Genomic DNA, 143,330 nt, shown 5'->3' with positions numbered 1-143,330 from the left:
CTCCATTTACGCTCAGATCCGAAAATGCTAATAAGCATCAAAGTAGACATCAAGAAAAACTACAAATCCCTGCATGTCATTTCTAGCTGACACCCTTTCTAAAAGGTATTGTGTCAATTTAAAACATGCACAAGGCAGTATTGTCAATTTAAAAGAAATGTAGCCAATTTACTCATTACTAAATTTAGCTAACATTAGATGGTTAATCCAGAGATTCTTAACTTTTGCTTCGATGCAGCAGTCTCGTCCAGATCATTATAGAATTTGTAGTTCTTTATGATCGCCACATTAGCAGCTAATTATTATTTTATTTTGGGGGGGTAAATAGAGGTGAATATATTGATAAAAGGCCCGTTGTCCTAGATAGATTTACACAGTTATCAAAACGTCGCGCCGGGGTAAACCTACGCGAAACACAGCCCTTATTTTAAGTGTTTCTAAAAATCCAGTATGGGAAAAATGAATGGTGGAAAAACTATTGGAACCATTTCCTTGTTTGACAGCTAGGTTTTATGGGCATTATGACTCATGTGGATCCCAGGAAGAGTAGCTAATGGGGATCCTAATAAATACCATACCACACTGTCGTACTCTATACCCTGTTCAAAGGCACTTAAATCTGTTGTCTTGCCCAAACACCCTCTGAATGGCACACATACACAATCCATGTCTCAATTCAACCAACCTGTCTCCTTCCCTTCATCAACACCGATTGGATTTAACAAGTGACATCAATAAGGGATCATAGTTTCCACCTGAAATCACCTGGTCAGTCTATCTCATGGAAAGAGCAGGTGTCCTTTATGTTTTGTACACTCTGTGTATAATGACATTGTTATTATTAGGACCATCTAGGCCGAAGACAAAACAAACATCTCTACATTAAAGCCTATCACATCAAATTGCAGAGATGGAACACCACAAGATGGCATGCAGTCAAACTGCTATTTCTAACCAAAAGAATAAGTAAGACGTTCTTGCTGGAGTAAGATCCAAGTCCAACAAACTTAACCCATAAATATGCCTTTAGCCTTCTGGCGTGTGTAACTACCTACAACTGGTCAACATCACATGAAATCAAACATTATTGCACTCTATGCATCCCACATCAAGGATTTTTTATTAACTGTTCAAACTGACTTGCCTCCAGGCTCCTAGGCCTAACTGAGACCCATAGCTAGTCTATTTTGTCAACAGACAAGGGTCATGAGTACCAATAATGCAGTGGATTTGGAGACCTTGTGGAGGGTGGAGAGCTGAGGACATACAAAGGGACCTCCTCTTTTAAAGTATGATTACACATTGATCATTCATCAACTACATTTGAAGTCGGAAGTTTACATACACCTTCGTCAAATACATTTAAATTCAGTTTAACAATTCTTGACATTTAATCCTAGTAAAAATGCCATGTCTTAGGTCAGTTAGGATCACCACTTTATTTTAAGAATGTGAAATGTCAGAATAATAGTAGAGAATTATCTATTTCAGCTTTTATTTCTTTCACCACATTCTCAGTGGGTCAGAAGTTTACATACAATAAATTAGTATTTGGTAGCATTGCCTTTAAATTGTTTAAACTTGGGTCAAACGTTTTGGGTAGCCTTCCACAAGCTTCCCACAATAAGTTGGGTGAATTTTGTCCCATTCCTCCTGACAGAGCTGGTGTAACTGAGTCAGGTTTGTAGGCCTCCTGGCTCACACATGCTTTTTCAGTTCTGCCGACACATTTTCTATGGGATTGAGGTCAGGGCTTTGTGATGGCCACTCCAATACCTTGACTTTGTTGTCCTTAAGCCATTTTGCCACAACTTTGGAAGTATGATTGGGGTCATTGTACATTTGGAAGACCCATTTGCGACCAAGCTTTAACTTCCTGACTGATGTCTTGAGATGTTGCTTCAATATATCCACATAATTTTCCTCCCTCATGATGCCATCTATTTTGTGTCTGGCTCTTTTATGGCGGTTTTGGAGCAGTGGCGTCTTCCTTGCTGAGCGGCCTTTCAGGTTACGTCAATATAGGACTCGTTTTACTGTGGATATAGATACTTTTGTACCTGTTTCCTCCAGCATCTTCACATGGTATTTTGCTGTTGTTCTGGGATCAATTTGCACTTTTTGCACAAAGTACGTTCATCTCTAGGAGACAGAACGTGTCTCCTTCCTGAGCGGAATGACGGCTGCGTGGTCCCATGGTGTTTATACTTGCATACTATTGTTTGTACAGATGAACATGGTACCTTCAGGCGTCTGGAAATTGCTCCCAAGGATGAACCAGACTTGTGGAGGTCTACAATTTTTTTCTGAGATCCTGGCTGATTTATTTTTATTTCCCCATGATGTCAAGCAAAGAGGCACTGAGTTTGAAGGTAGGCCTTGAAATACATCCACAGGTACACCTCCAATTGACTCAAATTATGTCAATTAGCCTATCAGAAGCTTCTAAAGCAATGACATCATTTTCTGGAATTTTCCAAGCTGGTTAAAGGCACAGTCAACTTAGTGTATGTAAACTTCTGACCCAATGGATTTGTTTTACAGTGAATTATAAGTGAAATAATCTGTCTGTGAACAATTGTTGGAAAAATTACTTGTGTCATGCACAAAGTAGATGTCCTAACTGACTTGCCAAAACTATAGTTTGTTAACAAGAAATGTGTGGAGTGGTTGAAAAACGAGTTTTAATGACTCCAACCTTAGTGTATGTAAACTTCCCACTTCAACCTATATCTCCAGGCTCAGAATTCAATAGAACATAGTTGGTATAGAATACATTGTTGATCATTTATTCAATCACACCATCTATATAACTTCCTCCAAAAAGAACATGATAGTTTATGAGGGATGATTACATTATTAATTTTTAAACCAACTGTCTTCTTACAGTGCAAAAGCATTCTCCTCTGATCTAGTCTTCCATTTTATTTACATGGCCTTGCTTGAGTATGACTGCAGGCCCTAAACCAGGACAGACTCATCTTTCTCTACCACAGAAAAAATACTTTTTAAAAAACAAAGTTATGTCTCTAGCCTATATCAGGCTTTCCTCAATTCACTTCAAGCAATTAAGTCAACTGAGCATCCTGCTTACTACCCCTACCCCCACACACATCATTATCACCATCGTCCCCTCGTGTTGCCTTGAGGTGTTAGTTTCATCACACATTCAACTAAACTATTCACACTTCAGTATTTCTTCATTTGAAATAAACCCACCATCTTTGATAGAGTGTCTAGATTTGGGTGGCGAGTTTCCCTACAGCAAAACGAGTGCGTTTGATCCCGCTGTCGTCGTAGGCCTACTCGACTACAGTGTAGAATTTCGTAATGGAATGCGAACTGCTCATCCGGATCAGCACTCTCCTCCCTGTCTTCTTCCAAGTGGTCAGAGAGCTCGAGAGAAGAGGAACATCGACCACCGAAAGCTCCAAAACCGTGTTGCTTCTATTTTCAACCACCAACAAAAAAGTATGCAATGCAAATATCAACAGGTAATTTCTCTATCACCAGATAACTTTTTGCAAACAGAGAAACACAGTAGAGACAAAGTTACTTTTACCCATTGCGGTTATATGCGCACAGTAGTCGACGAGAGCAAGGGACGAATGAAAAAAAATGCCTAGCAACCATTATCTAACCAGCCCTCGCTACGTTGCAGTTCCACAAGAGACAAAAACGCATCAGTTCATCACTTCACTTTAGTAACTTTTGAGCGTCTAAAAGAGTAACAAATTAAAACGAACCATAAATGATCACCAAGAAACACTTTACACGTCAACCTCGTAGATGGTGCACAATTAATTAGCATATATCACTGAATGATAATAATTGTAGAATGTGAAGACACAATGACGTTCTTAATTCTAGTGATGTAATAATTAGGACAAATATAGACTAGGATAACAAGCGGCGTGATGAGTACGGAAAACTATTATGTTTACTTCCCGAACAATGAAGAAATAATGATATTGAATAAATCGAATTAACACACAGGCTACTCTTGAAAAACAAATAAGTTTCGAAAACGTCTTGACAAGGTCAAAATGTAACTAGCTATACCGACACATGGCCACTAAGCTGAAGCTAGGCTTCGATCAAAGTGCACTGAAGATATGGATGCTCGAGCGGAGCAACAGGCGGTTAGTTAGCAAGCTAGCAGACTTTGAACCTCCACCTCGAGCCCCCATAATTAAAACAAACGTTACCGATGGTGGAAGTTAGAACTCCAACAATTGCTGTTAATTTTAAGTGGCGATAAGTAACCAAACCTCGTCAGTTACGAATAATCATATAAGGAAGAGAAATTCCATCGCTCAGGCGTTTTAATCATGGATGAGCATCAGGTCCTCAGCGAAACTAGGAAGCGACTGGGAGTCGAGAAAACTATCCTATCCACGTCGCTTTTCGAAGTTTTACAACTTTGTCACAACAACTGTAAACTTCGCCAAACACGCAATTAACATCACATATCGACTAAACCAGACAAATAAGGCAGAATTTAGAGAATAAGCCGAGAAGCTAGCTAGGTACTTACGTTTGACTTTGTTGGGGTTGGGCTGCTTACGCCGAGACATACTGATGATGGTGAATGGTGATGATGGACTAAGAAAAAAAAAAAGAAGCTGCAAAGTTGTTCCGGAGAGGAATCAAAATGGCGTTTCTGAGGATGTGCAAAGTTCGACAACTTTGTTCCCCCCTCTTTCTTCCAAATTCCTAAAAAGGAAGATAGAAGAAAGAGTTCAGAGACGAGAGGAAAACACTTATTTCGCTATCCTCTCTGACCGTCCCCAAAGCGCAGCTCTCTCCTCTCCCCTAACCTGATAAGTAAGACGCATCACGTGTTGCTCCTGCTAGTCTCCAAGGGGACGTGTTACTGAGGCTGCTTCCACAAGACTTAAGCCAGTAAGCATCTCTACAGGAGGGGTCTCAAAAGAGCAACAAGTTTTATCGAGCGGCGTGGTACCCTCAACAGGAAAACTTGTTGAGAGAGGAAGTGCACGCCGAGGAAACTCGAGCCCTTTAAAGTTCTAGAACTTTGTTGTTGATCAACATTTCTTTATGGGGCATCTTTGAACGACGAACAGATGCGTTTTATAAAATAAAAGCCGACCAAGAATGCACACCTATCATTTTTTAAGTAAGTGTAATGATTAAATATTGTTTAAGTAGGTACAGGACCCAGTGATGGATGCATAAGCAAACTATATTTAACTAGTTTCAATTGTTAAATTTAGTTTCAACTGGTGCTGGCATACTCCCACATTCCTCCAAGCCCTCCTCTCTGGATACAGACCCCTCCCTGTGCCTTTACTCATCAACCACTGGCCGACAAACATTCCCTCCCCTCTATGCAGCTGAACTGGTAGGAGCCTGCACAGCCCTCACACTGTCTGGGCCCCATTGAGATGAAGTCAGATACATTAGGCTACTAATTATTATAAATCTAGACAAACAACTTTCATGTAGGCCTAATGAACTGAATAGTAAATGTGAGAGGATAGGCCTAGCCTACAGAGAGTTTGGTCATTGTGGCTTCTGTTGATTATATCTAACCTAAACCTCCATAGCCATTGCCAAGCAAATAGGCCTAGTGATGCTTCAGTGATGATAGATAATAAGGATGCTAATTTGGGATGTTTTTGGTGCTAGATTTCAAAAAACTAAATATGATGAATGGGATGTAATTTTGTTTGCATCACCTCGTTCTTATGACACTTATGGAGACACGTATTGCAAATTGATCTGACCATTGATCACTAAACATTCTAAGAAAGTTCAACTCTAGGCTCTATCCAGCTGTATGCTCAATCAACCCCAACTGAATGGAAAAGATATGCACCAAATAAAATAAAGAAATTAGATGGTGCTTAGCTTTCCTATTAATATGGGGTTGAGGCATGGGACATGGACTCATCTTGATAGACCACTTCAGAAGGTTTTAAAACATCTGGCAAACATATGATCTTGGGAGTGAGATCTTAGATCTTATTTGTATAGCTAATCTAAAATCAAAGAAGATACCTAACATACAGTGCCTTTAGAAAGTATTAATACCCCTTGATTTATTCCACATTTTGTTGTTACAGCCTGAATTCAAAATTGAATTAAAAAAAATCTCACCCATATACACACAATACCCCATAATGACAAAGTGAAAACATGTTTTTAGATTTTTTTACAAATTTATTGAAAATTAAATACAGAAATATCTCTTTTAAATGAGGATTCACACCCCTAAGAGCTTAAAATTCTTCGAGCTCTGTCAACCATTTTCAGGTCTTGTCATAGATTTTCAAGCAGATTTAAGTCAAAACTTTAACTCGGACACTCAGGAATATTCCTTTTCTTCTTGGTAAGCAACTCCAGTGTAGACTTGGCCTTGTGTTTTAGGTTATTGTCCTGCTGAAAGGTTAAGTAATCTCCCAGTGTCTGGTGGAAAGCAGACGGAGCCAGGTTTTCCTCTAGGCTTTTTCCTGTGATTAGCTCCATTCTGTTTCTTTTTTATCCTGAAAAACTCCCAATCCTTAACAATTACAAGCATACCTATAACATGTTGCAGTCACCACTATGCTTCAAAATCTGGAGAGTGGTACTCAGTAATGTGTTGTATTGGATTTTCTGCAAACATAACACATTTTATTCAGGATAGAAAGTTAAGTGCTTTACCACATATTTTGCAGTATTACTTTAGTGCCTTGTTGTAAACAGGATGCATGCTTTGGAATATTCTTATTCGATACAGGCTTCATTCTTTTCACTCTGTCAATTAGGTTAGTATTATGAAGTAACTACAATGTTGTTGATCCATCCTCAGTTTTCTCCTAACACAGCCATTAAACTCTATAAGTGTTTTAAAGTCACCATTGGCCTCATGGTGAAATCCCAGAGCGGTTTCCTTCCTCTCCAGCAACTGAGTTAGGAAGGATGTCTGTATCTTTGTAGTGACTGGGTGTATTGATACACCATCCAAAGTGTAATTAATAAGTTCACCATGCTCAAAGGGATATTCAATGTCTGCTTTTTTTAACCCATCTAGCAATAGGTGCCCTTCTTTGTGCGCCATTGGAAAACCTCCCTGGTCTTGATGGTTGAATCTGTGTTTCGAATCCACTGCTCAACTGAGGAACCTTATAGATAATTGTATGTGAGGGATACAGAGACTAGGCAGTCATTCAAAAATCATGTTAAACACTATTATTGCACACAGAGTCCATGCAACTTATTATGAGTTGTTAAGCACATTTTTACTCCTGAACATATTAGGCTTCCGTAACAAAGGGGTTGAATACTATTTACTCAAGATATTTGAGCTTCTCATCTTTAATTCATTTGTAAAAACTTTGAAAAACATAATTTCATTCTGACATTATGGGGTATCGTGTGTAGGCTAGTGACAAAAAATCTCTATTTAATCTAATTTAATTTCAGGCTGTAACACAACAAAATGTGCAAAAGGTCAAGGGGTGTGAATATTTTTTGAAGGCACTATATTTCCCAATGCAGAATTAAAGAAAGATGGTCATTGGTGAGCTATTCAATTAAAGGCAAATATGGACCTTCTTACACATTCATAATGTCCATCAATTTAGTTTTAAAAACGGTGCTTGACTTGGGCAGGAGCTCACCAGAGCTGAGTACCGACATCTCAAATGCTCTACTGCATGAGCTCCTGTTACTCTCATAGAATATTACCTCAAAACTATTGTGGAGCTCCTGCACCTAAATATAAACAGTACCAGCACCCAAAATGAGTACCAGAACCTATTTCAGTCCAAGTCAAGTAGTTTATAAATATACTTTTTTCTAACTTGAATGTTTAACATAAACACACACACATTCTGCAGTGCCTAGCCTATATAAAGGAAATACTCACAGTATCAGCCTCATGAGCCTGCATTACATTACATCACTAATCTAATAGTTTACTTTCAAATTCCAATGATAAATATTGACAAACAATTAGCCATAGCAATATAATGATTTATATTTTTGTGCAATTAGCACATTTAGTTCCAATCTGCTGTGAATGCTTGCCTTGAACTGATTCATCAACTTGTTGCCTTTCCCCTAATGGTATCAGTCTTTGTCTTCAAGGGCTTGCATGCTAAAAAAACATTTTAATTTTAGGTTGCTCAAACTTGATGATCTTCCATCAAAACTCTCAAATAGGCATTTTAAACAGCTGTATGTGATTTTATGATAATAAAAGACAATTTCATCAATTTGACTTGAGTTTTAAGTAAGACCTGTAGCATGCCTATACATGATGGTGGTCAATAGTTGAGATTGCGTGTGCGCGCACGTGCGTATTTTAGTTGCCAGAAATGGCAGTGTGCCTTTCTTCAGTCACAAAACCCACAAAAATGAGAGTGATGTAATTTATTGAACGTAATCATGGCTTCAACCCCGTTGCTGGGAACAACTATCCCAATTCGACAGCAACAAAAGGGTGGATTCATCCATCGTGGGCGAGGCGACCACAGCATCTCACATTCTGTAAAACAAGTTCCAGACTGGTCTGAACCGCGCGCGAGCTCATTTTTCTAAGAGTCGAAAAAGTGATAGCACTCGACGCATATGGGTCACTATGTTTTACCTTTAAAAACTATTTGACGCTGTCTTCCTGTACAAACAGTAATTACACTGTATTTGACTCTACCCTCGCACCATCGACAGTCACATGAGATAAACACCTGTTGGTTGTGTGGGGGATGACAAGCACATGCTGCACTTACTCAACTGGCTGTGGACTGACTGTCTAGTTTTCTCTCCTATGGAGTCTATTTAACCGCTTAGAATTGCTATTGCATTTTTTACACATATATGTGTTGCAGAAATTGACTTTGTGCTTAAAGAAAGTAGTTATGTGAAGTACAATAAACAGGTTGTTAAAGATGTTGCCCTGGCTGGCTCCAGCATGTGCTTGTAAGTAAATGCAAAGAGGACAGGGGGAGTGGTGAAAAACCGGTTTCCATTGGTGACGGATGATTTGTAGGTAACAGTTGTTTGCCTTGCAGTCTGCACTGCACTATAGCTGCACAGAGACTCTTCGTGCACGAGGGCAACTTGTAAATTCTCGCTTTATAAATTGCTGATTCATTCTTTATTACGGGACGCAATATGCACAAACAAATGGTGTGCACCCACTTCTTAGTCGCAGTTTGCCCTTAATTAAGTCCATTTTAAAGTGTATGGTATCTTTGGCTAAAAAAATAACTTAGAAAATGAGGATGGGTGAAGTTGTGATCTCTCAAATGTTTTGCAAACAACCTCATCCATCTGTCATACAATTATGTTTTAATTTGTATTACATTAATTACAAATAAATCATAATTTGGTTATTATGTCTATAACACCCTTGACCCCAAGAGAAGGGTTACTGATTGAAGTGCATTTAAGCTACCTTTGTGCCAATTCATAAAATAGTTTGGATGGAATACATGGAAATGAAGAGGTGAAGAGAATAGCAACAATTACATTGAGAAACTACAGTATATATTAGCCACAAGCGCAAGAATGTCCTCTCTCCCTTTAGTAACGTCTCTTTCTTTTGGGCACAAACTGGTTAAATCAACGTTGTTTCAAATTAATTTGTAAATAATGTATTGTGATGTGGAGTCTACGTGGGAAATACATTGGATTTGCAAAAAGTCATCACCCTCAACTAAAATTTCAACCACAGAATTATGTCATCATGGTAACCAATATTCAACCTTTGAAACATCATCAGATCTTCAACGTAATATCTACAATAAGAAAAAAACAATAAGCTGGACAGCACCTCCTAGTGATGAGTTGATCTATCTACAGGTATCCTTTTGGTTTTAATCAAGCCCTGCTTAGCTTTGAAATTTGTCACTGACTACTACCAATGTGCTATCGTGAGAGGGATTGTTGAGAAATCTCCACTAAATAGATTCACTGTTGCTATCGAAGTCATTCCAAAGGGTATGTTTAACAGAGCAAGTGAAATGTAACCATCAATCATATCATCAATGTTGCTATTTAGGCCTATATAGCATTTGCGAAGTCATCAACAGCTATTGTTTAAATTCAGCCCAGGATTCAAGAATAGAAAATACGTATAAGCCTAGGGTTTCAAGCTTTGATTGATTACCAATGGAATCTACAAGTTAATAATAAATATGTTGGATTCATGTCTCCATCTCAACCAAAAATCTAAGTTAAAGAATAGTACTAAATGATATCAAACTGTATTTAAAGTGCATTTAATGTTTGATTTGATTTAGTCCTGTTCTTTAACTTTAATTGTTGGTTGAAATGGAGACGTGAATCAATCCAACATATCAATTATTAATTTGTAGACAAACTGGAATTAATGCCAGACTTAGTGGCACAGATAAAATTATCCAAGCAGAAATACAGTAAATAGCCTAAAGTTAAAGCTATCTTACAAACTAATGTAACCATATTTATTCAACTTTAAAATGAGTAACACAACCATGTCTGCATTTTGAGGTTACTGTAACAACAAATGTCTTCTAATGTAATCATAGAAAACGTGCATGTTCAAGATAGCATGCAATGGTCACATGTCTGTGGAGAGCTTTACAATTGCTATAATAATCTGTGCAGAATCTCAAATGGCATTGATCACTTGCACCATGTACTTTAATGTAATCTCAACTGCAATACTGGTCATTTTGGTTGTGCGATTAGATAAAGCACAGTGATAACACATTAAATTGTATAAATTAACAAAATATCTGACATTGTATTCCTATTTGAACTTTGTTGTGCTTTTAAATGGTTGAAAGCAAGTGATAACACATTTAGGTGACAACTAAATCAAAAATCAGAAATGTATTTGCCATTGGAATTTAGTTGTGCTTTTGCATGGTTGAAAGCATAGTGATAACACATTGGGAATTCAACAAACTTTTATCTGTCTTTTTGAGTGGGTGAAAATAGGTTTTAATTTCACTGATCAACATTGAAATGACGTGGTGTGCCCAGTGGGTTATTAGGATTTTGGAGAGATGACAGGTCAGTGCAATAGAGCCTGACTCATTCCTCCATTGAAGTCTCTTAGGCAACAGGCGTTTTTTCCACAACATTTCTCAAAGACAGTCTAGCAACATTTCAAGAACTCTAATTTAATTCCATCCCTGAATAGGAATATTCAAATAACGTTAGAAGGTTATTATCTAACCAACCAGGAACTAGGTGTAAATGTTCTTTATGTTCTAGGAAGGTTTCTTGTCAGCTTGGTTCCTACTGGTTAGAGAGGTTTCCCCAACCCCAAATTACCACTACTGTATACCCTTTTGAAGGACCTATCACATGGGCTTTGTTCATTGGGCACCGAACGGAAGAAAACAGACTGAAACAGGGAGGGACCACCTGGACTTGTCCAATAAGATGTGAAACCTTTATTGCCTATGCTGACACTATCCTGATATTAGGGGGGGAAAAAGGTGACAAACGAGATGTTTGCGCGTTTGAAACAGTTAGTAGGATAGAAGAGTGAGGGGAAGGGGAGAGAGAGAGAGTGAGGGAGGAGGACGAGAGGAGGGGAGAGAGCGAGAGAGAGTGTGTGTGGGAGGGGAGGGACGAGAGAGAGTAGGCAGTAACATGAAGCCTCCTTCAACCCTGTCAAGGGATCCAAATAGTTTGGAGTGCTCGAGTGCTTTGAGATCTGACCTGCTCTGCAGCGTGGCTGTCTGTCCTACTAAAGGCTATGCCCAGAGGCCATCACACAATCTGTGATGAAACAACCTTGGGATTTGTCACAGCAGTAGCAGTACATGAACATCATGTAAACAACTTTTTTGGAATAGTGCCCTTCTCTTACCATGCTTCATGTGGAAAGTGATAGTGGTGTGTGTGAGGTGCATGTGTTCCTGGCTTGAGGAGTTAATCATTGACCTGTGTGTGTGTGTGTGTGTGTGGGGGGGGGGGGGGGGCTCGGTCATGACATGAGTCACCAAAATGGCGGTAACTTCGGCTGGGGTGAGACAGTTCAACCTTGTGCAGAACTGTAGGGACGATTGCTATGGCTCCACACCTGTTATTGAGGATGCTTTCCAGTTGCCACCTTTCAGACAAACATGAGAGCAAAGGCCAACACAAAGTGCATCAGACACAGCCAATCCAAACATAAGACCAACTTGAGTTTTGAAAGCCAGCCTCAATGCATTTATTTTTTTATCATTTTCAAACTGATCTACTGGTCTACTGAAGACCTTACATTTTGGCGTGAACCTCTTGAATCTATGGCAACAGGAAATACTTTTAGCAGTATCAATATCAGTGACAGACTCAATCCTTCTGCAAAAGTGACCCTTAAGCCAAAAATAAGCATATTCTGCTTAGAATGTCCACACATTGAAGTGTTTGACAGACAAAAATGGTCTGTAAAGACAATAAAAAGTGTCAGAAATGTGGAAACAATTTATTTATTTTACTAGGCAAGTCAGTTTAAAGAACAAATTCTTATTTTCAATGACGGCCTAGGGTTAACTGCCTTGTTCAGGGGTAGAACGACAGATTTTTACCTTGTCAGCTCAGGAATTTGATCTAGCAACCTTTCGGTTACTAGTCCAACGCTCTAACCACTAGGCTACCTGCCGCCCCAAATAATATATAGCCTATAACAATGTATCCAAATTCACATATGCAATCAACATCCAGCTAAAATAGTATCAGTGTTCAATTCGACCACAGGGCAGCTTTACTGATGACTAACAAAACAGTGACATGGATTTAAACAGGATACAGTAACGGGTTCACACATGGTTGAGAAACACTCTTTTCACACCACTTTGTACAGCTATGACGGGAAGTTACTTTATCATGGCAGGTTAGGAGGATTAACGTAGCAAGTTAGGATAATTAATTTAGCAGGTTAGGAGAATTAGGTTTTATTTTATTTTTCTTTAACCTTTATTTAACTAGGCAAGTCAGTTAAGAACAACTTCTTATTTACAATGATGGCCTACCCCGGTTAAGGTTAGGAAAAGGGTTAAGGAAAATCACTTCTGGTCATAGATGTATCGAAGTGGCGTGAAAATAGTGTCCCAACATTATTATGTCAACAATAAAACCAAGGAACTTCTCACATTTGGCATGGAACGTTGTGTATTTCTCTACTCTCACATTGAAAAGAGTAGGACCTCTAGTGGGCGAAATGGGAAACTGCTGATTTATGCTTACTTCTGTAGGGGATTGCATAATCAGAGAGTAAATTTCGGACAGAGGTCATTTTTGCCTTTGAAGCTTTTATTTTAAGAAAGAGTTGTCATTTTGAAATCATCAGTAGTCATAACTTTTAGAAACGTAACTTGTTCTACTGTATGTTGAAATCTGTATCAATGAACAGAACCAGAGAACCTGAAATTCAGAGCAAATGGCAAATAACTAATTTAATACAGGATTTATACATTAACAAATTGTAATTGGACAGACATTATGCACATTCACAAATCATGGATCTCTAATGCATGCTATTTTAATTATGGTGCAGGTCTATTTGAATCAAGAGTTTCATCTTGTGTTCACTATGGGCCAGTTTGCCGGACACAGATTAAGCCTAGTCCTAGACTAAGAAGAAGCATTTTTATGGGCGATTCTTAATTCAAAGGGGTTGTAAATCCAGGACTAGGCTTAAAACTGCAATATGTAATTTTTGAGGTGACCGACCAAATTCACATAGAAATGTTAGTTACAGATCTGTCATTCTCATTGAAAGCAAGTCTATATGCATTATTTCTATGCTTTCTGTTCTTAAGTTTCCTTTGCATTTTTTCCTTTCGGTTTTGTACACCAGCTTCAAACAGCTGAAAATACAATATTTTTGTAAATTGAAATGATATTTCAGTGGTTTAGATGGTACAATGATTCTCTACATTGCTTGTTTTGTCACAAACTGAAATGATAAAATATATACAATTATGAAATTACTAATCTTTAGTGTTGCAAACAGCTAATATCTAAGTACATCATGAGTTACAGTATGTCAGTAACATTTACACACACTATCCAAAAACTGTACATAATGGTGTGGTCACAGTGTATTTATTCCTCTCCTCCCTACGTAATCTAATTCACATTAAACCTTCTCCTTGGCCTATTTTTGTTATTAAAGTGAGATTGAAGCAGGCAATGTGGTAGCCATTTTGGTTCACCACAACAGCATGCACATCAAGTAGTCTCTGGAGAGGGGAGCAGAGGAAGAATGAGATTATAACATGCACTTCACAGGAATGTGTCCAAATAGGTTCTTCACAATATAATAGCAACATTTTCACAGATGCACACAAGCTCACCCATGGTAGGTAGTCCAGATTCAACTTAAATGGTTTTTCATAAACAATCAGTTCTGCAAATAAATACACCCTATTTTAAAGTTTAAGAAACACATCCAAGTGAACCAAACCTTTGTATTAATCATGAATCTATAAAATGTATAATTCCCTTCTGCACACCATTGTGCTACAGTGCATCCTGCTAATGCGTCCTGTCTATCTATCCTATCAATGCATTTAACAGCATAGCAAACACTTTCCCACCCTGTAACGTGAAGTGCATTTAATGCAAGAGAAATACTTAATATGTACTTTTCAAGGGTGCTTTTCTTCTTGACATGGGGCTCAATTCAAACAAACCAGCATTTCTGAATTTACACCATTGTTTTTTTTGGTAGCTACTGGGTTTGACTGAATCCCAGCCCTGATCTGCTGTCTTTCTTTCGGGAGCAGAAGGTGAAGCAGGGGATATCGGGCAGGCCCAGGGGCTCATCATAGTGAAACATGGCACCCCTCTCCAGGAACACATTAGCAGACAGGTATAGCTCCTCAATGGACTGCCCTGTGGGAGAGGGATATACACTGAGTATACATTACGAACACCTTCCTAATATTGAGTCCCTCCCCTGTCCTTTGGATGGTGGACCATTGTTGATACACACAGGAAACTGTTGAGCGTGAAAAACGCAGCAGTGTTGCAGTTCTTGACATATACCAGCATGCCTGGCGCCTACTACCATAAGACTGACTCCAATGTCAGGGTCCAGAAAGACCAAACAGCAACTTCAGACAATGTTTACTTTTTCTGATATGAGAAGAAAATATTTATCGATAGCAACAATTAGTGAAAACATAAACTGTAACCGACATGACAGTGCTATCCCATGGGCACAGACGTCATTTCAACATCTAGTTTCGAAGTACATTTGGTTGAGCTGTCAACTAACTTGAATTCCATGACATTGGATTTAGGTTCAAAGTTGGGTGTAAAAAAAAATGGAAATTCCCTTACGCACATCTCAGGACCAGGCTGGCTGACTGCTCTCCGTACAGCAAGAGGAAGTGACCAGAGCGGAACAGACTTGCCCCATTTCAGTGTGTGTGTGAGTGCAGGGATATATGATGTGGACTTTTCCAGGCATCTTCAATGAATATGTGTATTCTATTTCCACTGCACACATGAAGGTAAACAATGTGGGTCGCTGTTTCACCAGGCCTAAATGAAGGAACACTAGATTAGAAGCTGTCTGAGTTGTTGGACTACAACTGTGGGGCCAAAAAAGCAACATTTTGATGGCATGACATTAATGCTGCAGTCCTCAGACATTTCTATCTGCTAAGGTCTTGTTGAAAGTAGGTCAACCATATACGCAATTGTCTCCACTAAAATTTGCAGGTCCAAGTTTAAAAAATATGTATACAATTTAGTATAGGAGTACATCACATATACTGTATATTTGTGAACCTGATTTTGAGAAATTGAGGAAATTAAACGTTTTTGGACCTGCAGAAAAGCCATGTTGTGCAGTACATGTGTACAACGTCTGGGGGCGCAAATGATTAGCACTGGCAGCACGAGAGAGCCAGCCAAACAAACAGTGACACAGAGTGCGCACTTCCTGGTAGCTGGTCGTTCATCGGCTCTGTTGTTGTGAGCTTGGTAAATGGAGGGACTACGATGAAACTGCAATTTTTATGGGAATACTAATAGCAATCGTTGCTGACAATATTGGCGTGGTGGTAAACACACCGGGAACGGTGTCTTGACGTCTCCAAACACTGCATGAGGCTGTTGGTGGAATGTCGCTGAGCTCAGGCGGGTGGACTACTCACACCCCACCGCCGGACCCGTCCTCATCTATCCCTGGCTATGGGGCCTCACAAACTGGCTGCCATACCGTCTTGATGTCGGTACGGGTATCAGTTTGCCATTCTGGTATTCGGCCGCTGTGTCTTCCTGGGGCAGGTGATGAGTCACTCCGTCTACAGCTCAGTATGGACCCCGGGAAGTCCGGGGAATTCCGTCTCACGCTACGGGACACCAGCGGAACAACGGGTCGGAGTGTGGTAAGAGAGAGAAAGGTTAAAGGCGGATTTCAATTCATGTCATTTGTCAGCCATGTTGACAAATAATGTTTATTGCTTTTGACTAATTACAAAATGGTGTTTATTAAAAATAGTTTTTGAAATTGTCAGCTAAACTCGATGGAGTAAAGTTACATGTCACGTGATGTTTTATTATTACCAGCGTTACCAAGGCAGGCAGGCAGGCATGTGTGTACAGAGGGTTTTAAAACAACACTGGTATTACCGCTGGTCTCATGCTTACCTTTGGCTGCCATGCATTGAACTGTCACATAGTTATTTGAAACAATATAGTTCAACAAAATACACGGAACAAAAATATAAACGCAAGAGATTTCACTGAGTTACAGTTCATATAAGGAATTTAGTCATTTGAAAGAAATGAAGCCCTAATCTACCGATTTCGCATGACTGAGAATACAGTTATGCATCTGTTGGTCACATCTTTTTTTTTTTTTTTTAAGCTAGGGGCTTGGATCAGAAAACCAGACAGTATCTTGTGACCACCATTTGCCTTATGCAGCGTGACACATCTCCTTAGCATAGAGTTAATCAGGCTGTTGATTGTGGCCTGTGGAATGTTGTCCCACTCCTCTTCAATGGCTGTGCAAAGTTGCTGGATATTGGCGGGAAATGGAACACGCTGTTGTACACGTTCATCCAGAGCATCCCAAACATGCTCAATGGGTGACATGTCTGGTGAGTATGCAGGCCATTTTCAGCTTCCAGGAATTGTGTACAGATCCTTGCAACAGGATTGTGCATTATCATGCTGAAACATGAGGTGATGGCGGAGAATGAAGGGCACAATAATGGGCCTCAGGATCTCATCACGGTATCTCATTCAAATTACCATCGATAAAATGCTATTGTTTACGTTGTTCTTAACTTATGCCTGCCCATATCATAACCCCACTATGGGGCACTCTGTTCAATGTTGACATCAGCAAACCGCTCGCCCACACAATGCCATACACGCTGTCTGCCATCTGCCCAGGTACAGTTGAAACCTGGAATCATCTGTGAAGAGCACACATCTCCAGCGTGCCAGTACCCATCAAAGGTGAGCATTTGCCCACTGAAGTCCGTTACGACACCGAACTGCAGTCAGGTCAAGACTGGTGAGGATAACGAGCATACAGATGAACTTCCCTGAGACGGTCTCAGACAGTTGTGCAGAAATTCTTCAGTTGTGCAAACCCAAAGTTTCATCAGCTGTCCAGGTGGCTCAGACGATCCCGCTGGTGAAGAAGCCAGATGTGGAGGTCCTGGGCTGCCGTGGTTACACGTGGTCTGCGGTTGTAATGCCGGTTGGACGTACTGCCAAATTCTCTAAAATTATGTTGGAGGCGGCTTATGGTAGGGAAATTAACATTCAATTATCTGGTAACAGCTCTGGTGGACATGCCTACAGTCAGCATGTCGAATGCACGCGCCCTCAAATCTTGAGACATCTGTGGCATTGTATTGGGTGACAAAACTGCACATTTTAGAGTGGCCTTTTATTGTCCCCAGCACAAGGTGCATCTGTGTAACAATCATGCTGTTTAATCAGCTTATTGATATGCCACAGCTGTCAGGTGGATGGATTATCTTGGCAAAGGACAAAATGCTCACTAACAGGGATGTAAACAAATTTGTGCACAAAATTTGAGAGGAATAAGCTTTTGTGCATATAGAACATTTCTGGGATCTTTTATTTCAGCTCATGAAACATGGGACCAACACTTAGTATTTTTGTCCAGTATAAACTACCGGTCAAAAGTTTTAGAACACCTACTCATTCAAGGGTTTTTCTTTATTTTTACTATTGTCTACATTGTAGAATAATAGTAAAGACATCAAAACTATGAAATAACACATGGAATCATGTAGTAACCAAAAAAGTGTTAAACGAATCACAATATATTTGAGATTCTTCAAATAGCCACCCTTTGCCTTGATGACAGCTTTGCATACTTTTGGCATTATCTCAACCAGCTTCATGAGGTAGTCACCTCAATTAACAGGTGTGCCTTGTTTAAAGTTCATTTCTGGAATTTCTTTCCTTAATGCATTTGAGCCAATCAGTTATGTTGTGACAAGGTAGGGGTGGTATACAGAAGATGGCCCTATTTGTTAAAAGACTAAGTCCATATTATTGCAAGAACAGCTCAAATAAGCAAAGAGAAACAACAGTCCATCATTACTTTAAGAGATGAAGGTCGGTCAATACAGAACATTTCAAGAACTTTGAACGTTTCTTCAAGTGCAGTCGCAAAAACCATCAAGCGCTATGATGAAACTGGCTCTCATGAGGACTGCCACAGGAAAGCAAGAACCAGTGCTGCTGCAGAGGATGAACCCATAGGAGTTACCAGCCTCAGAAATTACAGCCAAAATAAATGCTTCACAGAGTTCAAGTAACAGACACAACTCAACATTAACTGTTCAGAGGAGGTTGTGTGAATCAGGCCTTCATAGTCAAATTGCTGCAGAGAAACCACTACTAAAGAACACCAATAATAAGAAGAGACTTGCTTGGGCCAAGAAACACTAGCAAAGGACATTAGACGGGTGGAAATTTGTCCAAATTGGAGATTTTTGTTTCCAACCGCTGTCTTTGTGAGACGTGGTGTGGGTGAACGGATGCTCTCCGCATGTGTATTTCCCACCATAAAGCATGGAGGATGAGGTGTTATGGTGTGGGTTTCTTTGCTGGTGACACTGTCTGTAATTTTTTTTTGAATTCAAGGCACACTTAACCAGCATGGCTACCACAGCATTCTGCAGCGATACACCATCCCATCTGATTTGCGCTTATTGGGACAATAATTTGTTTTTCCAACAGGACAATGACCCAAAACACACGCCCAAGCTGTATAATGGCTATTTTACAAAGGAGGAGAGTGATGGAGTGCTGCATCAGATGACCTAGCCAACACAATCCCCCGACCTCAACCAAATTTAGATGGTTTGGGATGAGTCGGACCACAGAGTGAAGGAAAAGTGCTCAGCATATGTGGGAACTCCTTCAAGACTGTTGGAAAAGCATTCCAGGTGAAGCTGGTTGAGAGAATGCCAAGAGTGTGCAAAGCTGTCAAGGGCAAAGGGTGGCTATTTTGAAGAATCTCAAATAAAATATTTTTATTTGTTTAACACTTTTTTTTGGTTACTACATGATTCCATATGTGTTATTTCATAGTTTTGATGTTTTCACAATTATTCTACAATGTAGAAAATAGTAAAAATAAAGACCCTTGAATGAGTAGGTTCTTCTAAAACTTGACCGGTAGTGTAGTTATGCAGTGCATTCGGAAAGTATTCAGACCCCTTGTCTTTTTGTTTGGTTACAGCCTTATTTTAAAATGGATTAAATAGTTTTTTTCCCTCATCAATCTACACACACCGCCCCATAATGACAAAGCACAAACAGGTTTTTAGAAAATTTTGCTAATTTATATATTTTTAAAACAACAACTGATCACATTTACATAAGTATTTCCGACCCTTTACTCAGTACTTTGTTGAAACACTTTTGGCAGTGATTACAGCCTTGAGTATTCTTGTATGATGCTACAACCTTGGCACACCTGTATTAGGGGAGTTTCTCTCAAGCTCTGTCAGGTTGGATGGGGAGTGTTGCTGCACAGCTATTTTCAGGGATGTTCGATCGGGTTCAAGTCCGGGCTCTGGCTGGGCCACTCAAGGACATTCAGTGACTTGTCCCGAAGCCACTCCTGCGTTGTCTTGGCTGTGTGCTTGTCCTGTTGGAAGGTGAACCGTCACCCCAGTCTGAGGTCCTGAGCGCTCTGGAGCAGGTTTTCATCAAGGATATCTCTCTGTACTTTGCACTGTTCATCTTTGCCTCGTTCCTGACTAGTCTTCCAGTCCCTGCTGCTGAAAAACATCCCCACAGCATGATGCTGCCGCCACCATGCTTTACCGTAGGGATGGTGCCAGGTTTCCTCCAGACGTGACTCTTGGCATTCAGGCCAAAGAGTTCAATCTTGGTTTCATCAGACCTTTTGGCAAACTCCAAGCGGGCTGTCATGTGCCTTTTACTGAGGAGTGGCTTCCGTCTGGCCACTCTACCATGAAGGCCTGATTGGTGGAGTGCTGCAGAGATGGTTGTCTTTTTGGAAGGTTCTCCCATCTCCATAGAGCAACTCTAGAGCTCTGTCAGTGACCATTGGGTTCTTGGTCACATCCCTGACCAAGGCCCTTCTCCTCCGATTGCTCAGTTTGGACGGGCAGCCAGCTCTATGAAGAGTCTTGGTGGTTCCAAACTTCTTCCATTTAAGATTGATGGAGGCCACTGTGTTTTTGGGGACCTTCAATGCTGCAGAAATGTTTTGGTACCCTTCCCCAGATCTGTGCCTTGACACAGTCCTGTCTCGGAGCGCAACGGACAATTCCTTTGACCTCATGGCTTGGTTATTGCTCTGACATGCACTGTCAGCTGTGGGACCTTATATAGAGAGGTGTGTGTCTTTCCAAATCATGTCCAGTCAATTGAATTTGTCACAGGGGGACTCCAATCAAGTTGTAGAAACATCTTATGGATGATCAATGGAAACAGGATGCACCTGAGCTCAATTTCATGTCTTATAGCAAAGGGTCTGAATAATTTAATAAATAAGGTATTTCTGTTTTTTAAAAACCTGTTTACACTCTGTCATTATTGGATATTGTGTGTAGATCGATGAAGATTTGTATTTATTTAATCCATTTTAGAAATGTGGAAAAAGTAAAGGGGTGTGAATGCTTTCCAAAGGCATTCCCACTGACTTGGTCTATAGGCTGCAGTGCTCTCCAATCATTCTCTCCCAAAAACAGAGCTCAAAGGTCATTCCAACATGACATCAGTGCAATACCTCAACATACTACCATGGAACAAACAGTGGTCGGCAGCCAATTTCAATGTGATAAAATGAGCATCACTCTTCTCTCTCCCCCTCCATGTCTTCCAGTCCATTGCAGAGTTTGACCTGAGGTCGGTGCACTATGAGGTGAAATCGCCAAAATGCCACGAGCTGAGTTTGTTCATGCCCCCTCACGACCGCATCAGCTTCAACTTCCGCTGCGAGCAAGAGGCTCAGGAGTGGGCCACCGTGGTGATATCATCACTCAGAGAGGCACACAGGGGTTAGTCTACTTTCTTCCTGCCTCTGTTCTCTTTGATCAGATGTTCCACTGTCTTCTGCTCCAATCTTTGCTGTGCTCTAATAACCTGAGTCCCCTGTCTTCTATTCTCCTGACCCCTCAGTGTCCGACAGCCCTCCCACCGATGACCGACAACTTCCTCTGGAGGCCTTAGAGACACCCAGCTCCGCTTCCTTACCACGCACAGGTAGCCCTCAGTGGGTGTGTGTGTGTACAGTAGTGTATTGGCCACGTTTCTACTCTTTTTCAATTGCTCACTGTCCCGGACTCTGTTTCAACCTTGTGTCCATTCATCTGTAGAGGAGATGTGTGCTGAGCTGACCAGGGCCATCGAGGCTGGTGACATCCAGGCGGCCTCTATCTACGCTGCCACCCTGGCTCGTCAGCAGGCAGAGCTGAAGATCCAGCCCTCTGAGAGGAGCTACGGAGACACGGAGCTTAGGTGAGAGAGTTAAGAGCAAACGAGCTACTGGGTAATAGAACAGGAAGTTATTGAAGAAGTCAGAATATTGTGTGAACTGGTGCGATGACAGGAAATGCATATTTTAGTAGTTCATGACGATTGTATCTTTCTGTGAAAGCTTGGCTGTAGTGGTCGAAGATTCTTCGTCTTCCTGTTGTGTCACAGTGAAAGTCCCCCCCCACGCGACCATCGCAATACTCAAGCAGCAGGTCAGTCTGAACAGCTTAAATAAGAATTAAATTTTTTTTCAAGTTTGAATTCAGATCTTTAACAGTATCTAGCTCTACAATAGTTTCAACATAATGTAAACCTACTTTCTGCCTGTGTTTTTAGTTTTTGTACCTTTTCTGTCTGTACCTCTGTCACCTAGGTATTCCTGGAGTATGGCTTCCATCCGCGGGTGCAGCGCTGGGTGATTGGCCAATGTCTGTGTGCTGACCAGCGCTCTCTCGCGTCCTACGGGGTGCGTAGGGATGGAGACACGGCCTTCCTGTACCTCCTCTCTGCCCGCCACGCCCGTCTCACACGGCAGCTGCTCCAGCAGGACCAGGAAAGAGCCCTCCTCACCCCCGCTACCCCTCCTCTTGAGACCCCAAGCAACGGCCCCACATCCCAGGACAGGAGGGGTTACAGCACCCTGCCCCCCAGACTGAGCCACAGCAGCATGGGTGACACTGTTAAACACTCACACCAATGCACGCACATACACACCATTGACAGAAGGACCCATTGTGTTGGCTTCCTCCTGACCGAGCTTTGTTCCGATAGGTTCAAATGGAGCGGGGCCAAATGGAGCCGGGGCAGAGAGGCTGAACATCAGTGAAATCAAAGACCTCATCAACCTGGAGATGCCGCAACTCAACGAAGCACTTATCCCTAAGAAATCAGGGCCTCAGGTACACACAAGCTCTGTACAGTACCCCTTGGTATTAATTGACTAACTATTTCACTCTGTTACATGGATTTCATCTAGGTATGCATGCATACCTAGATGCAGTAAGTTGACATACAGTAGGTTTCCAGCAACACACCTGTAAAGACAGTCTCGCTGTGTGTCTCAGGGTTGGGCCTGCCCCTCTTGCACGTACATAAACAAGCCCACACGGCCTGGCTGTGAGATCTGCAGTACAGACCGTCCAGAGAGCTATACTGTTCCCGGGAGCTACAAACCAGACCCTCTGGAGCTTCACCGCATACAGCAGGAGAAAGAAGCTGTCCGACAGTACCAGCAGGTAGGATGTCTTATGCTCATGAACACATACGCAAACTCACGCACTCGTGCACGTAAATGCATTCAAATGGTGCATACAGCAGGAAATGCAAGCTGTCAGACAGTGTCAACAGGACAGGTAGAAACCTAGACACACACATACAGTCTTGCACATGGACACAGTTTACAGTTAATTACAGTGCATAGTTTATTAGGGAAAAGGTTTATTAGGGGAAAGGTAGGCTCCGTAGGGGTAGCAGGAGTTGAGACGACCAGGGATGGTAGGATGGGCTCTAAGGCTGACTCTCTTCTCTTCTGTCTCTTTGTTTTTTGAAGGAGAAAGGGAGAAGAGAGGCGCTGAGGGGCGCGGGTGCTCAAAATGACTCACTACTGGAAAACTTGGCCCAGGACTACAGGCACACACACACTCCGTAACATCGCAGAAAGACACTGACTGACTGACGCGCACACACACTTTCTATATTTTGCCACTGTAAACATTCTCTTCAACCCATACACTCACGCTACTGAGCAATACTCATTCATGTTGTGACAGAATCTCAGTGACTGTACATTACATAGCATTGTGGCTACCTACCCTCTGACATTGTTTGATACACATACACTATATATAAAAAAGTATATGGACACCCCTTCAAATTAATGGATTCGGCTATTTCGGCCACACCCGTTGCTGACAGGTGTATAAAATCAAGCACACAGCCATGCAATCTCCATTGACAAAAATATTGACAAATATTGGCATTAGAATGGCCTTACTGAAGAGCGCAGTGACTTTCAACGTGGCACCGTCATAGGATGCAACCTTTCCAACAAGTCAGGTTGTAAAATTTCTGCCCTGCTTGAGCTGCCCCGGTCAACTGTATGTGCTGTTATTGTGAAGTGGAAATGTCTAGGAGCGACAACGGCTCAGGCTCGAAGTGGTGGGCCACACAAGCTCACAGAACGGGACTGCCTAGTGGGGAAGTGCTTAGCGCGTCTATCCTTGGTTGCAACACTCACTAGCATTACCAAGTTCCAAACTGCCTCTGGAACGTCAGCACAAAAAATGTTTAGTCGGGAGCTTCATGAAATGGGTTTCCATGGCCGAGCACAAGCCTAAGATCACCATGCGCAAAGCCAAGCGTCGGCTGGAGGGGTGTAAAACTGGCATAGTGCCAACTAAAGTTTGTTGGAAGAGTAATAATAGTCTAGGGCTGTTTTTCATGGTTTGGTCTAGGCCCCATAGTTCCAGTGAAGGGAAATCTTAACGCTACAGCATACAATTACATTCTCGACGATTCTGTGCTCCCAACTTTGTGGCAACAGTTAGGGGAAGGCCCTTTCCTGTTTCAGCATAACAATGCCCCTGTGCACTAAGCGAGGTCCATACAGAGATGGTTTGTAGAGATCGGTGTGGAAGAACTTGACTGGCCTGCACAAATCCCTGACCTTAACCCCATTGAACACCATTGGGATGAATTGGAACGCCGACAGCCAGCCAGGCCTAATCGCTTAACATCAGTGCCGACCTCACAAATGCTCTTGTGGCTGAATGGAAGCAAGTCCCCGCAGCAATGTTCCAACATCTAGTGGAAAGCCTTCCCAGAAGAGAGGAGGCTGCTATAGCAGCAAAGGGGGGGACCAACTCCATATTAATGCCCATGATTTTGGAATGAGATGTTTGACGAGCAGGTGTCCACATATTTTTGTTCATGTAGTGTATGTTTATCTGCACAGAAGTGTGTTTGTATGACTTTTAAGCAAATGAAAGAATCATGGCTCTTGTATGTCGAAGACTTTGTATATAGGACAGCAGGTAGCCTAGCGTTTAAGAGCATTGGGCCAGTAACCGAAAGGTCACTGGTTCAAATCCCGAGCCGACTAGGTGAAAAAAATCTGCCAATGTGCCCCTGAGCAAGGCACTTAATTATAATTGCTACTGTAAATTGCTCTGGATAAGAGCGTCTGCTAAATTACTAAAATGTAAATGTAACTTTGCATGTTTGTAATGAATTATGTAATTATACTGCAAATCCATGTAGGCCTAGTTTGCTTAGTGTGTGCCAACCAGTTGAAACCTACTATTTCAGAGAAGACAAAGAACTGCTGTGTTGCCCACTCTGTGCCTGTTTGTTACAGTCAGGGTCATCAAGTGGACAACTTCAATGGCTGTTTGTTTTTAATGTGTTAACTTTCAAAATGCACAATTTAATAAATAATGAAGGCCTTTTGACTGAATGTAGAACAAAAAAACATCCATGTTGTTGCAATTTAAAATGTGTATTTAACTTTAATAAAGCAAGAAAATATAATGCTGTTTTGAACAAAATTCATTTCTGTCTGTGTGTTTGAACGATGTGTGTGTTCAACGTGTGTGTTGTTGTATATTGTGGATCCCCACCACCCCAGGCGAGGGAAGCAGAGCGGAGGGAAAACTTTGCCCGGCTGGTGATGTTGGATGGAAAGGACCTGGTGCCCAACCCAGATGCTGTGGACTGTAGGATCTGTTACCTGGACCTGCAGCCTGGGGAGGGAGTCCTGCTCAGAGAGTGTCTCCACTGTTTCTGCAGGTACCACTCAGAGACATGGGAGACCGTATCCCAGTCCGCAATTCCCTTGACTCGTGACCCTCCCCCTACACACTAGCTGATCTGAAAGCATTGGAGCGGTGTTAGCAATGTGGTGGAAACTCCACTTAGCCTGCCAGAGAGCTGCTAAGTGCAGTTATAACATCATATTGCTTACACCCCTCGGATTCTTTCTTACTACAAGAATTGGGGGGGGATTTTGTACTGTGCAAGAAAGGCATGGGTGAGATGAGATGCTTATGCAGAGATGGAGCCAGTGTGTTGTGTTCACAGAGATTGCCTGCGCTCAGTAGTCCTGATGTGTGAGGACCCGGAGGTGGCCTGTCCGTACCGTGATGACACGTACGCCTGTGACTGCACCCTGCAGGGGAGAGAGATCAGAGCCGTGAGTGGTGACATCACTGACTTCTTTCTAATGTATTTAATAGTAGCTGCACGATGGCCCATTGGATATTAGAGACATACTGTATAACACACTACCTAATGTATCGTGGGTTTGCATTAGCCAGACATCAGTCATCTAATCATCTCTCTCCCCTCTGCTCTTTCATTCCTTCCTGCCTACCAGTTGGTGTCGGAAGAGGAGTACGAGCGCTGGCTGCAGAGAGGCTTGTCTGTGGCAGAGTCTCGTTGTGAGGGCAGTTACCACTGTGCCAGCCCAGACTGTGCCGGGTGGTGTGTGTACGAGGACACCGTCAACGTGTTCCACTGCCCCGTCTGCAACAAGCACAACTGCCTGCTCTGCAAGGTACGCACACATCACCTTTACATTCACCAATGATTGCATACACCATGGATTTGAACAGACCTCTTTCTCTTATCTGTCTGTCTCTCAGGCGATTCATGAAGGGATGGACTGTAAGCAGTACCAGGATGACCTTACGACCCGTGCTGAGAACGACTCAGCAGCCCGCAGAACCAGAGATCTGCTCAAGGTGACGCACAGACACTTTTACACACACAATTTATACCTATAGATCGATTTCAGCAAAGCATTGAGGACAATGAGATTTTAGGAGAAGGATTGTTAGTTTTCAGGTTAGTAAGACTTTGCTGATATATTAACAGATAATAACTGTTATATTAACATGTAATACCCGTGTCTCTCTCTCTCAGACCCTGGTCCTCTCCGGGGAGGCCATGCACTGCCCACAGTGCGGCATCATCGTGCAGAAAAAGGAGGGCTGTGATTGGCTGCGTTGCACTGTCTGTCACAGTGAGATCTGCTGGGTCACCAGAGGGCCTCGCTGGGGGCCAGGGGTAAGAGCCCGCCCCTCCTGTCTCTCTGTCAAATTCAGTTTAGCTCTGCATGGTTGCATGGTCACCTGTAATGCAGACATTTCACATCTTTCTGCTACCTGTCCAACGTAGCATGTAGCCTAGCAGTTAGAGGGTTGGACCAGTAACTGAAAGGTTGCTCGTTCGAATACCCACAAGGTGAAAAATCTGTCGATGTGCCCTTGAGCAAGGCACTTAACCCAAATTTGCTCCATGAGCGGCGTTCTACTATGGCTGACCCTGTAAAACAACACATTTCACTGCACCTACCGGTGTGACAATAAAATATCTAATGTGCTTCTGTTTCCTCCCAGGGTCCGGGAGACACCAGCGGAGGCTGCCGCTGTAACATCAACAACCAAAAATGTCACCCAAAGTGTCAGAACTGCCACTGAGAAAGACAATGAGGGATGTGTGCATTGAGAGTGAGATAGGACAAATGAAGTGTGTGTCACTCAAAGGTTTGATGATTGCACTGCACATTTAGCTATGCACGTTTTCTGTTGGTTTCTGTTCTCCCTTTAGGCTGTGTTTAGACAGTCAGCCCAATTCTGATATTTTTTTCACTCATTTGTCTATTGACCAATCAGATCAGCTCTGAAAAATACCTGATGTGATTGGCCAAAATACCAATTAGTGGAAAAAATATCAGAATTGGGTTGCTTGTCTCAATGCAGCCAGAGTCATGCAATACTGTTCAGGGACACATTAAACTAAGTGTACTTAACTTTTTCAGCCCTCAAAGCCAAAGTCTAATGCTAATGACCGCATTCTGGGGTTGTAACAGAGAGCGTACTGTGTTCTAACTGGATATAATGCCATTTTTTCTGCATAGAAACAGAACAAACAATCTCTGTTTCAAACTGCATTGCGTTGTGTGCCAATTAATAGCCATTTTGAGAGTTCATGTGAAATTAATACTTCTGCATGTTTTTCTATGTTTTAGCACCTCTGAATGAATGCCAGGCTCTGTCACGTAGATCTGTTTCCAAGACTAAGTGTTCTATTTTGTTCTATTTATTACTCACAGGCTCTGGTTACAGACAGACAAATGTATGAACGCCAAGAAAACACTTTCTATCTGCCAGTTTTCATGGAATAATCAGATTTGCTCAGTAAATGCTGTGTGCCATAGTGCGTTTTTAAAACAGTGTGTCAATAAAGCCACTCTAAACACAAGATTTAGTCTCTCTAATTAAATCTAATATGATAAAGAATTAGATGAGGGTGGTTTAACACAAACAACCGCCACGGTTTGAATGCCTCCTGTTTTGCCCAAGCTCATGAGGATGGCGCACTCAGTCTGTATTTCTTTAGCCTATTCAAGTTGCTTAAGGTAATTACAATGTATGACCCAGTCTGGCAAATACACTATTTTCATGGTTTACATTATTAGCCTCTACAGGATCGGTGTCACCCCCGCGGGATGGTTGAGCTAACGTAGGCTAATGTGATTAGCATGAGGTTGTAAGTAACAAAACAAATTCCCAGGACCTAGACATATCTGATATGGGCAGAAAGCTTCAATTATTGTTAATCTAACTGCACTGTCCAATTTACAGTAGCTATTACAGTGAAATAATGCTATTGTTTGAGGAGAGTGCACAGTTATGAACTTGAAAATGTATTAATAAACCAATTAGGCACATTTGGGCAGTCTTGATACAACATTTTGAACAGAAATGCAGTGGTTCATTGGATCAGTCTTAAACTTTGCACATACACTGCTGCCATCTAGTGGCCAAAATCTGAATTGTGCCTGGCCTGGAATAATACCTTATGGCCTTTCTCTTGCATTTCAAAGATGGTACAATTTTTTTTTGCTTTTTTTCCCTTTGTATTATCGTTTACCAGATCGGCTCCTTTAATGTAACAAATATCAGTATGTGTTATTATTATGTAACCTACGGAGGAATAGAATGCCAGAATTCGTGCAGCTTTTCATTATAGGCAGATTTGTCAGTCAGTGGCAATGTAGGCCTGAATGCAAAACTGATGCATTGCATTGCTAAATGTTTGGAATAAACTCATGATCACACTTCTATGGCAAATCCTAAACCTTGTCATATGATGGTCATCTGTTGCAGTAGTCTGACAACTCACGCCAAATTCTTACTATGCTCTGTCGTTCGCTACATAGTTTATTAACTTTTCCCCCTTATTCCCTTTTTTCATTGCGGAGAAGAAACTAACGTCCGTGGGCATGGCAGGAGCAAGGAGTCTGGGTAGCCAGGCAACTGTTGCAGCTAGCTGGTACTAAAAAGCTGTAAATCTGGTTTCTGAAAAGTGACAACACAGGTAGAGAGACGAGGCTTGCTTCAAGCACGTCAATGAAGATTGAGATACACTGCACAATAGGGGAGCTAGGTTTAGGATTTGCCATAGGCTATGCTAGTGAGTGATCATGAGTTTATTGCAAATATTTCGCAATGCATTAGTTTTGCATTCAGGCCTACATTGCCAATTTAGCCACAGAATTTGTTAACTAGGCCTTTAGTACTCCTGTATGAGCAGAGAAGAATACCCCCTTTTGCCCTAAGAACAGCCTCAATTTGTCAGGGCATGGACTCTACATGGTGTTTCGATTGCGTTCCACAGGTATGCTGGCCCATGTCGACTCCAATGCTTCCCAGAGTTGTGTCAAGTTGGCTGGATGTCCTTTGGGTGGTGGACCATTCTTGATACATTTACATTTAAGTCATTTAGCAGACGCTCTTATCCAGAGCGACTTACAAATTGGTGCATTCACCTTATGATATCCAGTGGAACAACCACTTTACAATAGTGCATCTAACTCTTTTAAGGGGGGGGGGGGGGGTTTAGAAGGATTACTTTATCCTATCCTAGGTATTCCTTAAAGAGGTGGGGTTTCAGGTGTCTCCGGAAGGTGGTGATTGACTCCGCTGACCTGGCGTCGTGAGGGAGTTTGTTCCACCATTGGGGTGCCAGAGCAGCGAACAGTTTTGACTGGGCTGAGCGGGAACTGTACTTCCTCAGAGGTAGGGAGGCGAGCAGGCCAGAGGTGGATGAACGCAGTGCCCTTGTTTGGGTGTAGGGCCTGATCAGAGCCTGAAGGTACGGAGGTGCCGTTCCCCTCACAGCTCCGTAGGCAAGCACCATGGTCTTGTAGCGGATGCGAGCTTCAACTGGAAGCCAGTGGAGAGAGCGGAGGAGCGGGGTGACGTGAGAGAACTTGGGAAAGTTGAACACCAGACGGGCTGCGGCGTTCTGGATGAGTTGTAGGGGTTTAATGGCACAGGCAGGGAGCCCAGCCAACAGCGAGTTGCAGTAATCCAGACGGGAGATGACAAGTGCCTGGATTAGGACCTGCGCCGCTTCCTGCGTGAGGCAGGGTCGTACTCTGCGAATGTTGTAGAGCATGAACCTACAGGAACGGGTCACCGCCTTGATGTTAGTTGAATGATACACATGGGAAACTGTTGAGCATGAAAATTCCAGCAGCGTTGCAGTTCTTTACACAAACCGGTGCGTCTGGCACTTACTACCATACCTGTTCAAAGGTACTTACATTTTTTGTCTTGCCCATTCACCCTCTGAATGGCACACATACACAATCCATGTCTCAATTGTCTCAAGGCTTCAAAATCCTTCTTTAACCTGTCTCCTCCCCTTCATCTACACTAATTGAAGTGGACTTAACAAGTGACATCAATAAGGATTTATAGCTTTCACCTGGATTCACCTGGTCAGTCTGTCATGGAATGAGCAGGTGTTCTTAATGTTTTGTATACTCAGTGTACATCTTAAGGATGTAGTAGCCTAACGACTCGATCACACCTACAGCGTCATTGCACAAAATGCTATGCAGCATCATCTAGATATGTTTGCAACAAAAGTTCACCTTCTGCTACCATTTCTGTCAAGCCATTACACATGCAGAAAGCACTGCAACTGCTACTGCAAGACAATGCTGTAAGGCAAACGCAGCGTTCCATTAGAAATGAATGGACTTCTGCTGTACCAAAACGTAATGGTGCTGTCGGTGTAATCGAGGCGTTAGGCCAATGTAATAGGCCTATTGTCAACCAATCATATTTCTCAAATCCTTTCGGAAGAGAACAGTTAGGCCTAATGTGCTTTTGGTGAAGACCTACAAAAGTAAGTAAATTGCTGTATTAGACTGAAATATATAAGGTAATTTCATCAAACTTGTGAGGCTCTCCTTGCTTATTCAATATATTTTCTGTTACTTCACTCAATCACATTTTAAAAGTCTCCCTTAAATGTTTTACATTCCCTGAGACCAACCAGAAATGTTTCCTTGGTCAAATATTCCCAGATTTTTATAAAACAGGCACATATGTGGTCTCTCGTTTCTGCATCACTAAGGCAATAGAGGTGGCAAGGGACGCTTCAATTGCATGTTCAGTTCAGTGGACTGCAGGGGTGTAGCAAGATTATGGATATATTGACAACACTATACAGTGAACTTCAAAATTACTGGCACCCCTGACTGGAAATGCACAAATAATACTTTCAAAAATATAGATGATATAATTAGAGAGAAAAACTCAAAATACTAACATGTGAGAAATACCGTACTTTATTAATGTTTCAATGGAACCCACCAAAATAATTTGATTTAATAAAAAATCAATGTCCACCAAATCAAGGTTTCACAGTTAATGGCACCCTTAAAGATTATTGTAAATAACATCTACCAAATTAAGCCAGGAATTAAATTCCACTTATTTAAGTTTATCTAAATCTTAAGGAACTATCGTGAGCCATTACATCACTTCCTGTTTCACTATGGTATAAAAATGAGGTAACACGCATGCAATATCCCTTGTCATCCAACACCATGAAGAAAACAAAAGAACTGGCAGTTCAAAAGAGACAGATGGTTGTAGACCTTCATAAATCTGGTAATGGCTACAAGAAGATCCACAAACGATTAAATATACCACTGAGCACTGTCAGGGCAATTATAAAAAAATTCAAAAGATATGGAACAGTTGAAAACCTCACGGGTAGAGGACACATGCATTTTGCCCCCCAGGATAGGGAGGAGGATGGTGAGAGAAGCAACAAAATACCCAAGAATCACTGTGAAAGAATTGCAGGCCTTGGTGGCGTCTTGGGGTCACCAGGTTTCAAAAGGCACCATCAGATGACACCTCCACAACCACAGGCTCTTTGGAAGGGTTGCCAGAAGAAAGCCCTTTCTTACCCCAAGACACAGACGCAAGCGCTTGGAGTTTGCCAAACATCATTTAAATTATGACTGAAAGAAGGTGCTCTGGTCAGCTGAGACCAAAATTGAACTTTTTGGTCAGATACAGCATCGGCATGTTTGGCGTCAGAGATACATACAAGGAGAGGCACCTCATACCCACAGTGAAATATGGTGGTGGGTCAGTGATGTTTTGGGGCTGTTTTAATTCCAGAGGTCCAGGGGCACTGGTTAAGATTGATGGCATAATGAATTCCAACAAGTATCAGGCAATTTTGGCTGACAATCTGATTGCCTCTGCCAGAAGGCTGGGACTTGGCCGTAGGTGGACTTTCCAACAAGACAATGACCCAAAACATACCTCAAGATCCACACAGAAATCCACACAGAAAATGTTCTGCCATGGCCATCTCAGTCGCTGGACCTCAATCCAATCGAAAACCTGTGGGCTGAGTTGGAGGGCAGTTGATAAGCGCAAACTCAAGGATCTTGAAAGGATCTGCATAGAGGAATGGTCCAAAATCCCTCCAAATGTGTTCCTTAACCTTGTCAAACAAGGACCTTGTCAAAAGACTCCATGCTGTTATCCTTGCCAGAGGTGGTTGCACTAAGTACTAAATGAGGAGTGCCAATAATTATGAAACCTTGATTTTGGTCAAATGTATTTTGTATTAAATAATTGTATGATTTTGGTTGGTTCCATTGAAACATTAAATAAGTACAGTATTTCTCACATGTTGGTATTTTGAGTTTCTCTCTATAATTATATTGTTTATATTTTTTAAAGTATTGTTTGTGCATTGCTAGTTAGGGGTGTCAGTAATTTTGGAGCCCACTGTATATACAAAAGTATGTGGACACCCCTTCAAATTAGTGTATTCGGCTATTTCAGCCACACCCATTGGTGACATTTGTATAAAATCAAGCACACCGCCATGCAATCTCCATAGTCAAACATTGGCAGTAGAATGGCCTTACTAAAGAGATCAGTGACTTTCAACGTGGCACCATCATAGGAGGCCACCTTTCGAACAAGTTAGTTCTTCAAATTTCCACCCTTCTAGAGCTTCCCCGGTCAACTGTTAGTCCTGTTATTGTAAAGTGGAAACATCTAGGAGCAACAACGGCTCAGCCGAGTGGTGGTAGGCTACACAAGCTCACAGAACGGGACAGCTGAGTGCTTTAGCAAGTAAAAATAGTCTGTCCTCAGTTGCAACACTCACTACCGAGTTCCAAACTGCCTATCAACATCAGCACAAGAACTGTTTGTCGGAAGCTTCAAATGGGTTTCCATGGCCGAGCAGCCGCACACAAGCCTAAGATCACCATGCGCAATGCCAAGTGTTGGCTGGAGTGGTGTAAAGCTCGCTACCATTGGACTCTGGAGCAGTGAAAACGTCTTCTCTGGAGCGATGAATCACGCTTCATCATCTGGCAGTCCGACAGACGAATCTCGTTTTGGCGGCTGCCAGGATGAGGCTACCTGCCCCAATGCATAGTGCCAACTGTAAAGTTCTGTGGAAGAGGAATAATGGTCTGGGGCTGCTTTTCATGGTTCAGGCTAGGCCCCTTAGTTCCAGTGAAGGGAAATCTTAACGCTACAGCATACAATGACATTCCGACGATTCTGTGCTGTCCAAATTAGTGACAACAGTTTGGGGAAGGCACTTTCCTGCATGACAATGCCCCCGTGCACAAAGCGAGGTCCATACAGAAATGGTTTGTCGAGATCGGTGTGAAAGAACTTGACTGGCTGGCACAAAGCCTTGACCTCAACCCCATCGAACACCATTGTGATGAATTGGAACGCTGACTGCTAGCCAGGCCTAATCGCCCAACATCAGTGCCCGACCTCTTTAATGCTCTTGTGGCTGAATGGAAGCAGGTCCCTGCAGCAATGTTTTATTTAGTAGAAAGCCTTCCCAGAAGAGTGGAGGCTGTAACAGCAGCAAAGGGGGGACCAACTCCATATTAATGCCCATACTTTTGGAATGAGATGTTCAACGAGCAGGTGCCCATATACTTTTGGTAATATAGTGTACCTCTCCAGGGTTGCCAGATATAGCAAAAATTTACAGAATAACGACTACTCAAAACCTGACCACAAGGCCTGATACCATGAAACATTTTTGCAGCAAGAGGGGAATTGCTACATTTAGCCAATAAACCCTTTTTTCCATAACGGTTCGAGTGTAAGTCATCTCGATTTAACTTCTAACGACCTAAGAAGCAAAATTCGGTTTTCCATCAAAATAATAATTATTGCTTGCTAATGTGATTAATAAAGGAATTTGAATATGTCGCAAGAGAAAATATATTAAACTTTAAAAAACGAATGTTAAGCTATTTTCTGGCAACTGTGTCATTATTATGTACCAGATGTTAAGACTACAAACCGTTATAAATTTCCTATCTGTAAGATTGAGTTGTAATTTCAATAAGAATAGGCTAGGCTTTCAGAACACCTGGGGCTCAACCCTGAAGACCTGGGGCTGACTCTGGGAGGGGGGTGATTTCATCCCTGCGCGACCGAAATGAAGCGCCCCGTACTCTCGGGCCTCGCACGCATGTTCTGTGCTATCCTGACGCCAAATAATCAACACTTCTTAATATTAATTCAATGGATTGTGGTCAGTAAACCCATTGAATATGGTGTTAGTTAATTGCGTAGCGACTGTTAATATTTATAAGAATCTATTAGCACGTACAAATAACAAGTGCATAACTATATCGTGATTGGCAACAACAAAAAAGCCTCATGTTGATGTTGGTCACATTACTGCCATGTGGTCGGAGGCGCCGTATGTATGGTGTGACGCAAATTGCGGAGCCTCTAGAGGCACGAAGAGGTCAATTTGAGCTTAGTACCGCATCGCTGTGAGACTCAAAGTTTTTAACAATGCGGAGGCCTCCGTAAAGCACCCCATTGACATGATTGGTTGACGGTAGGTGAGGGCGGGAGGTCTTGTATAAACACAAACGCACTTCCTTGACAACTTCCTTCAAAATGCTGCACGGCCAATGCAAGATGCCTGATTGACAATGTAGCGCCTATAACTAATGTGAGTTTGTGCTGCGCGCACTGTGCAGTTCCAACATAATCCAAAGGGTGTCAGCCTAGACCACAAATTAATGTTTTGCATGAAATATTGTTGTAGTTGCAGTATAGCAGGATTGGAAATTTAGACTGCCATCCTTTGGATTATGTTGGAACTGTGTAAAGCTATTTTCCTGTTGAGGGTAGCATCAAGCTATATCGCCTATTTGTCAGCTGTGCAAACCTGCCTATGACTTCACTCTTTCCCAAGCGTGTTAGTATATCTTTAGCAATTGTCATGATGCATTTTATCTTGGGTCATTAGGCTCCTAAACCAGGTACTGTATATAGATGTCTTAATGCATTGAAAAATCTCTCACAGCTGCAGTTGCTAACTGGGATGGAAGGTCAGCGCGACCTGTATGACGGCCTTCAGTGATGGGAGGTGTGTGAGCGCCCCCGTCTGGCCACCCGTCCCTCTATCACGCCAGTACTCCCCAGTACTCCAGCACTCCCCAGTACTCCAGCACTCCCCAGTACTCCAGTACTCCTCAGTACTCCAGTACTCTCCACGCCAGGACCCACGTCAGATAACGAAACAGAGGTTTGACCCCCCAGTGGTTTAAATACTCTCTACAATTGGAATGCTCCGTGAGACAATCATTCCAGCGTATCTTTTCTGTTTTAATCTTTCACTCCCCCCCTCCCATGCTGTCTCTCTCGCTCTTTAGTGGATGTGTCAGTTCTGCACCTATGTGAACGCTCAGCCTGTAGTGGTTTGTGAGATGTGCAACTTGCCGTGTAAAGATCCTGCGGTCACCAGCCTCAAGTCCCTCCCCCTACAGTCTCCAATCAAAGACTTAGCCTCACCTTCTTCTACGCCCCAACTCCSTCCCCAGATCCCTCCCAGGGTGAACATCCACATCAAGAGACAGAACCTGATGAGGGATGAAGGGCTGAAACTTGTCCATCAATTACGAGTAGGTGGAGTACAAATGGACACAATGTGAATTAAAACCAGATTAACMGCTACTATGTTTTCTAACTTTTAACCTAATGTTCTTCCTCAGGAGGGAGAGAAAAATGGAGTGGGCCCAGAGGAGGTCTACGCAGCCCTTTGCGTTTCCGGGGGAAGCAACGTCAACCCCTGTGATTGGCTGAAATCAGAGCTGCCCCACCTCCTGGATGAGATCTGTGCCATGGCGGCTTCAGCTGCTTTGCAGAACTARAAAGCAGAGGTTTCTGGGCCGCAGGATACCACCGAGCGGGATGGAGGTTCGACAGAGCAGCAGAGTCCCAGTGTGCTGCTGGGTGAGGGGGTGCGGCTGTCCAGGGTTGAGGCCAAGCAGGCATGGCTGGCAGCAGGAGGCGACACAGAGAGCAGTCCGTCAGCTGCTCAGAGACAGACAGGTCAAGGTGAGAACCAGACATGTCACCTGACCCAAATAGTCACTCTAGACAGATATGACTAAATACTTTTGATATCAACTCAAGTAACCAAGATCTTAGAGTTGACTGAGTTAGTCTGTTTAAGCCTATATGCAAAGTACATCCACTGCGGTATCCAGTCCGACTGCGTCTGTCTCTGGTGTGTGTAGATGCGCGAGCTGCGTTCTCTGGGTTTCCGGGAGGCGTCCCAGTGTGAGGAGGCTCTGCGTCTGAGTGGAGGAGAGGTGCAGGGGGCTCTGTCCGTGCTGCAGCGGCCCCTCCTGGAGCCCTTCCACCAGCGCATCTGGAGCGACCAGCCAGAGGCCCCTATCGATGCCAAGAGCCCCGACAAACAGGTGTGTGTGTACACGAGAGCCAGCAGAACTCAATGAACTACATTTTTCAAGACCACACACACAAAACAAATAACCTGATTGTTAATCACCATGAACCTACATTGTGTTACCTCAGCGGATGTGCAGGCGCCTGCTGGCGTTGTACGAGCTGCCCAGCTGGGGGCGCTGTGAGCTGGCCCTGTCTCTACTCCAGGAGCCTGATGCCCAGTACTCCCTGGAGGACGTCATCCAGGCCGTCAGAGAGTCCCAGGACAGGGAGTTCCTCCGCCGCCTCCTCAACAACGAGTGCCCCTGCTGCCTCAGCATCTTCCCCCACAGCAAGGTGGGCTGCTAGGTCTCTGTCTGTCTTTGCCTTGGGGTGGATGATGAGCTCTTATTACCTCCTCCCTGTATCTGTATTGCCTTGTCAGTCAATAGTCCTATGGACTTTAAATTGTTCCTTTTTATCCTGTATGAATTCTCRGTACCTCTCACAGATGCAGTCCCTGACCTCGTGTCAGTGCTCGGTGTGCCACGYGTGTTTCACGCAGCACTTCACCATCGCTGTAAGAGACAAACACATCAGAGACATGGTGTGTCCTGTGTGTGCAGGACCAGACATCAACGACCCCGAGCACCTGGACAGCTACTTCTCTACCCTGGACATCCAGGTACATARTAGAGAAAGAAAGATTTAGAGATATAAGGGACGAAGGTTATTTTCTACATTTGACATTTAGCAGACAGTCTAATTACAGTAGTGCATTCATCTTAAGATAGCTAGGTGGGACAACCACATCACAGGCATAGTAAGCACATTTTCCCTCAAAGTAGCTATCAGCAAAGTCAGAGCTAGTAGGGGGGAAAAGTTAAGTGTGAGTGTGAGTTGTTTTGTTTTTTGTTGGGGGAGAGTGGTGCTGTGGGATTATTTAAGATAACCTACCTCTCAAAGAGTTTCAGATGTTTTATGAAGATGGGCAAGTACTCTGCTGTCCTAGATTCATGGGGAAGCTGGTTCTACCATTGGGGTGCCAGGAGAGAGAAGAGCTTGGACTGGGCTGAGCGGAGTACTCGGGTTGGGGTGTAGGGTTTGAGCAGAGCCTGAAGGTAGGGAGGGACAGTTCCTCTTGCTGTTCCATAGGTAAGCACCATAGTATTGTAGTGGACTCAAGCTTTGACTGGAAGCCAGTGGCGTGTGCGGAGGAGCGGGGTGAACACAAAGCGGGCTGCATCATTCTGGATAAATTGCAGGGGCCTGATGGCASCAACGGGGAGCCCWGCCACTGAGTTGCAGTAGTCCAGACGAGAGATGAAAGTGCCTGGATTAGGACCTGCACTGCTTCCTGTGTGATGTAGGGTCGTACTCTACAGATGTTGTAGAGCATGAACCTGCAGGAGCGAGTCACTGCTTTGATGTTTGCAGAGAACGACYGGGTGTTGTCCAGGGTCAAGCCAAGGTTTTTTGCACTCCGGAAGGGGGACACTGTGGAGTTGTCAACCGRGATGGAGAGGCCTTGGAGCAGGCAGGCCTTCCCCGGGAGGAAGAGCAGCTCCATTTTGTCGAGGTTGAGATTGAGGTAGTGGGCCGACATCCAAGCTGAGATATTTGCTAGGCATGCAGAGAGGAGGACTGCCTTGAGAGGGAAGACTCCCGTGAGATTAGTCGGCAAACAGCCTCTAGTAAAGGTGAGGTCAAGCGTATTGCCTGCCTCATGAGGGGTTGGGGATTGGGAAAGGGTGAGGTCAAAAGAGGTAAGAAAGGGAAAGAAATTAATTGAGCCATCTTCAGGAAATTAGTTTATCAAGGTGTCAAGCTCATTGAGGACTCTAAGGGCACTGGCACCAGGAATTCCACATGGGTTGTGCGCGCAGGGTACACTAAATTAGAATGGTTGCAGCCAAGGGTGGGAGAGTCTGTAAAGCCTACAGGGAGAGGGGCAAACTGGGTAGAAAACACATAGTTGCAAAACTACAAACCGCTGACTGATTACCAAAACAACAGTCCCAAATTGCCCTGCCCCTTCATCCTGGTTGATGTGTCAACAATCATCTGCAAGTTATGAGCAGTGAGCAGTTCACACACCAAGTAGGCTATTGGAAGACAGGCAGCACCTAAAGTAGGTGGCCCTAGCTAGCAAAAAACAGTACTAGAGAGCAACATATTAAAGGGATACTTGATGCCCTTTATCTACTTCCACATAGTCAGATGAATTTGTGGATACCATTTGTATGTCTCTGTGTCCAGTATGAACGAAGTTGGAGGTAGTTTCGCGAGACAATGCTAACTAGTGTTAGCACTGTGACTGGAAGTCTATGGGAATCTGCAAGCATGCTAATACAGTTGAATTCTGAAGTTTACATACACCTTAGCCAAATACATTTAAACTCAGTTTTTCACAATTCCTGACATTTAATCCTAGTAATAATTCCCTGTCTTAGGTCAGTTAGGGTCACCACTTTATTTTAAGAATGTGAATGTCAGAATAATAGTAGAGAATTATTTATTTCAGCTTTTATTTCTTTCATCACATTCCCAGTGGGTCAGAAGTTTACATACACTCAATTAGTATTTGGTAGCATTGCTTTCAATTGTTTAACTTGGGTCAAACGTTTCTGGTAGTCTTCCACAAGCTTCCCACAATAAGTTGGGTGAATTTTGGCACATTCCCTCTGACAGAGCTGGTGTAACTGAGTCAGGTTTGTAGCCTTCCTTGCTCGCACACACTTTTTCAGTTCTGCCCAAAAATTCTTTGTAGGATTGAGGTCAGGGCTTTGTGTGGCCACTCCAATACCTTGACTTTGTTGTCCTTAAGCCATTTTGCCACAACTTTGGAAGTATGCTTGGGGTCATTGTCCTTTGGAAGACCCATTTGCAACCAAGCTTTAACTTCCTGACTGATGTCTTGAGAAGTTGCTTCAATATATCCACATCATTTCCCTCACTTCATGATGCCATCTATTTTGTGAAGTGCCACAGTCCCTCCTGCAGCAAAAGCAACCCCACAACATGATGCTGACACCCCGTGCTTCACGGTTGGGATGGTGTTCTTCAGCTTGCAAGCATCCCCCTTTTTCCTCAAACATAACGATGGTCATTATGGCCAAACAGTTCTATTTTTGTTTCATCAGACCAGAGGACATTTCTCCAAAAAGTTCAATCTTTGTCCCCATGTGCATTGCAACCGTAGTCTGGCTTTTTTATGGTGGTTTTGGAGCAGTGTCGTCTTCCTTGCTGAGCGGCCTTTCAGGTTCTGTCAATGTAGGACTCGTTTTACTGTGGATATAGACACTTTTGTACTGTTTCCTCCAGCATCTTCACAAGGTCCTTTGCTGTTGTTCTGGGTGTCACGCAGTCTAAGTCGTCCTCCTCCTCAGACGAGGAGAGGCGAGAAGGATCTGAGGACCAATGTGCAGCGTGGTAATTTTCCATTATTTAATTAACACAACACTATACAAAATGACAAAAACAAACTAACCGTCACAGTCCTATCTGGTGCAGACAAAACACAGAGACAGGAAACAACCACCCACAATCCCCAACACAAAACAAGCCACCTATATATGATCTCAATCAGGGACAACGATTGACAGCTGCCTCTGATTGAGAACCATATTAGGCTGGAACACAGAAACAGCACGAACTAGACCACAACATAGAATTCCCACCCAGTTCACGTCCTGACCAACACTAAACAAGCAAAAACCATAAGAACTCTGGTCAGGACGTTACACTGGGATTGATTTGCACTTTTCGCACCAAAGTACGTTCATCTCTAGGAGACAGAATGCGTCTCCTTCCTGAGCGGTATGACAGTGCGTGGTCCCATGGTGTTTATACTTGCGTACTATTGTTTGTACAGATGAACGTGGTACCTTCAGGCGTCTGGAAATTGCTCCCAGGATGAACCAGACTTGTGAAGGTCTACAAAAAAAAAAAATCTGAGGTCTTGGCTGATTTTTTGATTTTCCCATGATGTCAAGCAAAAGAGGCACTGAGTTTGAAGGTAGGCCTTGAAATACATCCACAGGTACACCTCCAATTGACTCAAATTATGTCAATTAGCCTATCAGAAGTTTCTAAAGCCATGGCATCATTTTGGAATTTTACAAGCTGTTTAAAGGCCAGTCAACTTAGTGTATGTAAACTTCTGACCCACTGGAATTGTGATACAGTGAATTATAAGTGAAATAATCTGTAAACAATTGTTGGAAAAATGATGAATCCAACCTAAGTGTATGTAAACTTCCGACTTCAACTGTAGCTGTGAGAGCACAGCCCTGACCACATAGACCCTGGGAAAGTAGTTCCCTCATCCAACACACACACACTTCAAGCAAAATGTCTGACCCATATATGTTTGCTGTTATTGCACTGCCACCTTGTGTTCAGAGCACCACATGGTTTTTTTTCAACCCTCTCCTCTGCAACCCATATGTTTCACATTTTAGTTAACCCAACACTGGCACGCCTGATTCAATTAGTCAAAGGCTTGATGATTCATTGAATCTTGTTTGCCAGTTTAGGGGTAAAACAAAAAGCTGAAATGTTTGGGGGGGGGACCCTGCACCAACGACACCCAAATGTTACACAACATAACCTGAGTCATTAAGGGGCCATGAGCTTGGGAATGATTACAATGATTTTCCTCCCAGGCCTCAGTTACAACACCAACCACTGCATGGTGTCTAGGTTTACAGTATCCGTCATTCTAACTCAATTCAAACTTCTAAAATAATAAATCCAAACCAGCCTCCAATATGAATTCCAGGGAGTTGCAGGGTGTTCTGGGAGTGACAAGGAGACCCAGCAGAAGGATTGGCATGTGGAGCTGAGAGGCAGAGGGTTGAGGCGTGAGGCTGAGAGACAGGAGGGTTGGGGCGTGGGGCTTAGAGGCAGGAGGGTTGGGGCGTGGGGCTGAGAGGCAGGAGGTTGGGAGTGCGGTGGAGCTGAGCGGCAGGAGGGTTTGGTCGTGGGGCTGAGAGGCAGGAGGGTTGAGGCGTGGGGCTGAGAGGCAGGAGGGTTGGTAGTGTGGTGGAGCTGAGCGGTAGGAGGGTTTGGTCGTGGGGCTGAGAGGCAGGAGGGTCGGGAGTGTGGTGGGGCTGAGAGGCAAGAGGGTTTGGGAGTGTGGTGGGGCTGAGTGGCAGGAGGATTTGGGTGTAGGGTTGGAGTGTGGTGGAGCTCAGCGGCAGGAGGGTTTGGTCATGGGGCTGAGAGGCAGGAGGGTTGGGAGTGTGGTGGGGCTGAGAGGCAGGAGGGTTTGGTCATGGGCTGAGAGGCAGGAGGGTTGGGAGTGTGGTGGGGCTGAGAGGCAGGAGGGTTGGGAGTGTGGTGGAGCTGAGCGGCAGGAGTGTTTGGTCGTGGGGCTAAGAGGCAGGAGGGTTGGAGTGGGGGTGTGGGTGGAGAGGCGGAGGTGTTGGAGTAGTCGGTAGGGAGTTGGAGTGTGGTGGGTCTCGAGGCAGGAGGGGTGGAGTGTGGTGGTGCTGAGAGGCAGGAGGGGTGGAGTGTGGTGGGGCTGAGAGGCAGGAGGGTTGGAGTGTGGTGGGGCTGAGAGGCAGGAGGGTTGGAGTGTGGTGGGTCTGCGAGGCAGGAGGATTGAGAGGGCCTCATCCCCACAGGGGGAGGAGAGTTTTCAGTGTCTATGATGATAGGGGAAGGGGAGAGGAGGGGGTGCAGGCCCAGGGCAGGCATGCATGGAGAATAGATTGGGAGATAGTGAGCATTGATGTTCCAGCAGCAGGACGTTGGTAGAGTGATGTGAAGGAGTGGCGTGGGACCTTACAGCTAGTGCTGTGGACCACGGATCCAAGACAAGAAAATAAAAAATTAATGGATCACAATTCCTGTGGTAAAAATGTTAGTCACACCCAAAGAGATATCCTAAAACTCTGCCCCCTCCCAGTGAGCGGATATCTGCCTACGTATCAGGAAAAGACGACTTGGAGACTCTCTACAAGTATTTCTTCAGTAATAGCCAGTATTGTACACTAATACAGGGATAACATCGATAAACATTTAGGGGTGAAACTACATGACACCAATATTTAGCGGTACCGGAACACCAAGTCTGGGACCAAAAGGCTCCTTAACAGCTTCTAACCCCAAGCCATAAGACTCCTGAACAACTAATCAAATGGCCACCTGGACTATTTACATTGACTGTTTTTACACTGCTGCTACTCGCTGTTTATTATCTATGCATAGTCACTTTACAAATGACCTCGACTAACTTGTACATTGACTCGGTACCGGAAACCCCTGTATAGCCTCGTTATTGTTATGTACATTTCTTGTGTTACTTTTTGATTGATTTGTTTATTTAGTAAATATTTTKTTAACTCTATTTCTTGAACTGCATTGTGGGTTAAGGGCTTGTAAGTAAGCATTTCACAGTAAGGTCTACACCTGTTCGGATCATGTGACAAATAAAATTTGATTTAGACTAGAATAACAGCTACCGTTAACAGTAACCCTTATGCAAATAAGCCTTTTAGAGCTGGCTGGGGGGATTCAAGCTTTTTGTCAGGCAGACAGTAAGATCAAATTGTCTTGTGTTGTAACACTGGGACATCTCTATAGGACAAAGAATACAAGGCATTCGACACTGAACTTTAACTCTGAACCAATTATGCACAGCTTATCTCAAGTCAGGGACAAACACTCAATTTTGGTTCAACCATCTGAACAAACACACCTAACCTCACTGGAGTAAGAGGCAGTGATCCACTGGGCACAGATGAGACAAGACGACCAACACAGCACACACACAAAGAGCTCTCTCTTCACTTAGGTGAGGCTTAGAAAACCTCACTTCTGTTTTCCTAAGGCTCTTGGCACTGGACTAGCACATGTGTAATATTGAAAAGCGCCATGTCTTTTCCTATATGAATACTATCAAAGACAACAGTTGAGTGAAAGAAAACATTTTATTTCATACCCTGTGAAGAAAAAGCTGACTTTTCAATACTGGCTTCATGTGCAGTTTTACATCTTAAAATACTGTACAAGCTTTTCAAAAGACAACCATAAAAACAAAAGGGAAGAAAATACTTTTCCTCTGGAAAAAATTCCACTGAAAAAACACATTCAATAGTCGAGGTAGGCAACAGTTTAGAGAGATTTCTTAAAAGGAAAAATTTATCACATTGACAATACAATCGTGCAAACTCGGGCAGTGCAACATCCCTGTATTAACTGATTTCATAAGAATGAGGTAGATATTAGTGGTTGTATATTTGAGGTAGATATTAGTGGTTGTATATTTGAGGTAGATATTAGTGGTTGTATATTTGAGGTAGATATTAGTGGTTGTATATTTGAGGTAGATATTAGTGGTTGTATATTTGAGGTAGATATAGTGGTTGTATATTTGAGGTAGATATTAGTGGTTGTATATTTTAGGGAGATATTAGTGGTTGTATATTTTAGGGAGATATTAGTGGTTGTACATTTGAATTTACAATTTGGTCTTCTGTAAACATTGAATAAATGTGGACACGGAGTTAAGTTTGTACGAATAGGTCATTCTTATCCCTGCATTGCACTGCAATATGTTTGGTACTGGTTTGATTTGAGTCATAGTCAATAATGGGGATACCGTCTGAGAGGGGGTCCACTCTGCAGGGCATACTGACCAGCAGGCTGGTGAGACGACTGATTGGGTGGACCCAGCACATCAAACACACTCTTATTGGGCGGTACTGACTGGAGCATAGTGTCCAGGTCCATTATGAGGGGAGGGCGCCCGTTGGCTAAGAGGGGCCAGTAGGCATGACCTACAAAATGGCTGGATGTGACAGGAGACCCTCCGTAACCATACAGAGGCATCCCCAGAGGCATCAGAGGGCCTCCGTTAAAACGCATGCTGGGCGGGGCCACAGCATTGGGCGGTGTGTACTTGGCATATGAGGTGGGAAGCTCCCAGGGAGGGGGGCAGCCTCGGCGGGCAGTCTTGTGTGGAGGGGGCCTGCAGTCCTCGTACCCATCTGATCCTGCCTCGCCCTCGGGCACCTGCTTCCCGCCTTGCGACACGCCCCTCCAGTCCTCATCGGATGACGAGGCGGGGCTGACGGAGCTCGCTGAGGCGCTGCGGGCGGAGGAGGAGTAGCGAGCGCATGGAGGAGGGGAGGGGCGAGTGTGGGGCTCGACCCCCCAGCAGTCCCTGCCCCTGTCGGGTTCTCCTGCTTCGCTGGCCGGCCTCAGGCTGTGGAGGAGGGAGTCAATGGCAAAGGACGAGTCCAGCTTGGGCCGGTACAGCTCCTCCTGAGAGAGGGAGAGTTGTCTGGTGGGTATGGAGGATAGAGCAGTGAAAGAGGGGCCGGGAGGGGGGGTTGTGATGGGTCCTCGGGGTAGAACAATGATTGGTGGTGGGGGGGCCAGGGGCTCCGCATCTAGCTTATGTTGGTGCCCATGCAGGATGTAAGGAGCAAGATCCTGGGCGAAGATGGTCTCATCCTGGCGTGACACAGCAGTGTTCTGCCTCTTGAGGAGCTCCAGAGGCACCCGGCTCACTTCCACGGCCCAGAAGTTCCCCTTCCCCTGGGGCTTCCCAGGATCCTTCAGTACCTACAGGGACCAGGAGTGACAGACAGCGGTGAGATCAAAAGTATAGTACAACCTGAAAACCAGTCAGACAGGATCTCCCCAGTTTCACATCTCATAATTTGCTCAAATGATTTGCTTCAACTAATGTTTTATAAAGCACTGCGGTTGCTTTCGATAGGCTACACAGGTAGTCTAGTGGTTAAGCGCGTTGGGCCAGTAACCGAAAGGTCGCTGGTTCGAATGCCCGAGCCAACTAGGTGAAAAATCTGCCAATATGCCATTGAGCAAGGCACTCAACCCTATTTGTTCCTGTAAGTCGCTCTGGATAAGAGTGTCTGCTAAATGACTAACATGTAAATGTAATAGGTATACTTGCTTGTAGGTTGTTTGGATTCTAGAATCAAAAGTATAATTGAGCCCACTGATTGACATAACAATAAAGAAGACACTTAATAAGACACACCTTAACAAAGCAGTCATAGGAAGAGAGGTTGTGTCGCACTGAGTCCCGCCAGCCTTTGTAGTTCCCTTTGAAAAAAGGGAAAAGTGTACTGATCTCCTTTAGAATCTGGGGAGAGACAATAAGAAAGGAGTCAACTTGCATCAAGGGGTTTCTGCATTAAACAGTCAAATTAACAGACTATATTAAAGAGATACTGTATATGATTGAAAACATGATTGCAGCCTTTTCATAGGCCTATAATACAAAACGTAAGATGACCTGTAGGACTGATAGCCTACACAGAGAGCTATCATCGACTATGTTTCTTATCAACTCAACCAACTCCAGCTAATACATCTCAGTGTCTGGTTTCACTGTATGCTGCTATCCTTAACAAAACAAACCCAGAAAAGCATGGCGGTCACTGAAGTGGGGCAAGAGGTTACTAGCTTACTCTGTTTAGCGTCAAATGATTGTACTGTTCTGTCTGTTTAATGCAATCGAACTTCGTATACCTACCCCTACAAAGACCGTTTTTTAAAACTTGCGATCAAACAGAATCCCCGATTAGAACTTTTTGAATAATAAAGTATATCAACTTTCTTTGCTGAAACTTAAATAATATATGAAAATAACAATGATTAACAGCCCAAATGTACACAAATAACCATGCGTAATTTGGCCAAAATGTACAATTTATTCTAAACTCGCATGTCCGCACACCAACTCACTTTACCTCAGACAACGTAAGCTTCTTCTCTGGAGAATTTTGGATGACCATGGCAATCATTGCGAGGTAGGAGTAGGGTGGTTTGGGGTAGCGCTGATAGTTTTTTTTCTTTCCACCGTTGGCATTTTTCTTCTGGTCCCAAGATTCCTCCTTGATCGGCCCATCTTTGTTGAGCTCGGGCGACGGCTGGTAGGATGATCCGGGCGGTCCGTGGTGGTTTGGCAGCATCGCTTTATCCATGGGCGCTGTGGCCCACCTGAACTGGGCAGGGGCAAGCTTTTCCAGCCGTGGAGGCTGTTGGACTGGCACCTGGGTCGAGTAGGAAGGCCCGTGTTGGGCTGCAGAGCTCCGCGCTGTGGCAATCAGAGGATGGATCTCTAAGTCAAGTTGATGGTCGTGGTGGCCTCCCAGGCTAGGAGAGCGCAGGTAGGAGAGCGGGTGGTGCCAGCAGGCTCAGACCCCCCCAGTGCTTTGTCATGCTGATCATCCAGGGGGCTGCACTGTCGGGCAGGAGGGGGAGGGAGGGAGTCGGTTCGTAACCTCTGGCAGACTGTTGGCTCCAGGCCACCTCTATTTAAAGAGAAAACAATTAACAGCTTCATGTAAATCCCGCTGCGTAATCGAGGAGAGAATGAAGCGCTATCTGCGGGCAGAACGYGGGGGGGGGGGGGGTCTGTGTGCGAGAGAGAAAGACAGTAAATCTGTAAATAACCCCACAGACAAATCAACAGGCAATTTACCACAGCGTTCCTTTTGGCAATGGTGCCCCAAAACTTTTATGCAGCAGGTGCGCACGGGAGTGAGCTTCTTATACCCGCACAGATTATCCAAATGGTGTTGTGTTGTATATCAGTCCACTTGAATGTTGCTTTTGAATCACCCTTACACAAGGCATTGGGGGTCATAATGAGAAAGGTGTCCACCACAAACCCCCATCTTATTTTCTTAATTGTTGAGACTTGCTTACAGTAAGCACAGATTGTGTAGTGATGTTCCAATGTCACTAGTATATCAGTCGCCAACGTGACCGTTATAAAAGAGGTAGGAGACTCCAGAGATTTGAGAATGAAAGTACAACGTTGGAGTGGGGGGAGGGAACGAGAGTGGCCCACAAGCAGAGAGGGAAAAACAAACCGAGGAATTTTGGGTGAGGCTTTCATTCAATCAACAATTTATGGCAAGCAATATACATAGCACAGCTAATATACAAACATTGAGGGATTAACACCCACGGCCCACCAAACAGATACACTGAATGAAGATAGAGATAATGTAAATTCAAAATATTAGGCGTACTTCTCATTAATTGTGTTGCTGATTTGTTGTGCCATTGTGACAAATTGTCAACTAGTGGCCCAAAAAGTAATAGATCACATTAGGCTATAGTAACTGCACGGAAAAAATAGGCAGTCCTGTACACCATATTTATTACAAAACAATATATTGTTGTAGCCTATTATAAAATATATATTTATTATCTAAATATATGGCTCTGCGTGTAATTCTTAAAATATGGCCGATTGCATAGTCTGAAAATATATAAAACAGTAGGCAGACTAGCCGAATGGGCACTGGCAGTAGCCTGCATGTGTCAGTATAATTAAAATAGATGTTCTTATTCAAAAGCATATTAAAACTTCTGAGAGTACTCAAACGCAGGGACTGTGCAGGAGCGTACCAGTTGGGGTGTAGGCTATTTGCGCACAGTAGGAAGTCCCTTGAGAATATGCAGTGCGAGTCCAACGTGAAAGAATAGTTTCGGGAATCCATGTCTCTTTTGTGAAAGTTAATGTAGTGCTAATGCCCAAGCCTTTACTTCTCAGCAAGACCGTGAAAACAAGTTGGATTAGACAGATTTTCATTGGCAGACAGACTGACCGTCTCGTTTCAGGGATGGCCTACTATTTAGGGTGCGAGGACATACAATCGACGATTCAACACCATCCATGATCGCCAAGTGGTGGGGATATCATCTCGTTCCGATTTATGCACAGGTTTAATTTAAATATAGGCAATGCAGAAGCTGTTAAAGGCCACATTATGATGAAGGCTATCTAACCAAGTAAAAGTTTCAATTAATTAACTGGGTCCATTGAGACAATTTAGCAGACCAATATGGGGAGAAAATTGCACTTTCTAATAAATACATTTCGAATAAATAAATACATGTATAATATATGAAAGTGTGAAAGGAGTTTTAGCCTATTGTGTGTCTTATGTGGCCTAGGCCTGAAGTGTTTTGTTTTTTATGTCAACCATCATGTCTTCGATCTTACCGTGTAGAAATCGAAAGTCAAATGTTTCAAATTAGAGTGAAGATGATATGGAAAGGTACAGGAGACCGTTGTGCATTCATGCTGTCCTCACCTGGCTTGGCACATGTTCTAATTGCTCCAATGTGATATCTCGTTTCCAATTGGTTGTAATCTATTATGAATAATGTTTTTGACACGTTTTCCATGACAAACACAAATTTGAAAGTATTATGAAACTAAAATGTCCTTGGTTCATTTGGTATTTATAGAATAATAATGTGATATAGTTACTAAAGAAGAACTAACATTTTATTCTCTGCTGTTCAGAAACTCGTTAGGACATTTGAGTAGAGACAATGTTCAGGCCAAAATAGATACTTTGGTATTGTGCCCTGATTACTGTTAAAATGAGAAAATGAAGGATAATAGGCGTGTCCAAAATATTACTGCTCTCTGTAGTAGGCCTAAAAGTCAATAAATGTGCAGTGTTTTTGCAGTTACACTGCGGTGCAATGAGGTTCTCTACAAAATGACAGAAATTATACAGATATATAGTTTGTCCGAAATACTACCGAAATAAGTTCACGCCATTGTATATTTTAAGAGTTCATATCTGCAGTTTTTGTGAGGTTTGCTAACAAACATAGAATCTTAAACTTTGACAAATATATTCAAGTTGCACACTATTCTTTATTCCAAAGTTGTGCAGAACAGGTAGATTTGAATACATGCTGCAATCACTTCCAGGATGTTGAAGAGACAAAGGGTGTTTTGGTTGGATAGTGAAAACGGTGTGCCAATGAATAGAGTAGCCTACAGGATTGGAACGGGGTGTACAGATGTCAGGACTAAAGAGAGTACGTTTAGTCCTGCTGGGAGAGAGGAGTCTCTGTCTTTGTCCCCCTGAAGCTTTCAAATAAGGGACAAATTCCATGTCTGAATCAACTGCAGACATTTTAAAGGCATTCTCAGTCAGGATGCACAATCCTCTGGTTTGGATAAGACAAAGACAAAGTTTTGGTGTGAGAAACAGAAATTGAGGGCATTGCACAGCATGGATGATCCACATGAACAAAAACCATGCAATCCCAATATCCTATTTAAGTGATCTTGAATCAGTACACTTAATGAAATAATTGTCATCTTTCTTTTCCCGAGCTTCCTATTACTGATCATATCTAAACAATGGTGCCTCAACAAGTACAATAAAATATAATTTCCCCACCGATCACAGAACAATTTAGAAAACACAGGGATTGCATGATTATATAATTCCCAACGCATCAGTCATTGAGTGAAACACTACAAGAGAAGCTTCATATCTCCTGTGTCCAGTCCTCTGCAGAAAGTTACTCCAGTGTTGACCGGGGAGGTCAGTAGTTCAGCAGATTGTCCCCGCCTGGGACTTTTCCCAGGATTCTCTATCAGTCTAACCTACCTCGAGCAGTCAGTGGACCCTTCACATAAGCAGAATAGGCCTACTACATTTTGATTAAGGGCCTACTATATATCAAATACATTTTGGCTCAGGACCTACTACATTTAAAAATAAAAAAAAGTTTTGATTCAGGTCAAATTTACTAGACCATGTTAACTAAATCTCATCAGATGAACATCAGACAATGTTTTGATTCTTATGCAACTATCTGACCAGCGACCACCAAATCACTCCCTTCTCAGTTTTATTATCATGCCATTGCTATGTTCATTCTCTGATAGATACAACACCCTCCTTTTTTACAACTGTAAAAGATAACATACTGTACCTACCCCCACATTACCTGCTCACAGACTCTGTCTTACGTCAAGAACATATCTTATCACTGATAAGGTAGGAGACTCTTTATATCACTGTATGGTTTCAGGTTCTTTCCATATGATTTCAATCACGTTCAGGTGATATAGGAGCTCAAAATTGAGCCTTTTTGCATACCCCACCCTACCATGAGACATCCATGTCTTCATCACTTTAAAAAAATAAACGGTTTTTAAAATATTTGATTTCTAACCTTTAACATCTTATCTAAAAACTAGTACACTCTGATTTGTTTCATGTTGCCTAGAAGGCCAGCATCTTGGAGACACCTCTTCTCTGTTGACGTTGAGACTGGTGTTTTGCAGGTATGCTGATGCTCCAGATACTCGACTAGTCTAAAGAAGGCCAGTTTTATTGCTTCTTTAATTAGAACAACAGTTATGTAATGATTTTCTTCTTCTTCAGATGAGGAATATGAAGGATCGGACCAAAATGCAGCGTGGTAAGTGCCCATGTTACTTTAATATAACTGAACATGAGAAAATACAAAAATAACAAAGTGAATGACAAAGAAAACCGAAACAGTCCTGAATGGTGAAAACAAACACAAAACAGGAAACAACCACCCACAAACAAAAGTGGGAAAACAGGACACCTAAGTATGGCTCCCAATCAGAGACAACGATAGACAGCTGCCTCTGATTGGGAACCACACCAGGCCAAACACACAGAAACAGAAAACCTAGACCTACAACATAGAATACCCATCCACATCACACCCTGACCAAACCAAAAATAGAAACATACAAAGCAATCTACGGTCAGGGCGTGACATTTCAGCCCTGTTAACATAATTGCAAAAGGGTTTTCTAATGATCAATAGTCTTTTAAAATGATAAACTTGGATTAGCTAACACAATGTGCCATTGGAACACAGGAGTGATGGTTGCTGATAATGGGCCTCTGTACTCCTATGTAGATATTCCATAACAAATCAGCCGTTTCCAGCTACAATAGTCATTTACAACATTAACAATGTCTACAATGTCTCAATTTGATGTTATTTTAATGGACCAAAAAATGTGCTTTTCTTTCAAAAACAAGGACATTTCTAAGTGACCCCAAACTTTTGAACGGTAGTGTATGTTGTAGCTTAGAGACCTTGTTTTGCGTCATCAAACGTGTTTGTGTTGTGCCCACCATTGGTTGAAAAACAGCATGCTCTTGAATACAGGGTGGGTGTCATGTTTTGGCTGATACATGAACTAAAATGTCAATGAAAACAAATGTTGACTATCAAATGGTACCACAAAGATGGTTTGAGGTCCACACATCAGAGAATGTTGACATGAGTTGGAATATCCATTGTCTTAAAATAAACTGTAAATATTCCATAGAAAACCTATTGAAATTATAGAAATATAGATACTAGAATAGACATTTCCATTCAAGTTGATATTTGATGGTGGGTGGACTGATGGTCAATGGTGGAAAAAGTACCCAATTCTCATACTTGAGTAAAAGTAAAGATACCTTAATAGAAAATTACTAATGTGAAAGTCACCCAGTAAAATACTACGAGTAAAAGTCAAAAAGTATTTGGTTTTAACATACTTAAGTATCAAAAGTAAATGTAATTGCTAAAATATACTTACAGTGGGGCAAAAAGTATTTAGTCAGCCACCAATTGTGCAAGTTCTCCCACTTAAAAAGATGAGAGAGGCCTGTAATTTTCATCATAGGTACACTTCAACTATGACAGACAAAATGAGGGGGAAAAATCCAGAAAATCACATTGTAGGATTTTTTATGAATTTATTTGCAAATTATGGTGGAAAATAAGTATTTGGTCAATAACAAAAGTTTATCTCAATACTTTGTCATTGCCAACAAAGGGTATATAACAGAGGTCAAACGTTTTCTGTAAGTCTTCACAAGGTTTTCACACACTGTTGCTGGTATTTTGGCCCATTCCTCCATGCAGATCTCCTCTAGAGCAGTGATGTTTTGGGGCTGTTGCTGGGCAACACGGACTTTCAACTCCCTCCAAAGATTTTCTATGGGGTTGAGATTTGGAGACTGGCTAGGCCACTCCAGGACCTTGAAATGCTTCTTACGAAGCCACTCCTTCGTTGCCAGGGCGGTGTGTTTGGGATCATTGTCATGCTGAAAGACCTGTCTCTTATACACATCTAGATGTGTATAAGAGACAGCTGTTATGCTGAAAGACCCAGCCACGTTTCATCTTCAATGCCCTTGCTGATGGAAGGAGGTTTTCACACAAAATCTCACGATACATGGCCCCATTCATTCTTTCCTTTACACGGATCAGTCGTCCTGGTCCCTTTGCAGAAAAACAGCCCCAAAGCATGATGTTTCCACCCCCATGCTTCACAGTAGGTATGGTGTTCTTTGGATGCAACTCAGAATTCTTTGTCCTCCAAACACGACGAGTTGAGTTTTTACCAATCTTCTTCTGGATCATCCAAATGCTCTCTAGCAAACTTCAGACGGGCCTGGACATGTACTGGCTTAAGCAGGGGGACACGTCTGGCACTGCAGGATTTGAGTCCCTGGCAGCGTAGTGTGTTACTGATGGTAGGCTTTGTTACTTTGGTCCCAGCTCTCTGCAGGTCATTCACTAGGTCCCCCCGTGTGGTTCTGGGACTGTCTCTTATACACATCTAGATGTGTATAAGAGACAGGGTTTGTGAGAGCCAGAAATCTTGCTTGTTTGTAGGTGACCAAATACTTATTTTCCACCATAATTTGCAAATAAATTCATAAAAAATCCTACAATGTGATTTTCTGGATTTTTTTTCTCTCATTTTGTCTGTCATAGTTGAAGTGTACCTATGATGAAAATTACAGGCCTCTCTCATCTTTTTAAGTGGGAGAACTTGCACAATTGGTGGCTGACTAAATCCTTTTTGCCCCACTGTAAGTATCAAAAGAAAGTAAAAGTATAAATCATTTCACATTACTTATATTAAGCAAACCAGATGGCTCAATTTTCTTGGTTTTAACATTTATGGATAGCCAGGGGCACACTCCAACACTCATACCTAATTTACAAACGAAGCATTTGTGTTTAGTGAGTCCACCAGAACATAGGCAGTAGGGATGACCAGGGATGTTCTCTTGATAAGTGTGTGATTTGGACAATTTTCCAGTACTCTTAAGCATATAAAATGTAACGAGTACTTTTGGGTGTCAGGGAAAGTGTATGGATTAAAAGTACATTATTTTATTTAGAAATGTTAGTGAAGTAAAAGTTGTCAAATATAAATAGTAAAGTACAGATACCCAAAAAAACTACTTAAGTAGTACTTTAAAGTATTTTTACTTAAGTATTTTACACCTCTGCTGGTGACCATCTTTATGGCAGTAATTGAAACTTAAAAATCGAATTAAATGTCCATTTCAATAGTGTACCAGCTAAATTGCAGTGGTCTTAAGGGATAGGTCCATTCTATTCATTATTTTTCTGTTATTGAAATGACACCCACCCTGTATTTAAGAGAATACTGTGTCTCAACCAATGATTTATATATAATGGTTTATATACATCATTGTTCTCAACCGATGATGGGCACAACACAAACACTTCAGACATTGTAAAATAGGGTCTAAGCTACAACATCTGAAAATGACCAAAATCAGAGTTCACACTTTTTTTGATAATTGACGTTGAAGATTAAATTACAATGTTGTGTTTTTCAACACTATTTCTAAGATTTCAAATGTTATTAAACTCAACCGTTAATCTTCCTCAGTGATTAAGACATGGATGTGTCGTGGTTGCCTGACGACAAAAGGAATTATTCTGCTGCTCCACAGTGCATTCAGAAAGTCTTCAGACCCCTTGACTTTTTCCCCATTTTGTTTTGTTCCAGCCTTATTCTAAAATTGATTAAATAGTTTTTCCCCCTCATCAATCTACACACAAACCTGTTTTTGCTTTGTCATTATGTTGAATTGTGTGTAGATTGATGAGGAAAATGTTTTATTTAATCCATTTTAGAATAAGGCTGTAACATAACAAAATGTGGAGAAAGTCAAGGGGTCTGAATACTTTCCGAATGCACTGTATGTTCGCTACATACTTCATTGAGGAGTAGAAACGAACGTCCCTGGGCGTAGCGTTTGGCCGGCGCAAGGAGTTTGAGTAGTCAGGCAAGTCTCATGGTAGTGTGGGGTATGCAAAATGGGTCGACTTTGAGCACCTCTTTCTCCTGAATGTTTTGGCATTCAGTTCCAAAAAGTAACTTTCTGACCTCTACCATGACCAAACATGTTTGGAAGGTTTTGTTCAAATCTAAAGAGGTGCGGTCAGAAAGTGATTGAATTCATACGACCCTTCAACAATTTATTATTTTGGTAGGCTATATTTTTACAGTGTATGTCATTGGGGGAAATGTTCTGCCCTTGATGACGAGTCCATATTTTTTTGTAAACATACATTTAGATGTACATTATATGGAGCATACGCAGATGCTCCAGGTGGGCTGCAGTATTTTTTATTTTGAATGAATTTTAGCGGACAAGGTCAGAAAATGTGAGACTAAGTTTATGTAGGATTTTGTTGTCAAATTGTTTGGTGAGAGTCATTATACATTACAGTTATGCCCCATAGTAAACATTGCACTCGGTTTACAGCATTTACATTTCTAGAGTTTGCTCTGAGCAATGTTTCCCTCTAGTGGGCACCTTTCGATGACAGCGCAGCGGTTGTTATGGACAAGCATTTCCCGGGAGGGTTGGGGACAGAAAACAGCTGATCGGGTTCAGTCGGGCTGAGAACACGGATACGAGTTCGTGCTGCTGTCAGACTGAATTAACTTCACAGGTAAGCAACAAGTCTTGTTTTTAAACTCCAATACATTTGAAGGTTGACATTTGAGTTACCCAAAGCAAACTTTTACCGGGACTGAATGAGGACGGATAAGTGAGCTGTGTTAACTAACGTTAGCAGGCTAGCGTGGATGCTACCTGACTGGGTTGCTAATTAATTGGCATTACAAAATGTTAATGACTAACAGTTTGCTGTCACAGATAGCGCGGGCATGTTGGAGGTTAGAAGGTTATGATAAGCGATATTAGAAAAATAGTTGTTTATGGTCACAACTTATTCAGCAGCTAACTACAGAGTTATGTGACCGGAATATAATATAGTCTATTTTTGACTGAATTACTCGCATTCAGTGAAACCAGGCAGCCAGCATCCTAGCTAGTTAGCCTGTGTTACCTGGCTGCAGAGTGCTAGTAATCTACTAACATCTACCCAGTGAAGCAGAATTTGCTTACTATTCAAGGCTTTTAATGTATTGGTCTGTCATCAGACATATCGGTTGAGAACAGGTGGGTGGGTGGCATTTCAATCATAGAAACTTAATTAATAGAATGGACCTATCCCTTAAGACCACTGCAATTTAGCATTTCCTGTTATTTTTGGTGGACAACTTTTTAGATGATTGTAGACTGTTGTTAACATGTTCAATTCATTAAACAGTTTACTTGCAATTTTAATAGCTCATGATCCAGTGCCTACTCAGTGTTATGAATCAATATGGTGCAGAACTGTTGTTTTGCTCGCCAGGTACTAGGTAAAGAAGCCTAGATAGATGCATACATGTAATGCCTTACTTTCGAATCGAAATGTAAGTCTTTATTCTAAGTTTAGCCACTTATGAGCTGTGTGGTGGAATTTGTCCATGCATTCTTCTGCAAGTCTGACTTTATGAGTTGTATGTTAGTGTTTTTTTGTGTGTCCAGGACCAACAGGATAGCAACCATAGAGTTTATGTTATAAAAATGCCACTGCCTTAAGATGCAAAGTGCCTTTCTCATTCATATGGTGGCAGTCCCTTCACTAAGGTCCGTGTTCCATTTATTTGTTTACTTCCATTTTATTTGTTTTCATTAAGAATCTTTCTAGGAAAGAGAGGAAGCAAGCAGGTCACATTTCTTATTGTGCTTAGAGATATCTAAAAGTTACAACTACGGCTGGCACAATTAATCATATAACAGACAATTATGGACAAGACAAAAAAATTGTCTTAATACATATTAATTTTAGGAGAAGGGGGGGTGGATCAACATTATATTCAAGTAGATATAATTTACCCAATAGCAGTTTTACATTTTTACATGAAGTTGGTCGAGTTCGTAGTCATTTTACGAGCAGAACAGCTTAATTTAAAAAAGTTCCAAGCAGTCAAAACCATTCGTTTTTAGACCGCGGTGTTGTATTAATTAGGTTTCTCGTAGCTATTTGTCAGAGATGCATTACAAGCAACAACAAAAAGATGTCAACAAAAATAACAATTATGACAATAACCTTGGCCATTTGCATGACAATTAATCATTACCCCAAATTCCACAATCGTCACAGCCCTAGTTACAACTAGTACATGTACTTGAGTAGCACGCACACAATGCTGCTGCACTCACAACTGTATGCTATCTCAGATTCTGGAGATCTGAGAACACAATATCCTAGGCCACATTGTGACATGGCACACACACTGGCCTATGTAAACTTCTGCTCTTGCTCAGTGGCTGACTCTTTTGAACGAGTCAGCCACTCTTTTGAAAGAAGGTAAGGTTCTTAAGGTATTTTATCTGAGCAGCACAGTTTTCATACAGAACGGAAAGAGACTCCTACTTAATCAAGTCTTATCCAACTATTGAATAAACAACACTAGCTCCTATTTTCTCTGCCTTAATCAATATAGGCCTAACCATTGGGAACAATGTCCATTCTTCAAAGGAGCCAGATAGTATAGCCTTTACTAACCTGGCTGTCATTGAACCATCTCTAACTATTATATAGCCTAATGATCTCTCTCTCTTCCTCAGCTTTGTCTTTTTAATTGCACATTAAACCAATTGCACATTGAAGCTGGGGATGGGAAAAAAAGCCTTTAGGAATATTGACAGGAGATTAGACCACTGGGCAGTGGTTCAAGTGGCAGGATCATTCCATAACACCAACCATTGATTCAGCATTGTTAGCCTACATGAAAGCCACAAGACATAGACACAGTGTATATGGGGTTGGTTCTTGCCTGGCTACCCAAACTCTTTTCTCTGGCAAAACGCTACGCCCAAATGCTACGCCATGCCCAATGATTCTGGATGAACCTCCCTGATGATTTCTAGAATGGAAAATTGGTCCCAGAAACCGATGGGTTGGGTCAGAGCCAGAACACACGTGGGTATAGCAGGGTTTTGAGAATTCTTCATTGGCTTTGATACTCTGATTGGTTAAAGATGTTCCAATCGCTGATGGCTTTGTTTTGTACAACACCCCTCATTTTGACTTCACCACTAATGACTTCAATGATGTCAGTCTCAGTGAAGTATTTGAGAACGCTAGAGCAGCGGAATAATTCAGTTTGAGTTGTCAGGCAAGGTTGGTTCTTTCTGTCCTCTGATGGAACAGAAATACGATTTAGGCCTAAATCTAGCCTACAGGTATGGTCAACTAGGCCTATATCATTCTGACTGTAGCACTACCAACTTAGGCTATGTTTCTTTATTTAATCTTATCGCCTATAACGCTGCTTTAATCAGATCTCAAACATATTTTGACATTGACTTTGTCTCACCAAATACTTAGGCCTATTGGTTATTAAGTAATCCCTTTGTTTGACCTATAACAGTCCTTTTGAAAACCTTACTCTGTAGGCCTTAAACTGTAACTCATTTATGCACAAATGTGTTTTATGATTTGTAGGCAAATTAAGTCATTTGCTTTTTCACTTGGGGACTAAACCAGACCAAACACATATGAATGTGTGAGTATTCATAGTGAGGGCCAGTCACTGAGTGATTTGTTCCACAGAACCACCGGCCCTCCCTGCTCACGCTGAGTCAATGACTCATTGATGGTGGCTCTCCTGTAAACAGTTTCAAGCATTTACCGACCAAACTCAAAGTACACCGATGATACATGAAGAACGCAGGTGACCAAACTAGGCTGCCCAGAAGCCTATAACCTGGGTCGTTCCACCTCAAAAATCACAAGAAAGAGGATTTCGACACCCACCATCTCAGATTGTTATGAAATAGTTTCTGTTAGAGACCAATAAGATTAGCATTCCCGCAACATTATTTTGTTGAAATATAATTTGATATCTGAGAAATGCGTCATTGCATTTTGGTACATCAGAAGTACATTCATTTCCAATGGAGTGCTGCGTTTGCCTTGAAGCATTGCGTTGCAGAGGCAGTTGCAGTACGTTCTGTGTGGTGCATGCCCAACCTGATAAATAAAATTCCTATCCAGCTTTTAATATACCGAATAAAAATATAAACACAACATGCAACAATTTAAAAGATTTTACTGAGTTACACTTCATAGAAGGAAATAAGTCAATTGAAATAAATAAATTAGGCCCTAATCTATGGATTTCACATGACTGGGCAGGGGCACAGCTATGGGTGGTCCAGGGAGGGCATAGGCCGGACCCACTGGGGAGCCAGGTCCAGACAGTCAGAATTAGTTTTTACCCACAAAAAGGCTTTATTACAGACAAAAATACTCCTACCCCCCCCCCCCCACACACACACACACACACCATGTGGTATGCGGTTGTGAGGCCAGTTTGATGTACTGCCAAATTCTCTAAAAGGACGTTGTAGGTGGCTTATGGTAGAGAAATTAACATTAAATTCTCTGACATCTGCTCTGTTGGACATTCTTGCAGTCAGCATGCCAATTGCACACTTCCTCAACTTGAGACATCTGTGGCATTGTGTTGTTTGACATAATTGCACATTTTAGAGTGGCCTTTTATTGTCCCGAGCACAAGGTGCACCTGTGTAATGATAATGCTTTTTAATCAGCTTCTTGATATGCCGTGTCTGTCGGGTGGATGGATTATCTTGTCAAAGGAGAAATGCTCACTAACAGGGATGCAAACAAATTTGTACACAACATTTGAGAGAAATAAGCTTTTTTGTGTGTGTGGAACATTTATGGGACCTTTAATTTCAGCCCATGAGAAATGGGACCAACACTTTACATGTTGCATTTATATATTTTTCCCTGTATACTGGGTATGGCTAGGGTGACGTTGTGAAAAGTTCAGTAGGCTTACCCAGTGGTATGCCCATAAAAAAAATTATGATAAACTGTAATCTGATTGCTGCCAGAGTACAGTTTGTTTTACTATCTATTGAAATATGCCCAGTTGCCTAAATGAACTGAGATCGAGGAGAGAGCGTCCCTCCCAGTCTACCAGTAAATGATCCCTGATTTAATCTTCCCTCCTCTATCGACTGTATTAATAGCCACTCAGCCATCACACACACTAAACTTTAAAACCAAGGTGCTTTTTTTCTGCCAACTTCAGCATCCCGCCAACTTTTTGCAGACTTTTCTTTATATATGAAAGGTATTTATGGTTGACAAAGCCTCTACTTTTATTTCCACCAACCAACCTAGTCATGATTGTGGTAAAGTTCGGCTTAGTATTAACTGTAGCCGAGAGGCAGCATATATACACACGGCGAGCTAGGGTACTCCCGTTACTCCTATGTTAAATTGCCTACTTTACTCATAACCCGACAACGGCTGTATGTATATGTGTGTGTGTATATACACACACACACACACACACACACACTACCGTTCAAAAGTTTGGCGTCACTTAGAAATGTCCTTGTTTTTGAAAGAAAATCACATTTTTTGGTCCATTAAAATAACATCAAATTGATCAGAAATACAGTGTAGACATTGTTATTGTTGTAAATGGATATTGTAGCTGGAAATGGCAGATTTCTTTTTGTGGAATATCTACATAGGTGTACAGAAGCCCATTATCAGCAACCATCACTCCTGTGTTCTAATGGCACGTTGTGTTAGCTAATCCAAGTTTATAATTTTAAAAGGCAAATTAATCATTAGAAAACCCTTTTGCAATTTATGTTAGCACAGGTGAAAACTGTTGTTCTGATTTTAAAGAAGCAATAAAACTTGCCTTTTAGACTAGTTGAGTATCTGGAGCATCAGCATTTGTGGGTTCGATTACAGGCTCCAAATGGCCAGAAACAAAGAACTTTCTTCTGAATCTCGTCAGTCTATTCTTGTTCTGAGAAATTAAGGCTACTCCATGTGAGAAATTTCCAAGAAACAGAAGATCTTGTACAACGCTGTGTACTACTCCCTTCACAGAACAGAGCCAACTAGCTCTAACCAGAATAGAAAGAGTGGGAGGCCACGGTGCACAACTGAACAAGTGGACAAGTACATTAGAGTGTCTAGTTTGAGAAACAGACGCCTCGCAAGTCCTCAAAAGGCAGCTTCCTTAAATAGTACCCGCAAACACCAGTCTCAACGTCAACAGTGAAGAGGCGACTCCGGGATCCTGGCCTTCTAGGCAGAGTTCCTCTGTCCAGCATTTTTAGTTTCTGTTTCAAAATATCAATTTTTTATATGACAGCAGTTCCACATGTTCCTGTGATGCAAGTTGTGTGGGGAAAATATAATTTGTATTTTAGACTCAGAGCTAGAAAATGGTATATCATACACTACAGTTGAGGAACAATGGGAAAGTAATTCTGCTTTGAATGTTGATTAACTTGTATCCCCACTTTTGAGAAAATGGCCCTTGAATATTTTTGGTACACCTACTGGAGAGCTCTTCTTTGTCTACACCCATTCAGAATCGTTCACATCCTCTTAAGCCTTAGCCCCACCCATCTCTTTAAGGGTTCATATGTGAGGCCATGTTGTAAACACACGCTATATCAAATCAAATCTACGTTTATTTGTCACATGCACAGGATACAGAAGGTGTTAATGGTACAGTGAAGTGGTTACTTGCATAGTAGCAATGTGAAAAACGGAAAGTGTCCAGATAAAAATATTTTATACATATTTTATTTATTAGATGATGCTTAGCCGACGCACTTATCTAAATTGATGAGTCATGTGAAGGAAATGCTATAACCACGTGTGGATGGGGTCACTACATGTTCACGATATACAATAGATGGCCGTAATCACCGCCAGACACACCTGGCTAACTTGATGGGTCATGTAATCATCTGGCTAAGTAAAGTCTTTTGTTCAGACGTAGCTAGCTAGCTAAACAATGAACCGACATAATCCCACCTCGTACTACTACCAATACAAACATTGTCATAGCTGTAGTATGAATCTGCAGGTAGCTAAAGCTAACAAACTAGGTTCAATGTTAGCTAGCTAGCATTAGGCTATAACTAGCAATGCAAATGGATTTCTGATTCAAATAATATTACTACACAGATCATACACAAAGGGTTAGCTAGCGAGCCAGTATACTTTAACTTGTAATAAAAATTACTTTCTGACTAAATTAGAAACTTATATCTATAAATGTAGCTGGACTCTTACCCGTATACATGGATGAACGCTTCATGGCAGACTGGAACCATTTAACTCCGTTTTGTTTGAAGCTACATGTTGTTTGGCCAGCGTTGTGCCAAGTCACTCCAGTTCACAGTGACAGTGGCGTGTGCAGAAAGTAGACCATCACATTGTCCAACTGATCTGTCAATAGTGCCTGCTAAATTCATGGCAACAATGTTGTTGAGAAAAGTAGCAAAACTTTTGTAGTTCTCGGTGGCTAACGTTATATATATATATTTTTAAATGGTGTGGTAGGCCTCCCGAGTGGCACAGTGGTCTAAGCCGGCCGCGACCGGGAGGCCCAAGGGGCGGCGCACAATTGGCCCAGCGTCATCCGGGTTAGGGAGGGTTTGGCCGGTAGGGATATCCTTGTCTCATCGTGCACTAGCGACTCCTGTGGCGGGCCGGGCTCAGTGCACGCTGACACGGTCGCCAGGTGTACGGTGTTTCCTCCAACACATTGGTGCGGCTGGCTTCCGGGTTGGATGGGCATTGTGTCAAGAAGCAGTGCGGCTTGGTTGGGTTGTGTTTCGGAGGACGCATGGCTCTCGACCTTCACCTCTCCCCAGTCCGTATGGGAGATGCAGCGATGAGACAAAACTGTAACAACTACCAATTGGATACCACAAAATTGGGGAGAAAAAGGGGTGAAAAAAAAATATATTTTTTTTTTAAATGGTGCGGTAGAAAGGACTGTCAACACATACTGAACAGCTCACGTTATAGACAGAAGTTCGCTACATGGCAGACCAATCCAAACTCATCTCCCGGCATGTCCAGCCCATACATTATCTCAGCCAATCATGGCTAGCGGGAAGATTCCTGCCTTTTTCCGTGGTTAAACCAACTAGGCTCGTAATGTATCTATTTTAATCTTATTTATGGATGGAGTAGAAGTTTGTTATTAAGGCACAAGAAAGTTCACATGTTCCAGAAGGCATATCTATCCAATTGTGTTTCTTTACATTGTTTGTAACTTATTTTGTATATAATGTTGCTGTCTCTTATATCCGAAAATAACTTCTGGACATCAGGACTACAATTACTCACATAATAAATATTTACGTTCAAATGCCTCTCCTGTGAAGTAGTGGACGTGCAACATACACCTAGTTTCCTGGCACGAGTCACATGTAGACTGCACAGACCAGTAACTTAATTAAACTCAAAATATGCTATTCTTTTGAAAATACATTTAGTTAATCTTATGTTTCATCGGAGCTGCCTAAACAAATGCATAATGGATTTCTGTGATGGTGTATTTTCAATAGAGTTATTAAAGTAAGCGTCAACCCATATCTGCCTACGACCACTCCCACTCCTAAACTTACCGGCATGTGCACGGGAGATATAAAAGACTTCTCCCGGAAAGAATGTTGTAAAAATGGAACTTTATGAATTAGCTTCTTAAGAACATTGGCCTTTTAATTTTTTTTCTTTTTTTTTTCTAATATATATATATATATATATTTTAAAATGTACATGAAACAGCGTGAAGTCTCTGATTTGCAGGTAGTCATTTCTGTGGAAGACTGTTAGGGTAAGGTTGACTTGTGAATTATCTTTGGCAAGACCCAAGCTGTGAAGTGTCAGTCAAAATAAGATGACTCAAGAAATCTGACATTATTTTTGACGTTTTTACAAAAGAGATTTTACATCTAACAAAGATGTTTGGTGCAGTATTTGTCAATGAAAAAATGTGCATGAAAACGAGTCGTCTCTCGTTGAATAACAACAAAGAATCCCTACTGTCGACGAAGGGTCGTCGACTTCAGCTCCGAACTTCGGCTTGCCTCCAGAAACCCTCACCGAAGTCCAAAACAAAAACGTCACAAAATGTTGTCATAATATATGCATGAACTCTACCGAACTGTTTCGTCTGGGAAGCATGTGGATGCCTTTACAGGGTAGAGAGGTTCTCTGAGTTGAGGAGGTACAGTGGCTGTTATTGTGCTAAACCTCGCTGTGGGCCACTGTGCCAGTCTGTGCTGGGCTAAAGTACACATACTGATCTGCTTCTGTTCCAGACTTACTCGCTGTTCGACTGACTGGCTGTGACTTGGTGTGCTTTATGTTTCGCATTTCAACTGCAACAGACGGGCAAGGATGTCCTTCCGGCCTAAAACTCACTCTGTAACTCGCTCTATAAAGGATATCTTCCATCCGGCTCAACCTCAGTGTGTGTACACAAAGGGTCATAAGTTGATCCATAGGCGCCTACATGTTTCCTGACCCCAGGCAGAGCCCTGAGTTCATATCAATGTTAGGTTATGTAATTCAGCTATCACTTTCAAAATGACCTTTGAGACACCAGGCACAGTATTTTCACAGAAATATGAGCATGATCTCTTTTTATTGTTATCATCAGTTGAGATCTAGGCCTATTCTCCTGGCTATTCAGGGTGAAAGGAGACCCTTTGTGTAGGTTTCATTGCCATTGTTCAAGTGTGACTTAAATAGGCTAGGTTTCATGGTCACTAACGTTCTTAAGATATAGTGTTGGTGTTTATCTCCTTGGTGATTGACAGCATTACTGGGAGGACTGTCAGCCAAAAACAATGAGATTAGGCAGGAAGCGGAAGTTAGAGGTTTTGTGATTAAGCCATCTTTACGTACAAAGATGTAGCCTACTGCTACGACATCACATATCACTTCTGTCACACTCACACAGACCAGGCTGAACACACTGCAACTGAACAGGCTCACGACTTTCAGCAGTACAGAGATGCAGAAAGATGAGTGATGACACACAAAGACATGCATAGAAAGCTATTATGTCCCTGAGTCCCATGGAGTTGTGTGTTCCAAGTGAGGTCGGCCAATGATCTGTGATTCAGAGAACAAACGCATACAGACCAGTAGTTCTCTGTGTGTCTTCATCCCTTTTGTTACATTCTGATGAAAGAAGTACATTAAAATACAGGCCTAGCTATTGGCTACAACTGGTGGTGTTGAATAAGACTGTGTTGTCACATGCTGATTTGTGCTCTTTTTTATTTTAAGCGTTATGATTTACCTGAAGTGTTTAGTTCTTCTGTGCTGATCCTAAAGGGATTGAGGGGATCTTCTTCCCAAATCTCCTTAAAGCTGGCATCCTTAATGCTGAAATTGTCACGTCCATTTGTGGTATTACAACAACAAAACAACTGAAAACAACACTTTTTTCATTGCACTCTTGATAGAAGAGCACCATTTTAAAAAATGTATTAAATTTTTATTTTTTATTTTTTTTACCATAATGCGTGACGCTCCTCAGATCGGCAGCAAAAACAAGTGGTGGGGCGGCGCCTACGGCAGATTCCATCTTTAAAGATGGAGTCTGGGATCTTAAGCACAACAAATTCGTAACATATTGTACAAATTGGATTCGTAACATATCATACAAAATGGATGACGTAGTACACAATTGGATGATGTGGTACACAAAAAACGAGTACCCATTTTGGCTCGTGAGCACCACTTTCAACACTACTGGCTAAAATTATACAAAGTTCTAGAGCATCACTTTAAGAGTCTGTAAATAATGATTCTCTTTCTGTGTTTACTGTAGTGGAAACTGGGCACCATCCCTCCGGTTTCTTATTGTGCACTGATTACAAGCTGTTCCGTGGAGTGTGGACACACTAGACAGCGACAGCCTGTGTGTCAGCAGCAGGTGTCTGTCTGTTTATGGCTGCTTGGTGTCTCTGTAGCTAGGTCTTGTTTAGGAACAAAGTTCAGTTCTCTGTGATTGGGGATCTAGCAAGGTGTGGCCCTGGCCTCTATATTGCAGTAGGGCTTCATATTTTAATAGGAATACCGGTATACTCTGTGCCACTTTGTTAGTGTGTGCGGGTGTGTAGGATAAACATTCTGATTTGAATCCAAGGAAATCCTTACATTGTGGTCTGGGCACTGACAAAGGAAAGGTCATCCTAAATATAGTTTGAAGCCATAGTGACATAAGTGTCCCTAAAGCAGGTCTATTCATTCAAGACTTGGGAATGACAATTATGGAAAGATTATGCTGTAGGCCAGTTGTTTTCCAACTTTTTCAGTGGGGAACACTTTTTTTTCTTTTTTTTTACCAGAATTTCTGGGTACCCCCCCAGACATTTACATTGTACATTTAGATTTTTACATCAACAAATAAACTTAAATTACAAATTAAAAGAAATCAATACATTTTCAAATTATCTTTCTCAATAACGATTGTATATTGTCTCATTAATTTGTTTTAAATGTTGGCGACCCCGACGTTGATTACCACTGCTGTAGGCTGCAGTAAGGTCACAACACAGTTGTCTCTGTAGTTTCACCATAGGTATACTTGAATGTAGCCAAAAATGCCATGTGTTTGTGATGCCATCTTTCCTGTCCATGTTACAAGATATTTTATGTCTTTTCCCAGTCCCAGACCTGGTCCCCTCTGTTAGGCCTCTGTGACTGGAGTGGTCTCTGTCTGCGCTGGGCCTGCCCGTAAGCAACTGCTCCCTCTATATCCCTGAGTGCGTCTAGTTGACCTTCCTCTCAGCGACTCACAGGCCAGGCTAAATAATGGATGAAGTGCCTGGAAAGAGCGGTTGGTGTGAGATGTTACTTACCTGGATAAATGGAAAGGGAGGGACAGAGGGCTTGGTGACAGCCAGGAGGGCTACTGCTAGCCTAGCACTTAGCACCCAAACCATTGTCTAGTTACTAGTACTACAGCCTGACTAATTAACACCCTACAGCATCCCTTCCTGATCCATTCTCTTACACTAACCAACCACAGAGTGTGCTGTGCTGAAGTTGAGGGGGGCATACGCAGGGCAGGCAGGGTGTCAATCATTAATGAAAGGCGTCCCATCTCCGGTTTCCCTGGGATAGAGGAGTGGGAGTGAAGAGTGGAGGATAAGGAGCGTACAGCTTCCAGAGAACAGGCTTAGGAGGGCAGATTGTGTACATTACTGTAACAGGGCTCTCTCTCTGTCTCTCTCTTAATATCACACTCACACACACTCTCTCCCTCTGTCAGGTAGCCTGGCGGGTAAGAGTTTTGGGCCACTAACCGAAAGGTTGCTGGATCAAATCCCCAAGCTGACAAGGTAAAAATCTGCCGTTCTGCCCCTGAGCAAGGCAGTTAACCCACTGTTCCACCCGATGACGTGGATGTTGATTATGGCAGCCCCCCCACACCTCTCTGATTCAGAGGGGTTGGGTTAAATGCGGAAGACACATTTTCAGTTGAATGCATTCAGTTGTACAACTGACTAGGTACCCCCCTTTCTCTTTCTGTTTGCAGGTGTCAGGGGAGGGAGTAGAATGTTCTGTATTCTAAGAAGCACAATGGATTCTTGAGATGCTTTGATGCCTGACTCTTCCTGGTTCCTGAAGCACCACCTGCAGTGGCCTATTAAGGGACTAGAAGTGATCCAATCCCCCACCTCTGACCAACCCCTGCCCTTACATTCTCTCATACTACTGCACTCTAAAAACAAGCTCTATGCAGCATTAGTCCAAATCTCTGTTTATATTTTATTCTCACATTGAACAATGTGACCTGGTTCCTCTTAGCTGCTGAGTTTGTACTCTAAGTAACCACCTCACTTCAAGGTTTGCACCACAGCTCTCAGTATGGACTCCCACCTGGGGACTTCTGTGTTGGGTCCACTTCCCAGAGAGTGTAGGCCTAACCATCAATGGTTGCATTGCTGGCACTAACGGGGGCAGAGGCGAAGTAGTGTCACTGTTTTGGTCCCCCTCCCTCCAACCCAGAGGAATACAGGAAGGAACACAGGATTTAAGGACAGATCGTGGTTCAAAGTAATCTGGATGGATCTGTTCCAGCAGTAGATGTTCCATACAGATCTAGAGTAAGAACCAGTTGGTTCTCAGGTCTTGAATTTCCATACATAGTCTTTAAAGCATATAGACCCATGGAAGAGAGATTGATTCTCTGTTACTCACACAAAGAATACCGACTTGGACCTTTACACCTTGGAGATGTCTGCCACCTGACCTTGCAGCAGCTTTGATTATTTTTGCGTTCACTTTCAACTGATAAACCCAGAACCAGATCAGAACAGTGAAACGGGAGGTGTAGGAAGTCTGAGGTGGGCGGTGGTGTGGCATGGCGGAGCACGGCGAGCTGCTCGGTGAGATGGCCACGGTTGGGCGTCTGAGTGCCACGGAGCGCCTGAAACACGCCCAGAAGCGGCGCGCCCAGCAGCTGAAGGGCTGGGCCCAAATGGACAAGGATACGGCCCGTAGCAAGGCTGGACAGAAAGTGGACAAGAACAAGGGGTGCACGCGCAGGGTGGTCTTCCCCAACAACATCACCCTGCTGGAGGCTGCAGCCCGCAATGACCTGGAGGAAGGTGAGTCAGTCAGCACACCACTATGGGCTGGTTTCCCAGACACAGATAAAGACTAGTCCTGGAATAAAAAACATGCTCAATGGAGAATCACTATTAAAAGAGGGTTTTAGACCTGGACTAAGCTTAGGCTAATCCATGTCTGGGAAACCAGCCATAGAAGTTGTCCCACTTTATAAACTGGGTGGGTCCAGCCCGGAATGCTGATTGGATGAAAGCCGTGGTATGTCAGACCGTATTCCACGGGTATGACAAAACATGTGTTTTTACTGCTCTAATTACATTGGTAACCAGTTTATAATAGCAATAAGGCACCTCGGGGGTTTGTGCTATATGGCCAATATACCACGGCTAAGGTCTGTGTCCAGGCACTCTGCGTTGCGTCGTGATTAAGAACAGCCTTTAGCTGTGGTATATTGGCCATAGAGCACACCTCCTAGGGCCTTAAATAACCCTCACTGTTATGGTTGCTGTTCTTCCAAGTAGCCTAGCATTAATTACACATTACAACTACTCTATAAACACAAGGGCAATTCCACAATAACAGTGATGCTGAGACTTTGATTTTTCACTTTAAAATGTATGTTAAACAAAAACCAATGATTGTTAACAGACTGTTTGTGCTGTCGTTCTGTTACCTAACTTTGGATCGGCACTGTTCCTCAAGTAAATGTGTTTTTGTAAAATGTTCAATGGAAATTGTTAAAAGTTGTACTTGTGTACATGCATATTTTTTGTGAGACGCGTCATACTTCTAAACTTATCAGACCAGGCATTTGGTTTCAATGGTACTATTGTTTCCACACATGATTATGGCTAATTATAGTGGTCACTCGTAACTAACTTTTGCCTGCATTACAAGAGCAGAGGCTATCTGAAGTTAGGATTCGTAGCATAGCTTAGTGAGTAACGGCCACGCTGTTGTGATTGTGTTTCTCTGCAGTGAGGGAGCTGCTGAACGGTGGAGTCAGTCCAGATCTGTACAACGAGGACGGACTCACTGCCCTGCACCAGGTGCAAACTCACACACACACACACACACACACACACACACTCAAATGCACACACACACACACACACACACACACACACACACACACACACACACACACACACACACACACACACACACACACACCAGGTACAGACAGTTGTGACCACCCACACCAACAGGTCAGCATGTGTGTGCATTGTTTTGTGTTGTCAGCTCTCAGAACTGTAAGTACTGTCTGTTGTGTCTATCTGTCTGTTTTGTCTAACTAACATCACAGTTTATGTAAACACTGTAGAGCGTTTTCACATTGCTTCTAGGGCTAGACATGTAACTGCTGCTCTGGACCAAGGCTCTTGCTTACATTCCTAGACCATTGGGGAGGATAAGTTTAGTTATGCTTCCCTTCGTAGCACTGCTGTGTTGTTTGGAAAGGTCTACGAACACCACCAAGAAACAACACTGCTCTCTTTATAAGTCAAAATGACACAGACCCTACATATACACGTTAACACACACTGTAAACACATGGGTGTCACTAGAGAGCACAATGTTCTCTTTATAAGTACTAGCTATAATTATTTCTTCCCTTTGAAAAAAGTGAATGTGTTTTACTTAGTAAACGACTGGAGGCCTGGGCCTATGCAAATTCAGTTGACACTGCAGTGAACACTGCACTGATGGTAGAACACTGTAGGTGAGCATGTATTCATTGGTTTGTCTGTCTGTCTGCTCCCCCTGCAGTGCTGCATTGATGACTTTGTGGAGCTGGTACAGTGTCTGTTGGACGCCGGGGCCAGTGTGAACGCCTGTGACAGTGAGCTGTGGACGCCGCTCCACGCTGCTGCCACCTGTGGACACACAGCCCTGGTGCAGCTCCTGGTGCAGTCGTGAGTCACATTTAGAAACACTTAAACGTGACACACTCTCTCGCTGTACTGCTGGTCACAGAAATGTACACACAGTTACAATGTACTACTTTACTTAGACTTGGAAAAATAAGTTTGAGTAACTAAGTATGAGTTTGGACACGGCCCTCTGGTTGAACTTCCCCAAAATCTATTCTTAGCCTTTCTTCATAGACACTATCGTATCATATAAACATATGGTTACAATTCCAGGACATCCTTATCATTTACTACAGTAAATGACCACTGTGTGTCAGTGAATATACTGTACTGCAGCTACATGTGATGGTGATGCATGTGCCACTGGTGTAATGAGTCCCTGTCTCCTGATGTAACGTTGTCCTTGTCTGGTGTAATGAGTCCCTGTCTCCTGATGTAACGTTGTCCTTGTCTTGTGTACATGCAGTCCCTTCTCCTATGTAACGTTGTCCTTGTCTGGTGTAATGAGTCCCTGTCTCCTGATGTAACGTTGTCCTTGTCTGGTGTAATGAGTCCCTGTCTCCTGATGTAACGTTCTCCTTGTCTGTGTCCAGTGGTGCAGAGCTGCTGGCGGTCAACGCTGATGGCAACATGCCCTATGACCTTTGTGAGGACGAGGCCACGCTGGAGCTGCTAGAGATGGTCATGGCAGAGCAGGGTCAGAACCCAACTCGACATCCTCCTTCTCCACAACCTTATCCTCTATTTGCATTCCCAACTACTCCCAATCATTCTCATGCCATGACTACAGCCTTGAGCCTTCATCCTTAGCTACCTAGCCCTTCTCTTCCCAGTTGCGATCCCCACCATGACCCTTACTAAAAATCAGTCCTAGTCAAATGGTCTTGTGTTGACTTCCTGTGCAGGTATAACCCAGGACCGTATAAACCAGTGTCGTGGGGCTAAGGAGATGGAGATGCTGACAGACCTTCGAGCGCTGGTCCAGAGTGGTGCGGACCTGAACGCTCAGGATGACAACGGGGCCACACTGGTGAGACACTGTAATCTGTTTAAATTTATTAATTTTTTCCCCCCCTCTAATCAGGCGCTGATTTTAGACCTGGGACAACAGGTGGGTGCAATTAATTATCAGATAAAACCAGAAGTACTCTGGACCTTGTAGGGTAGGATTTTGAATACCCCCCCCTGTAAACCTTAAAATACACCTGAAAACACACTTGGCTGGGAATAACTGTTCAAATACATTACTTACAAACAGCACTAAGGTTCACATTACTTACAAACAGCACTAAGGTTTGAACTTCTAGTCTCATATTATAATCCATAGATTCACCTCACCACTGGTATAAAAGGTTAACCATGTAACAATCTGTCCTCTGTCTCACTTCACATCCAGCTGCACTTAGCGGCGGCTAACGGCTACCTGTTGGTAGGGGAGCTGTTGTTGGAGCACCAGGCCAAAGTGGAGGAGAAGGACACAGACGGCTGGACACCACTCCATGCCGCCTCCTGCTGGGGACAGGTCGGTATTGCCGCACTCAGAACAGTTTAGAATGAAGCTACGTCCCCCTTTCTCAACTGTCATGCTATGGGTGGTAGGTAGCCTAGCGGTTAAGAGCATTGGGCCAGTAACCGAAAGGTCGCTGGTTTGAATCCCTGAGCTGACTAGGTGAAAAATCTGTTGATGTGCCCTTGAGCAAGGCACTTAACGTTAATTGCTCCTGTTCAGGATAAGAGCGTCCGCTAAATGACTAAAATGTAAAATATGCCATGCTATGCTAAATGGCTGTATTGCCTGAAAAACCTGAACATGCTGGTGTGTCTTGTTTCCCCAGGTCCAGATGGTGGAGCTGCTGGTGGCTCATGGGGCCAGTCTCAACACCAAGTCCGTCTTGGAAGAGACGCCGCTGGGTAAGAACACAACTATCAACCCCCTCAGAGACTGTGTAGACGTGAAGGGCAATGACAGAAAAGGATTGGACAGTATAGATTACCTTACTGTTGTCTTGGTAGACAATTGTTGTCCAGACACAGCATAAACGTGTTTCAGAGGGACTGAAATCCTGAATGGGATGACATGTCCTGACTCTGTTGTGTTGTCAGATGTGTGTGCGGACGAGGAGGTGAGAGCCAAGCTGATGGAGCTGAAGCACAAACACGACGCCATCATGAAGAGTCGGGACCGACACAAGGGCACCTTGCAGAGACGAGCCTCCAGCACTGGCAGCAGAGGGTGAGGGGGGGGACAAGAGAGAGGATTAGTTCAAGGCTTGAGGGGAGAGGATAATGGTTTTGTTTAGACACAGGTAAAACCCTCAGCTTGTAGCTGTATCTACAGTATCTCTCTCTGTCGTCCGTCTGAGCAGTAAGGTGGTGCGGCGTGTGAGCATCAATGAGCGTTCCAGCCTGTACCGGCGGGAGCACCACAAGGAGGCCATGGTGTGGCAGGAGAGAGGCCGACAAGCCGAGCCGCAGGACGACGACGAGGACAGACAGACCGACAACGAGCTCCACCAGCATGTTGCCATGGTGAGTGGTACTGTATTACTCCTGTCATAGCAACAACACCAGGACAAACTGCTACCATGTTCAGTTAACACTGAGAATAGATATGGTTCAGAGTTGATAGGTGAATGTGTCATATTAACTCTCTTGCGCTGGCTCTCTCAGGCTGCAGGTGCCATGTTGAGGGGGGAGGATGACGAGGGAGGGGAGAGGAAGTTCAATCTGGGGAACGGTGGGATGCCCCTGGCCCTGTCAGCGTCAGTCCCAGGGGAGCAGTGGAGCGGAGGCCGGATGGACCGCAGCGCCTCTTACCAGCTGAGCCCTGCATCGGGGATTGGGGAGGTAGGGGACAGCATGACCCGGGAGAAATCCCACCAGACACTAGCGGACCTGAAACGCCAGCGGGCCGCAGCCAAGCTCAACAAGTACCCAGCCCCACCCCCCCCAGAGGAGATGCCCCCTTCTCCCGCCCTTCTGCAGGAGGTGACCCCGTCCGGAGCCGCCCAGGAGACACCCAGCACAGAGGAGGTGCCCTCCCCCGGCACTGTGTACTTCACCCCAGCCAGCGGAGACCCGCCCCTGCTCAAACTACAAGCCCCAGAGGAGGACACCTCCAACAACACTAAGGAGCCCTGCTGTGGACTCATGTAGGGACAAACACTTCCAAGCACCCACTGCCTGACTGGAAATTAAAGTGGGCGATGTGTAGCAATCAAAAATGATTTCAAAACAAAACGCTACGGTGACGACCGGATATACTTTTAAGGATTCATTGCAGTTGGATTTATTCTAAGTTTATTATTTGGTTCCGTTAAGCGCCTACTTCCATCAATTACATGCCATTGAATGTTTGGTCTACTCTCCATTTTGGTCAATGTAGTTATACATTCCATCTTCTTGCACAGATTTATTTTTAGCCCTCCTTCCTGAAATGTCTAAAACAAGATTTATCTAATGGAGGGAATGTAAAACATTTTCCAATATATGAGCACTTAACGTTCCTCTGTTGATAAGGGTGTGGCCAGAGCCATAGATTTACATACATGGATATTGCTCTGCGTATGTCTATATGGACCGCGTATAGAGAGACCTTATGTGCCCACCTGGTGGCTTCTAAGAGAACTACAGATTCCAGTATTACTCCTTCAATAGCTCGGAGTACTTTCTTTTGTTTAATCCCCTTTTTCCATGATTGTTTGGGGCAGTTCAATCAAAAGAGAGAGTTTTCTCATATCAAGCATATTATATATGAACTGGCCATCTGACTTAAGTGAATAAGATTTGCTCATTTAAAGCAGAAAGGGGCTAGAGAAGCATGAATGAACCAAAGCTGATTATTTTACTTTACTTTTTCAAGCTGATAATCGGACCAATGAATGATCATTTTCTACTCATGATTGACTGAGCATGATTTGAGATGTGCACTGTAAATGGATTTAAGAGAAGGATAGATTAGGATCGAGAGTGATTGTTACAAAAGGGTACATAACAATGGCATTTGTTGGTGTTATTTGTTTTTCATACACACTCACACCAGTCTGTCTGTTGACAGGGTACCAAAGTGGGAGTGTTTGTAGATGATGGTTTCTCTTTCTTGTTGGTTTGAATTTGCATCAAATTTACACACATGTAGACAAGTGCTATTTCCCTGCCTTTCTACTGATCAGCATTCAGCAGTATCTCAAAATTATTGTTTTTTGTTTGTAAATCAACCTACTGTTCCAGTGCACTAAGAATTACATTTTCTGCAGTGCAATTTGTAAAGAAGGGTTTCGTTTTCTAAATGATTGTAAGAGATTATCTAATATTCAAATTAATATAAGTTGTGTTTTTGTCATGGTGTTTGTCCCCCCCTCATGATAAAATGACTTCTTATAGGCATTCTATTTAAACTATTTCTATGCTGTGAATAGGGATGTACACAGTGTACAAAACATTAGGAACATGTGCTCTTTCCATGACATGGACTGACCAGGTGAATCCAGGTAAAGGCTATGATCCATTATTGATGTCACTTGTTAAATCCACTTCAGTCAGTGTATATGAAGGGGAGGAGACCGGTAAAATAAGGATTTTTAAGCCTTGAGACATGGCTTGTGTATGTGTGCTATTCAGAGGGTGAATGGGCAAGACAATATTTAAGTGCCTTTGAACGGGGTATGGTAGTAAGTGCCAGACGCACCGGTTAGAGTGTGTCAAGAACTGCAACGCTGCTGGGTTTCACGTTCAACAGTTTCCCTTGTGTATCAAGAATGGTCCACCACCCAAAGGACACAATTGTGGAACGCATTGGCGTCAACATGGACCAGCATTCCTGTGGAATGCTTTTGACACCCTGTAGAGTCCATGCCCTGACAAATTGAGGCTGTTCTGAGGGCAAAGGGGGGGGTGCACCTCAATATTACAAAGGTGTTCCTAATGTCTTGTACACTCTGTGGATATGAATGACATTTCATTTTTGTGTCAACACAATTTGGCAACCCATCCCTTACAGGATTATTTCACACACAAACTACAATGATTGACAGTGATAGTTCTTCCGGTGTTCCGTACAGTGTGCACCTCATAAGGAATGAAAAATAAATCAAAACATAAATAGTAGATACGGTTATCCAATCAATAATAACCCTAGGGCAGTAAAAAATGAAATATAATACTGAAAAATGTATTCTATTTTTGTGTATGGAGTAGATAGACCTCAACCATTCCTTTACAACAAACCATTTCTGCCTAGAAACCAGGATCTTCTACATTGCTGCCTTAATGAAATGAAGGGGGCATCAGAACAACTGACAGACCATCTTGGTTAGCCTTGTCAATGTGATGGTTTGTCAACAGTAAGTGCCTTCTGTAGGGTTGATTGGCTAAGTGTAAATACTTTGCATTGCTTGCACAAAGTTCCACATAGACCGTGTGGAATTCTGATTGATGTGAAGTATGGGACTAAATGCCTTTGACTCTCCTAAATGTACTATTGAAATGTCTCCTTCCATAATGGAACTCAGTTCTCAATTACACATTTCCATTTGTTTGTTTTAATGTAGAACATGATTTGTACGGTTGTTGCCTGTTTAAAAAGTTTCATGTTTTCACAGATTTTTGTATAAACTTTTTTTTGGGGGGGGGGTGCGACATGGGCTTAGAGTACATATTTGGACATGTAATTTATTTGTATATATTGGGAGTAAGATGGACAGTCGTGCTTGCTCGCCTAATAGATACACTATATATACATAAGTATGTGAACACCTCTTCAAATTAGTGCATTCAACTATTTCAGCCACACCTGTTGCTGACAGGTGTATGAAGTTGAGCATACAGCCATGCAATCTCCATGGACAAACATTGGTAGTAGAATGGCCTTACTGAAGAGCTCAGTGACTTTCAACGTGGCACCGTCATAGGATGCCACCTTTCCAACTAGTCAGTTTGTCAAATTTCTGCCCTGCTAGAGCTGCCCCATTCAACTGTAAGTGCTGTTATTGTGAAGTGGAAACATCATTTAGAAACAACGGCTCAGCGGTACCAGAAGTGGTAGGCCACACAAGCTCACAGAATTGAACCACTGAAGTGCGTAGTGCAAACAAATCGTCTGTCCTTGGTTGCAATACTCACTACCGAGTTCCAACCTGCCTCTGGAAGCCATGTCAGCACAAGAACTGTTTGTCGGGTTCTTCATGAAATGGGTTTCCATGGCTGAGCAGCTGCATGATCACCATGTGCAATGCTAAGTGTCGGCTGGAGTGGTGTAAAGCATACCGGCATTGGACTCTGGAGCAGTGGTGAATCTCGCTTTACCATCTGGCAATCCTACGGACAAATCTGGGGTTTGGCAGATGCCAGGAGAACGCTACTTGCCCCAATGCATAGTGCCAACTGTAAAGTTTGATAGAGGAGGAATAATGGTCTGGGGCTGTTTTTCATGGTTCGGGGTAGGTCCCTTAGTTCTAGTGAAGGGAAATCTTAAAGATATATGCCGGCGTGCACAAAGCGAGGTCCATACAGAAATGGTTTGTCGAGATCGTTGTGGAAGAACTTGTCTGGCCTGCACAGAGCCCTGACCTCAACCCCATCGAACACCTTTGGGATGAATTGGAACGCCGACTGCGAGCCAGGCCAAATTGCCCAACCTCAGTGCCCGACCTCACAAAGGCTCTTGTGGCTGAATGGAAGAAAATCCCCGCAGCAATGTTCCATCTAGTGGGAAGCCTTTCCAGAAGAGTGGAGGCTGTTAGAGCAGCAAAGGGGGGACCAACTCCATAATAATGCCCATGATTTTGGAATGAGATGTTCGACGAGCAGGTGTCCACATACTTTTGGTGATGTAGTGTGTGTATATGTAGCGTCCTTCATCTGCTACATAACTACTTCAAGCCAGCAGGGGGACACTGAGGGAAGAAAACCATGCTGCTCAACATTCACACCAGTTTCCTTCTCTCTATTGTACATGAAAGTACCTGCACTGAGTATATGAATGGTTGAAATATTGAAGGTTCCTGGAGTTCATTGTCTTTCCTGTCCAGCTGATGAAGATGAACCATAAAAGGGGGACCCTCTTGTTTCTGTGGGATGGGGAATGTGGAAGGACTCCATGCTGTACACACTCAGACTGATCAAGGACCTACAGTAGCTTACCTGTCAATGTATTTCTGATACCTTCATTTTGATCACCTTACAACAAGTCTAGAGCCTTTGTAAATATTTTACAATAAATATATTGTCAAACTTGAGTGTGTGCTTTTCCTTGTATTTTATGTGCTTTCAGGTTTATAGTACATATGGATACAGTAAAAATTACCTTAAAATCATTACCCCTTAGTGGTGGAATTGTACAGTGACTTGGCACAGAAGATCTTCCATTCTTTACACCACCTAGGTGTAATTCTGACGTGAGCTCTCGTAGCTTTACACACCACACGCACACACACTGTACTGATTGTGTCAGTGTAAATAAGAATTTGTTCTTAACTGACTTGCCTAGTTAAATAAAGGTTAAACATTTAAAAAAAAAWTTTTTTTACAGCCCAGTCATTTGGTAATGGCATCCTAGTGCCCAGCACATGCCTCTCAGACATCCAGGCAATACCAGTTTCTCCCCTCACCTTTGTTTATGTATTGTCTCTGTGTTGTGAAGACATGGGTGGTGTGAGGCTGCGGGGCAAAATTCTACCATATGCTGAAGGACAGATGTACCCTGTAGTGCTGACCCCTAGTAATTGACACATTGCCTGCCCTTCAGTCTACCTCTGCCTCAACTACCCTCCCCCTCTCTCTTTCAGTTTATGTGCTGACTGTGGCTTTGACAACACTTGTCCTCAAGCTTGTGTGAGAGAAACCCAGTAATGCAAACAGTAAGGGTATATGACAACCAAGGCCTTTGAGCTTTATGCAAATCAGAATATTAGAGGTCTGCAGATGTGCTTTTTGGTATAAGAGGCCTTTATGGAGATTAGGATTTGTAGTACTGACATAGTTTGATGACAGACTGGATGTCGTATGACCAACTGTGCACTGTGTGGTACATGAACGTCGATGGGGCTGGGGGAATCACATGGTTGAGTGCCCACCATGTGAGGAGGGATCAAATGTCTTTTCCAAGCACCCACATATTCTGTCTCCTTGGGCTGTATGTAGTAGAGAACCTGTTGGACTGTATATTCTTAGCACTATATGTTCTCTCGCAGGTGCTTGTAAGGGCACAGATGACAGACCGGTAGGATTCCAGTTGAGGTAGTTTAATGACTCTGATTCACATAGAGCAGGAACGGCACAGCACAGTGTATGGCTTGACACGTGTTTACCAAGAGTGTGTGTGGTTCTGAAAAGGGGGAAATTAAATACAATAGTAAATGGCAGGTATAAGCTTAATACAACCCACAATTACATGAACTATAAATAATATGGCTACGATAGGTTATCTGCTGCACAGGGCAATACAACATGGCTGTGACTTCACTAATGAATGATCAGAGGAGTGCAACTACACAGCAGTACTGAGCAGCACCGTCATCCTCACACAACTGCATGAACTTGAATGTTTATAGCTACATCCACAAGGCTTATTGCTAACGAAATGCCCACATAATCTATGCAGTATACATCCATAAGGCTTATTGCTAACAAAATGCCCACATAATCTATGCAGTATACATCCATACAACCACAGGGCATATAAGACTAGACACTGGTGGACATTATACTATACAATGAAATGCTAAATGTCTGAAATTAGATGACAGAAACAGGGTTAGCAAGCTTACAGGTAAACACGCTAATTAGCACAACAAAGGAGTGCGTTCCACATGAATAATTAGAAATATTAACTCACAGGAGATGGCTGGAACTTATCACTTGGCTTGTGTACTTTCTCTAGTGTTACGAGAGGTCCCGGGTTCAAATCCCGGATGAGCCCCCATTATGTTACGCACGCCTCTGAAGAGGGAACGCAACACCCTGCTACAACTCAACTCCCCGTGAAGTGAAAGAGGTATGGACTGTAGGTGCGAGAAAGGACAACAAAAGGCAGAATTGACCGTTTACTAGGACTTTATTCCTTTACACGGTAATATGGGGAAAGGGGGCTGGACGGAACCAAAGCAAAGCAAGTAAATATCAAAGCTTCCCCTCTCCCATCTAACTTAACACCAGCTGGTGCCCTAACCAAAATACAGGGGGTGGTCCACCCAGGTCTTACCTAGTGTGCCTAGACAGTGAATATACTATGGGTATACGTATGCCCACGGGCCTCTTGCCTAAGCACTCCCTAGCCTTCCCCCCCTGGGAACAAATGAAACAGGAGAACAAACAATATCTCAACCAAACTAAGAAACAAAGGACATCAAATAAGCTCTATCTGAGCAACAATCTCACACGGAACATACCAACTGCTCCCAGCAACAACTAACACAGTACATACCAACGACCAACATGCTATAACCCTCAGCCATCAACCTCCTCTCTCAGCAAGGATCTATATAACATTCAATCTCTCCAGCAATGATCTCAGCCTACAATGATCTCAGCCTACAATGATCTCAGCCTACAATGATCTCAGCCTACAATGATCGCTCTCTTCTGAACAGAACACTGGCTTTTATATAGTTTCAGAAGGCATTGGAAATTAGAGACAGCTGCGTCTTGACGAGGGGGCGGGGTCAGCTCTCCAATCATCAATTGGAGTCGACCAATCAGCTGCTTGGGCAGAATTCAGGAAGCCATCTCCTGAAACACATACTCAAATACACAAGCTACAACACAGAAACTGGGGAACGTAACATCTAGTTACTTCCTTCTCCTCAATTAGAGATCGCCCAGCATGCTCTGCTCCACATCACCGGTGGGCGGAGCTACAGCTCTCCTATGATGAACTAATATTTTCTCTCAATAGTCTTTCATATAGCCACCCCAAATTGCGACTTCAATTTGGTTCTGAGAAAGGCTAAGGGTTCTTGAGCGGGGTTACGGCAGGAGTACTGTTGTTGTCTTCTCTGTCCGGGAGAGCTGAGAGGACTACCAACCGGGCAACAGGACAAGTATATGTTCTGTCCTTGATCTTGACCTCGGCAGACCTCACATGACCATCTGCGCTTGAGTGAACTTTAATGACATGTCCGATTGGCCAGAGGGCTCTCAGAAGCTGTGGTCTACCAACATTACCACCATATCCCTTTTGAGGTCGTCAGGGATGGCATGCCACTTCTGGCGGGCTTGCAGGCTGAGTAGGTAGTGCCTGATGTAGCTGGACCAGAAGTGATCCGTCAGGATCTGGCAGTGTCTCCATCGATGTCTGCTGAGGAGCTCAGTCTCTGGGTACACCACTTGTGGCAGGGATCCGTCTGGCCGCCCCATCAACAGGAGCTTAGGGGTCACGGGGTCCAGGTCTGCCATAATGGAGGACACATAGCCCAAGGGCTTCGATTTCAGGATACCCTACACTTCAATGAGGACAGTTTGTTCCCTGGTCAGAGAACAGCTCAGCCGGTGTCCCTCGGCAGGCGATGACTCTTCTAAGGGCCATCAGAAAGGAGTCGGCATCGATGTTGGTCAGGAGGTCCAAGTATACACCCATCATATACACCCCTCGTGGTGAGACCAGTTAAGGGCCCGAAGTAGTCCATGCCCGTGGAGTGGAAGGCTGGCTTAAAGAGGCGCAGGCGTGCAGCTGGCAGGTCAGCCATCTTGGGGACAGCAGGTCTGGATTTACATCTACGGCATTCTTTGCAGGTGTGCTGGAATCGACGGATGGCTTCCCACCCGCAGAAGACCCAACGGGTGTGGCGGATCTCTGCAAACACCCTCTCAGGGCCTGGATGGCACAGATGGCTGTCGTGATCTTGGATAAGGAGTCTAGTGGATGGATGACCAGGATTGAGGACGATGAGATGAACTGTAGAATGTTCTAGATCTTCGGCACAACCTAGTCTACCACTAGACTAGCTCAGATGAGCTCTCTGGACTTGTCAAGCTCAGGTGACAAACTAAGTAGGCGACTGCTGGACGGGACAGGCTTACCAGCCTTCAGGAGACGGAGCTCATCTGGTAAACTCTCTCGCTCTCTTGAAGATGACGGTGTCCGCTTTCTGGTAGTCTTCAGCAGTAGGGCCACCACCCTGTCTTGGCTGTTGAAGTTACCGAGTCAATGTGCAGGGGTACAGGTTAGTCGAGGTAATATGTGCAGTACCAGTCAAAAGTTTGGACACACCTACTTCTTTATTTTTACTATTTTCTACATTGTGAAATAATAGTGAAGACATGAAATATGACTATGAAATAGCACGTGGAATCATATAGTAACCAAAAAAATTGTTAAAGAAATCAAAATAGATTTTAGATTTTAGATTCTTCAATGCAGCCACCGTTTGCCTTGATGACAACTTTGCACACTCTTGGCATTCTCTCAACCAGCTTCACCTGGATTGCTTTTCCAACAGTCTTGAAGGAGTTCCCACATATGCTGAGCACTTGTTGGCTGCTTTTCCTACACTCTGTGATCCAACTCATCCCAAAACATCTCAATTGGGTTGAGGTCGGGTGATTGTGGAGGCCAGGTCATCTGATGCAGCACTCTATCACTCTCCTTCTTGGTTAAATAGCCCTTACAAAGTCTGGCGGTGTGTTGGGTCATTGTCCTGTTGAAAAACAAATTATAGTCCCACTCAGCTTAAACCAGATGGGATGGCGTATCGCTGCAGAATGCTGTGGTAGCCATGTTGGTTTAGTGTGCCTTGAATTCCAAATACATCACGACAGTGTCACCAGCAAAGCCCCCCCAAACCATCACACCTCCTCCTCCATGCTTCACAGTGGGAACCACACATGTGGAGATCATCCGTTCACCTACTTTGCGTCTCACAAAGACACGGCGGTTAAAACCAAAAATCTCTAATTTGGACTCATCAGACCAAGGACAGATTTCCACCAGTCTAATGTCCATTGCTCGTGTTTCTTGGCCCAGGCAAGTCTCTTCTTCTTATTGGTGTCCTTTGGTAGTGGTTTCTTTGCAGCAATTTGACCATGAAGGCCAGATTCCAGATTCTCTCCTCTGAACAGTTGATGTTGAGATGTGTCTGTTACTTGAACTCTGTGAAGCATTTATTTGGGCTGCAATTTCTGAGGCTGGTAGCTCTAATGAACTTATCATCTGCAGCAGAGGTAACTCTGGGTCTTCCTTTTCTGTGGCGGTCCTCATGAGAGCCAGTTTCATCGTAGCGCCTGATGGTTTTTGCGACTGCACTTGAAGAAACTTTAAAAGTTCTTGAAATTTTCCGCATTGACTGACCTTCATGTCTTAAAGTAATGATGGACTGTTTTTTCTCTGTTCTTGCCATAATATGGACTTGGTCTTTTACCAAATAGGGCCATCTCTGTATACCACCCATCGGAAGGACAAAATGTCAGCATCGGGTAAACTCAAGGGGGGTGGTGTGTGTCTTTGTTAACAACAGCTGGTGCACAATATCTAATATGAAGGAAGTCTCAAGGTTCTGCTCGCCTGAGTTAGAATACCTCATGATAAGCTGTAGATCATACTATTTATTTCTATTTACCACCACAAATTGATACTGGCACTAAAACCGCACTCAACAATCTGTATAGGGCCATAAGCAAACAAGAAAATGCACATCCAGAGGCAGTGCTCCTAGTGGCCGGTGATTTTAATGCAGGAAAACTGAAATCAGTTTGACCTAATTTCTACCGGCATGTCACCTGTGCAACTAGAGGTGAAAAAACTCTAGATCACCTCCACACACAGAGACGCATACAAAGCTCTCCTTTACCCTCCATTTGGGTAAGGATGCTAAGCTACAGGACTGTTTCACTAGCACAGACTGGAATATGCTCCAGGACTCATCCAATGGCATTGAGGAGTTTACCAAATCAGTCACCGGCTTCATTAACAAGTGCATCGACAACGTCATCCCCACAGTGACCGTGCGTACATATCCAAACCAGAAGCCATGGATTACAGGCAACATCCGCACTGAGCTAAAGGTTAGAGCTGCCACTTTCAAGGAGTGAGACGCTTATACGAAATCCCACTATGCCCACCGACGAACCATCAAACATGCAAAGTGTCAATACAGGACTAAGATCGAATCATACTGCACCAGCGCTGATGCTAGTCAAATGTGACAGGGCTTGCAAACTATAACGAAATGAGAATGTTGTTCACTGACTACAGCTCAGAGTTCAACACCATAGTGCCCTCTAAATTCATCACTAAGCTAAGGATCCTGAGACTGAAAACCTCCCTCTGCAACTGGATCCTGGACTTCCTGACAGGACACCCCTAGATTGTGAGAGTAGGCAGCAGCACATCCGCCATGCTGATCCTCAACATGGGGGCCCCTCAGGGGTGTGTGCTTAGTCCCCTCCTGCACTCCATGTTCACCCATGACTGCTTGGCCAAGCACGACTCCAACACCATCATTAAATTTGCCGAGACACGATGGTGGTGGGCCTGATCACTGACGACGATGAGACAACCTATAAGGAGGAGGTCAGAGACCTGGCAGTGTGGTGCCAGGACAACAACCTCTCTCTCAATGTCAGCAAGACAAATGAGCTGATCATGGACTACAGGAAACGGAGGGCCCAGCCCGCCCCCATTCACATCAACAGAGCTGTAGTGGAGTGGGTCGAGAGCTTTAAGTTCTTCAGTTTCCACATCACTAAGGATCTATCATGGTCCAAACACACCAACACAGTCATGAAGAGGGCATGACAACGCCTCTTCCCCCTCAGGAGACAGAAAAGATTTTGCATGGGCCCTCAGATACTCAAAAAGTTCTACAACTGCACCATTGAGAGCATATTGACTGGCTGCATCACCGCTTGCTATGGAAACTGCTTGGCATCCGACCGCAAGGTGCTACAGAGGGTAGTGCGGACGGCCCAGTACATCGTTGGAGCCGAGCTCCTTGCCATCCAGGACCTCTATACTAGTCGTGTCAGAGGAAGGCCCTAAAAATTGTCAAGGACTAGCCACCCAAGTCATAGACTGTTCTCTCTGCCACCGCACGGCAAGCAGTACCGATGCACCAAGTCTGGAACCAACAGGACCCTGAACAGCTTCTACCCCCAAGCAATAAAACTGCTATATAGGTAGTTAACTAGCACACCAAATATCTACCCGGACTATATGCATTAACCCTTTTGCACTAACTCTTTTTGACTCATCACATACGCTGCTACTGTCTACTCTCTGTCACTTTATTCCTAGTTATATGTACATATCTACCTCAATTACCTCGTACCCCTGCACATCGACTCGGTATTTGTACCACTTGTATATAGGCAAGTTATCGTTACTCATTGTGTATTTATTACTATGTGTTTTACTTTTCTATTATTTCTCTATTTTCTTTCTCTGCATTCTTGGGAAGGGCCCATAAGTAAGCGTTTCAATGTTAAATCAAATCAAATATATTTGTCACATACACATGGTTAGCAGATGTTAATGCGAGTGTAGCGAAATGCTTGTGCTTCTAGTTCTGACCATGCAGTAATATCTAACAAGTAATATAACCTAACAATTTCACAACAACTACCTTATTCACACAAGTGTAAAGGAATGAATACGAATATGTACATAAAAATATATGAATGAGTGATGCCCAAACGGCATAGGCGAGATGCAGTAGATGGTATAGAGTACAGTATATACATATGAGATGAGTAATGTAGGGCATTATATAAAGTGGCTAGTGATAAATTGATTACATCAATTTTCCCATTATTAAAGTGAGCTGGAGTTGAGTCAGTATGTTGGCAGCAGCCACTCAATGTTAGTGATGGCTGTTTAACAGTCTGATGGCCTTGAGATAGAAGCTGTTTTTCAGTCTCTCGGTCCCCGCTTTGATGCACCTGTACTGATCTCGCCTTCTGGATGATAGCGGGGTGAACAGGCAGTGGCTCGGGTGGTTGTTGTCCTTGATGATCTTTTTGGCCTTCCTGTGACATCGGGTGGTGTAGGTGTCCTGGAGAGCAGGTAGTTTGCACCCGGTGATGCGTTGTGCAGACCTCACTACCCTCTGGAGAGCCTTACGGTTATGGGCGGAGCAGTTGCCGTACCAGGCGATGATACAGCCCGACAGGATGCTCTCGATTGTGCATCTGTAAAAGTTTGTGAGTGTTTTTGGTGACAAGCCGAATTTCTTCAGCCTCCAGAGGTTGAAGAGGCGCTGTTGCGCCTTCTTCACTACGCTGTCTGTGTGGGTGGACCATTTCAGTTTGTCCGTGATGTGTATGCCGAGGAACTTAAAACTTTCCACCCTCTCCAATACTGTCCCGTCAATGTAGATAGGGAGCTGCTCCCTATCTTAGTTAGTGTCACACCCTGATCTGTTTCACCTGTCTTTGTGATTATCTCCACCCCACTCCAGGTGTCGCCCATCTTCCCCATTATCCTGTGTATTTATACCTGTGTTTTCTGTCTGTCTGTGCCAGTTCGTCTTGTTTGTTCAAGTCAACCAGTGTTCTGTGGCTCAGCTCCTGCTTGCCTGTCCTGACCACTCTGCCTGGCACTAAGCCTGCCTGCTGACCGGTACCTCTGCCACCCTCTGGATTACCAATCTCTGCCTTACCCTGAGCCTGCCTGCCCTCCGGTACTGTTGCCCCACCTCGGGTTTTCTGACCCCTGCCTGCCTTGACCTGTCTATTGCCTGCCCCTGTTTGGAACATTAAACTATTGTTTATTCGACATGGTCTGCATCTGGGTCTTCCCTTCATACCTGATAGGTAGTCCACACCTTGATTTGATTTTCTCTCCTATGTCCTGGGTGTCAGGATAAAGCTAACCTAATGTAGCAGGTGTAAAAGAAATGCCTGACCGGGGTCGCCACATCCAGTTTACAGGGGAAAAGTAAGCTAGGTTGAAAATACAGTATCCCTGAGAACCGGATGTTTCTGGATTCTTCCAATGGGGTACACCAGAGACAAAACGGCCTCACAGACACACAGGGATATACAGAGAGAACCATTGTGCTTCCACTGACTAGTGCAGGGGGGGCAAACCTTTTGGCTCGAGGGCTACATCGTGATTTTGACATACTTTCGATCTAGTTTTAGACGTTTAAGTGTGGCCTGAAGTGTTTTTTAACTCCCCTCCCGCAGGCTGGATTGAATGGATGCCTAAAAGTGCTGCATGCCTAAAAGTACCCGCGTGCTGGATCTTACTTTGTGTAACCGATGTGAAATGGCTAGCTAGTTAGTGGTGGTGCGCACTAATAGCGTTTCAATCGGTGACTTCACTTGCTCTGAGACCTTGAAGTAGTTTTGCAAGGGCCACGGCTTTTGTGGCTCGATGGGTAACGATGCTTCGAGAGTGGCTGTTGTTGACGTGTGCAGAGGGTCCCTGGTTCGAGCCCAAGTAGGGGCGAGGAGAGGGACGGAAGCTATACAGTTACATTGATGCTGGTGACCCGGATCACTGGTTGCTGCGGAAAAGAGGGAGGTCAAAAAGGGGGTGAGTGTAACCGATGTGAAATGGCTAGCTAGTTAGCGGTGGTGCGCGCTAATAGCATTTCAATCGGTGACGTCACTTGCTCTGAGACCTTGAAGTAGTTGTTCCCCTTGCTCTGCAAGGGCCGTGGAGCGATGGGTAACGATGCTTCGAGGGTGGTTGTTGTCGATGTGTGCAGAGGGTCCTTGGTTCAAGCCCAGGTAGGGGCGAGGAGAGGGACGGAAGCAATACTGTTACATTTGCCCATCGCTGGATTAGTGGCTACATCCACAGAGAGGATACAGTTCTCTAGTGAGTACTGAGTCATTTCACTGTAGGAGTGACTGTGAGGGTCTCATACGGAAGACATGGACTAGACTGGACCGTCACAAAGGTTAAGCAAAATAGTGAGTTTATGTCCAGCTTTATATGAAGGGATGACCTCCAACCGCCTACAGTGTGCTGTCATTTCAGTAGGTCAGACCAGAGCACTTTTAGGCGTGCAGAGAATGTTGTCTGATTTCAACTAACAAACACATGTAACGCAGTGCAACAGGTCTGAGCCTGTATCAACTTGCTATAAAGGATATGTCTGATACCAGAGTACCAGTGAAATAATCTATGTAAAAATTCTGTAACATAGTTACCCTGGAATAGTACCTATGCAATGTAACATTTCACAGGGCATTCTTTTTTAGAAGGACTGTTTAAAACAAACTGGTTTGACGATCAGTCAAAAATGTCCAGGGGAACATTGTATTGCTGACATATGTGACATGGATAATTGCAAACATGTGCATTGGAGTAATTTAGGACATGGGAGGAGTTATTTAGGTTAGGATGTTGACATTCAAGGGAATGGTTTGATAATGACATGTGTGCAGGGGGGTGTGTGTGAGTGTTGTTGTGGTAGCAACGTCTGGAGTTGGGCCATGACCTCAGGGTAGGGGGTGCAGCATGTGCACATTTGGTCAGGCAGTAAGAGTAACACTACACCCCTCGGTGGGAAGAGGAGGGCTGGAGAGGCCCAGTTAAGAGCACACAGTGCTGTGCCAGTGCCACAGACTCATTTGTAGCCCATTCAGGTTCTGTGCAATTCCAGAAAGCAATGTAAAGAGCTCAGGCAAAAATGTCTTTCAACACTCCATGGCAATAATATTAATCCTTCAATGAAATGGTTAATGTTTTTAAACTTTGACCATTGAAAACCTAAATGGAGATAATTATAGATAATAATAAAACAACAAATATTTTGGGTCACAAGTGTTCTTTAAATCCACCCCAGCTATCTCTTCAATGTCTAGGCTGGCCTATTTAAGTACTTAAACTACACTCTTAGAAAAAAAGGGTTCCAAAGGGTTCTTCTGCTGTCCTCATTGGGTTCCATGTAGAGCACGGCCCATATTTTGTTTTGTTTTGTGCACGGCCCATATGTTATAGCTGTCTAGCGCCGCCTGCATATTCGATGACGAGGTAGGCAACCATTGGTTGATGCATCCAATTTAGCCACCGAGAAAAAATTATAACGCTGATAATAATTGTCATCATTCATTCGCTGTACTGCAGCCTCTTAGTGCCATTGAGAATACACTGAGCGCAACCGTTACTGTCATGCTTGCATCATTACTACAGAGAAAACGGATTGTTTCTAGCCCAAACCCTTCAAAATCTATGACACATATTAACGGCGCCAAGTTTTTTTTCTTCTAATCTCACATAGGCAGGACAACATTTTACATTCACGAACCATGTCACAGGCCGTTCTAAAACTACTCGCAAGCCGCTAACCTTAACCTAGTTCAGTCGTGTTACAGCATTAGCTAGCTATCTAACAACCTGAAAGTTATCATATGTGTGGGAACTTTACAAGTAGTAGGCCAACATTTGGTGTCACCGAAATAAATGAAAAGTGAGCTTATTCAGGTGATGTGCTTTTAAAGTTGCTAGGATCAATATCTCAATATTTAAAAAAATAAAATTTTCTGGTGCTACTAAACCTGCATAAATGTATTTGTGCTCCAAAATTGATCAAGTTAAGAGAACATGATGTACAAAAAAAATGACAATGACTGGCCTGGGGGGTTTAGATACCAGAAGTCTAAAGGAGGCGTGACAACCTTATAAAACCATCGACTGTTATTTGTAAGAGAGGTTGTCACTTTAGCCGAATAGAGAAAGAGCTGGAACTGACAGGCACTATCTAGTGACCGCTTAAACGCGCGTTTTGGGTGGTTCTGGTAAGCTCTGATAACAAAACAGTTTTATATTCAGCTTAAGTCATTGAACGAAAGAAAGCAAGACAAGTAGGGAAACAATTATTTCACGCTGGATGGTTGGTGGGCTTTTTGCCTTCGCATTGTGCACGTGTCTTCTGCAACAGTAGGCCTAATGTTGTCTTTGGCTAGTACCTACCCGTACTGTACATCCTGGTGTGGTGCTGCTGTGCATTGGTTGTTTCACACTTCAAACTTACCAACCACTCTTCCTTGTTTCTCTAAATTCCACAGACCATTTCGTGGACTGTCAGCGGAACATTGTTGTGAGCTCCAGAAACCGAACATGACTGAAAATGGACTTGGGCACCGGGAGAGGGTGCTTAACGTGGACACTATGAACCCGAATGTAAAGCGGATTGAGTATGCTGTCCGTGGTCCAATTGTGCAACGTGCAGTGCAGATTGAAAAAGAGCTCAAAGAGGTACATTTTCATGTCTACTATTGGATAGAGGGTGCAATAACGTCCTGCTGCGCTTTCACAAACAAAGCTTTTGAGCAAGGGCTGACTTTTTCCTTGAGAGAGAGTACCAGGTGACATGGAGCAAATTACCAGATGTGTTCGGTCAATGGGAAGTTGCCCATTAAACTAGTGTAGCAGGCGTAAAAACATACCAATTAGCCATAAGAAGTGATGAAAAATGGAATCCCTCCCACTAACTTACTGTAGGGTTAGCAAAGTGCCTCACTTCAACCTGGTCTCAGAGCATTACGTATTCTGTACTCAGGCGAAAATCTGATATCAACCTTGGAGGGGACAATTACATGACATTTTCTCAGGAGCAATTCCTGAGGGGACACCAAAAGTAGTGCTGTAACACATAGACTATGTTGTAATATGTTAAATGTATATTGAGGGACCATAATCACTACTACTGATAATTGTTAGGTACAGTAGTTAACTGAAGGTTGTCCCAACTTGTTTAAATCATTATAAACTACTAATAATAATAGTTATAGCAGTGTTCCTTATCAGTGCAGTGTTCCTCTCTCTTGAAACGTCACACACTCTGTTTGCAAGAGTTTGCGGTTCTATAAATTGTGGGTGTGGCTGATATGGTTCTGTGTCATCACTGAGGTAACTGGACGATGCTGTGCCACTGTCCCCTATACTGGTGCTGCTGGCAACAAGCCCGGTGCCTGGCGTGTGGACACTGTCCTCTGAAGTCTCTCTCCTTGGCTCTTTCCCTTTCACCACCCTCACTGACTCAGTCTGTCTCCTAGAAAAGAAATAAGGTGTTTCTGTACTCCTAACTACCGGTACCACAAAACTACACAATTAATCACAACAGCAATACCATTGCCTTAAACAAATCTTAGTTGGTCACCAGTTTAAGTTGAGAGCTGGGTATCCATGGCATTTTCCAATTATGTCCCTATTTACAAGTAAAAAAAATGGAGAACCTTTCATAATGTTGCCAAACAAAGACTCAACAAACTTACCTGAGACTCCCTGTCTCTGCCAGTCTGTCCTGCCAGTCCTGTCTGCCCTATCTGTCCACAGCTCTGCTGTCTGTGTGCCATCTGTTGCCTGCTCTGCCTAATGACATCATTGTGAAACATTCCATTAGCATTTCACTTCTTTCTTATGAACATTTTATCAACTGGTCTTTGAGATATTAGGCTACTAGAGTTCTTACTTTGCGTTTTGGTGTCCTGAAAAATACTCTGATGTCRGTCTTTTTTCWGACATTTTTCTACCTGGCTGGCTGGCTGGCTGGCTGACCGGTCTAGCTGCACACACACACATTTACACAACACATGCTGCAACGTTTTGAAATTTTAACCTAGTTTGTTTCATATTGGCAGGCTTCCAACAATAGCTGAATTTGCAAAGCTAGCGAGCACCAATTCCGTTTCTGTGGTGTTTGCTATAATCTTTGCTACCTGGTTAAAGGTGGAAGAAYAAAAAAAWATTCACTAGCGACAATTTTGCTTTTGCAACGAGACCATTTAATATATTTAAGACAATGGTATAAGAGAGTGTAGTTCTGTTCAGTTTGGACTTCAGTTTATCGCTAACCTTATCACGGGGACTTTGAAGCACTACAGCTGCATGCTAATCTTGGAATAAACTCACGATAGCAAATATTCCATCTTTGACGACGCCACATAAATGGAATAGGTACTAGCTAGCTTGATAGTTAATGTTTGCTTTAGTTTGCGCGCTAGCTCTGCAAATTCAGCTAGTGTGTGAACCCTGCAACATTAAAAAAATATATACATTGCTATGGCGCGATTGACTGGATTACCTCACGTCAGTTACGTACACTGAGTGCCTTTCGGACAGTAGATACGAACCCTCTATTACCTTGCAAGCTAAAGAACTGGCAGTGGATCAAATCATTGTGGGGCAAAGAGCGGGGGGGTCGCAATCTTGTGAAACTTAACGCGCTATTAAGTGTCTATAATCAGCACAAGTGCTTTCATTGCGTATTATTGAAATTACATAGTTATGTTTACAGTGATATATTGGGGGGGACAAATCATATTTTTCCCAGGATGGGGGGGTCGTGTCCCCCCCGTCCCCCCTGGGATTTCCGCCTATGTCTGTACTTAAACTGAAACACACACTTAGTATTATATGTAACGTTTCGTATGGTATGTATTCATTTGTGGATGTCCATCATTCATTTCGTATGATATTGTACGAATTGCAATTAGTAACATATGTTAGATTTGCAACTCATACATATGTTACGAATTTGCAAAATGTACTATATAGGGAAAGGGGGATACCTAGTCAGTTGTACAACTGAATGCCTTCAACTGAAATGTGTCTTCCGCATTTAGCCCAACCCATCTGAATCAGAGGTGCGGGGGGGGCGACTTAATTGACATCCATGTCTTCGGCGCCCGGGGAACAGTGGTTTAACTGCTTTGCTCAAGGGCAGAATGACAGATTTTTACCTTATCAGCTTTGGGATTCGATCCAGCAACCTTTCGGTTACTGGCCCAACGCTTTAACCACTAGGCTGGTAGCCAGGTTACAGTGGCTAGCTGACTAACGTTAGCTAGCTAGCCAGAATTAACATATCATACGTTTTGCAAATTCGTAACATACTGAATGTTTTGTAATAGGTGTGTGTGTGTCACGAATGGAATGTCTCCGATGTACGTAAAGAATAATACAACATGCTTTGAGCCCAGGTTGAACTAAGATGTTTATCTATTTGAATGGCTAAAATATTCAGTGTTCAGGCCAGGGAGATATTAGGCTATTCTAATTTTTTACTTTGTCAGAATTACATGGCCAGTATTTAATAGAGGACAATTCTAGCCAGTTTTGAGCGCTTGAGAGACTGTTTTAGAACCGGAGAATGCAGCATTGGTTTTGGTTTTATCTACTGCACACCTGTATCAACTGCATGTCGGCCATTTGCGGTTATAGCCTACACGTGGTCCAGGTGGAAAGTTATTTTTGGACATGACAATAATACCTGCTAATAGTTAACTCATGTTCCAAGATGGCGCAGCAGTAAGACGTGTTGGTTTTCCTCCCATGTCAATATTGTCTTTTTCAAGTTTTTTTGTATAAATTTCATACATACAATCTTTTTCATTTTCAAATTAAATATACTTTCCTACAACCCGCCTCACCCAATGTGGTACGAAGCTGCTATTTCTTTAGACCTTATAACTGGAACCTCCATCAGAAGCTAACCCAGCTAATTAACTACTAGCTATTTAGTCATTGTTAGCCACTGCTAGTGGTCTTTACCTTTTTAGCTCGGACTTCAGCAGCTTTAGCCCGGATAATACCTGCCAGTCTGCACAGCGCGATATCAGCCCTAAGCTTATCGGACTGCTTTTTTCCCCCACTACATCACCGGATTCCTGCTGCAAGCTCTGGACCATTACACCAGATCTTCGCAGCTAGCTAGTTGCTATTGTGGCTAATGCCCTTGTCCAGAAGCATGCACCAGTTATCCTCGAGCTAGGCTTGAGCTAGGCCCATCTCCCGGCTAGCAAACGAAGTACACCAACTACAATACCTCTCTTGCTAATTGGCCTGGACCCTTTGTCGACACGGAGCCCCGCCGATCCATCACGACTGGTTTGCTGACGTAATTCGGCCGATGTGCTCTCAACCGGCCTCTGTGTTGTGGATATTGGTGATGATCCAACTGCTATCCCCCGGCCCGCTAGCTTCCTGAACGCCGGGTCTCCCACTCGCCTAGCGTAGTAATCGATTACCGAACGGCTCCCTGTTTCATCTATTGCTGCTCATTGGACCCTATGATCACTCCGTTACACAGCTGATGCCTGCTGGACCATTTACCCGTTGTTGTCTTAGCTCTCCCAATCAACACCTGTGATTGCTTTATACCTTTCTCTAATGTCAATATGCCTTGTATACTGTTGTTGATGGCAGCTCTCATTGTTTTATTTTACTGCGGAGCCCCTAGTCCTGCTCAACATGCCTCAGATAGCCCCCTTGTCCCACCCCCCACACATGCGGAGACCGCACCTAGCTTAACTGGCGCCTCCAGAGATGCAACCTCTCATCGTCACTCAATGCCTAGGTTTACCCCCACTCTACTCGCACCCTACCATACCCTTGTCTGTACACTATGCCCTGAATCTATCCTACCACGCCCAGAAATCTGCTCCTTTTATTCTCTGTTCCCAAAGCACTAGACGACCAGTTCTTATAGCCTTTAGCCGTACCCTCATCCTACTCCTCTGTTCCTCTGGTGATGTAGAGGTTAACGTCTTGACGCACGGATCCCTTTAGCGGGATCATTTTCATCAACAACCGCTGAATTTCAGAGCGCCAAATTCAAAAAACATTGCTAAAAATATTTATATTCATGAAATCACAAGTGCAATATAGCAAAACACAGCTTAGCTTGTTGTTAATCCACCTATCGTGTCAGATTTTGAAAATATGCTTTACAGCGAAAGCAATCCAAGCGTTTGTGTGAGTTTATCGATCACTAGACAAAACATTACAAACACCTAGCAGCAATGTAGATTGGTCACGAAAGTCGAAAAGCAATAAAATTAATCGCTTACCTTTGATCTTCGGATGTTTGCACTCACGAGACTCCCAGTTACACAAATGTTCCTTTTGTTCGATAAAGATTATTTTTATATAAAAAAAACTCAATTTGTTTGGCGCGTTATGTTCAGTATTCCACAGCCTTAGGCAGGTCATCAAGGGTTGACAAATTCCAAATAGTATCCGTGAAGTTCGTAGAAACATGTCAAACGTTTTTAATAACCAATCCTCAGGTTGTTTTTAACATAAATAATCGATAATATTTCAACCGGACGGTAAACTATTCAATAACAGAGATAAAGAAAATGTCGAGCTACAACTTTCGCGCGCATGAACTAATGGAAGGACATTCTGCTATCCACTGACGCGATTCGATAAATCTCACTCATTTTTCAGAATAAAAGCTTGAAACACAGTCTAAAGACTGTTCACACCCTGAGGAAGCCATAGGAAAAGGAATCTGGTTGATATCCCTTTAAATGGACGAAAGGCAGGCAATGGAACAGTGATTTTTCAAAATAAGAGTCAATTCCGGGTTTATTTATTTTCATGAAATCACAAGTGAAATATAGCAAAACACAGCTTAGCTTGTTGTTAATCCACCTATCGTGTCAGATTTTGAAAATATGTCATACTATCCAGGTCTATGCCCAAACAGTTCGAGCTTCTACTTTTAAAGATCCATCTCTCCAGAAATAAGTCCCACACTGTTGCCGCTTGTTATAGACCCCCTCAGCTCCAAGCTGTGCCCTGGACACCATATGTGAATTGATTGCTCCCCATCTATCGTCAGAGTTCGTACTGCTAGGTGACCTAAATTGGGATATGCTTAACACCCCGGCCGTCCTACAATCTAAGATAGACGCCCTCAATCTCACACAAATTATCAAGGAACCTACCAGGTACAACCCCAAATCCGTAAACATGGGCACCCTCATAGATATCATCCTGACCAACTTTCCCTCTAAATACAGCTCTGCTGTTTTCAACCAGGATCTCAGCGATTACTGCCTCATGGCCTGCGTCCGTTATGGTTCCGCGGTCAAACGACCACCCTTCATCACTGTCAAATGCTCCCTAAAACACTAATGCGAGCAGGCCTTTCTAATCGACCTGGCCCGGGTATCCTGGAAGGATGTTGACCTCATCCCATCAGTAGAGGATGCCTGGTTGTTCTTTAAAAGTGCTTTCCTCACCATCTTAAATAAGCATGCCCCTTTCAATTTTTTTAAAACTAAGAACAGATATAGCCCTTGGTTCACTCTCAGACTTGACTGCCCTTGACCAGCACAAACACCTGTGGCGTACTGCACTAGCTTCGAGTAGTCCCCACGATAGTCAACTTTTCAGGGAAGGGAAGTCAGGAACTAATACACACAGTCAGTTAGGAAAGCAAAGGCTAGCTTTTTCAAACAGAAATGTGCATCCTGCAGCACTAATTCCAAAAAGTTTCGGGACACTAAAGTCCATGGAGAATAAGAGTACCTCCTCCCAGCTGCCCACTGCACTGAGACTAGGAAACACTGTCACCACTGATAAATCCACGATAATCGAATTTAAATAAGCATTCTCTACGGCTGGCCATGCTTTCCATCTGGCTACCCGGCCAACAGCTCTCCACCCCCGCAGCAACTGGTCCAAGCCCCTCCCGCTTCTCCTTCACCAAATCCAGACAGCTTATGTTCAAAATCTGGATCCCTACAAATCAGCTGGGCTAGACAATCTGGATCCTCACTTCCTAAAATCATCCGCCGCCATTGTTGCAACCCCTATTACAAGTCTGTTCAACCTCTTTCGTATCGTCTCAGATTCCTAAAGATTTGAAAGCGGTTGCGGTCATCCCCCTCTTCAAAGGGGGGACACTCTAGACCCAAACTGTTACAGACCTATATCCATCCTGCCCTGCCTTTCTAAAGTCTTCGAAAGCCAAGTGAACAAACAGATACCGACTATTCGAATCCCACCGTACCTTCTCCGCATGCAATCTGGTTTCTGAGCTGGTCACGGGTGCACCTCAGCCACGCTCAAGGTCCTAAACGATATCATAACCGCCATCGATAAAATACAGTATTGTGCAGCCGTCTTCATCGACCTGGCCAAGGCCTTCGACTCTGTCGATCACTGTATTCTTAGCGGCAGATTCAACAGCATTGGTTTCTCTGACTGCCTCGCCTTGTTCACTAACTACTTCTCAGAGTTCAGTGTGTCAAATCGGAGGGCCTGTTGTCCGGACCTCTGGCAGTCTCTATGGGGGTGCTACAGGGTTCAATTCTCAGGCCGACTCTTTTCTCTGTATATATCAATGATGTCGCTCTTGCTGAGGGTGATTCTTTGATCTACCTCTACGCAGACGACACCATTCTGTATACATCTGGCCCTTATTTGGAGACTGTGTTAATACCTTGGTGTCTACCTTGGTGACTGTAAACTCTCCTTCCAGACTCACATTAGCATCTCCAATCCCAAGTTAAATCTAGAATCGCCTTCCTATTTCGCAACAAAGCCTCCTTCACTCATGCTGCCAAACATACCCTCGTAAAACTGACTTTCCTACTGATCCTTGACTTCAGCGACGTCATTTACAAAATAGCCTCCAACACTCCAACACAGAAGGTATTTCATTGCTGGTTTGAATCCCCGAGCTGAATAGGTGAAAAATGTCTGTGTCCTCCAGCAAGGCACTTAACCCTACTTGCTCCTCCTGTAAGTTGCTCTGGGTAAGTGTGTCTGCTAAATGACTTAAATGTAAACATTTGAGATTGGTGACGCTGATCTATGATAAGTGCAATGCTTTCCTTAGGAGAAAATACAAACACGAGGCAAAGGATTAGTCTTTGCGAGGGGCTGTGATGTTCTCCTGGGCTGCACTGAAACTAATGCTCACTTGCTCTTTTGGAGACGCTGCATTGTTCTCTCGAGGCAGTAGTCTCCTAAAGGATTTCTACAACTAGTGGCGTCACATACGAATACAATGCAATCAACTGAAAGGAGTGGAGATGTCACTCCCTCTTATGGCTTGAGGTGGGGATAAGAACCAAATGTTTCAGAGTAGACATTGGATTGGTTTAGAGTAGATATTGGGTACGTTCGACATCCCTGTCTTTGAATTGGCTCTCTCCGTTGGGCTGGTCTGAATCTGTGTAGAGCAGAGTCATAGAGATCCTATTAAGTTACTTAGACTGAACAAAAATATAAACTTAACATGTGTTGGTCCCATGTTTCATGAGCTGAAATAAAATAACCCAGAATTTTTCCATACGCACAAAAAGCTTTTGAAAGTTGTTTACATCCGTTAGTGAACATTTTTCCTTTGCCAAGATACTCCATCCCACCTGACAGGTGTGGCATATCAATAAGATGATTAAACAGCATGATCATTACATTACCTTGTGCTGGGGACAATAAAAAGCCACTCTAAAATAAGTTGTCACACAATGCCATATCTCAAGTTTTTCATATCTCAAGATCGGCTGAGACCACCCACCCGGGCAGCTGATGAAACTGAGGGGTATTTCTGTCTGTAATAAAGCTCATTTGTGGGGAAAAACAAATTCTGATTGGCTGGGCCTGTCTCCCCAGTGGGTAGGCCTGGATCCCAAGTTGGTGGTCCTATGCCCTCCCAGGCATACCCATGGCTGCGCCCCTGCCAAGTCATGTGAAATCCATAGATTAGGGTGTAATTTCAATTGACTGATTTCCTTAATATGAACTAACTCAGTAAAATTGTTAATTGTTGCATGTTGTTTAAAAAAAAAAAAAACATTTTCAGTGTATTGTCACTCCTAATTCTATGAGCAAAGTTCACTGGGTTTTGTGCCACGTCTTAACAGCTGAATACTGTCGAGCAGGTTCCCCTTGTGACATCACCCCAGTGCTTCTTTCTAAGGAGTGTCATAGGGTGCTCAGGTTAGCCAGAAAGTACAGTAGGTCTGAAGTTGAACACAACTGCACCTGTTTTCTCTCCCTCCAGCCATAAAGTATGTGTAATGAGCTTGATAAGCTACAGTTGGCTCATGCCATTGGCTAGTCAGCTGAGATACTTTCTGTCAGGGCACTGGCCAGTGACAATTGTTAACTCAGCACAACAGATGGGACAAAGATCAGTATGGTTTGAAGTGGAATGGCACAATTAGACAATTTCAATTGAAGGCAAGTATGTATTATGTAATGTTTTGTGTGGACTCAATACTTCAGACTGGTCAGTCATTTACACCTAGGCTGCATACAAAGACCGGCATACAATAAATGGGTTGGTACTATAGCCTACTTTTCCAGAAGGGGAAAAAAGATAACTGAGCATAAAACAATTACATTGAACTCATTAGGTAAATAGTGTAAAGAACATGAGGAAAAACTGCTCTTTCTGTGACAGACTGACCAGGTGAAAACTATGATCCCTTATTGATATCACTTGTTAAATCCACTTCAATCAGTGTAGATGAAGGAGAGGAGACAGGTTAAAGAAGGATGTTTAAGCCTTGAGACATGGATTGTGTATGTGCCATTCAGAGGGTGAATGGGCAAAACAGAAGATTTACATGCCTTTGAACAGGGTATGTTCGCAGGTGCCAGGTGCACCGGTTTGAGTGTAGCTGCTGGGTTTTTCAGTTTCCTGTGTGTGTCAAGAATGGTTCACCACTCAAAGGACATCCAGCCAACTTGACACAACCGTGGGAAGCATTGGAGTCCACATGGGCCAGCATCAATGTGAAATGCTTCCGACACCTTGTTGAGTCCATGCCCCAACGAATTGAGGCTGTTCTGAGGGCAAAAGGGGGTGCAACTCAATATTAGGATGTTGTTCCTAATGTTTATACACTCAGTGTATAATTTGGCCAGTTTAGTTTTGGGGCTAGCTCTGCCTGTGTGTTTGGTTGGCACCCTGAAGGGTCTTTTCATGATGATCAATGAGGGAGTGCAAAGTGATAGAGACACTGGGGTTTCTATGGTGACCTACCTCCATTGCCAGGCTTTTCTGCGAAGTACTGAAATTAACATTTTGTCAAATGCCCTTATCCAGAATGTCTTGCAGCAAGTAAAAATGTCTGAAAGGAGTGTCACTTTTTGATACATTACATTTCAAGTTGTAGGATAATTTATTTCACTGATGAAGCTAKAGTGAATGGAGTTGCTCTGGTCTCACTTAGCCTGTCCAAAGCCCTGCTGGCAGTGCCTCGTGGTGAACTGAGCTGGCAGGGTGGTGGGTTTTAGGTGGGACAACGACTAGCAGTTCTCACACCGTGAACAGCAAACTCATTGTTGCACCCAAACGAATAATGAGAACAAGAAAGGAATAGCCGTGTGCACCTTTCTGGACCTCACGAACTCCCAGGGATAAGCGTAGGCCTGTCAGTAAAACACACTAAATGCAAATATTGACTTATGACAAACCTTATAGGGTACATGGACAGGCAGTTGCTTGCCCTGGTCTGAAACTAAATTAACAGGGCATGCTAACAAGATATGTCCAGGGCTAATTACATTTCTCGTTGCATAATCCAATGAAAACAACTTCACTATAATTTTTTGTTGTTGTCTATAGCAGGCAGACTGTGGAAGCAGAGAAGAGTAAATCACATCATGGACAGCACACTTGTTGAGTCATGAGGTTTACAGTATTTAAATACATGTTGCTCATTCTCAACTGCCCTGATTTTAAAAACAGCTCAGATGAATGAAAACATCAACGCTGGAGCTCAAACTGACTCAAATGAGTCTGGGCACCAGTCTTCAAAAAACAAATGTAGTTAACGTTCCACTTCTGAGTGGAATGTGATGGCTGAACAGACGGCAATCAGGCTAGATTTAAACAGGCTTCTGTGTGAATAATAAGTGCCATTTGATTACCCTTATACAACACTTACAAAACTTGCCGTGTCCAAAATCACATTGGCTAGCGTAAATGACACTGGCTGAAGCAGCGACCACAAATGTAATTTATTCGGATTTAATTATGGGAATAACAGGAGTGTTACGACTCTAAGACGGCAGTGAAACTAGGGGCCGTATCCACAAAGCTTTTGAAAGTGATTTCACGTGAGGCCTATTTCACATGATAGGCCTTGCCTAAATACTTATAACTAGGCTAGTAAATAAGCACGTCTTTCTATCGATTGTTATTTCAAGTTATCCCTTTTGGAGGATAAATTCGTCATGCCTATAAGTTTGGCAATTGAAGGCATCAAAGGCTTATGTTAACTTAGAATACATTGTAATGAGACTTTTCAAATGTTGTATGCAATATTATCGGCAAGTGACTTGATGCCCACAGTGCCAAAGTGCAAAGCAATTTAGTTGTGAAACGGGAGTAACGAGTGTGTTGACATAACGGTAATTGTCCATTACGCTTTTAATAACGTCAGAATTTATAAAAAATGCATGCCTACATATTGGCCAATAATTAAGAGTAGGCAAAGTGATTTAATGTCAGGCAAATTATATCTCACGTTTACCATCACAATATTTGATTGTACGGTCACATTCACTCCCAATGGGCACACACCGGTTGAATCAAGGATTCCACGTAATTTCAATAAAATGACTTTGACTTGACGTCGTGACTCGGTTGTCTGAAGCGTGCTATAACGTTCACCGGCGTTGTCCATTTATTTTTATTTTATTTATTTTACCGTTATTTTACCAGGTAAGTTGACTGAGAACACGTTCTCATTTGCAGCAACGACCTGGGGAATAGTTACAGGGGAGAGGAGGGGGATGAATGAGCCAATTGTAAACTGGGGATTATTAGGTGACCGTGATGGTTGAGGGCCAGATTGGGAATTTAGCCAGGACACCGGGGTTAACACCCCTACTCTTACGATAAGTGCCATGGGATCTTTAATGACCTCAGAGAGTCAGGACACCCGTTTAACGTCCATGCCTTATCATGATTAGTTGTTCCCCGTAATTTGCAACCATGCAATGAGCGTCATTGTATTTCCTTTGTGATACCTGTTGTGTTTTACTAGCTGAGAAACTTTTGTGTTGATTTTACTCCTGGCTCAGTTTTTTTTCTGGGCAGTGCCTCTTTAACAGGAATCCTACGAGCTTTTCTGACATGCTTTGTGGATATGGGCCCAGACCTGTATGGTAATTACACTGAACAAAAATATAAACGCACAGGTAAAGTGTTGGTCTCAGGTTTCATGAGCTGAAATGTTCCATATTCACAAAAGGCATACATTTTGTTTACATCCCTGTTAGTGAGCATTTCTCCATTGCCAAGATAATCCATCCACCTGACAGGCGTGGCATATCAAGAAGCTGATTAAACAGCATGATCATTACACAACTGTACCTTCTGATCGGGACAAAAGGCCACTTTAAAATGTGCGGTTTTGTCACAACACAATGCCACAGATGTCTCACATTTTGAGGGAGCATGTAATTGACATGTTGACTGCAGGAATGTCCACCAGAGCTGTTGCCAGAGATTTTAATGGTCATTTCCTTACCATAAGCCACCTCCGTCATTTTAGAGAATTTGTCAGAACGTCCAACCGGCCTCACAACCACAGACCACATGTAACCACGTCACCCGTGGCTGTACCCCTGCCCAGTCATTTGAAATCTGTAGATTAGGGCCTAATGAATTTATTTAAATTGACTGATGTCCTTATGAACTGTAACTCAGTAAAATCGTTAAGTGTTTTATATTTTTGTTCATTTATAGAATGAGGTGAATCAGTTGGTTAAGATAATGGAGATGACTCAAGTAAAACGATTCCATGCTGTCAGCCAGGCCTAGTCTAAACGGAACCAGTAGTGGTCTCTCTTGCCTTCTTTGATTGGCAAAAGTCATGAGACGCCCCCTAATATTGACCAATAGGAGGACATCGGGGAGGTCTCCTGTAGTTTTAGATTTCAGTTAGGGGGACAAACAGAGTGGCTATTTAGCTACACCAAGTAGAGTAGTGTCATCTTTAGATCGCTGAACAGAAGACGCAGCACTCAGACATACAGTAAATGCAGGATAGACATCACATAGGCTGTCTTTAATATTCGGTTCTGTAGTGTGTAGCCTAGATGACACCTCAGGGACTACAAAAGTTAAATGAAAGTTAAACTCCACTAATCGAGTTGCTGCACAGTAAAAACATGGGTCGCTTAGTCAGGGGCTTATCACATTATGCTGTTCAATGACTACTAGATCTACTGCATCTACACAAAATCATGTCAATGTCATGTTACACACTGTTTCCACAATCTGGGGCTTGTCCCTGTTTTCTTGGAAAATCAAGCTGTTGTATTGCAAATTTCCATCAGTATCACGAGTTTAAATTAAATTATGAGAACTGGAGGGAAATGGAGTGCCCTTGAGCAGGGACAGAATGAGAAGGAGAGAAAAGAGCGGGAAAGAAAGGCATTGGCACAGCAGCCTTATTGTTGACCCAGATCATTCCCCTCTTCCCCAGTCCTCCACACAGTGTGAGTATCACAGCTGTCCTGTCCCTCTTTGATAGCCTGTTAGCTTCTGGAATGATACAAAGTCCAATGGTTGAAATAAGCAGGAATTTTAAACCAAGTTTAGAGTTGTCATCTTAGTTGGCACAGGTTTTGCTGTTTGAGGTTGTTGTGCACTAAATCTGACTTTGTTGTACAGTGCATTCGGAAACTATTCAGACCCCTTGACTCCCCCCCCCTACAGCCCTTAATCTATTTTAGGATAATTGTTCCCCCTGATTGGAGTGCTGCAGAGATGGGATAATATTCCAGAAGGACAACCATCTCAGCAGAGGAACTCTGGAGCTCTGTCAGAGTGACCATTGGGTTCTTGGTCACCTCCCTGAACAAGGCCCTTCTCCCCCCGATTGCTCAGTATGGCCAGCTGTATGAATAGTCTTAGTGGTTCCAAAATTCTTCCATTTAAGAATGGAGGCCACTGGGTTCTTGGACCTTCAATGCTGCAAAAATGTTTTGGTATCCTTTCCCAGATCTGTGCCTCTACACAATCCTGTCTGAGCTCTATGGACAATTCCTTTGACCTCTTGGTTTTTGCACTGTCAACTGTGGGACCTTTATCTAGACAGGTGTCTGCCTTTCCAGATCAAGTCCAATCAATTGAATTTACCGCAGGTGGACTCTAATCAAGTTGTAGAAACATCTCAAGGATCATCAATGGAAACAGGATGCACCTGAGATACATTTCAAGTCTCATAGCAAAAGGGTCTGAATACTTATTTACTTAAGGTATTTCTGTTTTTTTATTTTTAATACTTTTGCAAAAAGTAAACCTGTTTTCCTTCTGTCGTGGGTAGATTGATGAAAAAAAAAAAAATGTAATCAATTTTAGAATAAGGCTGTAATGTGGAAAAAGTCAAGGGGTCTGAATACTTTTTGAATGCACTGTGGATAACCATATCTGTGTAATAACTGTAACTCTGTTTATCTGCAGGGAGTTAAGAAGCCCTTCACTGAGGTCATTAAAGCCAACATTGGTGATGCACATGCCATGGGCCAGAAACCAATCACATTTTTCAGACAGGTCTGTTAATTGTTGTTCTAAACCTGTGGTACATTTTTATATCCAAGTGTCCCATTATTACAGATGACTATTTACAAAATATGACTTGATCTGCTTTGTTCCTGTCAGGTTATAGCGCTGTGCGTGTACCCGGATCTCTTAGAAGACGAAAAGTTTCCAGAGGACGCTAAAAACCGAGCACGGCGCATCCTTCAGGCCTGTGGAGGGGGTAGTTTAGGTGAAACACCACTAGTTCTACTGTAGGCAGGCAGTGTGTACATGCTGAATGACAAACATTGTATAAATATCCATTGAACTTTTATTTTTACTCCAGGTGCATACAGTGCTAGTTCAGGCATTGAGGTCATACGACAAGATGTTGCTAAATACATTGAGAAGCGGGACGGTGGAATTCCCAGTAACCCTGACAACATCTACCTCTCTACTGGGGCCAGTGATGCCATAGCGGTAAGAATGATGATGACAAACTTACTTTATTTTAATTTCCGGTCAATGGCAATTGGATCTACAGTACATGACTCTCCCCTTTCAGTCCTTTCTACCTCCCTCACATCTCCTCCCTCTGTCTTGTAGACCATGTTGAAGTTGTTGACGTCAGGCGAGGGGAAGACCCGAACAGGGGTGATGATCTCCATCCCTCAGTACCCCCTCTACTCTGCTGCTCTTGCTGAGCTGGCGGCTGTCCAGATCAGCTACTACCTGGATGAGGACAAGTGCTGGAGCCTGGACGTCAATGAGCTGAGGAGGGCTGTGAAGGCAGCCAGGGAGCACTGTAACCCCCGCGCCCTCTGTATTATCAACCCTGGCAACCCCACAGGTATGTGGAAAAGTTTCCGTTCCAAAACATTAGTGATATGTGAGTCCTTTTTAATTTATACCCAATCTCTGTTCTGATTAGTGGACTCCCTTCACTGTGATAGGTCAAGTCCAGAGCAGGCAGTGCATTGAAGATGTGATCCGATTCGCTGCTGAGGAGCACCTTTTCCTGATGGCTGATGAGGTAATTGTATTATTATTAAATCTCTTGTTTCTGGTTTGACCTTTCTCCCCCTTCTCTAAGGTGTTTATTCTAGACTAGTTGCTCAATATGTATGACTCCCTCCCTCTTCCTGCTAGGTTTACCAGGATAATGTGTACATGGAGGGTTGCCAGTTCCACTCCTTTAAGAAGGTTCTGTTTGAGATGGGATCTGAGTACTCCAGTGTTGTGGAGCTGGCCTCCTTCCATTCCACCTCCAAATGCTACATGGGAGAGTAAGTCTTTAGCTACACACCCACACATTCTCAGATGGTGACTGACTGCACTACTTGGCTCTTTTAGAAAAAACTAACCTTTTGATACGTTGGCTGTGAATGAAGTGTTCTCCAATTTTCTGCAAGGAATAAGTTAATGTACCATGTTGATGTTTGTCACTGACTGTCCTGCAGGTGTGGTTTCAGGGGAGGGTACATGGAGGTGATTAACATGGACCCTGAGGTGAAGTTGCAGCTGACTAAGCTGGTGTCTGTGCGGCTGTGCCCCTCCATCCCTGGGCAGGCCCTGCTGGACCTGGTAGTCAACCACCCCCAGCCTGACGAACCTTCCTACGCCACCTTCATCAAGGTCAGCATACACATGATGTGGATGTTCAGTTAGGATTAATGTTGCATTAAGCTTATTACAGTGTAACAAGTGCTGTTCAGTTTTTTTTTTTTTTTTTGTATGTACTTTGTGTCACAACTTGTTGGTATTAACCTGACCTGTTTACAGGAGCGTACTGCCAACCTGCATATCCTGTCTGAGAAGGCCAAGATGACAGAGCAGGTCCTCAACACAGTCCCAGGGATCCACTGTAACCCTGTCCAGGGAGCCATGTACACCTTCCCCCGCCTCACACTGCCAGAAAAAGCCATCAACGCGGCCAAGGTCTCTCTTCCTCGCTCTCTACCCCCCCCTCTTTATTTTAATTTAAATTCTCTGCCTGTTTCTGATGCTCTTTTCAGTTGTTTTGATTCTTCCAATGTTGTTCAACCCATATGCTCACTACACCTCTGTGTCGCTGTGTGTGTAGGAAAAGGAACAGGCTCCAGACATGTTCTACTGTATGAAACTGCTGGAGGAGACGGGCATCTGTCTGGTCCCAGGGAGTGGCTTCGGACAGAGGGATGGAACCTACCACTTCAGGTTAGACCTGTTCACTGCAATGTCAACGCCAGTGTTTAGTGATGGTTTAAGTTACGATGATAACACTGAATTTTTCTTTCTGTAGGATGACCATCTTGCCTGCAACTGAAAAGCTGAAGATCGTTTTAGAAAAGATCAGGGAGTTTCATAAGCAGTTCACAGAGGAGTTCTCATAACCCCAAACTCCTCCCCCACCTAGACCAGTCTGTCACAGAAACCCACCCATCCTCCTCAGAAAATGGATTGAATAGCCAACAAAGGGTGCCAGTGAGTTACCAAGTGCCGTTGTGTGGCTGGAACAGTCACCACAACACACCTCGTGTTGGAATATCTCCCCTCTAATGCTCAAGAGTTGACATTGCAAGGGAAGCACTGTTGAAAAACAGAACTACTTAACATGGTGCCTGCGATTTCTGTTTTAGCTAATTGTTTTTAATTGTGTCAGACAGCATCTGCACAGCGGCTGGTGGCACCTTAATTGGAGAGAACAGGCTCATAGTAATGGCTGGAACAGAATGTATGGAATGGTATCAAACACATGGTTTCCATTATTATGAGCTGTTCTCCCCTCACCAGCCTCCTTTGCAATGTGTGTGTATTTATGTGATATCTGTTTTCAGTCATCAGCTCATGACTTAACTTTTTTTATTCTACACTTAAGTGTTTACTTGTCCTTCCAAGTATTTTACAGGTCATACAGCAACACTGGTCCAAACTAGTCCGAATATCAGTAAATGGTTGGTAGAGGTGTGCTTCTATTGCACCACAGGAGTGCAATGGATATTGCGTTGAAAAGTGTGCTGGGTTGAAAAGAGTACTGTGTCCAATGAACAGTCTGACTGTAGCTACAGTATTTTTTTTAGTGACTAATGTTGATTGTATCTAGAATTGTATAAATAAAATAAATGTATTTGTGTACTTCATTAGTATTGGAAGTTGAAAGTTGAAAGTTCAAAGTTCAAAGACAGTCTCTCTTTGTAGAAGTAAACTCAGTTGACAATCTACCGCATTCTCTGGCAATATTTATGTTAATGTCACTGACTATAGGAGTTCAAAAGACGGCACAAACAGATCTGGCTATACTACATATCATATTTTGTAAATGTGTCAAAAAAAACATGAATGCATGATTGGGTTACAAGGTATGTCAAACTCTGTCCACCAGGAGGAGACACCGTCACTACTTGAAGAACGGATCTACTTCCAAATGATTGGCAAACTGAGACGCCAATAGAACTTTAGACAGTCGCTATTGTTACCAACCCAAATGCAGATGTACTGTTGGTAGGCGGGCACAGAACAGGAAATGGTCTTAATGAATGATGCAGTTTCAGCTCCACAGTGCAAACGTTTGTAAGTGATCAATATTTAGTTATATGTATTAATATGCACTATTAGATGAGTTTCAAACCGGACGTTTGTTTTACTGGACTTCTGAAATTTCATCCCAGCAAATAATATCCATTGACGGTAAGCCTAGCCTGCTACTAACTGTTAGCTAGCTAACGTAACGTTAACTCGTGATGAACGAATATATATCCTATCAAATAATTGTTTCTTCAATATCTACACTATATACTTTCCCAGTTCTATTTTAATAAAAGGATAGTAACTACTGTTGGCCATAACTAGCTACGTAGGCAGGCCCTTCGACCATAGATGTTTGCAAACCAGCTGGCTACCATTTCAGCTAGCTACTATAGCTAGAGCTGTTACACCTATTTATTACCATCTCAGCTTTCATTACTTCTGCCATCAAAATGCTCAAATCCAGCCAACAATAGTGTTTTATTGTAGCTATTCCATGTCACTGTAACAACGTATTCATCACTAAATGCAGTTCGCTGCATTTTCTCTGATCTGTGCACCCTTTTCTGTCCACAGCAATGGGGGAGGTTGAGCTGTCCTGTCTGGCCTATGTGAAGATGTACCTGCACGGCTGTTTGTTTCCACGGTGTAGTGTCAATGGGCTGCTGTTGTCGTCCAGTCCAGCAGGTGGTGCTGTGTGTGTGACAGACTGTGTGCCCCTGCTCCACTCTCACTTACCTTTGGCTCCCATCACCCAGCTGGGTCTCACACAGGTAACCATTTAATAACCTGAGTGGTCTTTACTGTCAAACGTGTCTAAAATGACCAATACAGTTAGCCTAACTACTCATCCTTACCTGGTGCATGTACATTGTGGTTGTCTTTTGACTTCATGTATTTGTTATGCTGTAATGTATCATACCTTTTGCTTCAGGTGGATGTATGGTGTGCACAGACACAGCAGAGGATTGTAGGATACTACCAAGCCAACGCCTGTGTGTCAGACAACAGGTGTGTCCCATAGTGGTCCAGCATCACCATCACCTCTGTAGATGTTAATTTCTCTATTAGGTAGTTTCAGTGGCTGATAGCCTGCTTATCACATGCATATGCTGTCATTGTGAAATAAGAATTTGTTCTTAACTGACTTGCTTAGTTAAATAAAGGTTAAATAAAAATATCACCTGTGTTAAACTAACCATTACCACCTGTGTTAAACTAACCATTACCACCTGTGTTAAACACTAACCATTCTTTCTCTCTCTCCTTCGCTGGGCAGCCCTACGCCATGTGCATTGAAGATTGCAGACAAGATTGCCGAGCAGTGTAACAATGCAGTTTTGTTAATGGTAAGCATCCACTGGAGTTTTGTCTAAATTCCTGTGTGTGTGTGTGTACATGGTCACAATGCAGATTTTTGGTAAGTCTTTATGCTGTGTGCCATCTACTTATCTCTGATCTATGTGGTTTTTCAGATTGATGGTGGAAAGATGTCTCCTGACTACAGGGTGCCTCCCATAGTGATGTATGAGCGGAAAGACACCCGCTGGACCCTCAAAGACAAACATACGTAAGAGCTGGACATCTCTGCTATCCTTCTTTCAAGATACTGTAGTTAACTACATTTTGCTTTTCTGTTGATAGCACACCTTTTATCAACTGCATATGACTACATCCATGCTCACTCCGATACAATGTAACTAAATTCCAATAGTCAGTAGCTAGGTTTCCATCTAATTGGTGACAGATTTTCATGTGAATATTCTAAAATCTGCATAAAAACAATGTGCATTTTCCAACCAGAGATGTTTCCATCAAATTGACTCGTTGCAGATAAAAGGCTGTGTGATGACCTAGTGCACATAAAAACAACTTGTGGTTAAATTCCCATATACCGAAATAAAAAGTACAAGTTAAATGGATTCATCACATTTCCAACTCTTCTGATGGTTTTGTCACAAAATGTTGCGTTTATATAATGAATGTGCCCACTCTGGTCTTGGCACGTGTGCTCTAGCCAACATGAGATTATTAAGGACAAAAGAGAGATTATCTTTGTCAAATGGCAGCCAAGCATGTCACCAGAATAAGAGCCTCAATATTTATTGGAAAGGAGCATAAAGCTCATCACTGTGCACTTTCACCACCTTGTGAAGTATATTATAACTTATTTCATCTGTTGCCTAAAATTGCTTACTTTCCCAAGTCGTAGTGGGAGGACAACATAACATATCGCATGACTCCAAGTTTACTTCGATATGGTTATCAATGTGCATAAAAGCGTTTGTCATTTACACAATTTTAGACAAAAAGATCCCACCTTGTTTTGTCAACATTTGGAAAGTGTACTGCCAAATGTAATGTTTCCATCAAGCCTGTCGTGACATTTTTCATCTGTCATGTACTTTACTTGCATAAAAAGGTTGGATGGAAACATGGTTAGTGTTAGTACCTGAAGAGGGAAGTACAGGTTAATTTAAAGCTACCTTTTTCTTCCAGGATAATGCTGCGGCAGTGGGAGGAGACTCGGGAAATAGCCAATCAGCTGCTGGACTCTGGAGATCACTCATTATTAGTGGATTTTGACAGCCATTTGGACGACATAACTAGGGACTGGACAAATCAGAAACTCAATGCCAAAATAGCAGAGCTTGCCTCACCAGCCAATGGTAATGTCTGAAATAAGTTTGCGGATTAATTTGTTACTTTGAAAAAGTTAGAATTATTTATGTCTTAAACCTACTGATACTACAAATTAAGAATATTTTTATTAACATCTAACAGTCAAATAAGCACACATCATCCACGATAATATGAAATACATTTAATGCGGTCAGACAGAACATTGAATAAAAGACGAGCATAAATAACTAATATTTACAGTTTGACAGATCTGTGCAGTCTTCCGGTCTCTCAGTCAGTGTGCCTTGTCAAACCCAGTAGCCATGTTGTTAACCCACTTACAACTGACAAAGCTGTGCTCATAGTTCACTGACTGCTAATGGCATCACATTATGTGCATCCTGTCCCACTGCTTTCAGTGTGTAACCTTTTATTAAACTACTTCTACAAACTATTTCAAGTGTTCATGTGCTATGTTCATATAAATATCAGTTCACATTCATTTCTACAATATTAACAGATTAAAAAGGCTGACAAGGCTGGCCATCACCTTGTGCACTTAAAGGCTTAAGTAGACCAGATATATATATATATATATATATATATATATATATATAAAACATACTTGATTTGTGCAATAGAGCAAGATTGAACAACAGATTGCCAGTTCAAAGGTGCAGAAAACAACCTTTCAGACATGGTCCCTAGAACAGTCTCCACACACCATAACCCTAGAACAGTCTCCACACACCATAACCCTAGAACAGTCTCCACACACCATAACCCTAGAACAGTCTCCATAACCCTCGAACAGTCTCCACACCTGCTTTATATGGTGGCTTGTGTAATTTACTAATTGGGTAAACCTGTAAAGTGACCTGCCATGCAAAACTGAGCCGATCTCAATTAACTTCTTACGGTTGGGACTAGTAGTAAATGCTGGGTTATGGAGAGAAGATTAACAAATACAAAACAAACTCACTTGCTCTTGAATACATACTTGCAAACACATTTATGAGTCCAATTTCTCTAGTGAAGGAGCCTGCTTCAAAGTCTAGGAATATTAATGTTCTCTATAGAAATGTGCTTAACAAGCGTTACCACTTTCAGAAACAGAAATGGAAGACAAGTTCGTTTCCCGCCTCATAATGGTTGGCATGGTGATGATCAAATCACTGACCTTCAGCCTACTATGGCTTCAGAGCCTGTCAGTGTTTCTCTCATATGCTACATAAAACAACTTGGTCAACAGGTACACTATGTAAGCAACATGAGGACACGGAGAGGTGTCTGATGCAGTACCAGTCAGCATTCAAAGACGGCAACAAGGAGTAGAAGTATCTGACTCCATATACAAGTGAGTTTGGAACATCAGTATAACATCACAAGTTGGTAAAGAGCAATACTGAGGGCTAAATCAAAGTGATGTCTTCCACTCCATGTAGTGCTATTCAGACAAGTATTTAGTGCATCATGTGTATGCCTTAGTATCAGATCAGACAGTGCTTCATTTAAAAAAAGAATAGTCAATTATACAAAGCCAGCAGCATACCACCCTGCATACCACTGCTGGCTTGCTTCTGAAGCTAAGCAGGGTTGGTCCTGGTCAGTCCCTGGATGGGAGACCAGATGCTGCTGGAAGTGGTGTTGGAGGGCCAGTAGGAGGCACTCTTTCCTCTGGTCTAAAKAAAAMATCCCAATGCCCCAGGGCAGTGATTGGGGACACTGCCCTGTGTAGGGTGCTGTCTTTCGGATGGGACGTTAAACGGGTGTCCTGACTGATGTCATTAAAGATCCCATGGCACTTATTGTAAAAGTAGGGATGTTAACTCTGGTGTCCTGGCTAAATTCCCAATCTGGCCCTCAAACCATCATGGTCACCTAATAATCCCCAGTTTACGATTGGCTCATTCACCCCCCCTCTCCCCAGGTCGTTGCTGTAAATGAGAACGTGTTCTCAGTCAACTTACCTGGTAAAATAACGGATAAATAAAAAATTGTAAAACAAGATGTCCTGTGATTGGATGCTAAAGGCCACTGTTACATGCTATCCCGCCCCCATTTGAAGTTTATTTTTTTTAATGTTTAGGGTTTACGGTAGGGACGTCCCAAGGATCTCGGATAGCAATGAACCTGATACCAGGTTGATGGTGACCTCTCCTGATTCGCTGGTTATGGTCATTGACTCCCGGAAGTCTTCAGCTACCTTGACCTGCTGCTGAGCCCAGGGTAGGGTTATCTGGAGGAGAGGGGATGGCTGGTTCAATCCCTCTTTATTTCACAGTGAAAAATAAGGCGTAGCGATCCTGTACTTCCATAAACCTTAGGGATCTATTCAATCTGTAAAGCTGTTAACAGATTCTCCGATTTTATATATTTTAAAGGTAATTTCAGATTAGCGAAGACTGCATTCGTCGGCTCAAAGTGGGAATATTGCCTTTAAATTTCAATCACGCTGTAAAGCTGAACTTCTGCGATGCGGATTGAATAGACTCTAGTATTAACATTAATTTGCTACACCTTTTTGTTTACATTTGAACAGGTTTAACAGTTATTTTATGAGTAGGTGGGAACGGCTTGGTCAGCTGTACCTGTGTGATGATGAGTTTGCTGGATGGGTCCTCTTTGTCACTGAAACACAAGGTGAAGCCACACTGAGGAGGGTCTCCCCCGTAGCTGCAGAAGTGGTCCAGCTCTAAGGAAACAGAGTCAGTAAATACACTGACTGCTGAAATACTCAAATCCATTAAGGGGACAAAAAAGAAGTGGGGTGATCGTCACCGAGAGAGTGAACAGCCCCATGTCACTCACCCATTCTGAAAGCCTCTCTATCGAAGAGCCGCACGGGCTCCACAGCATGGTTCATCTTGTGGGGGCCCGCCGTGGCTGAATGTGGCCCTGTCCAGAACACCTGGCCCTGGCAGTAGCGCTTAGCATAGACCCCTGTTCTTGTGGAGGTCAGGATCACCCCTTTCTCCATAAGGGGCAGCAGGGTGGAGAGGGCCTGGAACTGGGGCCCGATGCCGGAGGTCAAGGTGGAGGGGGGGTCGGGCAGAGGGATGCGGGGGAACCCAGCCACCATCAGGGTGGGGGGAACAGGCGAGGAGGGCAGATAGGCGATCCGGACATCGCTGCCCATGACCCCACGTTTAAGCACCTCCTCTCCCATGTACTTCACTAAGACATGGAAAGAGTCCTGGGCTGGGGGAGAGAATGAGATTGAATGAGAGACAGAGAGACATTTTCACAGTGTATGTGATGAAAAACAGATCTGATATACTCTGTCTAGCATTTACAGCAGCATCAGTAGCATTACCTCCAGGGGGAGGGACGGTCTCGATCGTGAAGTTCACCTGGATCTCATTGACTGCTAGAGGAATACAACAGAATGTCAAGAGCATGTCAATCAACCACATGCTATTGGAACTCCCCAGAATGAAGAGACTGTGGCTGAGAGATCCAACATCAACTAACAGAGATTCAGTGTCTGACAGACATACTTACTCCCAGCACTCTTCACCATGACCGAGGGCTGATCAACCTGGTCTAGCTGGATTGTAAGAACACTTTCCTCAATCTCCTGAACAGACTGATAAATAGAAACATCAAACATGTCGGTGAGAGAGACTGACATAACTAATAGAGATGCATCCAAAAGTTTTAACTTGTTTCCATTGGATTGTTATTTTCTCCTCAAAATGCCAGACCTACCATGGTGATTGGTAGGGAGGTGGTAACTTCTTTCATCTGTTTGACCTTCACCACCTCTTCCTCTGCCTCGATGTCTGAATCGCGGCTCCTTCTCTTCCTCCCCCCTGCTCTGGCTTGGAACTTCATGTCAACACTCCCCAATGCTGTGAAGAGAAAAGGGACCATAGGTCACGAATTTGTTTACTGCACTTAAACCTGCTTTGAAGTTGTCTCCATAGCTACAAACTATATGGAGTTATTGTTGTGCTAATTTGCACTGTTGACTCTGGTATGACTATGTCCCTTTGGACTGACTGAGGGAGTATTGAAGTTCGCAAATATTCAAAATACCAATCTTCTCAACCTTGATGAAACTTAGACTGTATGCGGCTACACCCAGTTTCTATTCCCAGATCGTAGGTATGATGATGTGGTTATAGATGTCTACACAAGACCAAAGGATCAAAAGGAAATTGCTGGAACATCTTAGCAGAGGGGTAGAAATAAACATAGTAGTATAACAAACTAACAGCGTGTGTGCTTGTCTCACCTTGTTCGTTGATGGGTACGAGGCGGTAGACTTTGTATGGTTCGGAGATTTCCAGCTGTGACCTCTCGGGTTCCTCTCTGAACTCCGGGCTCTTATTGAGAGCAACTCGCAGCCGCGTCTTCCAGGAGGCAGGGTCCGCATGACCCCCCTCAGACAACTTCCCCTTAAACACTGCCCACGCCTGTCGAGGAGTAGAAAGAGAAAGCATTGACGCAGGAAGTAATATCTACTACTGTGTTTTTAATAGATAATACATGACGAGCCTACTGTAAAATGAATAGTCAATGAACTAGTACTCGTAAAGTTGTTAGTGTCAGGACGGACCTTGAAGATGGCACCATCCACTTCGCTGCGGAAGTCTTGTTTCCCGGCGTGTTTCCATGGTATACGGAACATGGTCTTGTCGTCGTCGTCCCATATCAGGCCAGGGTACTTCCCACTGCTGACCTGCACCAATACATTCAACAGGATGTGGTGAGTGTTGCTTGGGAAAGACTCGACCCATTTCCCAGACAGTACATTGACTCTACCTATCACTATGACATACCAGCTGAAACACTCACTGTAATCAGCTGTTACAATGAACACACATTTGACTATTGAGCCCATCCTCCACAAACACTCACCTGTTCTACCATCCAAGCGCGTAGTTTGCGCGTGGAGCGAATTTTCCCAGATGCCATAGCTGTGAAGACGAGGTATAACTTTATTTGAATCTAGTTTGGCAATACACATTTTTGTGTCTGATTAAAAACGACACACTATACCAACTATACCACTATATCAACCAAATATAATACGTGAAGAGTGTGTTAGCTGGGATGAGTGTGGTAGTGCATAAATAACAAAAGTTATTTTCAGCTGTTTGAAGATGGTGTACAAAACCGAAAGTAAAAAGATGCAAAAGCTAGCCGTAAGCATAGAAGTAGCGCACAAATAACGGATATACAGCTTATCAGACTTGCTTTCAATGAAAATGACATATCCATAACTCACATTTCTATATGAATTTGGTCGGGTCGCTCACATTGTTACTTACTGGACTTTTAAATGATTTATTTCTGGTGAATAAATATTCTGCCAAAGCTGGTTTGACTGTGATTATACTTGAAGACGATACTATATATTTCATTGTATATTCATGACAAAGCATGAAATAACTACAGCAGACGCTCTTATCCAGAGCGACTTACAGTAGTGAGTGCATACATTTTTTTTTTTTCGTACGGGTGGCCCGTGGGAATCGAACCCACAACTCGGGCGTTGCAAGCGCTATGCTCGACCAACTGAGCCACAAACGACCTAATCATTTTGATCATGATCATGATCATAAAGTAATTACTTTTTTATTCTGCATCGGTTGGTATGAAATATATTAAACTATTAGTCTCCATCTAAAAATAGCGAACTAAATAAATCAAGATTGCACATGAAGTGAAACAACATCTTTTCCACAGATTTAGAATGATTGTCATGAATGTATTTTATTGGGTGATCTGGTTTCGCTTACCTTAGGTTGCGTTTTCTCCGTTTCCTAAATACAGCTGAGCGCACCCCCGCATAGCACTTTGACTGGAAATCCAGAAGTTGTTTACTAGCCTCGCACAGAGCAGAGGGAGACGTCCCCTTTCCCAGAAATCACGTGACTTTACAGAACTAATTTAGGTACTGTTGTGACGCCAGGAGGCAACATATCGCTTAAAATATGGCCTATGCCCAGGCAGAGCCTCCCACAATTAACACCAGACTGCATAAAAAAACACAAAAGACACACCCCTCAGCCCTCAAATTAAGTGGACACTTCAAATCAAATTTTATTGGTCTCATACACATGGTCAGCAGATGTTAATGTGAGTGTAGCAATGCTTGTGCTTCTAGTTCCGACAGTGCAGTAATCTAACAATTCCACAACTACCTAATACACACAAATCTAAAGGGATGGAATAAGAATATGTACATATAAATATGGATGTGCGATGACCTAGCGGCTTGGGCAAGATGCAATAGATGGTATAAAATACAGTAATATAAACTCAGCAAAAAAAGAAACGTCCTCTCACGCGTTTATTTTCAGCAAACTTAACATGTGTATAAACATACAAGATTCAGCAACTGAGACATAAACTGAACAGGTTCCACAGACATGTGATTAACAGAAATGGAATAATGTGTCCCTGAACAAGGGGGCGGTTCAAAATCAAAAGTAACAGTAACTCCTCCTCATGGACTGTACCAGATTTGCCAGTTCTTGCTGTGAGATGTCACCCCACTCTTCCACCAAGGCACCTGCAAGTTCCCGGACATTTCTGGGGGGGAATGGCCCTAGCCCTCACCCTCCGATCCAACAGGTCCCAGACGTGCTCAATGGGATTGAGATCCAGGCTCTTCGCTGGCCATGGCAGAACACTGACATTCCTGTCTTGCAGGAAATCACGCACAGAACGAGCAGTATGTCTGGTGGCATTGTCATGGTGGAGGGTCATGTCAGGATGAGCCTGCAGGAAGGGTACCACATGAGGGAGGAGGATGTTTTCCCTGTAACGCACAGCGTTAAGATTGCCTGCAATGACAACAAGCTCAGTCCGATGATGCTGTGACACAACACCCCAGACCATGACGGACCCTCCACCTTCAAATCAATCCCACTCCAGAGTACCTGCCTCGGTGTAACGCTCATTTCTTCGATGATAAACGCGAATCCGACCATCACCCCTGGTGAGACAAAACCGCGACTCATCAGTGAAGAGCACTTTTTGACCTGTCTCTTATACACATCTAGATGTGTATAAGAGACAGGCTCTACTGTTGGCATGACACAGGACTGATGGTAGCGCTCACCTTGTCTTCTCCGGACAAGCTTTTTTCCGGATGCCCCAAACAATCGGAAAGGGGATTCATCAGAGAAAATGAATTTACCCCAGTCCTCAGCAGTCCAATCCCTGTCTCTTATACACATCTAGATGTGTATAAGAGACAGGCCTTACAACAGGCCTACAAGCCCTAAGTCCAGCCTCTCAGCCTATTGCGGACAGTCTGAGCACTGATGGAGGGATTGTGCGTTCCTGGGGTAACTCGGGCAGTTGTTGCCATTTTGTACCTGTCCCGCAGGTGTGATTTTCGGATGTACCGATCCTGTGCAGGTGTTACACGTGGTCGTCAAGATCTGTCTCTTATACACATCTAGATGTGTATAAGAGACAGGTCTCAGGATGCTTTACTGTTGGCATGACACAGGACTGATGGTAGCGCTCACCTTGTCTTCTCCGGACAAGCTTTTTTCCGGATGCCCCAAACAATCGGAAAGGGGATTCATCAGAGAAAATGAATTTACCCCAGTCCTCAGCAGTCCAATCCCTGTACCTTTTTCAGAATATCAGTCTCTCCCTGATGGTTTTCCTGGAGAGAAGTGGCTTCTTTGCTGCCCTTCTTGACACCAGGCTATCCTCCAAAAGTCTTCGCCTCACTGTGCGTGCAGATGCACGCAAGCTCTGTACTGGTGGTGCCACGATCCTGCAGCTGAATCAACTTTAGGAGACAGTCCTGGTGCTTGCTTGACTTTCTTGGGCGCCCTGAAGCTTTCTTCACAACAATTGAACCGCTCTCCTTGAAGTTCTTGATGATGCGATAAATGGTTGATTTAGGTGCAATCTTACTGGCAGCAATATCCTTGCCTGTGAAGCCCTTTTTGTGCAAAGCAATGATGACGGCACATGTTTCGTTCCAGGTAACCATGGTTGACAGCTCCTTTCTGAAGCTTCCAGTCTGTTATTCGAACTCAATCAGCATGACAGAGTGATCTCCAGCCTTGTCCTCGTCAACACTCACACCTGTGTTAACGAGAGAATCACTGACATGTCAGCTGGTCCTTTTGTGGCAGGGCTGAAATGCAGTGGAAATGTTTTTGGGGGATTCAGTTCATTTGCATGGCAAAGAGGGACTTTGCAATTAATTGTAATTCATTTGACCACTCTTCATAACATTCTGGAGTATATGCAAATTGCCATCATACAAACTGAGGCAGCAGACTTTGTGAAAATGTATATTTGTGTCATTCTCAACTTTAGGCCACGACTGTAGGCAGCAGCCTCTGTGTTAGTGATGGCGGTTTAACAGTCTGATGGCCTTGCGATAGAAGCTGTTTTTCAGTCTGGAGAGCCTTGCGGTTGTGGGCGGTGCAGTTGCTGTACCAGGCGGTGATACAGCCCGACAGGATGCTCTCAATTGTGCTTCTGTAAAAGTTTGAAGGTTTTAGGTGACAAGCCAAATTTATTCAGCTTCCTGAGGTTGAAGAGGCGCTGTTGCGCCTTCACCACACTGTCTGTGTGGGTGGACCATTTCAGTTTGTTCGTGATGTGTATACCGAGGAACTTAACCTCCACTGCTGTCCCGTCGATGTAGATAGGGGGGTGCTCACTCTGCTGTTTCCTGAAGTCCACGATCATCTCCTTTGTTTTGTTGATGTTGAGTGAGAGGTTGTTTTCCTGACGCCACACTCCGAGTGCACTCACCTCCTCCCTGTAGGCTGTCTCGTCATTGTTGGTAATCAAGCCCACTACTGTTGTGTCATCTGCAAACTTGATGATTGAGTTGGAGGCGTGCAAGGCCAAGCAGTCATGAGTGAACAGGGAGTACAGGAGGGGGCTGAGCACGCACCCTTGTGGGTCCCCAGTGTTAAGGATCAGCGAAGTGGAGATGTTGTTTCCTACCTTCATCACCTGGGGGCGGCCCGTCAAAGTCCAGGACACAATTGCACAGAGCGGGGTTGAGCTTGGAAGGTACTATGGTGTTGAATGCAGAGCTGTAGTCAATGAACAGCATTCTTACATAGGTATTCCTCTTGTCCAGATGGGTTAGGGCAGTGTGGTTGCGATTGCATCGTCTGTGGACCTATTGGGGAGGTAAGCAAATTGGAGTGGGTCTAGGGTGTCAGGTAGGGTGGGGGTGATATGGTCCTTGACTAGTCTCTCAAAGCACTTCATGATGACGGAAGTGAGTGCTACGGGGCGGTAGTCATTTAGCTCAGTTACCTTAGCTTTCTTGGGAACAGGAACAATGGTGGCCCTCTTGAAGCATGTGGGAACAGCAGACGGGGATAAGGATTGCTTGAATATGTCCGTAAACACACCAGCCAGCTGGTCTGCGCATGCTCTGAGGACGCGGCTGGGAATGCCATCTGGTCCTGCAGCCTTGCGAGGGTTAACACGTTTAAATGTTTTACTCACGTCGGCTGCAGTGAAGGAGAACCCGCAGGTTTTGTTAGCGGGCCGTGTCAGTGGCACTGTATTGGCCTCAAAGCGAGCAAAAAAGTTATTTAGTCTGTCTGGGAGCAAGACATCCTGGTCCGCCACGGGGCTGGTTTTCTTTTTGTAATCCGTGATTGACTGTAGACCCTGCCACATACCTCTTGTGTCTGAGCTGTTGAATTGCGACTCTACTTTGTCTCTATACTGGCACTTAGCTTGTTTGATTGCCTTGCGGAGGGAATAGCTACACTGTTTGTATTCGGTCATGTTTCCGGTCACCTTGCCCTGGTTAAAAGCAGTGGTTCGCACTTTCAGTTTCGCGCGAATGCTGCCATCAATCCATGGTTTCTGGTTTGGGAATGTTTTAATCGTTGCTGTGGGTATAACGTCGCAGATGCACTTTCTAATGAACTCGCTCACCGAATCAGCGTATTCGTCAATGTTGTTGTTGGACGCAATGCGGAACATATCCCAATGCACGTGATCGAAGCAGTCTTGAAGCGTGGAGTCCGATTGGTCGGACCAGCGTTGAACAGACCTGAGCGCGGGAGCTTCTTGTTTTAGTTTCTGTTTGTAGGCTGGAAGCAACAAAATGGAGTCGTGGTCAGCTTTTCCGAAAGGAGGGCGGGGGAGGGCCTTATTGTCAGCGATTGGGTGCAGAGATGTAGCGGAGTGAGGCGCAGGACACAGGATTTTGAGCAACACAACGGAGTTTACTCAAAAAAGTCAAGCAAAATTCCAAATAGGAACATACATACACACAAGCACATACAACAACCACTAAAGACACCAACAATCACGGACAGAACAGAAATGCATGCCAGAGAGTTAAATAAGGAACATGATGTGGGAGTTGAAACCAGGTGTGTGTAATACAGACAAAACAAAACTGAAACATGGATCGGTGGTGACTAGAAAGCCGGTGACGTCGACCGCCGAACACCACCCGAACAAGGAGAAGGGCCGACTTCGGCGGAAGTCGTGACACTTATATGCGTCGCGGAAGTTAGAATAACAATGATCCAGGGTTTTACCAGCCCTGGTAGCACAATCGATATGCTGATAGAATTTAGGGAGTTTTGTTTTCAGATTAGCCTTGTTAAAATCCCCGGCTACAATGAATGCAGCCTCAGGATGTGTGGTTTCCAGTTTACATAGAGTCAGAAAGTTCGTTCAGGGCCATCGATGTGTCTGCTTGGGGGGGAATATATACGGCTGTGATTTATAATCGAAGAGAATTCCCTTGGTAGATAATGCGGTCGACATTTGATTGTGAGGAATTCTAAATCTGGTGAACAGAATGACTTGAGTTCCTGTATGTTGTTATGATCACACCACGTCTCGTTAATCATAAGACATACTCCGGTATGTCTTCTTACCAGAAAGATGCTTGTTTCTGTCGGCGCGATGCGTGAAGAAACCAGCTGGCTGCACCGACTCCGTTAGCGTCTCTTGAGTTAGCCATGTTTCCGTGAAGCAAAGAACGTTAGTCTCTGATGTCTCTCTGGAATGCTACCCTTGCTCGGATTCCATCAACCTTGTTAAGAGACTGGACATTGGCGAGTAGTATGCTAGGGAGTGGAGCGCGATGTGCCCGTCTCCGGAGCCTGACCAGAAGACCACTTCGTTTGCCCCTTTTACGGCGTCGTTGTTTAGAGTCGCCGGCTGGGATCCGATCCATTGTACTGGGTGGAAGGCAAAACACAGGATCCGCTTCGGGAGAGTCATATTTCTGGTCGTAATGATGGTAATGATGGTGAGTTGACGTTGCTCTTATATTCAGTAGTTCCTCCCGACTGTATGTAATGAAACCTAAGATTACCTGGGGTACCAATGTAAGAAATAACACGTAAAAAAACAAAATACTGCATAGTTTCCTAGGAACGCGAAGCGAGGCGGCCATCTTTGTCGGCGCCGGAAGTTATTAGACCTTAAATGGATAAGTAAGAATAAGACCGGAAGAATAAGACCTTAAATGTGATCGGAAAACATCCAACAGGAAAGTGTGATTATTGCCAGGAAACAGAGACCGTGGAGCATGTGTGGGCAGTATCAGAGGGAAAGAGAGAGGCTGAGATCTAGTATGAGGGAGAAGGGGATACAGGAAATTAGTTTAAGGAGTATATATTGAGTAGAAGTTCATTCGATAGTCTCATATTTCATTATTTTATAATTTTTTCCTTACTGCAACTCCCGTACGGACTCGGGAGAGGCGACGGTCGAGAGCCATGTGTCCTCCGAAACACGACCCTGCCAAGCCGCTCTGCTTCTAGCCGAACCAATGTGTCGGAGGAAACACCTTACAACTGGCGACCGCAGTCAGCGTGTCCCAGCACCCGGCCCACCACAAGGAGTTGCTAGAGCGCGATGGGACAAGGACATCCCGGCCAGCCAAACCCTCACGACGCTGGATCAATTGTGCGCCGGCTGCAACACAGCCTGGGATTGAACCCGGGTCTGTAGTGACGCTTCTAGCACTGCGATGCAGTGCCTTAGACCGCTGCGTCACTCGTTATCTTTTTTAGAGCAACGGAGCCGGCAGGTAGGATTTAGTTTCTCCCTGTCGCTGGCCCACACTCCAGTACAGCAGGTGGCGGTAATGCACCATAACGTTGAATGCCAACTACCGATAAACCCCACCAAAGAAGATGACGTATCATGACACATGATGAGTTGACACTTGCAGGGCAAAGGGTGAGGGAAGAATGGATTCATTTTAAATGGACCGCCCTTGCCCGGAAATCCGCCACTCGTTCGTCCCACGGATTTCTGTCATCATGGAACCACCGGTAGCAGTTGTGTGTGCTGTATATGCGCTACAGTCCATTATGATTGCATTTCATATCTTGGCTATATCTTGGCTAGAAGACAACGCATCCGCAGACATCGAATACTAGCCATCCGACGATATCAGGTTAACTGAAAAGTATAATATATAAGTGTGATGTCAGGGTAAGTTAACGTTTCCAAAAGCTAACCAAACAAAAGCATCACAACTTTTACCAGACGTGTTAGTGCCGTCATGTGCATTAATAGCACAATTTCTAACTTATTTACAATTTGTTTTTACTTACACTTATTTTGACTACTCTCATATTGATGTTAGTTTTAAGTTTTGGCTGACTTTTCTTAGCTGATGTTCAATCATCACACATTTAATTATGGGGTGTTTCAGGCCGCGAAGTGAACAGAATTGCACACTCGATCACAAACGAGGGCTGAGGGTCTTACATTGTCAACTTCCCTTGCTTGGCTAATTGTTTGGACTGACGGCAAACATGGCCGCGGGGCTTCCCCCAAGGGCAATAGGCGAAGGTAAGTGGACTGTACGTGTTTGGAACGCACACCCAGAGACAGCAATTGAGAATAGAAAAATGAGACCTGTCATAAAAGTAATTTTCAAATCAATAAAATACTTTATTGCATGAGTAGCCTATTTATTACATGGTATACCCTGCATTTACACTTTGTATAATATCTCACAATATAGACTGTCATGTTTAAGTTGACAAACACCTTCTGGTTATTTCTTAAGTTGTTTAGTGACATTGAAAAAATATTTTAAAACTTTAATAAAAAATAAACAAGAAAGACAGTTGTTGATTAGCCTGTCTTGTCAATCTGTCTTTGCAACTGTATCCTTAGAGAGGAATTTTGATACTAGTAACTATAGATGTAACATGTAAAGAACAAAACATGTTAAACTTCAATGAGATGTAATATAACAGGTTGGTTGGTTGGTTGGTTGGTAATGCTATGTGGTGGGAGGTTTGAAACCTGACTCCTTCACGTGATCCTGTTTGTAAATAGGATACCTGTACTTGCCTTAGAATGATTTAAAATATTTTATTAACCAGTCTTCATCTCATCCGAGGAACATTTTCTCCAAGTGGAACTTCCATCAGTTTCTGTAAAGAAAGAGTTGTATACACTTTCACACACTCTGAACCACAACAAAAACACGACATCAAAATGAACATTGAAACTATTTAGTGCAAACTTCCAGCGAGGCCACAAGCCTAACTGAGTGATGGACGACTGACCTTCAGCAGTCGATCCTGGTACACCCGGTCGTCCTCCCCCTCCCCTTGTTGCTCCTCCACCTGGTACCTCCTGCAGGCAACTGTCACCTCTTGTTGGTCATAGATAAGAGCGGGGTCCAGGGTGTGTCCGTTAATGAGACTAACCAGGTACTCTCTGTAGTGTTTACTGCAATGGCCACACAGAGACATAGTGAGAACAATGGCCACAAACGGAGACAAAGCAAGAACAGCTTAACAGCCAACAAAGGTTGTTTAAAAGTGAATATCATGAACTTCTCATGGCATGTCTACAATACAATTAAACCCACAGGATATGTGTGTGGTAGTGCACAAATAACAAACAATTAGATAGTTTGTGTGTGTGTGTGACTCACTCGCAGAGTCCAGCTTCTTCTGGCTGAGTTTGGACTCCACAGGGTGAGTCAATCTGCTGACCTCCCTCATCCTTCTGCTCCATCACTCCACATGCGTCTGAGTCACACAGAAAGATAAAATGAAAGTATGGGCAGAAAGAGAAAAAAAAGACTAAAGTTCTCACATACAGCGCATTTTGAAAGTATTCAGAACCCTTGACTTTTTCCACATTTTGTTACGTTACAGCCTCATTCTAAAATTGATTTTATAAACAAATGTACTCATTAATCTGCACACAATACCCCATAATAAAGCGAAAACAACATTTTAAGAATTTTTGCACATTTATAAAAAATAAAAAAACAAACTGCCCAACACAACGGTGCCTCAGTGCTAACAGTGTACAGTGCCTTTGGAAAGTATTCAGACCCCTACACCTTTTCCAAATAAATGTATTCTACAAATGATTACATAAATAAAACCCCTCAGCAATCTACACATAATAAATACCCCATAATGACAAAGCAAAAACATTTTTGCAAAAACAGAAAAACCTTATTTAGATAAGTATTCAGACCCTTTGCTATGAGACTCAAAAATGAGCTAGGGTGAATCCTGTTTCCATCGATCATCCTTGAGATGTTTCTACAACTTGATTGGAGTCCAACTGTGGTAAATTCAATTGATTGGACATGACTTAGAAAAGCACACATCTGTCTATATAAGGTCCCACAGTTGACAGTGCACGTCAGAGCAAAAACCAAGCCATGAGGTCGAAGGAATTGTACGTAAAGCTCCGAGAACAGGATTGTGTCAAGTCACAGATCTGGGGGGTACCAAAACATTTCTGCAGCATTGAAGGTCCCCAAGAATACAATGGCCTCCATCAATCTTAAATGGAAGAAGTTTTGAACCACCAAGACTCTTCCCAGAGCTGGCCGTCCGGCCAAACTGAGCAATCGGGGGAGAAGGGCCTTGGTCGGGGAGATGACCAAGAACCTGATGGTCACTCTGACAGAGCTCTAGAGTTCCTCTGTGGAGAGGGGAGAACCATCCAGAAGGACAACTATCTCTGCAGCACTCCACCAATCAGGCCTTTATGGTAGAGGGCCAGATGGAAGCCACTCCTCTGTAAAAGGCACATGACAGCCTGGTTGGAGTTTGCCAGAAGGTCTGATGAAACCAACATTGAACTGTTTGGCCTGAATGCCAAGCGTCAAATCTGGAAGAAACCCGGCACCATCCCTACGGTGAAGCATGGTGGTGGCAGTATCATGCTGTGGGGATGTTTTTCAGTGGCAGGGACTGGGAGACTAGTCAGGATCAAGAGAAAGATGTATGGAGTACAGAGGTTTCCTTGATAAAAACCTGCTCCAGAGTGCTCAGGTCCTTAGACTGGGGCAAAGGTTTACCTTCCAACAGGACAACAACCCTAAGCACACAGCCAAGACAACGCAGGAGTGGCTTCGGGACAAGTCTTTGAATGTCCTTGAGTGGCCCAGCCAGAGGCCGGACTTGAACCAGATCTAACATCTCTGGAGAGACCTGAAAATAGCTGTGCAGCGACGCTCCCCATCCAACCTGACAGAGCTTGAGAGGATCTGCAGAGAAGAATGGGAGAAACTCCCCAAATACAAGTGTGCCAAGCTTGTAGCATCATACTCAAGACTTGAGGCTGAAATCGCTGCCAAAGGTGCTTCAACAAAGTACTGAGTAAAGGTTCTGAATACTTATGTAAATGTGATATTTTTTTATTTTTAATGAATTTGCAACAAAAAAAAGTGCTTTGTCATTATGGGGCATTGTGTGTAGATTGAGTGAAAAAAACTATAATACATTTTAGAATAAGGCTGTAATGTAACAAAATGTGGAAAAGGTCAAGGGATCTGAATACTTTCTGAATGCACTGTGAGGATAAACAAGAGGTCACTCTCACCAGTCTGTGTCCCATTAGGGGGGTCTGTGTTGAACACAACAGCATTCCTCTGTGGACAAAATACAAACACCACCTCAGAAACACAACATTGAAATGACAGCCCTGTAACGTTCCCAGAACATTTCCCATGTAACGTTCCCAGAACATTCAGTCTGTTACGTTACCCGAACATTCCCTTTGTAACGTTCCCCAAACATTTCCCCTGTAACGTTCCCAGAACATTCCTTGTCTCTGTACCTGCAGCAGGGCCTGTAGTCTGACAGGCTCCCAGTCCCTGAGGTAGAAGAGACAGTCTCGTGGGTGATGAGCATGGAGACCTGTGATTTTACACTGGATTGTCTTACACGCCGTCTGACGGGAAGGGAGGGAGAGGAAGGGAAAGGGGTGAAAAAGGGAAAGAGAGAAAGGAAACAGACATGAGGATGGATGATGAGAAAGCCCTGGCAGAAAGAGAGATCATTCCCTCTTACTGAATCCATTTAGTAAGACATTCTGTACTAGATCAGTGGTTCCTAACCAGGGGGTACTTGAGAATATTCATGAGACCATAGGCCTACTGGTAAAATGCACATGAGGGGGTACTTCAAGGGTACTCCGGGCAGAGCAAAATTCAGTTGGTGGTACAGTAACCAAAAAAGGATGGGAACCACTGTCCTAGATAATATCCCTGTGTGTGACTTACAGTGTGGAAGGGATTGTTGCAGCCGCTGCAGAACTGGTATCTGCATTGGGAGCAGCTGAAGTGCATGCAGCCCCCTTTGGTCAAGGCATACTGGAACCTGCAGTGAGGACAGGCTATGGAGAGATGAGAAGAAGGGCCACGTCCTGGTGTTATAATAATGATGATGGTGGTGAGATGGCATTGTGTGATCTAGGATCAGGTCCTGTCTGTCCATATAATCTTATTCATTGTGATCTAAAAGGGAAATCTGATCCTAGATCAGCACCTACTCTAAAACTCTTTGTGAATATGGGCCAATAACTGCAGGTTGTTTAGGCTGACTGACTCACTGATGCCGTTGTCCCGCAGGAACCCGGCCAGCCCCTGTCTCTGGTAGTCAGGGTCATTCTCTCTCTTCCACAACTGGAACTGCTCACAGGATACATCCTGGTGCTGAGCTTCCCACTGACAGAGAGGGGGAGGGGGGCGAGAGAGCGTGAGAGAGTGAGGGAGAAGGATAAAGAAAGATGGAGAGAGAGACAGGCATCATTATTTAGGTCCCACATACATGTAGCTATGAAATGACACAATAGATGGCAGGCAAGGCAACAACATGTATCTTTTGTACTTACAGGCTTTTTGCATTGGTTGCAAAAGCTCTTCATACACGTGGGACAGGTGACTTTGAACTGGTTTCCATCATAGATAAACCCAAAGGTGCACTGAGGAAGAAAGAGGAGGGAGGAGAAGAGAAGAGAGGGGTGGGTGAAAAGTTCAGTAGAGAAGTAACTTTATAAGTGATGGAGCTGGTTAGAAACCCACTCACGTGACAACACCACAGGAACATGGGGTCCTTCATCAGAGCATGCTCCATCAGCTTCTTGTGGAAGAGCTCGTACACCTCACGATCCAGACAGTCTCGCAGCTAAACACACAACATCAATAACTATGTAATAACCATATAATAGCACAAGCTTCAGCAACACAAGATCTCCCCATTTCCATCTGCCTATATCCCTAATAGGGTTGCAAAATTCCAGAAATTTCAAACAGGGAATTTTTGAAAAGTTTTTGAATTTTTTGAAAATCATATTATTTTTGTCTTAAATTGATACTTTGGGATTTTGGCAATGAGGCCATTTATCTACTTCCCCAGAGTCAGATGAACTTGTGGATACCACTTTTATGTCTCTGTGTCCAGTATAAAGGAAGAAGAAGACGTTTCAAGAGCCAATGCCAACTAGCATTAGCACAATGGCTGGAAGTCTATAGATATATACAGTTGAAGTGGGAAGTTTACATACACTTAGGTTGGAGTCATTAAAACTAATTTTTCAACCACTCCACAAATGTCTTGTTAACAAACTATAGTTTTGGCAAGTTGGTTAGGACATCTACTTTGTCATTTTTCCAACAATTGTTCACAGACAGATTATTTCACTTATAATTCACTGTATCACAATTCCAGTTGGTCACAAGTTTACATACAGCAAGTTGACTGTGCCTTTAAACAGCTTGGAAAATTCCAGAAAAGTATGCCATGGCTAGCTTCTGATAGGCTAATTGACAACATTTGAGTCAATTGGAGGTGTACCTGTGGATGTATTTCAAGGCCTACCTTCAAACTCAGTGCCTCTTTGCTTGACATCATTGGAAAATTAAAAGAAATCAGCGAAGACCTCACAAAGAAAATTGTAGACCCCCACAAGTCTGGTTCATCCTTGGGAGCAATTTCCAAACGCCTGAAGGTACCACGTTCATCTGTACAAACAATAGTACGCAAGTATAAACACCATGGGACCAGGCTGCCGTCATACGGCTCAGGAAGGAGACGCGTCTCCTAGAGATGAACGTACTTTGGTGCGAAATGTGCAAATCAATCCCAGAACAACAGCAAAGGACCTTGTGAAGATGCTGGAGGAAATGGGTACAAAAGTATCTATATCATGTAAAACGAGTCCTATATCGACATAACCTGAAAGGCCGCTCAGCAAGGAAGACGCCACTGCTCCAAAACCACCATAAAAAAGCCAGACTATGGTTCGCAACTGCACATGGGGACAAAGATTGTACTTTTTGGAGAAATGTCCTCTGGTCTGATGAAACAAAAATAGAACTGTTTGGCCATAATGACCATTATGTTTGGAGGAAAAAGGGGGAGGCTTGCAGCCGAAGAAACACCATCCCAACCTTGAAGCACGGGAGTGGCAGCATCATGTTGTGAGGCTGCTTTGCTGCAGGAGGGACTGGTGCACTTCACAAAATAGATGGCATCATGAGGTAGGAAATTACGTGGATATATTGAAGCATCATCTCAAGACATCAGTCAGGAAGTTAGCTTGGTCGCAAATGGGTCTTCCAAATGGACAATGACCCCAAGCATACTTCCAAAGTTGTGGCAAAATGGCTTAAGGACAACAAGTCAAGGTATTGGAGTGGCCATCACAAAGCCCTGACCTCAGTTCCATAGAACATTTGTGGGCAGAACTGAAAAAGCGTGTGCGAGCAAGGAGGCCTACAAACCAGACTCAGTTACACCAGCTCTGTCAGGAGGAATGGCCAAACATTCACCCAACTTATTGTGGGAAGTTTGTGGAAGGCTACCTGAAACGTTTGACCCAAATTAAACAATTTAAAGTCAATGCTACAAATACTAATTGAGTGTATGTAAACTTCTGACCCACTGGGAATGTGATGAAAGAAATAAAAGCTCAAATAAATAATTCTCTCTACTACTATTCTGACATTTCACATTCTTAAAATAAAGTGGTGATCCTAACTCACCTAAAACAGGAATTCGTTACCAGGATTAAATGTCAGGAATTGTGAAAAACTGAGTTTAAATGTATTTGGCTAAGGTGTATGTAAACTTCAGACTTCAACTGTACTAGCATGCTTGCAGATTCCATAGACTTCCAGTCACAGTGCTAACACTAGCTAGCATTGTCTCGCGAAACTGCCTCAACTTCGTTCATATGGAAACTGAGACATACAAATGGTATCCACAAATCATCTGACTATGTGGAAGTAGATAAAGGGCATCAAGTACCCTTTAATATGTTGCTCTCTAGTACTGTTTTTTTGCTACTAGGGCCACCTACTTTAGGTGCTGCTGTCTTCCCAAATGCCTACTTGGTGTGTGAACTGCTCACTGCTCATAACTTGCAGATGATTGTTTGACACATCAACCAGGATGAAGGGGCAGGGCAATTTGTGACTGTTGTTTTGGTAATCAGTCAGCGGTTTGTAGTTTTGGCAACTATGTGTTTTCTATCCCAGTTTGCCCCTCTCCCTGTAGGCTTTACAGACTCTCCCCATCCTTGGCTGCAACCATTCTAATTTGTGTACCCTGCGCGCACAACCCATGTGGAATTCCTGGTTTCCGGCAGCGTTTGGAACTGCTGATCTGCGGTAAAGATCACCAAGTTAATCTCAGCCTATGCTGCCCTTCAGTCCCTAGACTTTTTGGCCCTGTGGAGACATCACCACAGAGAACACTGTTACTCTTCCGCTGCTCTCTCTTCATCTGACTACGTTTTTCTCTCATAGCCTGACAGAATCTGGTCGTTGCGGTGGTGGCACAGGGCTACGCATTCATCCTAAATGGAGATTTTCTCTTTTCTCCCTCTCTCACCTGTCCATCTCCTTATTTGAATTATATGCTGTCACTGTCACTTGTCCACTCAAGCTTAACATTATTGTCATCTACTGTATCGCCCAAGGTGCCTTAGAGAGTTCCTCAATGAGCTTGACACCTTGATAAACTAATTTCCTGAAGATGGCTCACCGTTCTTGGTACTGGGTGACTTCAACCCTCCGACATCTGCCTTCAATTAATTTTTTCCTTTCTTACCTCTTTTGACCTCACCCTTTCCCAATCCCCAACCCCTCAGGCAATACGCTTGACATCACCTTTACTAGAGGCTGTTTGCCGACTAATCTCACAGCAGTCTTCCTCTCAAGGCAGTCCTCTCTCTGCATGCCTAGCAAATATCTCAGCTTGGATGTCGGCCCACTACCTCAATCTCAACCTCGACAAAATGGAGCTGCTCTTCCTCCGGGGAAGGCTGCCTGCTCCAAGGCTCTCCATCGCGGTTGACAACTCCACAGTGTCCCCCTTCCGGAGTGCAAAAAACCTTGTTGACCCTGGACAACACCCTGTCGTTCTCTGCAAACATCAAGCAGTGACTCGCTCCTGCAGGTTCATGCTCTACAACATCTGTAGAGTACGACCTACATCACACAGGAAGCAGTGCAGGTCCTAATCCAGGCACTTTCATCTCTCGTCTGGACTACTGCAACTCAGTGGCTGGGCTCCCCGTTGCTGCATCAGGCCTGCAATTTATCCAGAATGATGCAGCCCGCTTTGTGTTCACCCCGTCCTCCGGCACACGCCACTGGCTTCCAGTCAAAGCTCGAGTCCACTACAATACTATGGTGCTTCCTATGGAACAGCAAGAGAACTGTCCCTCCTACCTTCAGGCTCTGCTCAAACCCTACACCCCAACGAGTACTCCGCTCAGCCCGTCCAAGCTCTTCTCTCTCCTGGCACCCCAATGGTAGAACCTTCCCCATGAATCTAGGACAGCAGAGTACTTGCCATCTTCATAAAACATCTGAAAACCTACTCTCAAAGAGTATCTTAAATAATCCACAGCACCACTCTCCCCCAACAAAAACAAAACAACTCACATCACACTTAACTTTTCCCCTACTAGCTCTGACTTTGCTGATAGCTACTTTGAGGGAAAATGTGCTTACTATGCTGTGATGTGGTTGTCCCACCTAGCTATCTTAAGATGAATGCACTACTGTATTAGACTGTCTGCTAAATGTCAAATGTAGAAATAACCTTCGTCCCTTATATCTCTAAATCTTTCTTTCTCTAATATGTACCTGGATGTCCAGGGTAGAGAAGTAGCTGTCAGGTGCTCGGGGTCGTTGATGTCTGTCCTGCCCACAGGACACACATGTCTCTGAATGTGTTTGTCTCTTACAGCGATGGTGAAGTGCTGCGTGAAACACCGTGGCACCGAGCATGCAACGAGGTCAGGGACTGCATCTGTGAGAGGTACGGAGATTCATACAGGATAAAAAGGAACAATTTAAAGTCCATAGGAATTTGACTGACAAGGCAATACAGATACAGGGAGGAGGTAATAAGAGCTCATCATCCACCCAAGGCAAAGACAGACAGAGACCTAGCAGCCCACCTTGCTGTGGGGGAAGATGCTGAGGCAGAGGGCACTCGTTGTTGAGGAGGCGGCGGAGGAACTCCCTGTCCTGGGACTCTGAGGCTGGATGACGTCTCCAGGGAGTACTGGGCATAGGCCCTGGAGTAGAGACAGGCCAGCTCACAGCGCCCCAGCTGGGCAGCTCGTACAACGCCAGCAGGCGCCTGCAATCCGCTGAGGTAACACAATGTAGGTTTATGGTGATTAACAATCAGGTTATTTGTTTTGTGTGTGTGGTCTTGAAAAATGTAGTTCATTGAGTTTTGCTGGCTCTCGTGTACACACACACTGTTTTGTCGGGGTCTTGGACTCGATAGGGGCTCTGGCTGGTCGCTCAGAGTTGCGCTGGTGGAAGGGCTCCAGGAGGGCCGCTGCAGCACGGAACGAGCGCCCTGCACTCTCCTCCACTCAGACGCAGAGCCTCCTCACACTGGGCGCCTCCCGGAAACAGAGACGCAGCTCGCGCATCTACAACACCCAGAGACAGACCGCAGTCGGACTGGATTACAGCTGGATGTACTTTGCATATAGGCTTAAACAGACTAACTCAGTCACTCTAAGATCTTGGTTACTTGAGTTGATATAAAAGTATTTAGTCATATCTGTCTAGAGTGACTATTTGGGTCAGGTGACATGTCTGGTTCTCACCTTGACCTGTTGTCTCTGAGCAGCTGACGGACTGCTCTCTCAGTGTCGCCTGCTGCCAGCCATGCTGCTTGGCCTCAACCTGGACAGCCGCACCCTCACCCAGCAGCACACTGGGACTCTGCTGCTCTGTCGAACCTCCATCCCGCTCGGTGGTATCCTGCGGCCAGAAACCTCTGCTTGTAGTTCTGCAAAGCAGCTGAAGCCGCCATGGCACAGATCCATCCAAGGAGGTGGGGCAGCTCTGATTTTCAGCCAATCACAGGGGTTGACGTTGCTTCCCCCGGAAACGCAAAGGGCTGCGTAGACTCCTCTGGGCCCATTCCATTTTCTCTCCCTCCTGAGGAAGAACATTAGGTTAAAGTTAGAAAACATAGTAGCAGTTATTCTGGTTTTTAATCCACATTGTGTCCATTTGTACTCCACCTACTCGTAATTGATGGACAAGTTTCAGCCCTTCATCCCTCATCAGGTTCTGTCTCTTGATGTGGATGTTCACCCTGGGAGGGATCTGGGGAGGGAGTTGGGGCGTAGAAGAAGGTGAGGCTAAGTCTTTGATTGGAGACTGTAGGGGGAGGGACTTGAGGCTGGTGACCGCAGGATCTTTACACGGCAAGTTGCACATCTCACAAACCACTACAGGCTGAGCGTTCACATAGGTGCAGAACTGACACATCCACTAAAGAGCGAGAGAGACAGCATGGGAGGGGGGGAGTGAAAGATTAAAACAGAAAAGATACGCTGGAATGATTGTCTCACAGAGCATTCCAATTGTAGAGAGTATTTAAACCACTGGGGGGTCAAACCTCTGTTTCGTTATCTGACGTGGGTCCTGGCGTGGAGAGTACCGGAGTACTGAGGAGTACTGGAGTACTGAGGAGTACTGGAGTACTGGGGAGTACTGGAGTACTGAGGAGCACTGGAGTACTGGGGAGTACTGGCGTGATAGAGGGACGGGTGGCCAGACGGGGGCGCTCACACACCTCACACAGTATACTGCTGCCCTGGTTCACGACAGTACAGCTCTTACACTGCCACTCTACGAGAGAGGTCAGATAGACTAGATAAACAGATAACCTGGTATTGATCTAGCTCAGTTTCTAGCTATGTCTGTATAAATACATTACTGATGTATTATCAATGCTATAGAGGCACAGATGACGTGAACACCTCAAACAGGATAGGATAGGTGACTGACGTTGTTTTAATGAACGTCACATGAAAACTATTCATCAGTCGACCCGTGTATATGGAATGTGACCTGCGCTGGATGGCGGTTGCCCCGGGTCCTCCTGAACTATAAGGGAAGCGAGGGCAAGTCGGGGTCGTTCACAGGTCACACAGAGCACGGCCTTCACCTCGTTGACTGTAGTGCACTGAGCACACTCCCACAAGGAAAGAGAGTGGCTGAAAAAGAGAAGAAATGCGAGTGAGAGGAAGAAGTGATTTGGTGTGAGTGAGTGAGTGAGTGAGTGAGTGAGTGAGTGTGCGCGTGTGGAGTAAAATATTGACCCTTCCTAATTTCTAACCTTAAAGCTCTTTTTGGTTTGGCATGGGAAACCACTGTCCTGTTGTGACCCCCGCGGTCAGGGTGAGAATGGTACAGTCTGTCACACTCCAGACACAGCCTCTGAGAACAGGTGGAGCAATGGGCAGAGACTTGGGACACACCACAGAGGATACAGGTCTCTACGGGGGGGGTTTAAAAAGATGATCAGTGTTACTTTACATATTGATTGGATGGAATATTCAAAGAAATCGAGGTTAAAAAGTTACATTTGAGCTGAAATGATGGTCAAAGCTATGACCCATATCTTACCCTGTATTCTATCTCTCCTGTGATTGGCTCTGGACGGGTGGAGGTGGTAGAGGAGGTCACATGACTGACAGAAAGGAAGAGAACCACAGGCCGGGCAGAGGAGAGCGGGAGTGGCACCGCACAAATCACACATCCCATCTTAGAGAGAGAGAGAGAGAGAGAGAGAGAGAGAGAGAGAGAGAGAGAGAGAGAGAGAAGAGAAAGAGAGAAGAGAGAGAGAAAGAGACGTCATATGAAGAACGAGAGGATAGATGAGAGAGAGAGAGAGAGAGAGACCGTATGCCATCGTTGAAGAGATCGCATCGCAAGAGAGACGTGCAGACTGTCAGTATTCTGTTTGATACTCCATTTAGAGAGAGAGAGATTACTGCCGCATCCGAGAGAGCCACATCGTCATACCAGTAGCAGGCAAGACCACGACCGAGAGAGATCCCGAGAGAACTTGAACGAGACTTCGCCGTTCTTAGTCCTAGAGATCGCTAGAGAAAGAAGAAGAGAGAGAGAGAGCCACGTAATAGAGAACCGAGATGAGAGAAGAGAGAGAGAGAGAGAGAGAGAGAGAGAGAGAGAGAGAGAGAGAGAGAGAGAGAGGAGAGAGAGAGAAGAGAGGAAGAAGAGAGAAGAGAAGAGAGAGAGAGAGAGAGATACCCGCAGAACTCCTGTACCGAAGAGAGAATAAGCAAGAGTATAGCATTGAAAGAGAGAGAGAAGAGAGAGAGGAGAGACTCCCGATTAGCAGTACTGAGATCGCAGAGAGAGAGGACATCGTTATTTTGTGTAACATATGTGCCAGTTCCCAACAACCACATTGGCCAGATTACATAAATGCTGGCGGGCAGAAAGCAGGCAGGTGGCAAGGTGACAGGTAGACTGGTACAGGGAATGGCTGCTTGTCTCACCAGTAGGAGTGGTGGGGACATGACTTAGTCCAGGACTGGTAGCATGTTTGGGTGGAGGAGATAGCGGCTGAAGGTCTTTCCCCCTGTCCCCGCGCTCCTCTCCTGGTGGAATGACCACCGCATCAGACATCAGCTCTGGTTCATCCTGAGGAGAGTAAAATAGTCATTAGTCAGCATAACAACACTAAAACCAGAAAGAGGTAGAGGTAGAAACAGACGAACCGATGAACCACCAACTGTACGTTACACAGACCTGGGTTATCTTCTGTAGATTAGGGGATGGGATGATATTGCTGTACATTTCTGGGTGAGCATGTGTACCCTGACAGGCAAAAAACAACACATTACCTCATAACAGAGCAAACATGGAAACATGTCTTTGTGGTCATATTCAAATTGAGAATTACACAAATGTAAACATAGATTTCTCACCTTGATGAGCATGTCCATTTCCATGCGCAGGATCATGACCTCAATGGTCACCGCAGCAACCTTCTCAACGTCTGGATGTGTGACATCATCAGGGAAGCTGAGCCCGTCTGGCTGCTGATTGGTGTAACCGTAAAGAAATAGGACTGACTTGCCACCCTGTAGAAAAGAAAGCAGCCCATTGACTCAAATGAGTGAAAAAGTCAACTCAAATGCTTTAAATATCAGTAGGTCTATGACCTACTAAGGCACTCTAAACATCTCTTATTGATCCACTCCCTTTTTCAACCATCTGACAATTCATAGTGAAATCAATGGATGAGATGACCTTCAGACTCTGTGATCTGTACTACGCATAAGGAAGTCAATCATTATACTGTAAGAATAGGGCTTGAGGTTCCTGACAGGGTGCTTCTACACCTGCATGGCCTGTTTGGGGTTTTAGGCTGGGTTTCTGTACAGCACTTTGAGATATCAGCTGATGTAAGAAGGGCTATATAAATACATTTGATTTGATTTGTTTAGAGAGGCCTGTCTGTCTCTTCACCTTGATTTCGTCCACGGTAGTCCTGAAAACTGGGTTGTTGTGTTTGACGCTCCGCCAGTACCTGGGCCTGCTGGGGCTGGTCAGGTTACAGCCATACTTCTCCAGGATACTCAAGGCTTTAAACAGCCGACCCAAAGACTCTAGGACCTGGGAAGGGAGGGGAGCAGGAGGGCAGACAGGGAGAAAGAAAGCATAGCTATGTGAAGACGGTAAGGAGGCACATAATGTGAAACAAGGGATACAGTTGAATGTCAAAACATGCCTCACCTCTTGCCTTCTGTGCCCTGTGATGTTCTCTGTCACCATGGTCTGCGCTGTGATGTGGTGAAACTTGTCAGACAGGGACAGGGGGATGTTGGCCATGAACTGGACATCATCCTTTACCACCTGGGCAGAGCCTGAGGAGGATAGGAGGGACTCCGCTCTCCTCCGCACCTCCTCAAATGGGACAGACTGGGTACTCATCATTCAGACTCTGGGGGAGAGAGATGGAGATAAATAATGACAGTATGGTAAACTCTGGCTGATATACAGCACATTCGGAAAGTATTCAGACCCCTTGACTTTTTCTACATTTTGTTACATTACAGCCGTATTCTAAAATGGATTAAACAATAAATGTTCCTCATCAATCTACACACAATACCCCATAATGACAAAGCAAAAACTGTTTTTTATAAATGTTTGCAAATTTATACAAATTAAAAACAGAAATACCTTATTTACATAAGTATTCAGACTCGTTGTTATGAGACTCGAAATTGAGTTCAGGTGCATCCTTTTTCAATTGATCATCCTTGAGATGTTTCCACAACACGATTGGAGTCCACCTGTGATTCAATCGATTGGACATGATTTGAAAAAAGCACACACCTGTCTATATAAAGTTCCACAGTTGACAGCGCAGTCAGAGCAAAAACCAAGCCATGAGGTTGAAGGAATTGTCCATAGAGCTCCGAGACCGGATTGTGTTGAGGCACAGATCTGGAGAAGGGGACCAAAAAAATTCTGCAGCATTGAAGGTCCCCAAGAACACAGTGGCCTCCATCATTCTTAAATGGAAAAAGTTTGGAACCACCAAGACTCTTCCTAGAGCTGGCCGCCCAGCCAAACTGAGCAATCAGGGGAGAAGGGCCTTGGTCAGGGAAGTGACCAATAACCTGATGGTCACTCTGACAGAGCTCTACAGTTCCTCTGTGGAGCTGGGAGAACCTTCCAGAAGGACAACCATCTCTACAGCACTCCACTAATCAGGCCTTTATGGTAGAGTGGCCAGACGGAAGCCACTCTTCAGTAAAAGGCACATGACAGCCCGCTTGGAGTTTGCCAAAAGGCACCCAAAGACTCTCAGACCATGAGAAACAAGATTCTCTGGTCTGATGAAACCAAGGTTGAACTCTTAGGCCAGAATGCCAAGGGTCACGTCTGGAGGAAACCTGGCACCATCCCTACGGTGAAACATGGTGGTGGCAGCATCATGCTGTGGGGATGTTTTTCAGCGGCAGGGACTGGGAGACTAGTCAGGAACGAGGGAAAGATGAATGGAGCAAAGTACAGAGATATCCTTGATGAAAACCTGCTCCAGAGCGCTCAGGACCTCAGACAGGGGAATAGGTTCACCTTCCAACAGGACAACAACCCTAAGCACAAGTCGGGACAAGTCTCTGAATGTCCTTGAGTGAACTCGATCTAACATCTCTGGAGAGACCTGAAAATAGCTGTGCAACGACTCCCCGAACAACCTGACAGAGCTTGAGGGGATGAAACTCCCCAAATACAGGTTTGCCAGGCATGTAGCGTCATACCCAAGAAGACTCAAGGATGAAATCGCTGCCAAATGTGCTTCGACAAAGTACTGAGTAAAGGTTCTGAATACTTATATAAATCTCCGCAGCCGATGTGAGTAAGACCTTTAAACAGGTCAACATTCACAAGACCGTAGGGTCAGACGGATTACCAGGACGTGTACTCCGAGCATGCTCTGACCAACTGGCAAGTGTCTTCACTGACATTTTCAACCTCTCCCTGTCTGAGTCTGTAATACCAACATGTTTCAAGCAGACCACCATAGTCCCTGTGCCCAAGAACACTAAGGTAACCTGCCTAAATGACTACTGACCCGTAGCACTAACGTCTGTAGCCGTGAAGTACTTTGACAGGCTAGTCATGGCTCACATCAACACCATTATCCCAGAAAGCCTAGACCCACTCCAATGTACATACCGCCCCAACAGATCCACAGATGATGCAATCTCTATTTCATTCCACACTGCCCTTTCACACCTGGACAAAAGGAACACCTATGTGAGAATGCTATTCATTGACTACAGCTCAGCGTTCAATGCCATAGAGGCCTCAAAGTTCATCACTAAGCTAAGGACCCCTGGGACTAAACACCTCCCTATGCAACTGGATCTTGGACTTCCTGACGGATCGCCCCCAGGTGGTAAGGGTAGGTAACAACACATCTGCCACGCTGATCCTCAACACGGGGGCTCCTCAGGGGTGCGTGCTCAGTCGCCTCCTGTACCCCCCATTCACTCATGACTGCAGGGCCAGGCACGACTCCAACACCATCATTAAGTTTGCCGATGACACAACAGTGGTAGGCCTGATCACCGACAACGATGAGACAGTCTATAGGGAGGAGGACAGAGACCTGACCGTGTGGTGCAAGAACAACAACCTCTCCCTCAACATGATCAAGATAAAGGAGATGATTGTGGACTACAGGAAAAGGAGGACCGAGCACACCCACATTCTCATCGACGGGGCTGTAGTGGAGCAGGTTGAGAGCTTCAAGTTCCTTGGCATCCACATCACCAACAAACTAAAATGGTCCGTGAAGAGGGCACGACAAAACCTATTCCCCCTCAGGAGACTGAAAATATTTAGCATGGGTCCTTAGATCCTCAAAAGGTTCTACAGCTGCACCATCGAGAGCATCCTGACGGGTTGCATCACTGCCTGGTATGGCAACTGCTCGGCCTCCGAGCGCAAGGCACTACCGAGGGGAGTGCGTACCAGTGCATCACTGGGGTCAAGCTTTCTGCCATCCAGGACCTCTATACCAGGCGGTGTCAGAGGAAGGCCCTAAAAATTGTCAAAGACTCCAGCCACCATAGTCATAGGCTGTTCTCTCTGCTACCGCACGGCAAGCGGTACCGAAGTGCCAAGTCTAGATCCAAGAGGCTTCTAAACAGCTTCTACCCCCAAGCCATAAGATTCCTGAACATCTAATCAAATGGCTACCCAGACTATTTGCAATGCCCCCCCCCNTGCTGCTACTCTCTGTTATTATCTATGCATTGTCACTTTAATAACTCTACCTACATGTACATATTACCTGAATTACCTCGACTAACCGGTGCCCCTGCACAATGACTCTGTACCGGTACCCCCTGTATATAGCCTCGCTATTGTTATTTTACAGCTGCTCTTTAATTATTTGTGACTTTTATTTCTTATTTTTTGTAGGTATTGTTCTTAAAACTGCATTGTTGGTAAGTATTTGGCGCATGTGACAAATACATTTGGATTAGATTATCATTTTATTTTTTTTATTTTTTTACATTTGCAAAAATGTCAACTTTTTTTTGCTTTCATTATGGGGTATTGTGTGTAGATTGATGAGGGGGGAAACTATTTAATCAATTTTAGGCTGTAGTGTAACAAAATGTGGAAAAAGTCAAAGGGTCTGAATACTTTCCGAATGCACTGTAGGTAGGCCTAGTACTGTCTTCAATGTAGCTGGCTTGCTAGCTGAGTGTACTGTCTATGTAACTAACGTTACTCTCTCTACTGTGAATATTGAAGTATATTGAAGTTAGCTATTGTTATCTCAAAATGACACAGTGACACCAGATAGCTGTAAACTTTACAGTTAGTAACGTTACATGTACTGATATTGAAGTGGAATATTTAGTTGGCTGGCAAGTGTTTTTCTGACTATGCGTCAGCTAACTTATTACTAAATGACTGGCTAGCAAGTTGAAATCGAAAGTGTATAATGACAGCCAGATCAGTGCTGGCCTTACTTTTATCTTCAAGGTTTCCAGATGTATTTTATGATCCAGGTCCTTATGAATCCAATAGACTTAAATATCAAGGCAAAATGTAGCTACATTTCCAGAGTCACGTCGGTCTTCTGAACCATTTCTTCAAAAGCATAAAGTCAAAACAACAGTAAATTAGAAATGTAGTTGACGCGGAAGTTATCGAGAGGGGCGGCACTGAAGGAGACAAAATCTTTGGGGGTGGTATGTAGGTTAAACTTCGAGGTACACTACCCTCTAGTGGTCATATATATAATATCAGTTGCTGTAATACACTGACTTGAGTTCACAACATTGTTATTACATTGTTATAAATCAATCACTCAATCAATCATGTTTTGGATACTTCATTTTCTTGACGACAGTCAAATTTACAACTGAAGTCCACAAACTGCCGTTCAGGTATTCTTCTTGGAGCTGAACACAAAACACTATCTTCGTGTTTTGCTCTCCAGGCTGTATCACAACCTGCAGTGATTGGGAGTCCCAGAGGGCGGCACACAATTGGCCCAGCGTCATCCAGGTTTGGCCGGTGTGGGCCGTCGTTGTAAATATGAATTTGTTCTTAACTGACTTGCCTAGTTAAATAAAGGTTAAATATTCAAAAATTCTTAGAAACATTACTTTTCATGGTTGTACTGCTTTCAATAATCATCTTAAAGACCAGTTCAACTCTTCTGTGTGTAAGCTTTTATTCATTAACATATATGCAGTGCTTGAGTGCTGAGTACTGGAACCACATATTGTTCTACTGCTTGAGCTCCTGTTCCTCTTATAGAATATTAGTTCAAAGGTATTGTGGAGCTACTGCGCCTAAATGTAAACACTACCGGCACCCAAAATGAATACTGGAACCAATTTCAGTCCAAGCCAAGCACGGTCTATATCAGGGCTCTCCAACCCTGTTCCTGGAGAGCTACCCTCCTGTAGGTTTTCACTCCAACCCCCGTTGTAAATAACCTAATTCATCTTATCAACCAACCCTGGTCTATATGCCCAATTTACAATGTCCAAAGATTATACTATCTTTGTTCTACCACCAAAGGAAGCAACTGCTATTTTAGTAAATGTAGTGCCTTCTCATCATGACATGGCAAGAATGGCAAGATAGGGTAGTGATCAGTATCAGGGCTTGAACAACAAAAGGACTCTACACCCTTTTCTTCAGGTGAGGGCCTGTATGTGAGAAGGCATATGATTCTCAATTTGACTACATTCACTGATATCTAACTGTACTAACATATTAGGGTCTGAAGAGCATCCACAGGGCACTGGTGACAGATTGATATTATACGAATGCCAATGCAGGTCAATTGCAGAATCCAGGCAGTTCATTGCCCATGACTTTGCACTCTAGTTAGCATCTAGAGTATTAATCATGTATTGGTGCTGCTGGTGACTTTCTATTGCCAGAAAGTGCCATTAGTGGCACTGAAGATGTGATGCCCCTTATACCATTCACACTCAATACATTTTGGGCCAAGCACAACAGACCTCCATCACGCATCACTTAGATTGGCCTCGGATCTGTAACCTGATACCCATTTATCAGACTAATCACACCTTCAGATCAGGACAAACATGTGGGTTGTTAAAGGAATTACCCACCTTAACATACAGAAGTTCTTTGAGAGGACTCTAAAAGGTTGAGGATATGTAATACTTTAGAAACATCAAATTAATAAAGACTGACAGAAAAAGCAAAACTCAAGATTTCAATTATATCAAAGTACCTTTGAAAGGATAGCAACACCACATTTTCGTCTCAAAGAGGGTGCTACAGCTTTATAATATACACTACCATTCAAATGTTTGGGGTCACTTAGAAATGTCCTTGTTTTTGAAAGAAAAGCAAAAAAAAAATTGTCCATTAAAATAACATAAAATTGATCAGAAATACAGTGTAGACATTGTTAATGTTGTAAATGACTATTGTAGCTGGAAACTGCAGATTTTTTATGGAATATCTACATAGGCTTACAAAGGCCCATTATCAGCAACCATCACTCCTGTGTTCCAATGGCACGTTGTGTTAGCTAATCTAGTTCGTTTTTCATTTAAAAAAAATTAGATTAGCCTCAAGTCCTCAACAGGCAAAACACCAGTCTCAACGTCAACAGTGAAGAGACGACTCCAGGATGCTGGCCTTCTAGGCAGAGTTACAAAGAAAAAGCCATTTCTCAGACTGGCCAATGTCTCAGACTGGCCAAAATAAAAGATTAAGATGGGTAAAAGAACACAGACACCGGACAGAGGAACTCTGCCTAGAAGGCCAGCATCCCGGAGTCGCCTCTACACTGTTGACGTTGAGACTGGTGTTTTGCGGGTACTATTTGATGAAGCTGCCAGTTGAGGACTTGTGAGGCGTCTGTTTCTCAAGCTAGACAATCTAATGTACTTGTCCTCTTGCTCAGTTGTGCACCGGGCCTCCCACTCCTCTTTGTATTCTGGTTAGGGCCAGTTTGTGCTGTTCTGTGAAGCGAGTAGTACACAGTGTTGTACAATATCTTCAGTTTCTTGGCAATTTCTCACATGGAATAGCCTTCATTTCTCAGAACAAGAATAGACTGACGAGTTTCAGGAGAAAGTGCTTTGTTTCTGGCCATTTGGAGCCTGTAATCGAACCCACAAATGCTGAAGCTCCAGATACTCAACTAGTCTAAAGAAGGCCAGTTGTAATGCTTCTTTAATCAGCAAAACAGTTTTCAGCTGTGCTAACATAATTGCAAAAGGGTTTTCTAATGATCAATTAGCCTTTTAAAATGATCATCTTGAATTAGCTAACACAAAGTGCTATTGGAACACAGTAGTGATGGTTGCTGATAATGGGCCTCTGTATGCCTATGTATATATTCCATAAAAAAACTGCCGTTTCAAGCTACAATAGTAATTTACAACATTAACACTGTCTACACTGTATTTCTGATCAATTTGATGTTATTTTAATGGACAAAAAATGTGCTTTTCTTTAAAAAACAAGGACATTTCTAAGTGACCCCAAACTTTTCAGCGGTAGTGTACATTGGAAATACAAAAATTGTTTTGTGACCCACCTACACCTGCAGTGTAATACAATATCTGTGGTAAGTTCCAATCCTGTTGTTGTGGAAAATTAGATCCAAAGATTAAGAGACTATTTAATGATATAATAGAAACATCTTTAATACATGCAGCTGCATGGGAGATCCACCTCTGATTTCACAGGGAAGAACTCAGAGTAAATGTTACATGTCTCTTATATAGTGGGAGGTAATAATACAATCATATTGTTACACAACAGTTATTTTATACAAGCAACAGTTCCAGAACACAATGGCCTTGTGTTAGGGCACAGACATAACATGAGTCTATGCAAGGCATAACGTCACAGTCCAACACAGAACATATCACGTGAGAAGTTACATCAGCTCACCCCAAATTCTGTCACCACAATTCCCCCTGTGATGCCATGAAAACCCTAGGCATCACCGTACATTATATATCTGAGCTGTTGTCAGACTGAATTGAAAACATTCTGGTTTCTGGGAAATTTGCATTTTACCCAGAAAGGGGTGGTCTGAATGGAACTCCTAAAAGGTAATTTA

General features: G+C 43.6%; 8 protein-coding genes, 1 long non-coding RNA gene and 2 pseudogenes across 16 annotated transcripts in view; 5 read left to right on the top strand and 6 right to left on the bottom strand.

Annotated features, from left to right (window-relative positions):
- The window catches only part of LOC111953790 (ras-responsive element-binding protein 1), a 93,358-nt gene extending 88,204 nt beyond the window's left edge, over positions 1–5,154 (bottom strand). The window contains 1 exon segment of the mRNA XM_070435598.1: positions 4,538–5,154. Coding sequence (XP_070291699.1) covers positions 4,538–4,577 — 40 coding nt within the window. The 5' untranslated portion in view covers positions 4,578–5,154.
- Positions 5,155–15,873: 10,719 nt separating this feature from the next.
- Positions 15,874–27,932, top strand: shrprbck1r (sharpin and rbck1 related). Of its 2 annotated transcripts, none has more exons than XM_023973276.2 (14): positions 15,874–16,337; positions 21,308–21,482; positions 21,604–21,687; positions 21,801–21,942; positions 22,082–22,172; positions 22,334–22,631; positions 22,732–22,859; positions 23,025–23,195; positions 25,586–25,746; positions 26,038–26,149; positions 26,333–26,512; positions 26,601–26,699; positions 26,881–27,024; positions 27,357–27,932. In XM_023973276.2, the coding sequence occupies exons 1-14, from the start codon at positions 16,071–16,073 to the stop codon at positions 27,435–27,437; spliced, it is 2,133 nt and encodes a 710-aa protein (XP_023829044.1). In that variant the 5' UTR covers positions 15,874–16,070; the 3' UTR covers positions 27,438–27,932. The 2 variants fall into 2 exon arrangements, with proteins under 2 accessions (XP_023829044.1, XP_023829042.1); XM_023973274.2 differs by having other exon boundaries at positions 15,880–16,352.
- Positions 27,933–35,042: 7,110 nt separating this feature from the next.
- On the top strand, positions 35,043–37,964 carry LOC111953788 (E3 ubiquitin-protein ligase RNF31-like). The gene is made up of 7 exons (XM_070435666.1): positions 35,043–35,116; positions 35,768–35,861; positions 36,008–36,256; positions 36,489–36,692; positions 36,875–37,060; positions 37,176–37,382; positions 37,537–37,964. Exons 1-7 carry the CDS (start codon positions 35,043–35,045, stop codon positions 37,735–37,737), a joined length of 1,215 nt encoding a protein of 404 aa, XP_070291767.1. The 3' UTR covers positions 37,738–37,964.
- A 3,962-nt stretch (positions 37,965–41,926) lies between these two features.
- LOC139023176 (uncharacterized) lies at positions 41,927–42,728 on the bottom strand. Its single transcript, XM_070435661.1, has 2 exons — positions 42,249–42,728; positions 41,927–42,139 (listed from the first exon to the last, which is right to left on the bottom strand). The coding sequence occupies exons 1-2, from the start codon at positions 42,726–42,728 to the stop codon at positions 41,927–41,929; spliced, it is 693 nt and encodes a 230-aa protein (XP_070291762.1).
- A 1,259-nt stretch (positions 42,729–43,987) lies between these two features.
- On the bottom strand, positions 43,988–47,231 carry LOC111953792 (forkhead box protein H1-like; annotated as a pseudogene).
- Positions 47,232–54,701: 7,470 nt separating this feature from the next.
- On the top strand, positions 54,702–77,574 carry LOC111953784 (protein phosphatase 1 regulatory subunit 16A-like). 3 transcript variants are annotated; one of them, XM_070435596.1, is made up of 13 exons: positions 54,702–55,613; positions 66,556–66,726; positions 67,162–67,231; positions 67,429–68,503; positions 69,444–69,514; positions 70,236–70,381; positions 70,933–71,036; positions 71,245–71,369; positions 71,736–71,861; positions 72,175–72,250; positions 72,443–72,572; positions 72,706–72,868; positions 73,010–77,574. In XM_070435596.1, the coding sequence occupies exons 4-13, from the start codon at positions 68,257–68,259 to the stop codon at positions 73,493–73,495; spliced, it is 1,674 nt and encodes a 557-aa protein (XP_070291697.1). In that variant the 5' UTR covers positions 54,702–55,613; positions 66,556–66,726; positions 67,162–67,231; positions 67,429–68,256; the 3' UTR covers positions 73,496–77,574. The 3 variants fall into 3 exon arrangements, with proteins under 3 accessions (XP_070291697.1, XP_070291698.1, XP_023829045.1); XM_070435597.1 differs by lacking the exon at positions 66,556–66,726; XM_023973277.2 differs by lacking the exons at positions 66,556–66,726; positions 67,162–67,231.
- A 622-nt stretch (positions 77,575–78,196) lies between these two features.
- On the bottom strand, positions 78,197–79,886 carry LOC111953793 (uncharacterized). Its single transcript, XR_002875916.2, has 2 exons — positions 79,173–79,886; positions 78,197–78,662 (listed from the first exon to the last, which is right to left on the bottom strand). It is a non-coding gene; the product is annotated as an uncharacterized lncRNA (long non-coding RNA).
- An 8,541-nt stretch (positions 79,887–88,427) lies between these two features.
- LOC111953785 (alanine aminotransferase 2-like) lies at positions 88,428–106,629 on the top strand. Of its 4 annotated transcripts, none has more exons than XM_023973280.2 (12): positions 88,428–88,709; positions 89,294–89,483; positions 103,459–103,548; positions 103,657–103,765; positions 103,862–103,995; positions 104,122–104,365; positions 104,469–104,548; positions 104,665–104,801; positions 104,976–105,150; positions 105,298–105,453; positions 105,599–105,711; positions 105,797–106,629. In XM_023973280.2, exons 2-12 carry the CDS (start codon positions 89,346–89,348, stop codon positions 105,885–105,887), a joined length of 1,467 nt encoding a protein of 488 aa, XP_023829048.1. In that variant the 5' UTR covers positions 88,428–88,709; positions 89,294–89,345; the 3' UTR covers positions 105,888–106,629. The 4 variants fall into 4 exon arrangements, with proteins under 4 accessions (XP_023829048.1, XP_023829047.1, XP_023829049.1 ...); XM_023973279.2 differs by lacking the exon at positions 88,428–88,709 and adding an exon at positions 88,927–89,023; XM_023973281.2 differs by lacking the exon at positions 88,428–88,709 and adding an exon at positions 89,037–89,118.
- A 345-nt stretch (positions 106,630–106,974) lies between these two features.
- On the top strand, positions 106,975–110,095 carry LOC111953789 (ER membrane protein complex subunit 9). Its single transcript, XM_023973287.2, has 6 exons — positions 106,975–107,181; positions 107,596–107,792; positions 107,954–108,030; positions 108,299–108,368; positions 108,495–108,589; positions 109,519–110,095. The coding sequence occupies exons 2-6, from the start codon at positions 107,598–107,600 to the stop codon at positions 109,697–109,699; spliced, it is 618 nt and encodes a 205-aa protein (XP_023829055.1). The 5' UTR covers positions 106,975–107,181; positions 107,596–107,597; the 3' UTR covers positions 109,700–110,095.
- Positions 109,829–115,512, bottom strand: LOC111953786 (interferon regulatory factor 8). 2 transcript variants are annotated; one of them, XM_023973284.2, is made up of 10 exons: positions 115,392–115,512; positions 114,508–114,566; positions 114,206–114,328; positions 113,882–114,062; positions 113,353–113,495; positions 113,146–113,230; positions 112,958–113,008; positions 112,453–112,842; positions 112,233–112,336; positions 109,829–111,880 (listed from the first exon to the last, which is right to left on the bottom strand). In XM_023973284.2, exons 2-10 carry the CDS (start codon positions 114,562–114,564, stop codon positions 111,734–111,736), a joined length of 1,281 nt encoding a protein of 426 aa, XP_023829052.1. In that variant the 5' UTR covers positions 114,565–114,566; positions 115,392–115,512; the 3' UTR covers positions 109,829–111,733. The 2 variants fall into 2 exon arrangements, with proteins under 2 accessions (XP_023829052.1, XP_023829051.1); XM_023973283.2 differs by having other exon boundaries at positions 112,958–113,011; positions 115,392–115,511.
- A 7,005-nt stretch (positions 115,513–122,517) lies between these two features.
- On the bottom strand, positions 122,518–139,923 carry LOC111953856 (E3 ubiquitin-protein ligase RNF31-like; annotated as a pseudogene).
- Between the last annotated feature and the right edge of the window lie 3,407 nt (positions 139,924–143,330).

This window comes from Salvelinus sp. IW2-2015, linkage group LG27 (genome assembly GCF_002910315.2).
Source record: "Salvelinus sp. IW2-2015 linkage group LG27, ASM291031v2, whole genome shotgun sequence".
In the NCBI taxonomy this organism is placed as follows: domain Eukaryota; kingdom Metazoa; phylum Chordata; class Actinopteri; order Salmoniformes; family Salmonidae; genus Salvelinus; species Salvelinus sp. IW2-2015.
The sequence above is the reverse complement of the archived record's forward strand: the minus strand, read 5'-3'. Positions and strand labels throughout refer to the sequence as shown.

Coding starts and splice junctions, on each gene's coding strand:
- shrprbck1r (XM_023973274.2), top strand. CDS start 16,071: ATGTCGCTGAGCTCAGGCGGGTGGACTACTCACACCCCACCGCCGGAC. Junction 23,196..25,585: donor CTGTCCGACAGTACCAGCAG/GTAGGATGTCTT, acceptor CCACCACCCCAG/GCGAGGGAAGCAGAGCGGAG. Junction 26,700..26,880: donor GAACCAGAGATCTGCTCAAG/GTGACGCACAGA, acceptor TCTCTCTCTCAG/ACCCTGGTCCTCTCCGGGGA.
- LOC139023176 (XM_070435661.1), bottom strand. CDS start 42,728: ATGCCTGCCCTGGGCCTGCACCCCCTCCTCTCCCCTTCCCCTATCATC. Junction 42,140..42,248: donor CCCAACCCTCCTGCCTCTCA/GCCCCATGACCA, acceptor CTTGCCTCTCAG/CCCCACCACACTCCCGACCC.
- LOC111953784 (XM_023973277.2), top strand. CDS start 68,257: ATGGCGGAGCACGGCGAGCTGCTCGGTGAGATGGCCACGGTTGGGCGT. Junction 68,504..69,443: donor CCGCAATGACCTGGAGGAAG/GTGAGTCAGTCA, acceptor GTTTCTCTGCAG/TGAGGGAGCTGCTGAACGGT. Junction 72,573..72,705: donor TCCAGCACTGGCAGCAGAGG/GTGAGGGGGGGG, acceptor CCGTCTGAGCAG/TAAGGTGGTGCGGCGTGTGA.
- LOC111953785 (XM_023973280.2), top strand. CDS start 89,346: ATGACTGAAAATGGACTTGGGCACCGGGAGAGGGTGCTTAACGTGGAC. Junction 103,766..103,861: donor CTGTGGAGGGGGTAGTTTAG/GTGAAACACCAC, acceptor TTTTTACTCCAG/GTGCATACAGTGCTAGTTCA. Junction 105,712..105,796: donor GATGGAACCTACCACTTCAG/GTTAGACCTGTT, acceptor TTCTTTCTGTAG/GATGACCATCTTGCCTGCAA.
- LOC111953789 (XM_023973287.2), top strand. CDS start 107,598: ATGGGGGAGGTTGAGCTGTCCTGTCTGGCCTATGTGAAGATGTACCTG. Junction 107,793..107,953: donor CCCAGCTGGGTCTCACACAG/GTAACCATTTAA, acceptor CTTTTGCTTCAG/GTGGATGTATGGTGTGCACA. Junction 108,590..109,518: donor ACCCTCAAAGACAAACATAC/GTAAGAGCTGGA, acceptor TTTTTCTTCCAG/GATAATGCTGCGGCAGTGGG.
- LOC111953786 (XM_023973283.2), bottom strand. CDS start 114,564: ATGGCATCTGGGAAAATTCGCTCCACGCGCAAACTACGCGCTTGGATG. Junction 114,063..114,205: donor TGGATGGTGCCATCTTCAAG/GTCCGTCCTGAC, acceptor ACTCCTCGACAG/GCGTGGGCAGTGTTTAAGGG. Junction 113,231..113,352: donor CCTCCCTACCAATCACCATG/GTAGGTCTGGCA, acceptor TCTATTTATCAG/TCTGTTCAGGAGATTGAGGA.